General features: G+C 38.9%; 1 protein-coding gene, 1 long non-coding RNA gene and 1 pseudogene across 2 annotated transcripts; 1 reads left to right on the forward strand and 2 right to left on the reverse strand.

The window, feature by feature from the left end:
• Window positions 1-319: 319 nt before the first annotated feature.
• tdrd12 (tudor domain containing 12) lies at window positions 320-57032 on the forward strand. Its single transcript, XM_088006620.1, has 36 exons — window positions 320-358; window positions 1276-1440; window positions 3721-3857; window positions 3997-4116; window positions 4220-4275; window positions 4366-4451; window positions 5312-5486; window positions 7827-7891; window positions 8355-8455; window positions 9362-9427; window positions 9523-9574; window positions 10130-10201; window positions 10994-11100; window positions 11819-11887; window positions 12028-12090; window positions 12625-12685; window positions 15892-15999; window positions 19083-19268; window positions 19342-19495; window positions 19597-19724; window positions 20231-20422; window positions 21069-21197; window positions 22108-22225; window positions 22549-22688; window positions 26386-26603; window positions 42096-42177; window positions 42324-42505; window positions 43923-44130; window positions 45181-45273; window positions 45978-46138; window positions 48840-48904; window positions 50772-50838; window positions 51368-51481; window positions 52992-53145; window positions 53377-53440; window positions 53531-57032. Exons 1-36 carry the CDS (start codon window positions 335-337, stop codon window positions 53602-53604), a joined length of 4056 nt encoding a protein of 1351 aa, XP_087862746.1. The 5' UTR covers window positions 320-334; the 3' UTR covers window positions 53605-57032.
• On the reverse strand, window positions 31484-33355 carry LOC148159516 (zinc finger protein 862-like; annotated as a pseudogene).
• Window positions 57033-60458: 3426 nt separating the features above from the next.
• Window positions 60459-61055, reverse strand: LOC106921718 (uncharacterized). The gene is made up of 2 exons (XR_001419049.2): window positions 60634-61055; window positions 60459-60540 (listed from the first exon to the last, which is right to left on the reverse strand). It is a non-coding gene; the product is annotated as an uncharacterized LOC106921718 (long non-coding RNA).
• Between the last annotated feature and the right edge of the window lie 51404 nt (window positions 61056-112459).

Raw genomic sequence — 112459 nt, forward strand, 5'->3', positions numbered from 1 at the left:
ATCAGTCAGCGGTAATTGGTGAACCTCTGAGAAAGGTATGCTTTGTTGCATTGAGTAAGCTGTAAATAACCCAACGAACAACAGAGAATGTAATTTTACCGATGTTAAAATGTGCTTTACAAAGACATTAGCTGGTTTATTAAGGATGTATAAACTTATTTTTATTGTATATTAGAGAAACCCCATTTACTTACGTCAGCTAGCTTAGCTAACAAGTAAAGCTAGCTGACAAGTTGGGCACGGTTAGATTGTGGCTTTTATTCCGTCCCAAATAAACTCTTTAACATTTGCTGCTTATGTTTTCTTGTTTCTCAGCTTCCAGTTCTTTCACAAAATGTTGGAAATATCTATTTTGAAGGTAAGAAGCATTCTGCCACGACACTGAAGTATTGAAGTTGGCGTCCGATACGCAGCTGTCGTTTTTGATATATATATATATATATATATATATATATATATATATATATATATATATATATATAGATAGATAGATAGAGAGAAGAGGGAGGTTTTACTTTTTCTTAAAGGACGAGGCTGCATTTATAAAAATCATTTGAATACCACAAAAGTAGTCTACATTTATGGCAAATTACAGAAAATCCATGATTTGAGAAGACTGGAGACTTTTGAACACAGTATCAGTGGCCCACCATATTTGTTTACATAGTTTCTTCTCCATTGTGTCAAACAAGAAAGCAGTGTGTTCCAGCTGAGGCCTTGAAATGCATCCACAAATGTGCCTCCAATTAACTCCAATGTGTTAGTTAGCCTATCAGAAGTTTTCAAAGCCACGCCCTCATTTTCTGAACTTTCCCTTATGGTTTAAAAAGTTGATCATCATTCTGTATCAAAGACATTAACAAATAAATTTGACATAATCTTTCATTATTGTGGCATGTAGCATATAGAAATAATTTTGGAAATTCTAACTGACATAGAACAAGAGATTTTTTTGGAGTCTGATTTAACTTGAGACAGTGAAAAATGTCTAAATTTTTTGGTGTGTTTAAACATCTGGTTCCAGCTGTAGTTCTTCTCCACTTAGACTTTTTTTGTAAAGTGTTTTGAGATATTTGTTGTGATTTGGCAGTGTTTAAATAAATATAATGTAAATTAACTATATTGATTCATTTCTTTGCCTAATATACTGTTCCATTAACATAAAACCACTTCGTTTCTAGTGTTTATCAATTTAACAGAGCTTGTGGTCACTTAAAATATCTAAGTATGAGTTTGAAAGATGATTTGTGTGTTGGTTTCTCCTGACCTCTGAAGGTTGAGAATCCATCTTGCCTCTGGGGTCGGGTTGTTTGCGGTGCAGATGGGAGTGTGGAGACCACAGAACATTACACGATTCTCCAGGCTCAGATGAACCTTTTCTACCACGATGTCACTCAAAATCTACATCAACTGAAACCCACTTCATTAGAGGAAGGACAGGTATTGAAACCCTAACAGTTTTTTGTCAGATACATTTAGAGCTGGCTATGATTTGGATATTTTTGGTCTTAAATTCTTCCATCTGAACATGTTTTTTGTTAAAATTCTAGATTAGAAATTTCTGCTGTAATGATTTCTCATATAAACCTTTTTAAGTCTTTTTGACTGTTGAACGTCTTGAAGACGATCTAAAAACATTCAAAATTCTTACACTACAACCACAGTGAAATGTGCATGGCAATGTGATATTGTAAGTATGTTCGTTTGAAGGGTCAGACCAGGACTGTGTTAGTATATAATTTTAGCAGAATGACAGTATAAACTATCAATATCACTACAGTGGGGAAATGCACTGTTGATTTTGCACATCTTCTCACTTTCAAAGCATTTAGAAGTCTTGAATTTTTATCATAGGTACTCTTCAACTGTGAGTGATCGAATTTAAAACAAAATTCCAGAAAATCGCATTGTATATTTTTTTAAGTAATTAATTTGCAGATCAAAAAGACATTTGATCAAAGATCAAAAATGGGCAAATTCTGTGGTTTTTTGTAAGGCAGGCAGAGCTGCATGTGTATGCAGCTCTGCCTGCCTTACACCTCTTATCTTGACTCTAGGACTAAATTACTTGTCACTTGCCAGAATCAGCAGGCCTTTGACTGCATTCAGCCTTTCTTTTTTATGAAGACATCTTGCAGCTAATCCTAAACTTCTCAAATCTACAGGGAGGTTGGCAGTAAATACATAGTTGGGAATTTATCAATCCACTTTTTTCAATATCGATTTAATTTAAACAATTTTTTAAAATAAAAACAAGCAATGCTCAGCCTGGTGGGGGCAAGTAAAGCCTGGTGGCCTGCCAGGCTTATAATACATTGAGGTGTGTGTTCTCCTCAATGCAGTGGATGAAATAGAGAGGGAACTCTGCTGTTGTTTTATCAATAGAACATCTAGTTAAATCACAGTTTACACTGAAAGTTAAAGTTGAAAGGCTATTTTGTGTTTGAATGATGAATTATGTTTTGAGTTTGTTTTTCACCCTTACTTGGGCAAGCTTGGCTAATACACTGCTCAAAAAAATAAAGGGAACACTCAAATAACACATCCTAGATCTGAATGAATGAAATATTCTCATTGAATACTTTGTTCTGTACAAAGTTGAATGTGCTGACAACAAAATCACACAAAAATCATCAATGGAAATCAAATTTATTGACCAATGGAGGCCTGGATTTGGAGCCACACACAAAATTAAAGTGAAATGTTCCCTTTATTTTTTTGAGCAGTATATATTGAGCAGCTTTTGCAATAATTAATGATAGAATTCTTGATGTTAAATTGTTTGATGTGAATCCACACGGACTGTCGGTAAAGAAGTTATTTATCTTGGTATTTGTATGATTTTCCTCCTGACTACCAGTAGTTCAAATTTGTCCTCTGCAGAGGACATTTGTAAACTTGAATATCTCCCACCCATTGCATTCTACTGAATTAATTTATTTTGGTATCTACAGAGGACATTTAGGGCTTTTCAATGATACCAAATGTGAAGGGAGGACTTTAGTACCTTCCTTTTCCTCATTCAGAAAAATGGCGTCCATCAGTACAAGCACATTTTATAGGAAGAGACAAAGTAAGTGCGTAATACTTTTTATTGTGCAAATTTTGGTTTAAAATTTTGTTGGCATATTCTAAATAAGTTTCTTTTTCTAAATAAGTTTCTTATTTAGAATATGTCTCTTATTTAGCAGCATATTAAAACATTCCATGAATTATTTTGACTGTATTTTATCATAGTATTTAAAAGTTGAAAAATTGTCCTCTGTAGTGGACATTTATAATTATCTTCTGTTTTGTCCTGCATCTCGCACAGGGAGAACATGCAAACTCCATGCAGAAAGACCCCGGACTGGGAATCGAACCCAGAACCTTCTTGCTAGGCAACAGTGCTCAGTTTTGTCAATGTGAAATTCATTCTTATGTTGATGTTTGGATATTTTCTTTGGGACAAACTGGTTTCCATCAAGGCTCAGTTTCAAATGTATGGCATTCCGATGTCCACTGTAGTGGACACAATATATTTCAAAAATAAAAACTTTTTTTCCAAAAAATTTTTTTCAGTATTCTAATTGCCTTACAAAGATTGTGAAATTAAAAAAAATGGTGATTGGACAATATTTTTTTCCCTGGTAGTCAGGAAGATATAACAAAGTTTTAATGCTGCAAAACAGCTCAACTTTGACTTGTCCTGTGATTTTGTGTTTCTGTTTTACCTCTCAGGTGTATGTGGTATACTGGGCTGCCAAGAAGTCATGGTGTCGTGCTGTGGTGCGGTCCGTCATCACCGACCCAACATGCTGTCGAGCCTTTTGCTTCCTGGTTGACCACGGAGAAATGATTGTGGTCTCCTTAGACAAGTAAGGCAAATATAGCTCTGGTTCCCAGCTCAAAGTGAAACTTACTTATTACATAAGTAAGTAGCAGTTACAATCTCAGATGTGTAAGGGCTGTGCTGATTGTTAAATTGTATTTTCTTGTTTCTTGTCTCCTACCAAGAATACGAGTGCCATTACAGAAGTTCCTCCAGCTTCCTTTTTGGGTGAGGAGGTTCCATCTGGCACGACTCCAACCAATAACCCTACGAGTATCTATTCTTGCAGAAAAAGTAGAACTTGAGTGAGAAATTGAGTTGTTTTCATTTAATATTTAAACTTTTGACACTTCATTGTTGACTGTTTCACTTAACCTATATTACTATTACTGTTGCTTTTTCCTGCAGACCATCTAAACAGTGGGACTTTTCGGCTACTCTTTACCTGCACAACTTGCTTCGAGGTTAAAAGAATTAGAATTTAGTATGATCATAATAAGATGTTAATATTTGTACTAAAATGTTTTTGTCAATTGTTTGATTTTTCCTCATAGCATCCACCCAAACAGAAGCTGTGTTGCATGAGTTGGAGTCGGACTCTACCTCCATTGAGCTTTATCTTACCATCAGCAACATCAAGGTGAACTTTGTCATAAGTACATGTATTTTTTTTAGTGGTGGGCATTATTAATTGCAACATCTGTAATGAATCACAATCACATTGTGATTGTAGTTTTGATTGAAAACTACATATCAACAAAATAAGCTACATTCTCAATTCAAAAACTCGCTGCTTAATTATTGAATAAATAGGTGTATAAGGTTAATAACAAAGACATTTAATTGTTTTTAATCTATTAGGTTATTCACCCATGTGTGAAGTGCTGTTATACCTATTTAGCTTTCAAGTATTTCAGGAAGCCCTGATCATTCCTGGATCTTCTTTAGAAATGTATTTGTTGACGCTGACGTTAGCGTTGGGGATGTCTGTGCTGCTGCAACATGTTGTGCATTTAGATGCTATTATAGGCTTGAATAACTTCACTGATGGGTCAACTCCTTTTGGTACAACTTGAACACAAGTCAAGTGAACACAGTCTTTTCCAGAGTCCCGTCAAATTGTTCTTTTGAAGCAAAAATGAACCGTCTGTGGACAAGAGAACTGACTTTGTCATCTATTGCTGTTTTTGGAGGCTGTCGCTTGTGTGTCAGATTTATGGGTGTACCAAAAAAACTCATGAATACAAAATTCTGACTGAAACTGGTTTGTAAAAAATAGTTTTATTAAATGCGTTAACTTTTGTAACACGTCAAAATCTACATAATCATTTAATTAAAATTAACACGTTAAAGTCCTGGCCTTAGTATTTTTTATTACATATCCACATTGTAGTTGTTGTTCTTGATATTCATTTTATTATATATTCATTATAACGAATATTACAAGCCAGGCTTATAATATGGGGGGTAAGAAGTTTATAATATTTCTTTCTTTTACAGATCTGCGTGAATGATGACCTGGTGGCCAATAGGTTTGCATGTTACAGCAGCAGTGGCCTGGACGCCTGCGACAGGTTTCCTCTCATGTTGTCCCCCTGCATCCTAACTCAGACTGCTTCCAAATGCTCTGACAAGCAGATGGAGCAAAACCTGCATTCGCCCAGTGAGCATGGAGGTATGACCCTTCTACTGAGCAAAGACCAGAATTATTAATAATTCTCAGAGGCTTCCCATTTACTAAAAGATAGGCAATCAAAAAGATGATACTAATTCTGAATTTAAAAATGACTCATACATTTAAGGAGACAAAATGCAATACAATTTCTAGTAGAGGTGTGCTGATCTATCTGCCACCGATCATAATCGGCCAATTTCCATAAAAAAGTGTATGATCGGTGATCGCCGATCAAGGTCTCTTGTTGCCGATCACACAATCTGATCACCTGCATCTCATTTCGCAGCCTGCCTGTGCAGCTGGTCTCCTCTTTTCTTCACACTGCACAAATGTGCAGCAACAAACCCAGGCGATGTCGTGTGGAGCTATAACACACTGAGTGAATAGGGAAGTTTGCGTATTGCTGCGGAAAATTGAAGCACGTGGGGTGAAGCACGTCAAAATGCATCAACACGATGAATCTAATATGGCATAAAAACTGTGCCATGCCATACTTGACGGAGTTTGGCTACATAGAGGCTCACTGCAGTAAAAAATACATTTGGAGCGATTCTTGAATTTTAACTATTTCTGGCTTACAATGTAATGAAGAATATGTAGTGTCTCAAAAAAAAATAGAATATAACAAAAGGACAATTAAAAAAATAGACTTTAAACACAAATGCCAAGCTTTTGGAAAGCATGTTCATTTCTATGCACTCAATACTTGGTTGCGTCCTGGAGCCCTGGGTTTTTGAGGAAACCAGGCATGTGAAGGTTGGCCTCTTGTTTCATCTCTTTTACTGGTAGGAAGATTCCATGTCAGAGTGAGCTTACTATAAAAATATGAAAATAGCTCAGAGAATTGATAAGGGGTAATAGCTAGTCTAGAAAGTGGGACCTATTTTAAGTTTTTTTAAACTTATTTTAAAAGTTTAGAAAAACTGGAATTGAAAGTGATGATATCAGCTCAAAAGGATGCCATCTTAGAGGATATTGAAAGTCTACAATTTAACAGAAAAGGTGTTATGTTTGATCTTGATATGTTCTGCTGAGTAACATCAGTTTACCTTATCAGTAGATTTGGCGGATCAGTTGATAAAAAGTCCACCGGGATGATTCCACTGGTCAACAGCCAAAATATTGTCTGGGGTTTTACAACTGTTCTTAGGATTATTTTATGAGCTGAATCCAAAAATCACTTTGGTTTTGCTCAATCAGGTCAACTTTCTGAACTATGGAGCAACATGAGCATCAAATGCATGACTTGTTCTCACATCTGGACCGGTTTCCTGAGAATCTGATCAATGAGTGATGAGCAGGAGCAGAGATTCCATCAGGACAGAAAAGAGACTGAGAATTTTACACAATCAAGCCGTAATGTTCAATTCACATGTACTTACCCATATCAGTGTTTATTATACAATTTACAAAAATCCAAGTTTGTAACATTTAATTAATACATTCTGTTAGAAAACCATTTTTTCCCCTAAAACATTTTCAGATGAGATATATTAACAGAAATGACCTGATAATGTCACAAAAATTTTATCAATTTAGTCAGAAGATCAGATTTCTCTAACGGAATTAAGAATAAAAACCTGATTGAGAAAAATGGATGTCATTTATGGGTTCAACGGTGCAAACTAATACCAATTCAGTTGAAAAAACATAGACAACTTCCAAAATATATATTTTTTGTAACTCAGTGTTATAAGACATCTAATGTTTGAATGAAGCATAGAATCATATCATCAATGCTGCTACACAACTTAAAGGTGCAGTGTGGAGCCATGAAAAAAAAAATTATTGAGAAAGGGGAACGTTTATACAAGATGTTTCTTGTTCCTTCTCCCTTTTCACTCATGTAGAGTAAATGTTGTAATAGAATATGCTTTGTTAAATTGAGTGAATAAATTGAGTACTGTCCTCCACAGTGGAGCCGGTCGTGAATGCACAGACTAGTTAGCATGGCCACCGATGACGGTGGCTGAACAGTATTCCTGTAACTTTAGGTTGTTTCTCCACCTGTAGCACAGCTGCAGTAAACCAGCAATCTTGAGCTTGCTCACTGTGCAGGGAAAGGTGTGAGCAGCATAAGTGAATGTGCTAATGCCTTCTTCCTGGCTGTGATTGGTTGTTTCTGAACCAAAGCAGTGTATTTCTGCAGATGGCACAGAGGAAGCAAAGCAGCTTGATTTTTATTATATTATACACAGTGACGGTTAACAAATATGTAAAACACATATTTTTTTATAAAAGACATCTACTGCAGGTTTGAAGTATCTGTTCTAAAGATGATTAAGTAAAATTGTTTTGTATCCCAGTCAAAGTCACTGACTGATCTGTTCTTACCCTCAGGCTCATCAGAGAGTCCTGGTACTTCAGAGGCAAGCGACTGGCTGACAACTCCCTCGCTACCTCAGGTTTAGTACTCTGTGCACTTTCTGCTTTAAAGTAGCAACTCCTACCAAGTGATACCTACTATTACATCTTATTTTAAAGAAATGTTTGTCTTGTGAACGGTCTCATCACACATTAATTGCAATAGTACGTATGTCACAGATGATGTAAAGCCAGTGGAAATGTTCTATTCACCACCTCCAGCACATGCCCTATGCAAGCCCTCAAGGAGCGCAAAACAAAACAATACATGTTTTGTGAAACATGTTTGTTTCCAAAGACACTTTAAAAGAAATCACTAAATTGACCTTATATTTGTTTTCCAGTTTAAGAAAAAGAGGAACTCCCCATCCTGCTTGGTTTAGTGACTGACTTTAAGTAAAGAACTGTGGTCATCTGAACTTCCTGACTGATGAAGCTGCCAGTAATGTGTTTCTTAATACTACCTTCTGAATAAGCTGATTTCAGATGTTCTAATCCCCTTAGAGTCAAATCCCTGAGGAAGGCAGCAGATCAGAGAATACTGAAGAACCAATGTTCTTTAACAACCAAACCAAGCATGGCCCAAAAGCTTCAGGGGCAGAGAGGTAAGCAATTTGTGCAGGTTAAAGTTGAACAGGCGCAGCCGAGGTATTGAGGGGATCCGTTTTGGTGGCCTTAGGATTGCCTCTCTGCTTTTTGCGGATGATGTGGTCCTATTGGCTTCATCAAGCCGTGATCTGCAGCTCTCACTGGAGCGGTTTGCAGCCGATTGTGAAGCGGCTGGGATGAGGATCAGTCCCTCCAAATCCGAGGCCCTGGTCTTGAGCCGGAAAAGGGTAGAGTGCCTTCTCTGGGTCAAGAGTGGTGTCCTGCTCCAAGTGGAGTAGTTTAAGTATCTGGGGTTCTTGTTCACGAATGAGGGAAGAAAGGAGTGGGAGATCGACAGGTGGATTGGCGCAGTGTCTGCCGTGAAGTGGGTGCTGTACCGGTCCGTCGTGGTGAAGAGAGAGCTGAGTTAAACAGCAAAGCTCTTGATTTACTGGTTGATCTATGTTCCCAACCTCATCTATGGTCATGAGTTTTGGGTCATGACTGAAAGAACGAGGTCCTGGATACAAGTGGCTGAAATGAGTTTCCTCCGCAGGGTGGCTGGGCTCTCCCTTAGAGATAGGGTGAGAAGCTCGGTCATCCGGGAGGGACTCAGAGTAGAGCCGCTGCTCCTCCACATCGAGAGGAGCCAGTTGATGTGGCTCGGGCATCTGGTAAGGATACCTCCTGGATGCCTCCCTGGTGAGGGGTTCCAGGCACGTCCCACCTTTTCTCATGTGTGTGTTAATGTGTTTGTGTGTGTCTTAATTATTGTGGATCTGGATGTTTATTTGATAGTTTTTCTAAGCTGTTCCACCAGCTTTGTAATATCTTAGTTCTTGAATCTGTTAGCAACATGATTCTGTAACAGGAATTTAAAAGACTTTAATACCATAATGACATAAACTGACCTCCTTTTTCAGTGATTCCTCAGAGGAAACTGACTTCTCTCTTGCTTCAGCGCTAACTAAAAGCCTTGGTCTGTTCAGGTGAGGTTGAGCATTTTACACTTGCATATGTCATTTGCTGAACATGACAATAGATTCTTTTCTGACTTATTGGTAAGAACCTTTCTCTTGTGCAGGTTCTTGAAGTTTCTAAATCCTGGCAGAGGCAATCAACTGGGAGACATGGACGTGAGATCACTTAAAAATCTCAATTATATTATATTTATATTTAATTTTAGGAATTGATAAAGATGTTAACTTTCCTTGAGGCATCTAATTGTAAAACTCTGAAGTATTTCAACATTGTTTACATCCCAAGTCCCAGGTGGGAATTCTGATTCGCAAAGACAATTGTAAAAGTGAGCATCAAGAGAAAACTGATGTTTCGATGTGGTTGGTGGACATACAGATTTGTACAGATCCAGGTGTGAATTCTGACCATGGTGTGTTCAACAATCTGGCAGAGCCAGGAAAAGGCAAAAAAAAAAAAAACTTCATAGTTTTCCTCCCAACAAATTCAGTAAGTTGAGAAAGGCTGTTGCAGGCAAATAATGTTAGCTAAATGGTCACTAATAATTATATCCTAGTTTATTATGTTAAGACTAAGAAGAAGACTAAAAGGATGTTGTTGCCTAACATATTTTGCTATTTAGTGCCAGGAATAAACCATCTTTAATTTAAGTACAGAAGTTGGGATTACTGTTCTTCCCTCATATTTAAAATAAATCCTTATTGCCTCAATAGAAAGAGCAAAGCCAGGAAGGAGACGTCAGACCAGAGGCCAGATGTAGGGGTGATGACACAGGATCTTCACAGGTAAAGAGAGATTTTAACTTGCTGAGAAAAAGATAATATGGCCTGATAAAAATTCTGTTAAAAAAAGTTTTTACAGATATTTCAGAAGTGCTCTTTCACACTCGAAAATATTTTATTCTCTGATTTTTTTCTTCTTTTTTCTTATCTGATTTTTCTTCTCTATAGGTAGCACAGGCAGAAGGTCAAGTGTAGTTTGCATTTAGACATTTTTATTTATTTTTCAACAGTTCCACCAGGTCTTTACTATTTGCTGCTGGTGAGTGTGAAGGAGCTGAGGGGATGGCTGCTCTGTGAGGCAGAAGTTCGGAAGCTTGAACACTGCAGCTTGAAAGTGGTGCTAGGTCCAACCAGGCACTTTGCACAGCTCAATGGTTGCCATGGGAAATTAAAGGATTTCTCAAACATGCATGAAAGAATCAAGGGATATATTTTTGATGAGGGAATAACATAACATAATGCAAAGCTCAAAAAGTCAATTTTACATAATAATGCCCCTTTAAGCAATTCCCCCCCCAGTAAATTTTAAATTGGCACTGAATATAGTAAAGCCAGCACTTTTCTTTTTGCACCAGCATCCTGCATGTTCAAACTTCAGTTTATTGATACAAACCTCATTGAAGTTGACCCAGGTACTGACTCAGGAACACCATACCACTTGGATAGAATTTTTCTTATCCTTCATAGTTTTGACAGTTCTGGGAGTTTCTTTCCCGCACTAATATGTTGAATCATGTTTACTCAAAGCTCGTGCTGTTAGAAGAGTTAGGTTTGGTTGGTTTGTCTCTCTTGCAGGTGGAGAAGAATGATGACCTGAACAACTGTCAACCTGAGATAACTGAACTGTCTGAAACTGGCACTGAACAAGAGCAGGATGCTGCCAGCATGTTCTCAGAAACTAAGTAGCCATTCTTATTGTTCTTATCAGTTAGTGAGAGCTGTTCTTTGTTTTTATTTTTGGTTTTACAGTCTTATTGATGTATGCATAATACTCTGCACACATCAATAGCAATTGTTTTTACTTAATTTAAGGTAATTCAATCTGCAAATTGATACAATAAATAAATACAATTGATAGAAATGTTTGGATAAGTTTTGAAAATATTTTCTGCATATTTGTTGCAGAAGAGCATCTTTCTTTCTGCCAAAGCAGCTCAAGTGTATCTTTCTTTTATTATGTTTTTAAATTACAAATAGCCCTAAAAGGACATTAATGCACATAACATTTACAGTAAAGAATAACATAGATAATTTATATTGATAAATTACTGTATTTTCTTTTATTATGCTTTTAAATGACAAATAGCCCTAAAAGGACATTAATGCACACAATTACAGTAAAGAATAACATAGATAATTTATATTTATCAATTATTGTATTTTGAACAAATTTTAATGCTACATAATGGAGATGATTCAACTTTTTTTTTTATTTTCAAAAACTGTATTAGAGATAAATTGACTTGTTAGAAAAATGTACATGTTCAAAAACTGATCTTTTTAGGGACTCTTCTGCACATTTGCAGCAGATTTTATGCTTAATTTTATTCTTAAAACTGGGATTACTCTTGAAGAGTAATTTCTGTCAACTAATTTTACTTGAACTTGTTTTTCCAACAGCCTGCAAAGTAAAACTGGAGATGTTTCTCAAAGTATTCTGGTTGAAAGTCCTGGGCATGCGGAAGCAAGGTGAATGTGCTTTATTATCAACATACATTTGACAATAAAATATTTATGTAGTTTGTCTAAGTAATATTGTGACTGGATATTGTTTGCAATGCAATATCATATAAAAAGCTCCCTTTAACTGATTTTATCTGCCATTGTAGTGATTTAAGTACATCAGTGGAGTGTGGAATGAGGAGGAGTGAAGAGGACAAAGTCTGCTCACGGTGGGCCCAAGATCTGCTTCTGATATTAGACTGTTGCTTAGCCGTAGTTATTTTTGGTGTCTATTGAAAAGAAACATTCACATCTCTAAAAAAACTGTGCTATTAAAGGAGCCAGAAATTGAGATCAACAACCACAAAAATGTATTGTGAACACAGTCATCTGAGTTAGTTTATACAATTGTGCTCTCACCAGTAAAAACCAAGTTTTTTGTTTTATCCAGCGTATCTCATCTAAGTTAGAGTCCAGATTTTTTAGATATTCTAGTTTTAATTACTATTGAGCATAAAGAAGATCAAACATTGTTTTAGAAATATTGAAAATGTGTGTTTTGAAGTGAATACTCATTGAATCCCCAGAATAAACCTCTGTTGGCTCTGGGCATACAGGAACGTATTCCCTGCCTGTAGAAATCCTTTGTGACAATATTTGTAAATCATATTGACGTTTCATCCTTTTATCTCTTTCTTTCATTGTATTGGTCCTTTGCAAAGCTGTGACTTGAATCATGATTTTTGATTTCCCCCCTGCTGTAGTCTTTTAGAGTGGCTGAACCCAGAGCCTTTCAACTCCGATCCTGATGCTGGAGATGATGTGGTATGTTTTCTTGACTTTTAGTATTTGAAACAGAATTCTTTGCAAAGGCTTCCACTTAAAAATTGCGATCACTTATTGAAGGCCTCAGTAAGAATATGTTTTATGCTGGGCTTTGATTGTACTGTTTATGCCAGTGGTCTCAAACTGTAATCCTAGAGGACCAGCGTCCTGCAACTTTTAAATGTATCTTTTGTCATAAACATATGAATGAAATGGCTAAACTGCCTGAGTAGCATGCAGTCAAGCTGTTTACTGAAGCAGAGAGACTTCAAAAAGTTGCAGGATTCTGGCCAATGAGGACTGGAATTTGAGACCACTGGCTTATGTATCCCTAAATTAAATAGCACTTATATAAGGGCAATTTAAAAATGTATCTTTCCATCCTTCACACCTGCAGTATCCTGGTCAGGGTTACTTGATGGCTTGTGATCAGGGGCAGAGTACACCCCTTGATACGTCTAAAAACAACCGTTCTAATTCTCGGCTGGACATAATGCAACTAGTTTAGCATATTTGCATGTAAGTTAAGTTTTATTGTGATGGCGGTTTTGAAGGACCGTACTTCGGGTTGTTGTCCTGCTAAAAAATGAACCTTGGCTGCAGTCTGAGGTCAGGATGCTCTGGAGGAGGTTTTCATCCTGGATGTTTTTAGACCAGGGGATCGCGTTAACAGAATATTTTCCATATTTGACAGGGTATTTTTGTAAATCGACTGAAAAATCTGAAGCCTGTCCATCATTGTTACAGATTGCAATATACACCCCTGACTATACTTGGTGCAGACACGCAGGACACTTGCAACTTTAAGCACAGAGTACATAGCAGAGGTAACTAAAACAAGCAACCAAAAAAACAAAACATCCCCGGGTTTCCCCCAGTGTATTATAAGCCTGGCGGCCCGCCATGCTTTACTAGCCCCGCCGCCAGGCTAAGCGTTGCTTGTTTGTGTTTCTAGGGGGAAAAAAAATCTCTTTTTTTTTTTTAAAGCCAGGCTGCAAGCGTCTCTTTTGCTCTGAGCATTTCACTAGCAGAGCAGATTTATTCCTAAATGATAGGTTTATAGTTTATGCATTTAAACCCGACAGCGCACGTACCAATCACACCGCTGGCGCCTCTGTGCTTTGCCTCTGCGTTTGCCTCTGCGTTTGCCTCTGCGTTTGCCTCTGCGCTTTGCCTCGCGCGCTGCCGCTGCTTTACCTCAGCGGGATCGTGTGCGCCTCCTTTTTCCTCAAACTGGACACAGGCTGACCTGTATGGATATTTACATAAACCTACTGTGAGGAATTATGATCCTTTGGAGAACTCTAGGTAAGAGTTTAAAACTCGCCGCGTTAGCTCTGGTTGCGCAGCTCAATGTGAACTGCAGGAATAACTTGAAGCGAATTCAGAGGTGCGCGTTGTGGAGTGGTGAGAATGACTTATCTTTGTTAACGAACAATTATATGCGGCGTTTACATCTCAACACACTGCCCAGCGTGTGGCTCTGTGTCTGTCTTCCCTGTAAAGTTTACGTCTGTCGGAGCGTTAAATCAGCCGGAGCGTTTGTGGATAACGAGCAGCGCTAACCTCATCATGCAGGTTCAGTCTGGTGAGGAGCTTTCGCGCTCTCCTCGGAGTCACGCATCACGCTGATTTTATATTATTTTATTATTATTTTTATTATTATTTTTCCTGTTACACGATGCATCAAACCATATCAAATGCGGTGTCTATTTAGAGTTAATACGTGCGGCCACACGGAGATCTGAGAAACTCGTCTCATAAACTCGACCAACCAGAATAGTTTCTCTGATGCTTATTAAAAAGCAGCATTGAATTAAATCTCCCGTTTGTTGCGCATTTCTGCGTAATGCAGCAGATTACCTCATCAGGCAGGGCCGGTCCAAGGCTGTATGAGGCCTTAAGCAGAATCTGACTTAGAGGCCCCTTTTGTTGCTAAAAATATCAGCACCTCTAACAGCTTCTGTGTTAGATTTAGTGAATTATGGGAGAAGGGAGTAGTTTAATTGGCCAGCCTAAAAAGCAATAAGTTATAATCGCAGTTTACTAATTTATATTTGTAAATTCAAAGATTAAACTCACAGCATCAGATTGTTGCTATGGTAACGAAACAGTCTAACTATGAATATTGTTCTTTGAAGTTTTACAAAGTAAACTTGCCAGCTCCTTAAAATCTTGTATTTAAATGTTAAACAATTTAAAATAATTTAATTTATGTATGCCTAAACAATTGAATAAAATTTAACAGCATTGATAATCTCAATAAACAAGTGTTACATTTATGTATCTGTGGTTTGTTTTAAAATATTATCATTTATGGGGCCCCTGAAGCCCTTGGGGGCCTGATGGAGCCGCTGACTTAATTTACATTAAACAGAAGTGCAAATTTGTTGTTTTTAGACTAGTTGTGGGTTTAAATAGCATTTCACCGAAGATCTTTTCCCGTAACATATAATTACACAGTAATACTTTTACATTTCCTGGCACCTTAATATCTTTTAATACAAAAACACGGTGGACCACCGGTGGACCGTCTCGTCACCCTGCCCACCGGCTTAGCAAGTTTTCTGGGGGAAACCCTGCATCCCTTCTGAATATCATCTCCAGCATGGACACTGAACTAAATGCGTCTTGCTGCCTGGGAGCTTACAGCATGTTGAAGAGCTATTGGCATGATACTTTTGAGTGTGTGGTTAAAAAGCGCATTCCAAGTTTTGGCTGAATAAGCGTGTTAACAATCCTACAGTACAGAACAGAGAAAACTAAAGACAACGATATGTTGTGTTAATATATTGTTTAAATGGTGGAGTAGACAGTTCACGTTGTTAAATCAATCAATCGTCCCACTTATCCTGCATTAGAATAAAAGACAAAAATAGAGCTGGAAGATGTTATACCAAAGCTGGGAGAAGATATGCTGCTTATTCAAATAGTGCTTTGAAAACAAAAGCAGTAAAATCTTAATTAAAATAATATGTTGGGTTTACTTCAGGCTCAAGCCTCTAATTAAAGCTAATCAGTTTGGTTGGACCGGGTCTCAGTCTGGGTCAGGTTGGGGTTTTTGGGCCCAATCTAAACTTTAGCACAAATTTTTCCTCTACACGCAAACTAGGAGGAAGTTGTGAGGCTGCGCATGAACATTGCTGCATTTATCTTTCCCTCTTTCCTGACTAGTCTGTTCGTTTCTTCACATTCATCTTTGTTAGGTTTCACTCAGTGATCCGTGGGTGAAGGGGATTCTAGTACATTCTGCCCTTTCCATGGAACCATGCAACACATTAGAAGATGCTCCCATCATAGATTCTCTCCGTCAGGTAAACAATGATTTAAGTTCTTCGACTGTTTCGCACTAAAAATCAATACCAAAAAACTTTAATATAGAAAATGTATGTGTTCAGAGATGGAAGTATTGATGGTTTTTAACCTGCTTGACATGTTTTACTTCAGTAGTGCCACAGGAATTGACAGTATTTTTTTCCTACCTAGATTTTACTGTTCTGGACATATTCAAGTGGTTCTGTGCATCCCTGTTCTTCTTTGGGAGAAGAACAGGGATGCACAGATCCACATTTTTGTCTCTTCCAATCCAATCCTGGACTTTTTTGCTCTATGCAGCACAGAAAAAAATATGTATTGGCCAAAATCAAAATCAGCTGGTCAGACCCTGATTCCTCTCATCCTCTATCTGCTATTACAAGTTAACAAATTTGATGTAAATGAACCATCGTTTTTCGCGATGGTTGCGTTCTGAAAAGAACCCGTGATAGGTGAAATCCGTGAAGTAGTTACCTTTATTTTTTCCAATTATTATACAGCATAATTAAATACATGCATTGAAACCAAAGAACAAAACCTGTTTTCAGGCCCAAGCATTTTTTTAACAAATAGAATGCTTTCTTATAAATAACTACAGTAAAACAATAATTTTTATCATCAATACGAAGTACAGTAGGACAAATTGTGACTCGCGTATTTCACTGTGCTTCTGACTGTGACGCTGAGGCCTGACTCTGCTCTGTAGTGTCTTTTCTCCTGAAGCCTGTGGTGCAGGTGTGTTTTTTCGAGAGAAGAACATAGCTATTGGTAGTTGTTGTCGCTCTTTTTTCTCCTGGGCAAAAATGTTTGCCAAAATTTTCCAAGCTGTAACACATATATTACCGTAACATTATTGGCACACAGGTAGAGAAGAGGTGTGGAGACTGTTTAGCCAATCAGAATGCAGAACACAATGCACTGTGGAAAAAATCCGCGAGGCCATGAAAGGTGAACTGCGTTATAGCGAGGGCTCACTGTATTTCGAATAAAGATCTGTATGAATGTTCTCCCCACATGTTGCAGGAAGCAGTAATAGATCATCAGAGAGAAATGATCATCAATATAAATATGGGAAGTTCTTCACCAAGTTCAAGTCTGAAATACTTATTTATAAGAAAAATGGTTTAAACCAGTGTTTCTCACCTTTTTTGGGCCAGCACCCCCCTATCCATTATGCAGGTCCCTGTAGGTTACTTTGCACTGAATATTATTTTATTATTAATATTACTATCACTATTGTTAATGTTTTGATTTTTATGCTTGTTTTCGTATTTATCATCAAAAGTAATTTTCCAGAGAACAAAATAGCCATGGGAATAGAAATTATTTTTTACAGGCGTCTACAAAAAATGTAATGGACATTCAACTTCAAATCAGTAGGTCTTTTATCTGGTCAAAAAGTGACCAGATAAAAGATGTACAGGAATGCCAGTTTAAACTTTGATCTATTTGCAAAACGACAGTGCTCTGCAACATTAAAACATGGATGTAACTGCAACTGCATTAACCATAACTCTTCTTCTCTGCAGTGTTTCTGTGAGTTTCTGGTGGAGCAGCTCTGTGCTTTTGTTTATTCTTGCCGTATATACCAGCTTATTCTTCTGTATTTAATTTAGTTTCTTAGTTTATTTTGTTCTTTATTCATATCTATTTAGTTTTCTTTGAATAACATTATCCTGTCTTGGTTTATTGTTGTCCTCTTTAGTTTCTTTCATCGTTTGACGCTCACCACCAGTAATCTTCACTCATCATGCTAATCACCTGCTGCGCCGCCTAATCATCTATGTTTCACATCATGTGTTGATTCGACACTCATATTGATTTTTTACTGTTCACTGTCGGATTCTCGGTTTCTGAGTTTTGCAACTTGCGTGTCGTTTTTCTTTTCTCCCCCATACGATGCGGAGCAGTCGGGAAGCGTATTGATGGAACAAAGCAGACTGACGTAAGCTTTTTAAAACAACGGAAAAAATCCAGGTATTCTGATGACTGACATTCAAAACTGCTGTGGTACTATCATTTAATACAGGTGTTAACTGTATAAAATGGACGCTGTCTATCGTGGTATCACCCATGGGAGGATTTTTTTATTATTTAATTGGGTTCATTTCTCAGAAGGATACACAGTGAGGGTATTGTGATTTTAGTAATCACGTTTACAAGAGCGATATTTTGTTGTCCTTCCATGGAAGCGGGCAGTATTCAGATGGACAATAAAACACTTTTTAATATAAGTTACTGCTTTGACATGATCACAGCACTGACAAAACATATGTACAAATAAAACATAAAATATTTGAAAATCAGACACCAGACAAGTGAATCTCACAGCAGCGTCATCAGCCGATGTAACGCTGAATTGATGCGGTGAAGCTACAGTAGTAGGAGAATGGAGCTGCGCCAAGAAGCTACAAAAATTGAAGAGAAGGAGAGCTACCATCGATACAGTTGCAGCCAGGCATGTTTTAATGTTACACAATACAATTTCAGCAAGTTGCTCAAAGTCTTAACTGGTATTGTTGTGCATTTAAGGTGTAAAGTTTACCTTCGAGCAAACGTCCCTCAAAGGAATCCCAGCGCCACCCTTTAGTAAAAATTTTCGCCAGTGCCCCCTGCCATCTTCTGAATGCCCCCGTTGACGAACGCTAAGTGAAATGTTCAGTTTGAGATGTTCTTGAGCTGTTGAGCGATGTTAGCATTTGCACTTAGAATTTAGATTTTCTTTTATTTCATAAGATAATTTCATTCAATTGTGTTTTTTTTCTAAGTTATACCTAGATTTAAATTTCAGTTAATCAAATCACTCTAAACACTTTTTCATCAAGTTACAATTCTGCTTCAAATAAAGAAGTCTGTTTACTAGATCAGGTAAGTAGTCTGCCAGGTTTCAAGACTGCCATACTCTGGCAGGCAAGTCAGGTGAAGTGTCTGTCCCAAGGATACAGAGGTGGGTGAAGAAGCAATTGAGCCAGTAACCCACTGACTGCGGCATGAACTCCTCCCACCAGGAGGTTAAGATCTGTTAATTAAGATCTGTTTCCTCTAAATTGCCTAAATTCTATATAACTGGTTTGTCTTGCAGGTGTTGCTTCGGAAAAACTATCACACTCTTTCTCCAGCTGACCGCTACAGTTGGCCAGCTGTGGCTCGTGGCTGCAACACTTTCGTTATCTCCCAGAATGCTGATCAGCCACTTGGCTACCTTATCCCCCTGCTCACCCACATTCTTTTGAACTCCCTCCTCTTTTCCCACCTCTCCAGTTCAGGGGTGAGTAAATATTTAGTAAAACACAAAGCCACTTGTTTTTGTGCCTGCTTTCTAATATTGTGTTTGCATACAGCCCATAGCAGTGCTGCTGTGTCCAGGCTGGGAGAAGGCTCAGATGATATACAATCTGCTGGAAGAAAGCAAGGTTTCTCAAACCCTCCACCCAATTATTGTCTTGGTGGGCATTGGCAAGGATGAAGCCAAGGCTGTAAAATTCCCCAAAAACTGTGAGCAAAACAGAAACAAGGCTTTGTCAATCCATTCAGTTTCTGACTATATCCTACTTTCGTTAGATCTAAGTTTAAATGTTTTATTCTCTTTACAACAGGCCTGCTATTAGTGACCACCCCATTCACTCTTGTCCGTTTGCTGTCTTGTCACTGCTTTCTTTTCCTGCGACTGTATCATCTAGTATTAGATGAGGCTGACCAGCTCTTCACTTTTGCACCTGATGAGGTAACTGCTTTTGTTATCAAGTAGGAGCCGTTACAATGAGCTTAAAAAAAATGGCAGCAAACCTAACACTTTTAGGAGTTTGTCTGCCATGCTCTGGGTCAGAGGATTCCAAACTCTTCATGCCTTGGCCCTCCTTTGCAAACCCACAGACAATGCTACAAAATATGTAAAGAAATATTGACTTTTAGTATGTTTTTCTCACTTTTGTTCACTATTAAATAATTGTTACATTCATCTAGCACAAATGCTGTCTCATATCTTCTGATTTTAGTCAGCCATGACTTCTTTGGGTTTTTTGCAGTAGAGTCCTCCACAGCCTGGCTCCTGGATGGTTAATTCTGTCTCTTTCCCGTTAGAAACTTTTTACGTTTGCTGTGCTAGCTTGAGAGGCAAAGCAGGAAGTTATTTTAACATATTCTGCCATGATTGAAAAACAGACTGTGGGGTTGTGTATTGTAATTTTTGTTTCTGTGTAGGCATAAGTATTGATGCTCTTTTTTCCCCAGATGGGAACCATCCTACAACATTTTCAGAAGGTGACTTCCAGTGAAGAGAAAGCATCCTGTCCTCGGCAACTGGTTGCTGTGTCCAAAAGATGGACCAGTCCTATGGATGATCTAATCTCTAAGCATATGCTTGATCCCTCCATTGTTATAACTGTCCCTGAGGAGGCTGCACTGTATGGTAACATCCAGCAGGTTAGTCAAATATAAACAGTGTGGTTTTTAACTTGGGCTAAGGCAACCTATAAATGCTTACCATAAATTTGCAAACCATGTACTAAGACTGATTTCCTGCTATTGAAGAACTTGAGATTACAATGACACAATAATTGAATGTCCACAGCACCTCAAAATTCTTGTATGCTTCTTTAATTAGCAGCACTTTGTGGGGGTCAGTAATAGCTTAGTTCAGTAGCAGAAATAATAATGTCTAACTTTTCTTTCCCTAATTCTTAAACCGAAGGAATCAAAGTGGAGCCTTTGGGCGATGGAAGATGGTTTGCATACCCCGAGTCGGATATGGTATTTTCCACCTGTACCAGTGTTTCTCAATGTCTGTCTTCAGGGTCCACTGCCCTGCATGTTTTAGGAGTTTCCTCCTGCTGCACACCTGTCTTGTCACATCTCAAATATGCAGGCAGTGGTCCCTGAGGACCAGAATTACTGTGGAACCAATATATAGGAAAGTGCTGAGGGTCAACAAAAATCCATTAAACCCATGGAACCATACTTCTGTTTCAAGTTAAAGAAAAAGAAGAACTACTGTTTGGAATGAAATGTGCAGTCTAAATATGTGCACTAAAATATACATTTTTCTGACTTTGCATTTTGGTTTGTACAGGTTATCCTGATGACTATTGAGAGCAACAAGATATCTGCACTTCTGGGAGTGTTGGATTTCAGTCCTGAAGTTGGCCAAAAGACATTGATTGTAACAAACTCTGCTGAGGAGGTTGAAGATGTATTTAAGGTGACAAAAGTTTTAACTCATTGTCCTGATGTTTTATGTTGCACTATAATAATTCTTTTGTTAATTTATTTTTTTATTTATTTCAGTTCCTGCTTTTCTATGCATCTGTTAGTGATTAACTGAGCAAAACAGGTTGAATATTTTTTATGGCATTTTACATCAAATTGAATATAAAAGTGTAGTGTGGTTAAATGTAGTGTTGATCACATGTTTTAACATGTCAAAGCCTGACTACGGCACTGTGATGTAGTTGTACCAAGGTGCAATGCAGAGGCATACTGTTCCAATTCAGTTAAATTTTTGCACACTTGTAACCTGTGGACTCAAATCCTTATGTTCACTTTGATGAGTTCACACTTCATAGAGGGGTGTAGGGTGTAATGCAAGCATTCTGACCAGGCCTTAGACATCTACAAAAGTCTAAAATCCTGTGGCACTCCTCCTTGGAAAAATTGAAAATACAGTTTCAGTTTTAGCTGGGAATGGTATGTCTTTAGCACTTGCTTCTTAAGAAATGTTTGTCACGTTTCTTGTGGAGAGTTTCTTTAACACCACATATGCAGTTTAAAATATCCACACGTCTGCTCTTTACTTTGTGGTGTCAGCCTTTTTTTAAAATTGCTGTGTAGATAATTTTTACTGGCGACACATGATCCCCACACTTACATTTACTCAGGCACTCAAGAGTACAAAGTTTTGTTAGCGACCTATCCAATAAATTTCACTTCTTGCTTAATTACTGCTGGAGATAAGGGATAGGTTCAGAAGTCGTGCCAATAAGATGTCTGTTAACAGACTTGGTTTGAACGTGTATTAAACAGGAAGAGTGGATGCTATCAATGTCCATGCATAGATGAGTGTGTATAAAGGATGGATAGACTGGATAGAGTCACATGCTTCTATATTACAGGCTGTCAGCAACAAATCAGCATTCTGTCTCAAGATCCACAAGGGATTACTGGACCAGCTTGACTTTGTCATCCAGCAGTGGAGTAAAAGCATTGGCCCTGGCACTCATGTTATCCTGGGTAAATTTATTATAACAATTGTTGCTAATATTTAGGGGTGAGTATAATCAACCATGCATTGTAATTATTGTTTATAAATGCACTCTCCCTCTTAAATAAAATCAAGTCAATTAAATATCAAAATATTTAAGACAATATTGAATCAAAATCAAGTCAAATCGTGATCTGAAGAATTGAAATTTAACTGTAAGGTTCATTACATTACCCAGCACTACTCTGCTCATAGATGATTGTATAAGTATTTTCGGTAATTCCCCTAAAATTTTACAGAATTGCAATATTGCTGCTGTTTCTTTTGCATTTGTTTTTCCTTCATTCTTCAGTGAGCACCAGTGAGTGCTTGGGGAGCCTTGGCATCAGAGATGCAGCTTGTGTTGTCCACTATGGATTTCCGCCTTCTCCTAAAGTGTTTGGCTACAGACTCTTTTGCATGGCTGAAAACTTTCGAAATCTACCTAAACAAGTAAGTTAACCAATTACCAGCACAGAATATTTTTTCTTTTTTGTTTCCTGTAAATATAGATGGTCTAATTCATGTAAATTCATCACTTAGTGAGGAGCCAGAGATGGGGTCAGGAGGGACACAGACATCAATTGGGGAAAAAGGATAATATTGATCTGTCTTAGGGATTGACCAACACATGTTTTTGAGGCAGATGCCAACACAACTATTTTGACATCAGTCAAACCAATCTCTAGTATGTGCTGCCAATTATTTTGGGGATGATTCTTTAAGCCAAAGTTGCTTTTTCTTTCTCCATTTACATTAATAAAATGACACCATGATAACAAAGTTATACACGTATCAATTTAAAAAGGGAAGGAAGGAAATTTAAAAAGGAAATATAAAAGGAGCAAAATAAGTTGATATAAAATGTTTTAAAAAGTGACGGTAAATATATAAATAAATACATAATACAGAAAAATAATTAAATGTCATAGTAAATAAAAATATTGCATTAAATAAATGTAATAAATATGAAAAAGAAAAACAAATGGGGAAACGGTGAAAGAATAGTGATAGCGTTACATCAATAATGTTAAAAATTATAAACAAATATTACTTTTGTCACATTGCATTGTCAAAGGAGTTTGGAAAGTTTTTATTTTTAATGCATTATTTGCCACATTAATTACCTTATCAAGCCATTAATTTTTTTCTGTAGTTACTGACAATTTTGGCAGGCTCCGTCCTCCATAACTTTGTCTTCACACTGTATCTGCGTATCTTCTAGAGTTTAAACTTCGTATGTTGGTGGATCTGTGCATGAATGGGTGAATGACTGAATCTAGAGTTGGAGTCCTCAGACTTGATGATGCACAATATAAAACAGGTCATTTATCATTTCTTACATTTTCTGTTCACCGCTGCTAAATGAGAAAAATTTGAGCCGCGGAATAACGGTGATATTTTAAAGCATCGGCTAGTTAATGGAGCTGCTGATTTCACTTCTCCAATTTAAGCCAAAGATATATTCTGAGCCAGTTAGCTTGACACTTTTCTCTTTGGGCAGCTTTGTAACCACCACCTGGTGGAGGAAACAAGGATTTGAGTCGTTACCAACATTACTGGCATCATTGCCACCTCCAGTGCTGTTTTTTTTTTCTGTAGTTCCTCAATTCTTCTTCCAGCTTTTATGTTTTAACGAGCTTCATGTTTTGATTAGCTCACAGTTAAAAGAATCCAACAGCTGTTTTTTTGATAGCAAGGGATACAGTTCAGGGTTTCCCCCAGAAAACTTGCTAAGTCCGGTGGTCGGGGTGCCGAGGCGGTCCACCGTGTTTTTGTGGACCGCCTACATGTTAGGTAGACAATAAAAGTAAAAATATCACTGGGTGGTCACCCAGTGATATTTTCCCCATGACATAATTATATGTTATGGGAAAACATCGTCAGTGAACTGCTATATAAACCCACAACTAGTCTTAAAAACAACTAATAAAAAAATACAATTAAAATGAATATCAATTATTTCCACTTCTGTTAAATCCAAATTAAGTCAGCACCTCCATCAGGCCCGCCAGGGCTTCAGGGGCCCCATAAATGCCAATATTTTAACACAGACCACAGATGTATAAATGTAGCATGTGTTTATTGAAATTATCATTGCTGCTAAATTTGACATAATATAAATTAAAAGACTAAATTATTTAACATTTATATGTAAGATTTTAAGGAGCTGGCAAGATTACTTTGTAGAAGTTCAAAGAACAATATTCATAGTCAGATTGGTTTGTTACCACAACTACAATCTGATGCTGTGAGTTTAATCTTTGAGTTTCAGCTCTGTTTGTTCACAAATACAAATTAGTAAACTGCAGTTATAATTTATTGCTTTTTAGGTTTGCCAGTTAAACTACTCTCCTTGTCCTAGATTTCACTAAATCTAACACAGAAGCTGTTAGATGTGTTGATGTTTTTAGCAACAAAAGGGGCCCCTAAGTCAGATTCTGCTCCAGGCATCATACACCCTTGGACTGGCTAAGGGTGTATGAAGTGCATGCGTAGTGCAGCAGTTAAACCCACTGCACTGCGCAGAGATGCACAACAAATTTGAGATTTAATTCAATGCTGCTAATGTGGCTTTAGCAGCTCTTTCATTTCGTGTCTCTTGAGTTTTTAACAAGGGGACACAAACTATTTTGGTTGGTCGAGTTTCTGGACGAGTTTTTCAGATATCCGGTGGCCGCGCGCATTAACTCTGTCTGATTAAGTGGGCAAAACATTTGATACGGTTTGATGCATTGTGTAACCGGAAAAATAATACGAGTAATAATAATAACAATATAAAATCAGCGTGATGCGTGACTGTGAGGAGAGCGCGAAAGCTCCTCACCGGGTTAAACCTGCACAATGAGTGATTAGCGCTGGGTCGTTAACCACTAACGCACCGGCCAACCGGGAACACAGACCTAACCTTTACAGGGAAGGCGAGGCCAAACGCTGAGCAGCGAGTTGAGATGTAAACGCCACATAATGCTTTGTTCACAAACATGCATCATTTTCATAGCTCCTCAAAGCACCACTGAAAGCGCTACAAGTTATTCCTGCGGTTCACGTAGAGCTGCGCAATCAGAGCTAATGCGGTGGGTTTAAACTCTTACCTTAATCAATAACTCCTCATAACTAATCATAATTCCTCACAGGGGGTTGATGTAAATATCCATAGCGGTCAGCCTGTGTCCAGTTTGAGTGAAAGGAGGAGCGTGGGATCCGTGCTGAGGTTAACTTTAGACATCCAGCTACTACAACGCGAGGCAATGCGCAGAGGCCAGCGGTGTGATTGGTCCGGCTTTAAATGCATAAATTATAAACATATCTTTTAGGAATAAATCTGCTCTGGTAATGAAACGCTCGGAGCAACAGAAACACTTGTAATCCGACTTAAAATAAAGCGATTTTTAAAAAAAATTTATTTTATTTTCCTAAAAAAAAAAAAAAAAGCTTATCCCAGCAGTGGTGCTAATAAAGCATGGCAGGCCGCCAGGCCTATAATACACTGGGGGGAAACCCTGCAGTTGGACAGCAGAGGGAGCTCATACTAAAGAGAAGAGCGGTAGAAGTGTTTTAGTTTAAAGCTCCCATGCAAATGTCACATTATCATACACCGCTGTAATTAGATGCAGAAATGTCCTGCAATATAGAAACTAGATTTGAGGGAATTGACTTCAAAATGCACAACACCTGCAATCCAACAGTGAATTTCAGGCCCTGAACCCGTACTCAGGGACACACACCTCTGTTCCCTCCTGCTCACAGTGAGACAGAGACAGACTTTCAAATGGCAGATGCAACTAAATTAGACGGTTAGAAATTCATCACTGTGGAAAACGTACCCTGTTGGCACAGAGTCTTACAAAATTACTAGCCAGTCTCTGCCAGGGAGGGAGCTGCTGAATGCGCTAATACACGCATGCACTTATTGGCCGATGTTCCGGTCGGCATCTCATCTGTTCCCATATGTCCCAACATGATGTTTATTCTATTCTCAAGAAACCTAGCTTTGAGTCCTCTCAGCTTCATATTTACTGGCTCACTCCCACCTTAACATTTATCAGAAAGTAGCTTTTATCACAAAACATAAATTAAATAGCTATCTGAACTTGTTGCAAAAATGTGTATCTATTGATGTTTTTTCTGGTTTGTGGTTTTCCTTCAGGATCAAACAGACTGTTCTTCTCCAGTCAGCAGATCAGTGCTGCTGATCTCAGAAAGAAATGCTCGCCATGTTGTGGGAGTTCTCCGTTATCTGGAGCGAACTGACGCACCACTTCCTCCTGTGCTGTTCTCCTTTGCTGAGGGGGTACATGTGGCCCGCGAAGACCAGAAGTCAGATCGACCTTTTTGCAGCTATCTGAAGAGCTTTGGATTCTGCAGGTGTGTTTTTGGTGTTATTTAGTTCAGATAAGTCATACTTTTACATCTCAAAAAGTGAAATTGATGTAATTACTGCTGTTACCCAAGTTTATTTAAAGAGTCATACAATGAGAAGACAAGTATTTGATACACTGCTGATTTTGCAGGTTTTCCCACTTGCAAATCATGTCTTTTGTCTTTAGTTTTTATTATACGTACTCTTCAACAATGAGTAAGAAACAAAAATCCATAAAATTTCATCTGCCAATGCTCTATGCTAAACTGTCAAGTCAGAATATTTCCATTGAATTTCCATCATCAACTTGAATTGAAGTACATATTTATTATTAATCAAATTAATTGTTGTTTGTGTGTACTGACTACAAACAGAAATGACAACAAATGAATGAATGAATATACATCATTAATCCCAGAGGGAAATACGCATTAAAACTAGTAAAAATGTATGGTAGGACTTTCGGGTCTGACCGCAAGGTAGAAGGTCACGTTCGACACTGCTTCTGACAAGAATCCTGAAAATTCCCTTTTAAAAATCCTGAACACTACAACAACGGTAACTGTTTGATTTGGGTGAAACTATGCCAGGCCCTGGAAGACCGAGCAAAGATAAGTCAAGAATAACTATGCAATCCAAGTTGACGGACTACGTACCACAAAATGTGGAGCCTAGCACAAACGGAGCTAGCAAGAAAGTTGGCAAAGAGCCCAGAAGCAGCAAGGGAGTAGATGAAAAACTAGCAGCGGCGAAATGAATAACTCACTCGGTGACAAAGCAGATATACTTGGAGCAATAAAGAGCTTAAAGTCTGAGTTTTCTGGAAGGTTTGATGGTTTTATGACAGCCATAGAAGCACTGAGGAAAGAAGTGGGTGAGTGTGAAGCGTTTGACGCATGCAGAGGAACGTTTGTCCACAATGAAAGACGAGCAAATGTCGCTAATTAACAAAGTTAAGAGCTTGGAAGAAACAAAGAAGCTAATGGAGGAAAAAGTTTTTGACATGTAAATGAGATCTCGCCTCAACAACCTTAGATTGGTGAATCTCCCTGAAGGAGCAGAGGGCTCCAATGCCTGTGGATTTTTGGAAAGCTGGTTACCAGAAGTGTTGGAGTTGCCTGCCCTGAGAAACCCACTGATTCTCAAAAGAGCTCACCGCGTCGACCTGAAGTGAAAAGAAACGCAGAAGCACCCCCAAGAACCATAATTATGCGGATCCTTAACTATAAACAAAAAGATATAATATTCAAAGCAAGCAAAGCAAAAACGGATATCCTCTATAACAGTGGTCCCCAACCTTTTTATTACCGTGGACCGGTCAAGACTTGAAAATTTTGCTGGGGCGGGGTCAGCTGTCAGATATGGCTTCTGCATGTTGATGTTCCCGTTAAAGCCTGAATATACCGAATTTGGGTTGTCTTGGCCCTTTTATCGCAGCCTGTGACTGGGAACGAGAATACGACCTGTTGAATGTGACAGGTAGCCAATCAGAAAGCGTGGTGACGTGAGAACAGAGGGGAATCCCAAACAGCTCTCACGCCGGTCCACCGGACTCTCACGCAACTCAGAGTCCGGTGGATATCGGAGATGATATGTGGAAATGTTTATTATTATATGTAAAGGTCATTATTATGTTTATTCAGTTAAAAATGTTAACTATGAAAAAACATACTCACCTCCAAATCATAGTGCAACAAATAGAGCGGCTGCTCCCGTCTTTTATCCAACGCCTTTTCTTTTTGTTATGTCTTTTATCTCTTAAAATGAGTCCACAAACTATCACTATTGCTTCTACATCGTCATCCTTGTTTGGTCATTCTAAATTCCTGTATGCTTTGTTGGGGGTTTTACTGGATTATCCTCTGGAATCAGGATGGTTATGAGTGGAATCAGTTCGTGTGGTGTGTTGCTCCTGCTGTGTGGCTGAACTCGAACCTGTTGTACTTTTATCAGCTCTGTGGTCACAGAGGTTTGGAAAATCGGCCGACAATTCTTAAATCTTGTCGTCTAAACCAGACTTAAGACTCACAAGCTCTACTCATCTCCTCTCGACCACTGCCCAAACGCTCTCTGACTCTGGTTGCTATGGTAACGTTTACATATCCCTTCAAAATAAGATACAGATGCGCCACAAAAACGAACATTTTACTTTTGTGAAAATTTTAACTCACGATAACGGCTAACGGGAGCCCTGAGTTTGTTTCTCTGCTACAAGACTGTCCCATCTGGGAGTGATGGGAGACAATGACACCCGAATTGTTGCTTATATCCACAGCCTGCTTTGTCTCTGTGTGGCGAAGCAGTTTGAAGGATTCATTGCCTCATTAGCGAGCAGGTCGCGGCATGTTACGCAGAGCGGGCTTGTAATGTGGGACTCATCTACGAGTCCAGGATAAATCCATTCTGTCTCTTCTCTGGGCCTTTCCCCTTTGCAAAGAAACTTTCCAATGATATCTGATCTGTTTTTTACTCATTTTGCTGCTTTAGGGCTCAGTGTTGGTGCGCAAGTAACCGAGAGAATCCGGTTAAAGGATTTTCAAAATAAAAGATCCTCCAGACTCTATACATAAAACGGAAATATTTAATTATTTCTTGCGTGGCCCGGTACCAATTGGTCCACGAACCTGGTGGTTGGGGTCCACTGCTCTATAAGAACCAACGGGTGAGACTCTACAACGATGTTGCTAAGGAGATACATAAGCAGTACAATAGAGTCTGCAAGCGCCTCCGCGAGCTGAGCTCGGAGGGCATCATCCCTCCGGCTAAACTGGTGCTGACTTATCAAAGGGAAACTTTCAAGTTCAACATACCAGCCGAGGTCCAAAGGTTCATCGATTGGATTCAAAGAGGACAGATAAGTGCAATGGAGTGACTAGGGCTGTTGTAAACGAATATTTTAGTAATCGAGTAATCTATCGATTATTCTTACGATTAATCGAGTAATCGGATAAAAAAAATATAAAATGAAATACTGGTAAATCTGGCATAATACCGGTGTTACCATCAGATATCAATGTCAGTCCAATTTTTCATATTTGAGCATCCCTAACAGTTGCTTTTTTGTAGTTTAGAAAACTAACCTGTAACAATAATAGCTCACTTTCTAAGTTAACCAGAAGAAAAGTTATAGAAAAATCTGAAATTATATTGAATGTAATAACAAAGAGGCAGGCTCACAAATATGCTTATAAAAATGTCTACAATCCAGCTTTTAGTTTATGTATTCATCTTCAGTGAGTTTAATAGATTAATTAAACTCACCTTGCCACCTAACCTGTCACGCTTTGGGTTTGAAAATACGGGAAATGCCGCCTGGAGTGGGAGGAGAGGGCGAATGAACGAACGTAAGATGGGGTGGAGGGGAGGAAATAGACCAGCGGACTGACGAACCGTTAGACCGGGGGACGAACATGGGGGGAAGCAATACGGGATATTTACGACACCTTCACTGGTCACACTCAGAAACTCATCTACAAGCCATGTACGATGCGCTCCGCCACCCGTTTCTTCAGACCGGGATATGAAATTTATTGTGCGGTTCGTCGGTAAAGCTACATTTACACGGTAAGCATCAGCTACTCAGCCGCCCGCCCTGTTCAGGCTATCCGCTCACCTCAGCGCTCTTCCCGCCGTTCGCTTTCAACCAGCAGCCCCGGAGGAGAAATGCTGCCGTACTCCAGGCATTCCCCCAGTCATTTTAAGGATGCTTATTGGTTCCCCAAAAACTATAAAAAGTCGGGCATTATCATCAATCAATAAAATCTCCACGGGCCAATCTTGAAGATTGGACTTTATGCCGCTGAGACTTAGCTTTTGTCAACCACTCAGAGGCGGAAGTGAGAGCTCCGCGCAACGCAAATGAAGTCCCGGCCGGAACACGGTGCGCTAACTAATAAAACATAAATTAACGAAGCTTCGAGGCAGGTAAATTTTCCTCGAGGAATTTTAGTAATCGAGGTACTCGAATCATTCGAGGAATCGTTTCAGCCCTAGGAGTGACTAAATAGATGCAGTACCGATAGATTATAGCGTTGGTGCGTCTCTTTGGTAAATATACCTGTCTGTTAGATCATCGTTATGTTCACAATATATAACGTGAAGTTGCACTCTTTATAATACTCTATTATATTTCTAGGTTCACTATTCCAGGGTTTCCCCCAGAAAAGAGGCTAAGCCCGGTGGTAGGTGGCGCGAGGCTTGCTGCCTGGCCGGCCGCCAACGATTCATTAAAAAAAAAAAAGATTAAAGTTTACATGAAAGTTGAAAAATGACTATTATGGGATATTGCACAAATATTTGCACAACTACAGTCTTACAAAAAGGCACACTTTTGAAACTGTTAACTGAAAATACAATCAAATTGTTTGCACTTACGTTGAATCCTGCTTTAAAAGCCATACTTATAACAAATTAAATTAACATAAATTATTAAATGTAAACAAAGCACCAACCCACATCTCACATCAAAGCCACTAAATAAAAGAAAACTCAAAAAAATAAGAGATGCTCTACTGCACAGGTGTCAAACTCCAGTCCTCAAGGGCCGCTGTCCTCCAGTTTTTAGATGTGCCAGAGGTTCAAAACGCTGGAATGAAATGGTTTAATTACCTCCTCCTTGAGTAGATCGGTTCTCCAGAGCCTTAATGACCTGATTATTCTATTCAGGTGTGGTGCAGCAGAGGCTCATCTAAAAGTTGCAGGACACCGGCCCTTGAGGACTGGAGTTTGACACCCCTGCTCTACTGTATTGAGCTTTGATCTTTTAGTTTTTGTGGCACAGGCTGCATGTTGGATCGCTGCACATGATCCTTCTGGATTTTGTAAAGAATTCTTCCAGAGCCTTATCGAAGTCCATGTCAGTCACGCTAGGTCCATTTATTCTGATTCACAAACATGCTGTGAGGCTTTTGCCCTGAAGCTTGTTGCTGAGGTCAGTCTTTATCTATTGAAAATAAACCAGAACTGACATAAAATGTATAGTTAAAGAAACTGCTAGTATAAAAGTAAAAAACAAATCAAACACTTACCCTGTTCATAGCTGAAAAGTCTCTTTCACAGTTCACACTTGAGACTGGAACTGTCAATGCAATGGTAGAGAGTAGTGACAGGTTTGGGTAGAGGAGCTTCAGTTCATCAAAGTTAGAGGCCATTTCCTGCATCACCTCCAGCTGTGACTTGTCCTAAAACAAATAAACAAATGGTTTTGGAATAATTATTTTTAGGGAAAAAGTAAATAAAAAATGCATGTTTTAAATACATTTATTAGACAATTTGCTTCTGCTATTTACCTTAAAAATGCCTTGGCCAAGATGGACTTTGAAACTGGTCCATTCTTGGAGTTCTGCCCCTTCATCCAAAGTGGGAAACTTTTTGGCAAGCAGTTGCAAGTTCTCTTGAAAGTCATCTTCTTCCTTTTTCACTGCTTGTGGGCTGAATATGTTGAATGCAGCAAGGATGTTCATCTCTGGGAATCTCCTCTCAAGATGCTCAATCAGATGGTCCAAGTATGGCTCCAATACCTTGTGAAAAGATGTATTATTAATAGATAAAACAAAAGTTAGTTTGTCTAATTCTATAATATCTTCCAAGTTTATAACTGGAAACACTAAATATTCAAGATCTGAGCTTGAAAACGAGCCCAAAATCACCCCTGTGGCTTCTTCTCTCCTCCTCTGCCTGTATGCTGAGGCATTTCACTCTTTCTAAAAGACTTAGATATGACCCTGGAGGTTGCACATCTCCTGCCTCTTTGATTTGTCTAATGGCCTCAATTGTAACAGGCACCCAATTAAATAAATAGATTAAAGATACAAGTCTTATTTCCTTTTCATAATTTTCTACAAATAAGTAAGTTAGTCCTTACAAATCAACTTGCATGTTTCTTGATAGCCAAAAAATTGACTTCTTCCTTTTAGAAAAGCTTTGAAAGCCGTGTCAGGTGGGGAAGAACATCTGCCTGGAGATGGATGGCAGCTACAAACCTGTATGTCGCACAGTATGTATAAAGGCCCCTTGCTACAGGGTCCTTTTTCTCTGCCTCCTCACAAGAGCTGCCAGTACAGCTGCAAGATTTCTCTGAAGAGTTGAGATGGCTCTGTCTTGGGACAGCCATCTTGTGTCCTTCACCTCCTGATGTGCAAAGGACAGAGAGATTGAGAGAATTGTGTGGAAAATTATCCTACAAATAGTTTTTTTAAACATTGATAAATTCAACACAGGGAATTTAGCCCATTTTTTCAAAGAGTGACATCTGAAATATTGAGGAAAAATTAAGATTGCTTACCGTTATTTTTAGGCTGTCCACTTGTAGAACACTGGAAGCTGCTTTCAGTACGGCTGTGCGATTGGCACAGTTTCTAAAATAAAGGTGCAGATCTTGAACGTGCCCTCGGAACGTCTTCATGAATGGAACATTGTCTGAAGCATCTTTGCAAGCAAGAGCAAGGCGGTGTGCTGTGCAGTGCACACCGCCTAGTTAGTTTGTGCCACAGTTAGTGCACACAAACTAACTGTGGCCAGGAGTCTGTCAGCTGTTTGGCAACACCATTCTGGCGCCCTTAATAGACATTAAAGGTACTTAGAGACAAATAGAAACTATAACTCAAATTATACTTGGATTTCAGTTCTTGCCTGTCATCACAGCAGCGCCATCTGTCCCCAAACCAAAAATCCGATCTGTTGGTATGGCTTTGACTGAGATCAACTCACGGATGGCCTCTGCAATTGTATCTGCCTTCCCATCATTTAGCGGCACCATGTCAAGAAATTGACAGAAAAGCTGACCTTCTCTGTCTAAATACCTAAAAAAATTATCAGTATTATTTTTCTTTTATCTAGTACAAGATTTCATTTATATTCACAGTAAAATTACCTACTATGTATATCCAGTTGCCTGGTCGAGGACATATTTGTGGATTCATCCACCTCAAGACCAATGGCAGTCGACTGTCGGATGGCCTCTAGAATAGGTTTTTCCACAACTCTAGCTAGGATCTCCAACATTTCATCCACAATTTTGTGTGATCTATAATTTGCCCTCTTGTCAATCTAACAAATAAAAGAAGAATGCCATAACACAGATAGAGCTTACAGTGTTTTGAAATTGTTGATGCCACAAAATAAACATTTCAATAATTTACCTGAAGCTTGGTGAAATAATCACATCCAAGTAATTTTGCGAGATCAATCAAGGCTCCATAATTTGTATGGTGGGCAATATCACGCTTTACTAGCCAGTAAAGGCATTTAAACCCATCAATGATTGCCTCATGCTCCATATTAATTACTGGCTCAAAGGCCTCTGTGATTGACAAACCTAGAACATGAGAAACATTAGAGATGCCACTTTCAATTATTGGGTGCTTAATCATTTTAATCAGTATATTATATTTAACCCAATTAATGCAAAACAAAAGGGATTAACAAAGTCAAGAATGTCAGGTGCAAATTAAAGTTACAAAATGTCCAAACAAGTCAGTTCAAAGTAAACTCAAAATAAACCAAACGGGGAAAAAAAAAAAAAAAAAAAAAACCCACACGCACAAAGGGAATGCTAAGGGGAGCACCAAGCCTCCCAAACACAAACTTCTAACTTGTAGTTAACTAGAGCAAAGTCAAAATGGCTGAACTGGACAAGCAGGAAGAAGCAAAGACCAAGCTAGCTTAAAACCTGCCTAAAGCAGTTGCATCTACCAAACAAGAGGAGGCAGCTTCACAAAACCTCTTGAAAATAGCTGCCCCACTAGAGGAATGGATTCAGGAGCCTTTTATAGGGTGCAGGTGAGCCTCATCAATGTCTGATTGGCTTGACAATTCTCTGCTGGTCCAGTGGTGTAGCTGCTTTCCTACAGCCTTCAGGCAGCCAATCAGGAAGGTGTGCTCTCACAGCTGAACCTGCATAACAAAAAGGGAGCCTGCACAGCCTCAAGAGGCCAGGGGCCGTAACAAACGCTCTCCTTGGAGTCACGCATCACGCTGATTTTATATTATTTTAGTATTATTTTTCCAGTTACACAATGCATCAAACCATATCAAATGCGTCATCTACTTAGAGTTAATGCGCACGGCCGCACGGAGGTCTTAGAAACTCGTCCCATAAACTCGACCAATCAGAATAGTTTCTGTGACGCTTATTAAAACTCAACAGTCAAGAAATGATAGAGCTACTAAAGCCACATTAGCAGCATTGAATTAAATCTCCCGTTTCTTGCACATCTCTGCGTAGTGCAGCAGATTACCTCATTATGCAGGGCCGGTCCAAGGCTGTATGAGGCCTTGAGCAGAATTTGATTTAGGGGCCACTTTTGTTGCAAAAAATATCAGCACCTTTAACAGCTTCTGTGTTAGATTTAGTGAAATATGGGAGAAGGGAGCAGTGTAATTGGCCAGCCTAAAAACAATAAGTTATAATCCCAGTTTACTAATTTGTGTAAATTCAAAGATTAAACTCACAGCAGGGTTTCCCCCAGAAAACTTGCTAAGCCCGGTGGTCGGGGTGCCGAGGCGATCCACCGGCGGTCCACCGTGTTTTTGTGTTAAAAGATATTAAGTTGACAGGAAATATAAAAGTGTTACTGTGTAATTATGTGTTGCTGGAAAAGATCTCCAGTGAAATGCTATTTAAACCCACAACTAGTATTAAAACAACAAATTTGCACTTCTGTTTAATCCAAATTAAGTCAATGGCTCCATCAGGCCCCCAGGCCTTCAGGGGCATACATAAATGTAACACTTGTTTATTGAGATTATCAATGCTGTTAAATTTTATTCAATTGTTTAGGCATACATAAATTAAATGATTTTAAATTGTTTAACATTTAAATACAAGATTTTAAGGAGCTGGCAAGTTTACTTTGTAAAACTTCAAAGAACAATATTCATAGTTAGATTGTTTTGTTACCATAGCAACAATCTGATGCTGTGAGTTTAATCTTTGAATTTACAAATCCAAATTAGTAAACTGCGATTATAACTTATTGCTTTTTAGGCTGGCCAATTAAACTACACCCTTCTCCCATATTTCACTAAATCTAACACTGAAGCTGTTAGAGGTGCTAATATTTTTAGCAACAAAAGGGGCCCCTAAGTCAGATTCTGCTCCAGCCCTCATACAGCCTTGGACCGGCCCTGCATGATGAGGTAATCTGCTGCACTACGCAGAGATGCGCAACAAACGGGAGATTCAATTCAATGCTGCTAATGTGGCTTTAGTAACTCTTCCATTTCGTGTCTGTCGAGTTTTTAATAAGTGTCACAGAAACTATTCTGGTTGGTCAAGTTTATGGGACAAGTTTCTAAGATCTCCATGCGGCCGCGCAACTCCAAGTAGACAACGCATTGACGTGGTTTGATGCATTGTGTAACCGGAAAAATAATACTAAAAATAACACTAAAAATGATATAAAATCAGCGTGATGCGCGACTCCGAGGAGAGCGCAAATGCTCCTCACCAGGCTGAACCTGCATGATCAGGTTAGCGCTGCTTGTTATCCACAAACTCTCCGGCCAACCGGGACTACCGACATAAACTTTACAGGGAAGACAAACACAGAGCCACAACACGATTAAGCAGCGTGTTGAGATGTAAACGCCGCATATAATTGTTCGTTCACAAAGATAAATCATTCTCACCGCTCCACAACACGCCTCTCAATTCGCTACAACTTATTCCAGCCGTTCACATAGAGCTGCGCAAACAGAGCTTACACGGCGGGTTTTAAACTCTTACCTAGAGTTCTCCAAAGGATCATAATTTCTCACAGTAAGTTGATGTAAATATCCATACAGGTCACTCAGCCTGTGTCCAGTTTGAGTGAAAGGAGGCGCGCGCAATCCCGCTGAGGTATCCTCTGTGCACTAGGCAAAGCGCAGAGGCGCCAGCGGTGTGATTGGTCCGCCCTGTCGGGTTTAAATGCATAAACTATAAACCTATCCTTAAGAATAAATCTGCTCTTCTGGTGAAATGCTAAGAGCAAAAGAGATGCTTGCAGCCCGACTTTAAAAAACAAACAAAAAAAAAAAAGATTTTTTTTTTCTTTTTTTTTAAAATTTTCCTAGAAACGTAAACAAGCAACGCTTAGCCTGGCGGCGGGGCTAGTAAAGCATGGCGGGCCGCCAGGCTTATAATACACTGGGGGAAACCCTGCACAACATCAGATTGTTGCTAACTATGAATATTGTTCTTTGAAGTTTTACAAAGTAAACTTGCCAGCTCCTTAAAATCTTGTATTTAAATGTTAAACAATTTAAAATAATTAAATTTATGTATGCCTAAACAATTGAATAAAATTTAACACCATTGATAATCTCAATAAACAAGCGTTACATTTATGTATCTGTTCTGTGTTTTAAATTATTAGCATTTATGGGGCCCTTGAGGCCCTTGGAGGCCTGATGGAGCTGCTGACTTAATTTGGATTAAACAGAAGTGCAAATTTGTTGTTTTTAGACTTTAGACTGGGTTTAAATAGCATTTCACTGGAGATATTTTCCCGTAACATATAATTACACAGTAATACTTTTACATTTCCTGTCAACTTAACATCTTTTAATTCAAAAACACAGTGGACCGTCGGTGGACCGACTCAACGCCCCGACCACCGGGCTTAGCAAGTTTTCTGGGGGAAACCCTGCATACATTTATTTTTACTTGTTGGTGGAGGTAAAGAAGAAAATATAAAATTACGTAGGAGGTGGCAGGGGCATATATATGCAGCTCCATTTACATCAAGAGTCAGGGGAGTAATGACCCTAATTCATAAATCTGTTCCTTTTCAGGTCACCGATGTTATTAAAGATAAATTGGGGAGATATCTGATTATTCAGGGGTCCATCTTACAAGAAACTCTGAACTTAGTAAATGTGTATGGTCCCATCTCTGATGATGATGTTTTCTATACAAATTTCTTTTTTTGCCCTTTCATCGCTGTCGGGAAAATACACTATAGGGGGTGATTGGAACTGTGACCCCACTCTGGACAGGGCTTCAGGAGCTGACCAAACACACCAGGAGTAGGGAAACAATATGTAATTTTTATGAAAGAATTAAATCTTCTAGATAACTGGAGACATTGAAAACCTACTGAAACAATCTACTCATGCCATTCAAGAACATTTAGAACATACTCGTGCATAGACTATTTCTTGATTTCAATAGAATTACTCTCAAATATAACTGATTGTTGCTATGATAGCATACTTCTATCAGATCATGCTCCCTGTAATTTAATATATTCTAACAACAGCCTGATGAGAGACCGTCCTAGATGGTGTTTACACCAGTAATGGCTGAAAGATGAGAAATTTCTTAATTATGTTGGAGGAAGGATAGTCAAATATTTCAGTATCAACACCACACAAACTTCAGCCTGTATAACATGGGATGCTTTTAAGGCATGCTTAAATAATTAGTTACACTGTGTCAAAATCTAAAGAGCAACGCAAGAGCAGACAACAATTACAATCTTTGATTAAATCATTAGAATTACAGGTTTTCAGAAATGGCAACACAGAAACTGAGATGGAATTGCTGTTATTAAAGACACAATATGAAAAAGAATCTGCAGACAGAGCGACCTCCAGTTTATTAAGATTAAATCAATCATTCTATGAACAAGGAGAAAAACAGGGGAAACTCTTGGCATGGCAAGTAAAACTATTGGAAGTGCAAAAAAAAACATAAACTCATTAATAGTAAAGGAGAAACTTTAGTAGACCCAATCAAAATAAATGAAGACTTTAGAAAATACTATGAAAGGCTGTATGATTCTCAAGACACCTCCGATATACAGGAACATGACCCATTTCTAAATAAGTCAGTTATTCCCTCGATAGATGAAGGCTATAGAGAGCAACTGGAAGCTGAAATTACTGAAGAAGAACTGGGTAAGGCTATTGACTGTATGAGGGCAGGGAAGAAAGCTGGGCCTATAGACTTTTATAAAAAATTTAAAAAACAACTAATAAGTCCTATCTTAGAGATGTTTCAGGAGGCATATTGCAATGGTAGCCTACCAAAATCTATGACAAGTGCTTTAATCTTTGTGCTACTCAAACCAGGGAAACCCAGCAATAAATGTGAGAACATGAGGCCAATAAGTTTGCTTAACGCTGACCTAAAAATACTCTGTAAAATATTAGCAATGTGCTTACAAGATTAACTTTCTTCAGTGATGCACAGATATACAGCTCCTCGGTGGCAGGGCCCTGGGGGTGGATGAGATCCGCCTGGAGTTCCTTAAGGCTCTGGATGTTGTAGGGTTGGGTTGGCTCACGTGACTCTGCAGTATCGCATGGACATCGGGGGCAGTTCCCCTGGATTGGCAGACTGGGGTGGTGGTCCTCCTGTTCGAAAAGGGGGACCGGAGGGTGTTCTCCAATTACAGGGGGGTCACACTCTTAAGCCTCCCTGGTAAGGTCTATTCAGGGGTCCTGGAGAGGAGGGTCCGTCGGATAGTTGAACCCCGGATTCAGGAAGAGCAGTGTGGTTTTCGTCCTGGTCGTGGAACACTGGACCAGCTCTACACCCTCAGCAGGGTCCTGGAGGGTGCATGGGAGTTCGCCCAACCAGTCTACATGTGTTTTGTGGACTTGGAGAAGGCATTCGACTGTGTCCATAGGGGGGCTTTGTGGGGGATTCTCCGGGAGTATGGGGTACCGGGCCCTTTGATACGTTCTGTAAGGTCCTTGTATGACCGGTGTCGGAGTCTGGTCCGCATTGTCGGCAGTAAATCAGGCTCGTTTCCGGTGAGAGTTGGACTCCGCCAAGGCTGCCCTTTGTCACAGATTCTGTTCATTACTTTCATGGACAGAATTTCTAGGCGCAGCCGAGGTGTTGAGGGGATCCGTTTTGGTGGCCTTAGGATCGCGTCTCTGCTTTTTGCGGATGTTGTGGTCCTATTGGCTTTATCAAGGCGTGATCTTCAGATCTCGCTGGAGCGGTTCGCGGCCAAGTGTGAAGCGGCCGGGATGAGACCTAATGCCTCCAAATCTGAGGCCATGGTCTTGAGCTGGAAAAGGGTAGAGTGCCTTCTCTGGGTCAGGGGTGGTCGTCCTGCCTCAAGTGGAGGAGTTTAAGTATCTGGGGATCTTGTTCATGAATGGGGGAAGAGGGGAGCGGGAGATCGACAGGCGGATTGGGGCAGCGTCTGCTGTGAAACGGGCGCTGTACTTGTCCGTTGTGGTGAAGAGAGAGCTGAGTCAAAAAGGGAAGCTCTCGATTTACCGGTCGATCTACGTTCCCACCCTCATCTATGGTCATGAGCTTTGGGTCATGACCAAAAGAACGAGATCACGGATACAAGCGGCCGAAATGAGTTTCCTCCGCAGGGTGGCTGGGCTCTCCCTTAGAGATAGGGTGAAAATCTTGGTCATCCGGGAGGGACTCAGAGTAGAGCCGCTGCTCCTCCACGTCGAGAGGAGCCAGTTGATTTGGCTCGGGCATCTGGTAAGGATGCCTCCTGGATGCCTCCCTGGTGAGGTGTTCCGGGCACGTCCCACCGGGTGGAGGCCTCGGGGAAGACCCAGGACACGCTGGAGGGACTATGTCTCTCCGCGGTCCTGGGAACTCCTTGGGGTTCCCCCGGAGGAGCTGGAAGACGTGGCTGGAGATAAGGAAGTCTGGGCCTCCCTTCTGAAGCTTCTGCCCCCGCGACCCGACCCCAGATAAGCAGAAGAAGATGGATGGATGGATGGATGGATGGATGGATGGATGGACAGACAGACAAAGAACTAACCAAGCCACCAAAGTCCCAACTAGAAGAAATTGCTTGCAAAGATAGCGCAAGTAAAGGTGCAATTTCAGAATTCTACAACTTTATGGTTTTGAATTCCCCAGAGGATTCAACATTGAAACTGGAAGCTTGGAAATCAGACCTGGGAGTAAACTTGTCACAGGAGGATTGGCAGTCTGTCTGTACAAGGGCTCAGAAGCAAACAGTTTCCTCTCACTTAAGTTTACTGCAGTACAAATGGTTAATGCAAATCTATATTACACCAGTCAATTTAAATCGGTAAAATTCTAATATACTAGACATATGCACAAAATGTTTAGAAGAAAAAGGGACTTTGTTTCATTATATCTGGGAATGTAAGGAAATTAAAAAAAATTGGAAAGCAATAAAAGAAACTGTAGAACATCTTGTCTCAAAAGACATTGTACTAGATCCGGTTTTTCTAATTTTGGGTCTGTATCCAAAAACTTCTTTGTTTACCAAATGTGAACAACTGTTGATTGATATGTGTCTACTAGAAGCTAAAAGACTGATAGCACTATTCTGGAAGAGAACAACAGGACCAGGTATCAAACAATGGACCTGGCACATGCTGAAGACTTTACCTGTGGAACGCATAACATATCTTCAAAAAGGGAAAAGCAAATTATTTGAAAGCATTTGAAGACCCTTCCTGAATTTTGTTGAAGGTGTGGATTTGTCTCAAGACGAAGAAGCCAGCTAAAGACAAGATTAATGTCAGACCATAATGTTAAACAAGGGAGCCTCAACAGTGGACTATTATCGCCTGTATACTTAAAGGAATTTATGCAGATGTGTATATAAGAGGGCGTCTGTTGGTCTTGTTGACTGTATTGGTTATATGGCAGATATATCTGTAAAAAATACAATAAAAATATTGATAAAAAAAAGAGATGTATGGCTGTTTTTTTAAGCTGGTACCGACAACCAGTAGTTTTGGAAAGAAATTATTAAACCAACATTTGCCAGCGATACTTGATGTAAAAAAAAAAAAAAGTGAAAGAAGAAATGCATGCTCAAAATAGAAAAGTTTCTGACACAAATTAAAGTCAAAGTAGATTTATGTTATTAATGCATAATTGTTTTTATGATTCCATACAATGCAAATATCCATGGTAAAGCTTAGCCAAGTCAGCATAGCATACACCCTGCCGGAAATTATAAAGAGGATGACGAAGCAGAAGCTCGTCGATCAAAGTGTGAATGCATTTGATAATCAGATAACTAGAGGACGCATCAGAGAAATGGCGACGGCTTTAGCATGATAAAACGTGGCTACAAGTGGCTGAGAAAAGCTTAGGCCTGGTGGCCCACCAGCAAAATGTGTGCCACCACATTTTGCTGGTGGGCCACATTTTCCATGTCTCATCCTACATATGGAGGTGTAGGATGAGGGCTATTGTAAACATTTATTTTAGTTATCGAGTAATCTGTTTATTATTCTGATGGTTAATTAAGTAATTGAATAAGAAAATTAAGAAAACAAAAATATTGGTAAATTCTGCTAGCCTGGCCATTGCCTTCCTGTGCAATTCCACTCGAAAAAAGCTTTCACATCCAACACAGACTCCTCTTGACTTGGATTCTCTCCGGTCGATTTTTGACCAGGTCAGTCAGTATCAACAGAAGGAGAAGTTTACGTTTCTGAGCTGTGTTACATGTTGCTTTCTAAAATGTAGGTGTTGGAAAAGAATTTCAGCAAGTGAAAAGATATTGCCACGTTTAAATTCTGTTTGCCCCCTGCAGGGATAGGAGTGTGTGTCCTGATCGTCACAGAATCAACCCTAGGTCAGACCAGTCTGCTCTTCCTGCATCTGGAGTCATAGAAGTGAGAGAATTTTTTATGTATTTATTTATTTTTTAAGCCTTTTTAGCACCAAGCAACTCTGGTTGTACATGAAAGCATTAAATGGATCATTTTCAAAATATTTGGTAAGATCAGTTTTGTAAAATATACTTCTGGTGTACTTCTAGGTCTTACCGCTCTACATTAAGACAGCATCTGTCTTCTATGGTCGTTTGGTCAGACAGAATGACAAGGAGTTTGATAAAATGGCCTCTGAGATGATGTCTTATTATGCTGACAAGAAACCTGGAGCTAAGGAGCTGCTGGAAGGAGCTTTATATGCAGTTGAAGAGGACGAGATCTTCCACAGGTTTGTGATAGTGGCAGCCATGCATTTTTCATAAGTGTTCTTATTCATGAAATGCATTAACATTGTTTATTACCAAGATTGTTTCAGGATCGTTACAAGGACTGCACTTAATTACGTTGTTCTCACTTTGTCCAGCTTGATATTTATTAGACTGTTCAACACACAAAAATCTTGATCGACTTAAATTTTTCATGTCGGTGAACATCAGAGTTTCACACACCCTTTGTTTTCATTCATTATATTAAGTGTCTCCAAAGTTGGAATTACGTAACAAAACTAATATTTCCAAGAAGATGAGGAACTAGGTGAGTTTGTCAGGTTAGTTTGAATTGTATAAAAGTATAAAGTAATTTATGAAGGAGGTACAGCAAACTGAAGAGGCCCCAAAGGCTATCGGTATAGGAGTCACCTGGAGACCTCAGTGCGGCTGACCCAAGCTCGACTCCCATCCTCAGTTCCTTTGCCGCATTTCTCCCTCCACCCCGTTTGTCCCTTTCCAGTTGCATTCCTTTCAAATAAGGGCTACAAAAAAATCTGAATAATGGGACATGATGTCTGTTTTTTTTTTCTTTTCATTCAAGCGTCACCACTATTAATGTGCACAATTGTGGTCAACATCATGACTCCTATATGTGCAGCTATCCAAGACGAGCAGATCGATCATCAGTACCAGACAGTATGTAGGGGAAAAATGTGTCAGACTCGACTTTGTGCAACTTTTTGGTCCACAGTGATAGAAGATCTTTGCTGCTTCTGAAGAGGTTTGGGATAATGTTTGTTTTTTGTTCTTTTCATTCTGCATAATAGACTTCTGTCTAAGCTGTATTTTGCTACTATTTGCTGTGAGTAAATCCTGTATAAATTGCTGTGAAACATTTTGCTGGTGGGCCACCAGGCCTAAGCAATGTTCATATAGTTTTTTATTCACCAGTACCAGTGATAATCTCTTTGGTGAAACAATTTGAAACACAATTCCAACATGGTGTGGTCAGTATGTGAACACGTAGGGAGGACTGAGGTCAGGGTTCTTTTTATTCAGTGGAATTCTGTAACCACTGTCTGACTTAATCGGTCTGCCAACAACTTCAGTCAATGAAGTGATAAGTCACAGAAAAAAGATAAAAATGAAACACCAGAAGTGCAAAAAATTTATATTTATTTTAATTGTATTTTTTCCATTACATTTCCCTTTTGTTTTTAGACTTTATAGTTGATTTTTAGGTATAGTTAAAATGTATTGCAATAACACATAAATAGCTAGTGATATTTTCAAATATCCTTTCAACTTTTAACTATTTTTTTTACTCAAAGTCAGGTTGCTGGATTTTTGCCATAGCGCCCCTGCCACCGAGTTTTCTGGGGGAAACCCTGATATATTTGTGAAATTTATGTAATGTTACTGTGTGTTTCCTGGCAGAGTGAAGATCCTGGCGCTACCTGACCATGGTGAAAGCATCTTTTACAATGTCTTGGTTCGGTTCATTGATATTGGAAAGGAGAGTGATGTCAAATCCCATCAGATCCTTGAGCTGCCTTCACAGTTTCATTCTCTGCCTAACCAAGCCATTGAGATGGTGGTCTGCAGGGTGAAGCCAGCTGATGCTGAGATTGAGTGGCATCCAAAGGTCTTTCCACTTCCTCACATTGCATTAATGCATAATCACATCACTTGGATAACCATTACTAATGATTATTACTTCTTTTCTATTTTTTTTTTTATTTTTAGTATTTTTTTTATTTTTTCTCTGCATTTATTCAATAGACTGGGGTATCTTGATATGTGAAGATGGGTGGAAATAGCAAAAAAGTTGGTGTCCTTTAGGACAGTTTACAGCAGTTTACCAGATCCTTGATAGTGAGGCCTATGTGTCTTAAATTTCTTCATCCATGCCTACCAATAAGTGTCTTTCAGGAATTCCCCACAGACGTTTGCAAACAGCTCTGATTTTTAAAGTTTTTTTTTTAATGGTACTGACTTTGCATATCAACAGGTACTCATTCAAAGGACGGCTCCAAATGCACAGCAGGCAGAAAAAAAACACAAGCCAGGTCAAAGGAGCAGGAGAAGAAAAACAATAAGGATACAATTACAAGACTGTAGTGAAGAAAGTTAATATATAATATTATTTATTGTATTTTTAAGTACACTAAGCAAACATCTTGTAGTTCAAAACAATAAATTTTTACATACCAAATGTAAAGTTGCATTTTTATTAGTTAACAAAGGTGTTTATTCTGATAGTTATAAAAAGTGCGGTTAAGCTATTATTAAAGAAAAAAAAACTCATGAATTTAAGTAAACAATAGCTATAGCTATACGTCTGAAATAATTAACTTAAGTGTGCAGTTTGCTCATAAATGAAACCTCTCAGCATGACATTTGTGGTCTTGGCATCATCCTACGAACCTAAAATGAAGATCCACTTTGGGTGGTAGAACTCATTTACTAACTCAGTTCATTTTTTTTTATAAACAATTGATAGTGATAATGACACAACAATCTTGTGATTAACATGACTAAAAATTTAATTGTTTCGATGCCCTATTAATTGTGTTGACAACATTCCCAAACAATTTATTTTGGGAGTTTCAATTATTGGTGACATTGTGGAAATGTTTCTAAAGAAAGTTCATGCAAGGTTCAAGAAACATGACTCTCTTTTTCCTGGCGGCAGGTCACAAGAGCTATCAGCCAGAAGATCAGAGGTCTGCAGCATCGAGCCAGAGCTGTTCTGTGCCTGGGGAATACAGTTTTTGTTGATCCTATGGTGAATTTCTTTTTTTTTTTAACTTTATTTTATTGATTTTCAGAACTTAATGTAAACAAGAATGCGAAAGCAAACACAAAAGATCCCCATCTCAAATCAACACGGAGTACTGCAGTGTCTGCATGAAAAAATACACAAAATACAGACATTCCCTGATGTGATTTAAAGTAGAATGTCACCAAGCTGTCAAAGGGCAGCAAAGTAAATAACACATTGAAGGTAAAAAAAAAAAGTCCTCAACTCCAGGTGATATAGCTTATCTAAGAAAGCTTGCAATGGTTTACAAATTCTCCAAAATTTGTCAGACTTTTGATGAAGATCAGGAGTCAGTTTTTCAATCTGGATAATGGCAGAGATTTGTGATATCCACGTCAGCTGTACAGGCACGTTGTGCTGACCTTCTAGTATATGTTCCTTGGCTAGAAATACGAGAATTACAAGCAAAGAGCTGCATTAAATAGAATGTCTGGAGCATGATTAAAAAGACAGAAGGATGACATCAGCAGGAACTGTTTACCTATGTCAATTTCTTTTTTTTTTAACCTTGTCATTCAATAAGATTTATAGCTATTTAACAAAAATTGCTGTGCTGAGGGAGCCCTATGGTTAAAGCTCAGGATGAAGTAGTATACAACTATTGTATGTGATTAAGTTATATATAAGAATTTCACTTCTCTTTTTTTTTCCAATCTATCTTTCATTAGGTACGAGTTACTCAGATGCCAGGCACAAAAACATGTATAAATGAGTACAATGTGCAGACTGAGATCCTAAAGACGGGGATGGGAGTCAATAATCCCAAGCATCTGGACTTCTTCAGAGCAGCTTTTCAAGATGGCAGCAAAGATGGAGGTCACACATCAAGGTTAGAAAAAAAAAAGCTACATTCTGAAAGTAAGCTGGTGGGAACAAGTGCATATTTACCAGCTACTTTCCTGATGAGATTAAGTACAACATTTTTACTGTAATTAAATTACAGAATGGGAGTTTACTGCTTGGAGAAATGCTGTCTGTTTTCTAAAGCATTTCTTGACTCAGTTGATGGTTATTGCTGTGTTGTAAAAGTTTAGTTTTGTAATGTAGTTTCATCATTCCACTTTTTTGATTAATCTTAATCACAAAACCCCAAAAGAAATGTACTTATGATATAGCAATTAAAAACAAAATGATAGAGTAATGCAAATGTCAGTAAATGAAAACAAATCTTAGAAATGCAAACTTAAAACAAAACAATAAGATTAAAATGCATAATAAAAACAATACCTCATGAATTTAAGTAAACAATAGTTCCCTTATATTCTAAACAAAAAAAACTGAAAACATGTCATGTGTAGGTCCTCGTATATTTTGATGCCTATTGTCTTCATTTAACTAAATGAAGACAATAGACATCATCATTTAATGAAGATGTCTTTAGAAGATATGCTGTTATCCTCTAAATAACAGCATAATAAAACAAAGAATAATAATGGATTTACTGTGTAGGAAAATAACGTTAGGACCAGCCAGAGCCTGTTTGTGGGTCCCTCCGGCCCCAGGGCTGACCTCTGGACTTCAGGGTCCTTGCTCCTCCCACCAATGGACACCAGACTCTCGTCTCCTCTTTCGTTGTGCTTGTGTCTAAACTGTATTGACTGAGTAACAAGATAAAACTGCATTTCATGTAATCTGGGGATTTTTTTCTTATTTCCGTATTAAATTGGATTTTAAAATGTGTTAGAATGATGATAAAATGTGTGTGCCACTGTAGACCCAACAACTAGAGGCTAACTGCTCAAGTAAACATTAATTATGTGACGATTTGGAAAGACTTGGGGAATTCAACAGAGATAGACATTTAAGGTATCACCGGTTGTGATGCCTGGAAGTAGCCTGATCATATGACAGGTTAATCAGATGCTCGTTACGTTTCATAACGTAATAAGCAATGGCAGAGATTTGTGATATCCACATGTCAGCTGTACAGACCCGGTGAGCTGACGGGCCGGTGTTCGGAGGGAACACGTGTTCAGAAATCATATTGATCATTTGATTTCTCCATAATTTTTTCACTGTCTCAGCTCTCAGCACATACAGGGGTGTGGGTGAGAGAAGCTCTGTGTAACATCGGTAACGCCCCATGTTGGTCATTTTTTAACATATCAGTTTCAGTCAGATAAGTAAAATTGGGCCAATATGACCAACTGATACTGATTTTGTGTTTTGAGTTTGTTTTGAGTTTGTGTTTCTAGAAAAGGAGAGCAGGGGGTTGTGGTCATGTGATAGTTGTTTGTTCAAACTAATATGTATTTATTAGAGGTGTGCCGATCGATCGGTCACCGATCATAATCAGGCCGATTTTCGTGAAAAAGTGCATGATCGGTGATCGGCGATCATTGGCTCTTGTTGCCGATACCGATCACCTGCATCTCATTTCCAACCTGCCTGTACAGCTGATCTCCTCTTTCCTTCACTCTGCACAAACGCGTAGCAACAAATCCTAAGCGATATGGAACTATAACGCACTGAGTGAATGGGGAAGTTTGCGTGTTGCGGCGGAAAATTGAAGCACGTCAAAATGCATCAACACAACGAAGCTAATACGACATAAAAACAATGCCACACTTGACGGAGATTGGCTACATTGAGGCTCACTGCAGTAAAAAAGACATGGAGCGATCAGATAGCAGGTAAAGCAGCGCACAGCTACAAACACTCACCCGGATTAGCATGACGGTCAGAAAGCTAAACAAATAACCCGCAAAATTATTTAAGTCTTCGAGCTGCGATGTAAGACGCTGGTTCTGCTCTCGCTGTTGAACCGCTGCTACTCTACAGGTAGTAATATTTCACAGACGGAGCGCCGCTTCTGCTCAACCTGGTAGCAACTCTCACACCGAACCTCTGCTTAAAGCTGCAGCTTCTAACTTAAAAAAATAAATTTTACATACGTATTAAAACTTTAGTTGTCCTAACATGAGACAGATAATCTCTAAAAAAAATAATCGATCTCCTCCCTGATCTGCATAATTACTCCGCTCAGTCAGAAACAGCCACTCAGAACTAGCAATAATCAGCTAGCCGCCATGCTATCAGGAAGTTTTCATTCAGTAACTCTGGATTGTTTATTGTAATGGAACCTGTTTTTGCCTTTGAATGTTAAGTTTTATACTTGAATTTTTTTGGCAATGTTGAGAGGTTTTATTTTGGCTCTTTGCATTATTTAGCCTCTTCAGAGCCTTCATATGTTATCAGTCTGTTAAAGATAGTATTATCAATAGCAGTACAATTTGCACAATGCCTGTTTTGTTTAGTTTTCTTCTTGAAAAAAGTTATTAAAAACAAGTTTTTGTCTAAATTAAGGTGAATTCATGGTTCCTTTTTCCACATAATGTAACCGGTAGTGTTTATGATAAAAAAAAAAAAAAAATAATGTGATCGGTATCGGTGATTGGTATCGGTGATCGGCCCTCATGGGTGATCGGTATCGGTATCGGGAGGAAAAAACCTGATCGGCACATCTCTAGTATTTATATATTGTTGATGTAACTGGTGTTTTAAACAGAAACTGTGATTTATGTCTACAGCGACGAAGACAGAAGAGGAATTTACGAAAGTAATCCTGCTGCCTCTTTGAGCCTTCATGAAAACGGTAAAATGGAGTTCCAATTCCACATCAACTTTTCATATATGCTGTGTTGAAAGAATCACAACCTTTAAAGGTGACATCCCATAAAGACGTAACTATGCATTGGTCTGTGCGCCAAAGCACTTTGATTCCTATGAAAAAGAAAATGGGGTCAAATCAGCAGATTAACTCCAAACAGGTCAGTCTGGACAAGATGTGTAAATAATCACACTTGCATTAGCAGCTGCACAAAGGTGGGTTGTGTAATTGTGGAATGCTTTAATTGGCACTGATGGAGCACATCCCCAATAGAAGGATTCAGAGGGAAATGTGTTCAGAAATCATATTGATCTTCTGGGAAATGTTGATGATGGTTTATTAGCTTTTAGATTTCCCACAGTGATCATCCTGGGGCTCAGCACAGACCTTGTCCCAGCCTTACAGAATGAGCTGAACTTTAATGGTGCAACTGGAGCTGCTGACGGGTCCAAAGAATCATCCCTCAGTCAAGTCATGCCAGCTTTCTGAATGCGTCTTTGAATAAAAAAGCTTTCTATTCTTTAGATATGCAACTTGTATCACATTGGCCTGGTTCAATACACGATTCAGCCATTTGGAATTAACTTCCACATTTCCCACTCACATTAAAGGACTCTCTGACACACTGCTTGCCTTTAACCTCTGCTCTGCTGTTCCAATAAGTATTACCACTTGGATTAATCAAGTGGTAATATTTATTTTCTGTTTCTTCTATTTGAAATTTTTTTCCCCTGTAAAATGTATTTTTGTTTTTTATGAAGTGACCTTATGTGCCCTGAAATATGCCTTTTATATATAAAAAAAAAAAAAAAAAAAAAATATATATATATATATATATATATATATATATATATATAAATAAAAAAAAATTCCCCTCTCACCCTCCGTGGGTGGTCTCTTTCATCCTCTGAGCTCGGGTCCTCTACCAGAGGCCTGGGAGCTTGAGGGTTCTGCGCAGTATCTTGGCTGTGCCTAGAACTGCACATTTCTGGACTGAGATGTCTGATGTTGTTCCTGGGATCTGTTTGAGCCACTGCTCCAGTTTGGGGGTGACTGCCCCGAGGGCCCCGATGACCACAGGCACCACTGTGGTCTTCACCTTCCAGGCCTTCTCCAGTTCCTCTCTGAGTCCCTGGTATTTCTCCAGTTTCTCATGCTCCTTTTTCCTGATGTTGTGGTCACTTGGTATTGCTACATCCACCGCAACGGCTTTCCTCTGTTCTTATATATATATATATATATATATATATATATATATATATATATATATATATATATATATATATATAATTATTATCATTAGAACAACTTTAACTACTACAACCAAGAACCGTTGCTATGGTTATTGGGTTACGGAGTGGCAACCTTCCGAGTATTTATGCTAATTTACATATGTATTCATGGGAGGTGACTGGGTGGACCAGCCGCTCAGCTCCATTTCCCGCATATTGGGATATATAAAGAAAAGTTGCACAGCCACATATGTGCGCATAATTTTATACATCAAATTTTTTTGTGTATTCATATTTGGCCCTTCACTAATTTTTAGTGTGAAAACTGTACATTCTTTTGTACATGAGGCTCTGGTCATTTCTTTCCATTTACAGTAAACAATAGACATCCCACTGTTACTAACTCTGCGTCTTTCTTATTATATTTAGCAACATTTCAGATAAAAAATATTGGTATTGGCCAAAATCAGAATCAGCAGGTCAGGCTTTTTAAAGATCGGTAATCAGTGATTGGCCAGAAAACTGCAATCCGTGCAGCCCTAAATAAAACCATAAATATATTTATCAGTTCAACCTGGTGGTTAGTTTTCCTGGGATAATCAGTTTTTGTGTGTTTACAGGCGAGCCTGATGGTGACGAGCAGGTTGTGTCCAGTGATGAAACAGTCTGCAATGACCTGTCAAAGAGGTGCAAAATAATTTTTTCTGTTAGATCAGTGTTTCTCAAACCTGGTCCTCACCGCCCCCTGTCCTGCATGTTTTAGGTGTTTCCCTTCTGCCACACACCTGAATTGTATCTCTGGGTGATTAACAGGCTTCTGCAGTACTTGATGGTCATGCAATCATTTGAATCAGCTGTTCTGGAATAGAGGTACATCTAAAACATGCAGAGCAGGGGGGCGGTGAGGACTAGGGTTGAGAAACAGTGTTAGATGATCTTAACAGCATTATGGAGTGGTTTTGAATTAGCATGACCTACTTTTAATACTAGAAAAGTAGATTTATGTAAATGTCATGATTAACTTTAAGTGATCTCATTTTGTGGGAACTTAGAAGTTGTTCTAGTGCTATTTTATTAAATATAACAATGTCTTTTATGAAGGAAAAGTGACAAGTAACATTGTTGATTTGAAAATGAGTTTTGAAAACTTATAGGGTTAATTTAAAGTGAAATTGCATTTTGAAGCTTTCTTGTGTTCTTTCTGGTTGCATTTCAGTTTATATCCTCAGGTTGTTTGGTACCAAACCTGTGACTCTGTAATTGTAACAGTGAAGTTGATGAACCCAGAGAGTCAACGCTGCAATTTCTACACAGACAGAGTTGTCTACAGGTCAGTCATGATCACAACAGTAAGAGCTCACTTATTGTCATTCTGCTTAATATTCAATTTAACCTTTTTTTTCCACAGTACTAGTAGTGGGTACATTTTAAGCACAGCCTGCCAGTGTAGTTTGAACACACACAAACATAAGTGTGGTGTGGTTATGTTTTCCCTCCTATATAAATTTGTAACACATCTACCTTTCATTGTTGGGACAATGTGTTACTTCAATTATACTGTGTGCAGTCTCCTGTTTGACTCCTTTTGACCAGTGCTTGTCTGCAAATGTCTGATTGTTTATTTACTGGTCGATGCACTGTCATGTTTACACTACACTGTGGCCACATTCAGCCTTTTCAATGTTTGAGGATCAACTCAGATTGGCCATTTTGGTTGTTACTGATTTTAATCTTTTAATGCACTGAAAGTCACCTCAGTTTGTCTCGGGTAAACTGTTGGGTTGCCCAGGTCTACTTGGACTGTTAAGTAATTTTCATCTTTTACCAGATGGATTTTCTTCACTCATTCTGCTCTTACAGGCTTTTGTCTGATATGAAAGTTGTAACCTTGAGGTGCATTTGCTCATTTTGTAAACTTGTGACACTAAGGTTGCTGCTCCACTAGAGCGGCTGTAACCAGTTGAGCTCAAGTCCGCCCCAACCCGATCCATCTCAATTAGCAGATCCTAGACCTGCTAATTCATTACTTGAATGCTATGAAATGTTTCGTTTGCCCTTAATCATGTAGGTTTCATTTTATTCCATTTATCTTAAGTTTAGATGTTTAATTTCAGCTCATAGAAGATCTTTAAACAACACCTCAGTAATTCTGCTTCAGTCAAATAATTCATTGTCTAGATTAACTAATCAGGTCAATATTACCTTAATTTGGCAGTGATTAAAAATAAAAGTGAACTATAAAACTACAGTGTTAAAAGCGATTCCATCAAAAATTTGGGTGCACTTAAGTTTTGTGCTTTTGCACCTAAGAAAAAAGTTAGGCACAATAGTTTAACCAGTACAAAAAGTGAGTCTAAAGGCCTGGTGAACTTCACAGCGTAACTTCTTTCATGATGGAGCTGGTGCATCAATTGCCTCCCAGCCAAACATTAGGGATGCACCGATCCTCTTTTTTTCACTTATGATACAGATATCTATAGATTGTGGTGATCACGCTTATTTATTTTTTTTTAATCATGCCTGTTTTATTTACCATCAGCAACAAAGTTATCAGTGGAATGAAAATAATTCAGAATCTAAATCTGCTTGGCATTTGAATAAAAGTGGATTCAACTGTATCTGTGGATATGCAGAGGATCCAAATCAAAACTTGAATAGGATTCTGTAGAACATTGTGGCAGCTCAAGTTCTGATCACTTCTAAAGGATTCCCCTTTCAGTGGTTGCCATAGTGTGATAGTACAAACTCTGCCTCTATTGAAGCTGCTGGTTTTAGACTGAAACGCTCTGCTTGTGTTTTTCATTTAAATAAAACTGTAAAAGGCTTTCTCCTGTGTTCAGTGGGAGAGTGAACAGTCGTTCCTACAGGGCTGATCTGGAGCTTCACCAGAAAATAGACGCCGACATTTGCCACTGGGAAATGAAGTCCAATCAGCCTGTTCTTAAACTGGTAAAACAGCAGCAAGGACACTGGGAGAGACTCATCAGGAGTAAGGTACTAAAATCATGCTCACTCTGTCAAGATTATTTAAGCAGTAAGGTACAGTGTGCTACATGGTGGAAACATAACACAGTTGACAAACAAAACTGAAAAAAAAATTCATTGCATTGGCAGAATAAACAGACATAATCAAAGGTTGAAATCCAGACCAGAATTAATTTGTCCAGTGAGAAACGTTGGTGTTGAGAGAAAATGGTGACTTTAAAAAGTGGTTTCATTCCACAGAATATTTTTGTGAGTTACGACATGGACCATGTTGACGACGACGAGGAAGACAAATCATCAAGTTGTAAGACAAAATCTGCCAAAACTTTTTGAAAAATGAACAAAGTAAGATATTGGAGCTCATGCAGATGCTCATTTTCTTTTTTTTTATTAGGTCGGTTGTTTGTGGAGAATATAGGAGAGGATAGCTGCTATCTGAAGTCAGAGAGCGGCAGCGATAGTGACTGAACCCAAAATGTTCTTGTTTACATCTTCACCTCTTCCCTTTAAGATATATTTCAGATTCCTTTTGCAGTTTTATTGTTCTCATATGTGGAGTTTAGTTGGTTGCCCTTCAGAGGCCAACATTCGGAGTCTGAAATCTAGTTGTTTGGAAATTGTCATCTTTTTTTCTCTATTGTTTCAGTCGCAGACGAGCAAATGCATTCATTTTCATTCATGTACTTTGAATTTAGGTCTGGGTACATAGGTCAATATACATGGCTGTTTCCTTCTTATAAAAACAATTCATAATCACATCTAACGGCAGCTTGTGATACCGTGGGCAATTGAGAAACCAAATTGAATTGTTCCCCAATCTTTTGTTCAAATTGCTTGGAAATGTGATAAATAGTTTCATTACCTTTGAGCTGTTTCAAGTTGGGATCCAGACGGGCTCTGTGCATTTTGGTATGTATTGTGTATGGAGGCAGAATCCTGAAAAAGTTAATAAATATGGAAATAAATTAATGGTTTGATAAAGTAATAAATGTGTCAAAAAATAAGAACTTTGCCAATTTCTTTGATTATGAAATGTAGCATTAATTAATTTATAATTTCCAGCAATATTAATTTAACATCACTATCGTATATCCTGTCTGCAGTCCTAAGAGGGGTTGAGTAGACCCCCTGTTCGTGGTCCCGCTGGTGTCACGCTGATCACTGAGGTTTTCCTCCTCCGTGGTTTTGGAAACTGACAGGACTCCCCTATCACTTTCCCGCTGTCCGACTGTGACATCTGCTGCTCTCTTTCTGAGTGTGAAGCTGGGACTGTGGGAGACGTATTATCAAAAACTAAATAAATAATTAAATTAAAAGAAAATAAAACGATAAGATAACTAAAATGGAAATTAAATTTAAGTAATTTCTCAGATCAGTTGTCTGTTCTATTCAAAATAGTGATATGGTAAATTCTGTTAAAAATTATCAATAAATATAGACATTGCATAATTGTAAAAAAAAAATTTGCATGCTATATTTGACACATGAATTACTTTATTGAGCCACTTATTAATTTCTATGTTCACAATTTTTTTAGGATCCTTTTCTAAACATATAAGGGACAGCATGAAATTGGGAATTAAAATTAACCCACTGGTGCCATCTTGAGATTTGCCACGATTAGTACAGTTCTTAGCAAAATATGTAGCATTATTGTTCCGGCACTTCTGTTGATGTAATTAACACCTATTTACAACAAATGCCACCTCAAGGTACTATACAAAACAAATGGCTTCTAGTCATATCCAGCTGCATAGAATCTAATTTGGTTCAAATTCACTTTAAAATAATCCATCCGGTTAAGAACCATGTTCATAGTCAGTGTAATTGAACAAATTAAATTAATACAGTGCCCCTTGGTAATTGTCTACTGTAAGGAAGCCCAACCCAGTACAACAAGTAACTGAATTTGCAGCAATCCTTCTGTTTTACTTTCTAGAAAACAGAAACGGACAAGAAAATAATTTACTGATGTCTTCTGGGTGTTTGTGTCATTGCCTCGAGTTTGTAAGTATGAAGTGTAACCTACACAAGTTATGATTTGTGATAACTAGTGATGTCACTTTTTCATGACAAGGCATGTATGTAAGTACATGTTGTTGTTTGCCTTATCTTCTGTTCACAACCATGGGAGAGCTCTTAGAGTCTGTTTTGTTTGCAGCTTTACCAAGTAAAACTGAGGCATTATAAAGCTTTATTTAAATCTACAAGTAAGACAAGCATACCTCCTCAGCTGCCTCGTGGCAACTGGTATGTTACTGTTACCTTGTTGTTGCGGTGCTGCATTATAGTTGCATTAAAATTTACACCGTTCTTCAAATTTATATTTAAAATCATCTTTTTAGTTTGACCAACATGCTTGTTATGACTGGGAGTAATGGTAACAGTTTGAAGTGGCCCATCCACAGGCCTAGAGCTTAGGGAGTTTAGTATTAGGGGAATGTAAAAAGGACTTCCAAACCACAAGGACTTGAAGGAGAGTGTCCAAAACAGTAATGAAGACGGCAAACAGTGCTTGAGGAGATACAGGACAGATTTGTTTGCTGCAATTCCTTTTCCATTGATGTTTGTGAATAATTCTTGGCATGTACATTTTTGTTTGATAAAAATAAAAAGCATATCTTGTATGGTCCTAGTTTGTGGAAGATACCTGACATTTTCCAATCAGAAAAAATTGTTGGTTAAAGCTGCTGTAGGTAACTCTAAAAAAAATGTTTTCTTTTTTTTTTTTAATTGTCACAGTTTCCTGACAGAATGGTATGAGACAGATAATCTGTGAACAGAATCAATCTTCTCCACCTCCTCCCAGTGCTACTCTTGCGATCTGCAGAAATATGCCGCTCCTGGCCAAAAACAGCCAATCAGATTCAGGAGGAAGGTCATAGCACTATAAATTACACTTGTGTATGCACTGCTCAATGTGGAGAAACAACTTACTATTCCAGGAAAACCGTTTACCTGCTGTCACTGGTGACCGTGCTAACTAGCTGAGCATTTGTGACAGGCTGTGTTATCAGGAAGAAGCTGTAGTGTAGCAGAGAGAAAGGGGAGTAAGCAGTGTGTACACAAGCAAGATTGACAGCGTTTTTGACGTCATTGTATTTCTGCTAAGAGTGCACCGATTTCAGTTTTCTGGCCGATTGCCGATTACTGTTCCTTAAAAAACCTGAGCTGCTGATTCCGATTTTGGCAGATATTACTGAGTTGGAAACAGTGGGATGACTATTGATTACTGCAAACGTGACCACGGCAGAGCAACAGAAGACTGGTTGATTTTTAGACATTTGCCGAGGTCGATAAGATGGGTGGATAAGTTTGGCTTCACATGTAGATATCAGCTAATCACCGGTCTCCCAAAATTGGGAAGAGGAAATTGGGGCCGATTTATTGGTGCATCTCTAACTTCTGCAGCTAGCACTGGGAAAAGGCAGAGGAGCTTAATAGACATACAGTTTTAGCAAATGTATAAAAATATATTTCCTATAACGGCTACATACGGGAGCCTTAAGGGAAAATTTTAAATGTATATCTGCCAGGGATATAAATAATAGTGGACATAAGTGCCTGTGTACCAGGAGTTTAGGTTAAAGCTGTAACTTTTGTTTAAAAAATGTTTTTTGCATATTTGTTAAAACTGTCACTATGTCCTGTGAGTAGAATATGTACGGCTTTATGGATCAATCCTTAAAATTAAGTCGTATTGACTTATTTTGTTAATATTCTGTATCTCTTTAAGTCTGAGGAGAAATGTATCAGTTAATAGACTTAATGTGCTTTTTCTTTTTGAACATTTGTTTGAATACTGCAGTTTTACATTGTTAGATGCTGTTTGAATTATTAGTAAATGCACTTTCTGTTCTATATATCATAAAACAATAAATTGATCTGCTCCTGCACCTGTTTTCTATACAGATGGTTATTACAAAAGAGCATCTAGTCCCAACACCAGAACATATTTAGATTTGCAAAGAGTCAACAGTGGAACATTTTCCGTGTGTTCACCAAAACACACAGAAAACACAGCAAAAATCACAAGTGTGCTTTAAATAAATTTACAAAATGTCAGCATTTCAGATGGCTGGGAAGCAAATACATCATTAAATGTTAACTACTAGGTTTAACATTTAGGAAAATTGAAATGACTAAATTCAAAAAGATTCATGTGCTGCATGGCTTTATGGTTTTCCTTTCTGTTACATAACTCAGTATGGTTATTCTTTTCAAAGCTTGTAGATAAACGTTACTAGAATGAAGACCTAAACACCTCAAAAGAAATGGACATACAGTGTACTGACTAGACGTTTTAGTGAAACTTTGATTCATTTTAAAATAGGGATGTCAAAAGACCTCAGTATGTTCTTGTTGACATGAAGTCTGTCAATGAACCTTGCTTGATAAAGTGTAAGAGACCTATATAGGAAGGAGGGTTTTTTTTTTTTAGGGTTGAACTCATGTATGTTTGGGACTTTTGTTGTGAAGTTAAAAAGGAGAACTTCCTGCTTTGATGTGTTTTAACACATTCTGCTCACATTGCACATAAATCTGGCTGACAGCCCTTGTTACAGCAGCATGGATGAAGCCCCGTCTTTTAGGTACTAGCCCCGCTGCAGAATTAGACAAACCTAGTTAGAGTGGAACCTATCTGCGGATTGTCTGTGGAACGTAACTCTAAATTACCAGCAGAACATTGAGTCAAGGTTTTCACTGTACATATTTGCATCTTAAGTAGAAGTGTGCCGATCGATCGGCCACCGATCATAATCGGCCGATTTCCGTGAAAAAGTGTATGATCGGTGATCGCCGATCACGGCCTCTTGTTGCCGATCACACAAACCGATCTCCTGGATTTCATTTCGCAGCCTTCCTGTGCAGCTGGTCTCCCTCTCGTTCACACTGCGCAAACGCGCAGCGATGTGGAACTATAAAGCACTGAGTGAATGGGGAAATTTGCATGTTCCGGCGGAAAATTACCTTATTATGGCACGTCATTATGGCACGTCATGCCATACTTGACGGAGTTTGGCTACATCGAGGCTCACTGCAGTAAAAAAAGACATATGGAGCGATCAGACAGCAGGTAAAGCAGCGCACAGCTACAAACACTCACCCGGATTAGCATGACGGTCAGAAAGTTAAACAAATAACCCGCAAAATTATTTAAGTCTTCGAGCTGCAATGTAAGACGCTGGTTCTGTTCTCACTGTTGAACTGCTGCTACGCTACAGGTAGTAATATTTCACAGACGGATCGCCGCTTCTGCTCCACCTGGTAGTGAACGCTCACACCGAACCTCTGCTTAAAGCTGCAGCATATAACTTAAAAAAAATTACATACGTATTAAATGTAATTTAATACGTATGTATCATGTTACTGTCCTAACATGATAGAAATAATCTCTGAAAAAATAATCGATCTCCTCCCTGTTCTGCATAATCACTCCGCTCTGTCAGAAACAGCCAATCAGAACTAGCAGTAATCAGCTAGCCGCCATGCTATCAGGAAATTTTCATTCAGTAACTCAGGAAGTTTATTGTAATGGAACCTGCATTTGCCTTTGAATGTTAAGTTTTATACTTGAATGTTTTGGCAATGTTGAGAGGTTTTATTTGGACTTTTTGCATTATTTAGCCTCTTCAGAGCCTTTATATGTTTTCAGTCTGTTAAAGATAGTATTACCAATAGCAGTACATTTTGCACAATGCCTGTTTTGTTTTTTTTCTTGGAAAAAGTTATTAAGTTTTTGTCTAAATTAAGGTGAATTCATGGTTCCTTTTTCCACATAATGTAATCGGTGGTGCTCATGATTAAAAAAATTATGTGATCGGTATCGGTGATCGGCTGTTATCGGCCCTCATGGATGATCGGAATCGGCAGGAAAAAACCTGATCGGCACATCTCTAATCTTAAGGTATGTGTGGGTTAAGACTACTAAAATTGGCAGCTATACATGTTTTCTGAAGTGGTTTCAGGTATTCACAGATTTCAGCTGATCATGTGGTCCCTAACTCGTGTGAATGTGAAGAGCCCACTGTCCTCAAAACTGAGTCATGGTTTGATTACAAATTCTTTGAAAAAAACAAACGAACTATGATTTGTGAAACCGTAATTCTATTCATGTGAGCAGAAAAGTGGGGATTTCCAATTTTCTCCAAATTTAGCTAATTTCCTGCCTCATTACAAACCCACAATCATGTCTCATGAGAGGAATGTATTGTAAAAAAAAAATATATAGAAAGATACTTTGTCAAATTTTAATTAATCGAGTTTGATGGATTAAAATGCCACGCCCAAATCAAAATCGATGTTATCGCACACAAACATCTGTTAAATTGTCATAAAATGCTTATCACACAAACATCTGTTAAATCTGCGTCATAAAAGGTTTATCGTATAAAAACATCTGTTTTGATTTAAATTAAGTTATCAATATAAAACAGACAGGATTCTGGAACCTTCTCTTAAATCAAATGGTTAATAAGGGGTGAGGCCCTCTTTCATCATATACATTTAAGTTCTTATAAAACAGAGAATTCTGGCAAACTTGACTTTTGACCCAGTTCTACCAATGCCAATTTTCTGATGCAACTCCTCCTCACACAGAGGCTCCACCCCCAACTCCTTTTATCTTCCTGCTCCCCCAGCAGATGCCCCAGCCCACTTTTATGAGCTTCTGTTTGAATGAGCCAATAGAGATAAAGGGGTGGAATTTCTGTTTTTCGGAGGCCCTGTCATTCTACTTGTTGCATTTTGGTAGACTTAAGAACCTAAAATGTAAGTTGTTTATCAATATAAAACAGACAGGATTCTGGAACTTTCTCTTAAATCATATGGTTAATAAGGAGCATGTCAGGGGGGCCCCCCCTCTCTTTCATCATATAAATTTAAGTTCTTATCAAAATAAAACAGAATTCTAGCAAAATGACTTTTGACCCAGTTATTCCCCTCCCCCATATTGAAAGTTTTAGACCCATGTAAATTTGCTGATGTAACTCCTCCTCGCATAGACCCCACCCCCAACTGCTTTCATCTTCCTACTCCCTGGCAGATGCCCCAGCCCACTTTTATTAGTTTCTATTTGAGCCAATAGAGATACAGGGGTTGGATTCCTGTTTTTCTGCTTTAAATATTTTTCAGAGGTCCCGTCATTCTACTTGTTGCATTTGGAGGGGAAGAACCACTTTGCTCTGACAGAAAAAAAAAAGTTCGCATTAAAAGAGAAAAGCCTCAAGAGAAGACAGCCTCATCAGAGACTACAGATGGACTGTCATGTTGGTATTCAATTTTCGAACCCACATGCAAGAACACAACCAGAAGAGTCAGAGTAGTGAACAATAATGAGTTTATTGAATCCAGGGGAAAAGGGGAGAGGGAATGGATGCTGGAGCGGATGACCGGGTCGTCTTACTGTCAACGAGAGGCACATGGTTAGAGAAGGAAGGTGAGTATTTTCCAGGAGTGAAAAATACTCAAGGTAAGCGATACCTTCATATCGCTTACCTTGATATGAAGGTAAAGCGAGCAGAGCGCTGGAGGATGGAGCTTCGTTGGAGAGCGGACAGGTTTTACGGCGGAACGAGCGGAGTCCGACTTGGTCCAGTTGTTCCTTTTCTCCAGACTGGGTTTGGGCTAGGACTGACAGGTCTTTAGGCGTTCCGAAGGGGAATCCACTGGAGACGGACCGAAGACGGGGGCAAAGGCGAACACACGGGGAGTGGCGTCCGACCGGTAACACCAGCAGCGTCGAGGGAGGACACACGAGGAAGGTAACTCACAGACAGCACGGATCACAGGCTCACTCTGAGGTCAGAGCAGACAGCACTCACGGAACGAGGAGGTAACAGGATCACCTGACGAGTAGGACAACAAGAAATTAGCAAGGAGCAGGTAACAGAGGGCCTTTCTCTGGAACGATAGGTAAGCTAACACTCAGGCGATGAGAAGTCGTTCGGCCACTGCTTATATCCACAATCCACGCCCTCCAAACGAGCTACAGGTGCGTCCACGGGGTTGCCCCTGCAGCTTCTCAGGGGCTCTGCATCTGGCGCCATCGAGTGGATGCCCAGAATAATTACGGTGCTCCAAACAAAAATAAAACTCAAACCCAAAAGAAACAAAGAAAAAGACTAATAAAACCAAAACAGAAACACAGATCCTGACATGGACAAACCATCGCAAGACCTTGCTCCATGGCTGATGCTTCATCCTCTACACTCCTGGATAGAAATCTGGTCTTACCTCCATCAGCAGCGTTCAAATCCTCGGTTCAGCACGAGATTCCCACGTTCCAGGACTCCGAACATGCTCCGCCTGATTCCTCCGGATCACACTCTGCTGAGGGTCCTTCATCCCGTGTGGGAAAAATTAACACCACCCCGTGTTGTCCAGTGGGACCTCCCTTCTCTGTCAGACTCCAAGCTCGGTCTATTAAATTCCAGTCCATAAATTGGATGCTTCCCAGAAGTCCACCTTTTTTTGTGCAAGAGAAAACCTGAAGACAAAAGGCAGCAGGTTGTGAAGTGAGGTGGAGAAGCTAGTTTGCTAACATCCAACTCAACTGCTTGAAGATCCAAAAACAATCAGATGGGAATCCCACCACCAGACCCTGCTCTATGCATCACCCCAAGAAGTAAATCATTACAGTTGGACAAAGTTTCCTCTCTAACTTTTTTGCTTCATTCATATAAATTTAATCAAATAAAGAACTTTTATCTCCACCTCCAAGCCTGGATCCACTCTGTCACTTCATCCCAGTCAAGGCTGATGAAGAAATTAAGGTCAAGGAAATTACAGTCACTATGTACTCAATAGTTAAGCATTTAATAAATCATGTTAATTGTGTTAAGAAAATAAATTTAAAATAAGCTAGTTTTAAAACTTAACATGTCTTGATTCAAATACCCTAATTGTGGTTTTAAAATCAGTAATCTATTCTGGCTTTTTGACCTTTATGTTACATGTAGTTTACAGCAGATGATTTGCTAGGATTGTTTGAATTGCCTTTTGTGTGTGTGGGAAAACAATACAGTAGAAGTTCTAGTTTTTCACATTCATCTGTGAAAAGCCGTAAACACGGCAGGGGTTTCTGTCTTGAGAGAGGGTCAGAGGTAGCTCCTGGATTGGATGAGCAAAGATACGCCTTATTTGAATAAATTAAAGATAAGAATAAGCCTTCACTATAAAACTTTCTACACAGAAGTAACAAATTAGATTTGCTCTTGCAATTCTCCAAAGACGTCTTTGCTTTTTTTTCTTTCTTTCTTCTTCTTTCCATTTATGTCAGGTAAATGAATGTATGTATCTGTTGTTCTGCAGTTTCTGTTGTAATTTTATGCGTTGTCTTCTATTGGGTTAAACTCTGTAATTCTGACGTCAACACACATTGTTGTTTTCCTTGTGGCTACACGCGGCCCGCCGAGAGGACCTGGGATCCAAGAGGAAAAGAGAGCCAGCCTTTTTCCAAAATTAACTAATTTAGATACTCTTCCTTAACAATTGTTATATTAATTTCAAATAATAATAAAAAAAACAGAATAATTTATTTTATAAACAAAAATGTATCTGTGTTTAACTTCCTCACCATTTCTTTCTCTGTGCTGCTTTCAGCTGGTATCTTATGAACCATCCTCCATTCTGTCACTTCAACCAACCAACTTTGCTCATAATGCTCCAGTAGCTTATATAGTAGCGTTCCCCGTTTTAGACTCATGGTTGCTAAAAACCTTACCAGACTGACTGATTTTAGTGACATAGTGGGTGTAAAATATTTAATAAAATGTTGGCTGGCTTTATTTTCATTCTTATATTTAACTTTATGACACACAAAACTACAAATAAATCGTCCTTATTGTCTCCAGATGGATTATGGGTAAAGCTTGTCACCAACGTCATCATCAGTCACTTGGCAACAAATGGCAAACTAGCTAGAGCATTTCTACGGACTACGTTAACATGTTTTGAATTTGTGTTGTTTCATCGTTAGTGACCAGTAGCCTGATGTTTCTGTTCTACTCTTGGTTTGTTGTACTTCATATCAGATGGACTTCAAAATGACATAGTCGCTCTCTCTGGTGATGAAACTTGTTAGTGTAATCTGGTTGTATTTCTCTTTTGTATAACACAAAACGTCTTTTTTGTTTGGTTATTTGTATTGTTCCTTATCTAACTGAAACAACTCTCATTGTTTTAACCGTGTTACTTTAAGATCGGAAGCCCCTCCTTTTCTTCTTCTGTGGTATTGTCTTTACATTTTATTCAACCCTTAGACTGAGAAGCATAGACATAATATAAGCATAGACGCCTCATGGACCGCTCTCGCCTATTGACCCTGACGAGATTTAGGGTGGCCATCTTGGAGCGGTACACCACTCCACTCAGCATTATGTGTTTAGCAGGCACAATGACGTATCAGCGCATTTAATCGATTATAACACACTTGTTTTGTTAATGGAAACCATATTCAAACATCTATAAATGCAACATTTATAAACAATTGTATTTTTTAAGTATGTTTTTAATACATAGTTCATCATATTTAAATAAGCTTAGTGGCTATAACAATAGAATAGGAATGGAATATTCTGATATCGATGTATGAAGAGCATATTACAAAGCACACACCCGTTCATAATTTATTTAATAAATAATTTAGTAATATCAATACATATTTATATAACTATTAAATAAACTATATTTATATAACTAATAAAGATTAATAATGGCACAGATAAATAATGATTAATACTGAATGATATATATATATATATATATATATATATATATATACACACACACTGTCGAGAAAAAGTCGAGCTCAGCCCACTTCCCCATGCTGGAGATTTTAGTTTAATAATAACAATAAATAAAGTTATCTTTAAAGCTGATTACACAGGTGACATCAAGACCCAACAGTAGAGTCAGACGGTAATAAAATTAATCTGGTTGTGTGTGTTGTTATAGTGTCCGGCAAACTTTGCTTTAATTCTATTTTTTCTATTTAATCATAAAAAAATCATAATCAGGCAGAAAGAGAGTCATGGAACAGGAAAAGCAGGTTTCCTGAAAAAAGAGGAAGTTTCCAGCCTGCAATGATTAAAAATAGTTCAGACTGCTCATTTTGAGCATTAAAGGTTTAAAGGATAAAATCTAAACATTTTGAGGAATTGGATAAAACCCAGAGTAAAATACTTGAATTAATAATGATAACTTATAATTAAACCAATAATTAATATTGGTTTAACCAGTGGTTGATGTTGGTTTGATTATAATAATATTTAACCCTTACTCTTATACTTATGGAAGTACTTAAAGGTGAAAGAAGTAACTGTAACATGGTGTCAAATAATTAGAATAATAGATTATTCCTGGTTTCTTTTCAGAAATGTCTGTAATAACTCACATCATGATTATAATAAGAGTAACTAATAAGTAATGGTTATTATAAAATTATAAATGAATGCTAAATCAGAGAAACTAAAAGGTCATAAATGTGATTTTGACATTGAACTTGAAATGGTGTAAAATGTGTAACTGTAACTAAAGGTCACTGATGTTGTGTTGGAGGTAGATGGTAGGTGAAAGGTCAGGGGAAAAGAGGAAACGAAAGGAGAGCAGAGGTGACCAAGACATTAGGTCATTAGAACAGACATCATGTCTCCAAGATGGTGATGAATATGAGATCATCTGTCCAAGCAGAAACAGGAAGTGAGATTTTTGAGATGCATGAAGGAAACAGGTGCAGAGGGCAAACAGAGAACTTCAGAAAGTTCAGTTCTAAAAAACAAGGGAGTTCATCTGAAGGTTGAGGCCAACCAAAAGGCAGTTGACATCAAGGAAAAACGCACGTGAGGAAAGAAAGTGTGTGGCTGCTGATAAGAATAAAAAGACACCAGACAGGAGGATCGGGGTTCTTTGTTCCGCAGCGTTCGAGTCGAGCACACAAGGAGATGCAGAATCAAGGGAGGGCTGCGTGATGATACCCCGGGACGATGAGACTGTTTGCTGCACCAGGAAGGAACAAGATCCGTTTACCCACAACCCGGGACTCTGACTCGACTGCGGCCCCACGCTCAACCCAAAGGATTACAACAATGCTGCAGTGGACATGGGGAATAGACAAAGATCGTATTTGGATAAAGAACTGAGTTCGTTGAGGATTCTCACCAGTTCAACTTTGGATTTATTCTGAAAGGATTCTGCCAAGACAAAGACAGGACTCCATCCATGGACGTTAAAGTTTTCTGCTGCCAAGATCGTCTCTGCATCTGGGTTTGAGTAATACTGCCTCCCCCCAAAAGCCTCTATTTAGTTCATGACACAGTGTAGGGTTAGAAGTAGGAGTAATTTCTGATGATTCTTTAAAGTTTTTATTTTCTTAAATTTTTATTGAAATGATGTATGTCTTTTCCCTTGCTAAAGCTTGCTAATAAAATTACTAAAGTCTAATTTGATGTGGTGGACAGTTAAGTTAATTGAGTCGTCTAGATTTAATTCCTCTGATTATTGTAAAACCAGTGTTAGTGGTCCTAGTGAATTAGGGTGGCTTCGTAAGTTCCTTAGTTCAGATAAATAATGTCCCTGGGACTTATTCCTAGTCGCTAAAATGATCTAAGCCGGAAACAAGTGCACGTTAATTACTGGGAAGGAGCTACCGTTAACAGATGTCGTTTATGATTTCGGACACCGGCGGGGCTACTCCGATGTCTGAATCATGAACTGAAGCGGGGCATAACGTCTGGATGAAGGTAGTCAGAGCTTAGACGAATCCTTCTCGCGCCCAGCTTAAACAAAAAGTCCTCTAAATTCTTATTAGCGGTAATACCCAGGAATTAGAGTCTTTTCGGACCCGTGAGACGGAGAGCTGGTCAGTAGTCAGTCTGCTAGAGTTGGGAGTTGGGCTAGAGTTGGGAGGAGTTAAGGGCGTGGCTGAACACTGAGAATTAACAACACACACACACACACACACACACACACACACGTTTATATATATATATATATATATATATATATATATATATATATATATATATATATATATATATATATATATATATATATATATATTTCAGTGTTAATCATTATTTATTTGTGCCATTATTGATATGTTTTTCAGCCGACGAGTCCAAAATCCGATGTGAGATTCATCCGTGCTGCAGTGAATCTGTCTCTCTTTAAAGATATCTCCCTCTTCTTCCTCACATCGTGTCTTTAGGAAATTTTCAAAACAAAAACGGAAGATTTAGGATGTATCTTACTTTTGACAGAGTGAAAGAATATAAATAATAGTCTTTACCACCTGTGTAAACTTTGCCGGTGAATGTTATAACACATAATATAAGTTTTATTATATGTGTTATATTGTTTCATTTCTAATGTAGGCTCTTGTGTCAGATAATCTAAGTCAGTGTTGGAGAATAATTAATTTTTTTAGATTTACGGAATCTCATAGCGGGGCTGAACCCGTATTACACCAAGCACTGTAGCTAATATTAGCTGGTATCTCGCCATACAGTAAAGTAATATTCTAATCACAATATATACACAATAATATGTCCATCTTACTTGTGAAATGTTGTCTGTGCAGCCCTCACAACAATAATCCATAGATCCGAACAACAATATCCCTCAGTGCTGAGGCATCTTCTGCTGTTTTGATTGAGCAAAGTAGGAGGGTATACCGCTCCAAGATGGACGCCGTATTTCCTGCGCCGGAGCGGTCCAAGAGGGGTCTATGCTCATATTATGTCTATGCTGAGAAGGACCTCGCTGCAGCAAACAGAAAGGGGCGGGGACGGACCACTATCAGTCTCTTACCTTATTTGGAAATGGGGCCATTGCAATCCGGAAGTGAAGGGGGCGCTAGTTCCTATACTTCCGTTTTTATTTTCTTTTGAAATCTGTGATATATTTTCACCTTTAGGAAGGAGTTTCACTCTCAGAATGTATTTGAACTTCTCTCTTTTATTTACTTCACGGCAGCTCACAGTTTTTAGCAAATTCTGTAGCTTTCGTTGTACTTCTAAATCTGCTCCTTAGTCGCATCTTTTCGGGCCTGCTACTCCCTCTAGTGGCCTGGGGGTGGTAACACAACCAATATAATTACATTACTAAATCAGAATACCACAAAGTCTATTATTTACAATTAATTCTGGCATTACTGGCACCGTAAAAGATAAATTCCCTCACAAAAGAACATACCTTTTCATTTTCTTAAGGAAGTAGAGCTCATTAAATGAGATAAACAAGAACTGAAAGTGATTTCAGTTTCACTTGATGGCCAACCTGTTCAAACTTTGGCAAATTTTAAATACCTTGAGTCATTCTGAAACCAAAAACAACTCTGTCTCAACTGTTTCCTGAAAGAACATGGAAGATGGCAGGAATACTTTAGCAGGGAGCATCCATCCTCATTTTTCATTAGTTTGAACCTCTGAGCTCATGAAGGTGTTACTGTGTTCCTCTGGCAACTAAGAACATCTATTAGGTGTCATTTATTGACAGTGCAATAATTATTCTTAACCAAACTAAATAATATTTACCTATAGCGTGCTAAGTATTTTGCTCTATTCACCAATTGTTGATAATCAATCATATCAACCAATCAATCATATCTTTATTCCAGACACTATAAGGTCCATAGAAAAAAGGTAAAAACAAGCAAAATAAGAGAAAAGTAAAAATAACCATGACATGATATTATTCACCGAGTCACAAATAAATTATGACGGCAATAATTCCATAATCTTGAAGAGAATCTCACAGGACTAAAAGCAAGATTTACTAAAATTGTCAATAAATGATAAAATAAATCTAGCAACAGGAAAGAAACTAAAGTGGACATAGCAATAAACCAAGCGAGGATAGTACTAATCAGATGAAAATGGAAATGAATGAACAACAAAATGCAAGAATAAACTAAGAAAAAACTAAAGTAAATACAGAGGAATAAACTGGTATGGCAATACCTTTCGAGCAATAATTAATACAGAGGCAAGAATAAACAGACACTATGTCCAGATAAAAGGTAAAATAATATTGTTGAAGTGCCATGGGTTTGTTGACACCATATCTGATACTGAGAATAACTATATCTTACAGACCATAACAGTAAATAACTTATAACTTATTTATGTTTTTAATAAGATTTGATATATTTATTTCTTCAATATTACTTTTCATGTCAGTGTTAATGTCATGAGGCTGATGACTCCATGATACTTTCAATTTGACTCAATAGAATTTGATTAAGAACCAGATTTGTTCTTTGTAATTTCTGTCCAGTAAAACTATTAATCTATAAATCAATAGACAGATCTATATAAAGATATAATCCATGTTTCTGTCTCATATTTGTATGGCATTAAAAGGAACTTTTGTTTTTCCACTGAAAGCTCTGGTTTGCACAGTAAATGCCATTTGGGTGAAATTTTATGGATGATACTCTGATGTCCCATTCTCCTGAAGGCAGCACAGAGCTGCACCACCAGAAACCGACAGAAACACTGAATAGAAGAAGAGCTATGATTAATGTTACAGAGCTCAGTCAGTTTGCAAATAGATCAAAGTTTAAACTGGCATGTTGTACATCATTTATATGGTCATTTTGTGGAATATTTAACAACTAGAAAATGAGAAAGAACAAGAATATTTTTTGCACTCTGATTGGCTGCTGTTGGCCTAAAAATTTTAAGTTGATTGTTCATAAAATTTTTCATAGACACCTGTGAAAATAATTTCTATTCCCATGACTTTTTTGTTCACTGGGAAATTATTTTTGATGATAAAAATAACAAGCATAAAAATCAAAACATCTACAATAGTGATAGTAATATTATTAATAAAATAATAGTCAGTGCAAAGTAGTCTACAAATTCTTTGTAGCGCCAGGGGGCGCTGGCCCGAAAAAAAGTTGAGAAACACTGATTTCGTTGGTAATGTTGCATGTTCTAAATTACTTGCAAAAACATTGACTGAAAGGACTCTTATTTAATGTTGAGGGATTTTTGGCTGTAAGACAAACCTTTAGGGCACAGACATTTTACATTTTGTTTTGAGTTGAAATGTACTGAAGTCTTATTTAAGTTTGAGTGTTTAGCTTGTTAATTGTATTGTTAGAAGCAATTGTTTGCACTATTCAAAGACACTGTTTATTAAACTGTGGCAATAGCAACGCTACAGTTAATTTCTATCATAGCTATAAGTTTCAGGCTCAGGATTTTTTTTTTTTTTTACTTTAAGCCCTGTTGCTGTTAGACCTACCGATTTTAACTTGAATGTTCATTGCATTTTTTGTAAACACCTGTGAAAATAATTTCTATTCTCATGAACTTTTGTTCTCTGGGAAATTATTTTTGATGATAAATACACAAACAAGCATAAAAATCAAAACATCTACAATAGGGATAGTAATATTAATGATAAAATAATGGTCAGTGCAAAGTAGCCTGCAATTTCTTTTCTGGGGGGTCGGTGAGGGACCTGGATAAGGGCTAGAGGGGCGATGGCCCAAAAAAGGTTGAGAAACACTCTGAAAATAAGATTTAGAGCTGCAACTTCACGGATAGTCCACTTTTCAGATCTTTGAAATGAAATGAAATGAAATGAAATTTTATTCGAACATGATAGAAATATAAAAATAAAATAGTGCACAGTAACAAGAAGTGCATAAAAAAGAAGAGAAAATACAGGTTTTTTGTTTCAGTTAACATGCTCAAAATGGGGTAGGAAGAAGTGAGAACTTATAAACTCCTACCCCCTAAACACTTGAAACTTTAGAGTCCTCAGTCTTTCGCTGAGTTAAAGCTTTTTTGGCTTTTTGATCTCTTTGAAACATAAGATATAGAACTGATAAAGTTTTAAACAGCCAGATCTAGTGCTTCTCAGCAGTTCTGAGATGTCCCACAACTAATATGGCTGAAAATTGGATGTAGAGCTCCGAACTCACACATAGTCCATTTTTCACTTCTTTCGCTAAGATAAAGCTTTTTTAGCTTCTTCCCTTTTCCTCTCTTGAAACATAAGATTAAGACCCAATTAAGGTTTGAAACAGGCAGATCTACTGCTTCTCAACATTTCGGAGCTGTCCAACATCTTATAAAACTGAAATTAATACGTAGAGCTGCGAAATCACAGATAGTCCATTTTTCACTTATTTCGCTGACATAAAGCTTTTTTGGCTTCTTCCCTTTTGCTCTCTTGAAACAAAAGATTAAAACCTAAATAAGGTTTCAAACTGGCAGATTCTCGGCTTCTCTGCATTTTGGAGCTGTCCAACATATAATAACCCTGAAAGTAAGATGTACACTCTAAAAAAAGATGTGTTAAAAAAGAACACAAAAAATGTGTTATTAAATTAAAAGCATATTTTGTGTTAATTTTACACATTGTGTGTTAAAATGAATATAATAATATGACACGCAGTATGTGTTGAATATTTATTTGAATATTTCAACACATAATTGTGTTAGTTTGTGTTTGTCACCTGACAAACACAAACTAACACAATTATGTGGACCATGAATCTGAATGGCAGATTATTCTGCCATTCAATAAATTTTCCTTTTAATTAATTTATTTCCTTTTAATTTATTTTTAAACTGTGGTTGTTAATTTAGGGTTGTGATGAGATTTAATAATTTTTAAAATGATACAGAGGTATTTTTGGGGGGAGTAAATCAACACATGATTGATTATCACTTTTCATTAAATTACTACTATTCTTACATAATGTTAATACATGGTTATTTATTGTTAAGAAAATATTCAGCCAATTTTTTAACATTTACAATAAATAATTATTACATATATTAATTAGAAAATATTTGAGCATAGAAAGTTGATCAAATCAAACATCAAAGAACAACCTCAAGTCAGTACAAGTGGCCACCAGATGAAGGATCAAGTTTGGATTTTTATTCCCCGCACGGAGTAAGCAAACACATGCAGGAGGCAAATATGGAGATCTTATGAAATGCAACTTCGGTAAATTTTAAATCTGTTTAAAACATAAATATAGTCTAGAATTTGAGGACTCAGTGGTTGGAAAAAACGTTATTTTTTGTGCTTCTACAGGGTCTGCAAAGTTGTAACGTTAATTATCTCACTGTGGCACGTGAGTCACTATTTTGTCATTTGTTACAGTTGAATTTTTTTTTGTCCAAAGTTTATTGAAGAGGGTAAAATTTTAAAATTAAATGTTAAAGGGAGCTTGTTGAAGCTTTTGGAATAAAGCTTCAACAATAAAGCTTGAAGCTGCATGATGAATATTGCAGTAAGAATTTTTAGATGCAATGTAGACAAAAAATATAGATATAAAATATAGACAAAACGTATTTTTTTTAAATAACACCTTTAATTCATTTTCGGGAAATTAAATTAAAGTGATTTAATTAAAATTAAATTTAATTAAAAATTAAATTAAATTTCTACTGCTGCTCAGCATTTCGCAGCTGTCCAACATCTAAGAAGGCTGAAAATTGAATGTAGTGCTGCAAATTCACAAATAGTTCATTTTTGACTTCTTTCGCTGAGATAAAGCGTTTTTGGCTTCTGGCTTGCTGATTACTTGAAACTTAAGCATTAGACCTAATTCCAGTTTAATACAGCCAGATCTACTGCTGCTCAGCATTTCGGAGCTGTCCAACATCTAAGAAGGCTGAAAATTGAATGTAGTGCTGCAAATTCACAAATAGTCCATTTTTGACTTCTTTCGCTGAGATAAAGCGTTGTTGGCATCTGGCTTGCTCATCACTTGAAACTTAAGCATTAGAAATCTTCCAGTTTAATACAGCCAGATCTACTGCTGCTCAGCATTTCGGAGCTGTCCAACATCTAAGAAGGCTGAAAATTGAATGTAGTGCTGCAAATTCACAAATAGTCCATTTTTGACTTGTCTCGCTGAGATAAAGCGTTTTTGGCTTCTGGCTTGCTGATCACTAGAAACTTAAGCATTAGACCTAATTCCAGGTTAATACAGCCAGATCTAGTGCTGCTCAGCATTTCGGAGCTGTCCAACAAATAAGAAGGCTGAAAATTGAATGTAGTGCTGCAAATTCACAAATAGTCCATTTTTGACTTCTCTCGCTGAGATAAAGCGTTTTTGGCTTCTGGCTTGCTTATCACTTGAAACTTAAGCATTAGACCTAATTCCAGTTTAATACAGCCAGATCTAGTGCTGCTCAGCATTTCGGAGCTGTCCAACAACTAAGAAGGCTGAAAATTGAATGTAGTGCTGCAAATTCACAAATAGTCCATTTTTGACTTCTCTCGCTGAGATAAAGCGTTTTTGGCTTCTGGCTTGCTTATCACTTGAAACTTAAGCATTAGACCTAATTCCAGTTTAATACAGCCAGATCTAGTGCTGCTCAGCATTTCGGAGCTGTCCAACAACTAAGAAGGCTGAAAATTGAATGTAGTGCTGCAAATTCACAAATAGTCCATTTTTGACTTGTCTCGCTGAGATAAAGCGTTTTTGGCTTCTGGCTTGCTTATCACTTGAAACTTAAGCATTAGACCTAATTCTAGTTTAATACAGCCAGATCTAGTGCTGCTCAGCATTTCGGAGCTGTCCAACAACTAAGAAGGCTGAAAATTGAATGTAGTGCTGCAAATTCACAAATAGTCCATTTTTGTCTCTTCTCGCTGAGATAAAGCGTTTTTGGCTTCTGGCTTGCTGATCACTAGAAACTTAAGCATTACACCTAATTCCAGTTTAATACAGCCAGATCTAGTGCTGCTCAGCATTTCGGAGCTGTCCAACAACTAAGAAGGCTGAAAATTGAATGTAGTGCTGCAAATTCACAAATAGTCCATTTTTGACTTCTATCGCTGAGATAAAGCGTTTTTGGCTTCTGGCTTGCTGATTACTTGAAACTTAAGCATTAGACCTAATTCCAGTTTAATACAGCCAGATCTAGTGCTGCTCAGCATTTCGGAGCTGTCCAACAACTAAGAAGGCTGAAAATTGAATGTAGTGCTTCAAATTCACAAATAGTCCATTTTTGACTTCTCTCGCTGAGATAAAGCGTTTTTGGCTTCTGGCTTGCTGATCACTAGAAACTTAAGCATTAGACCTAATTCCAGGTTAATACAGCCAGATCTAGTGCTGCTCAGCATTTCGGAGCTGTCCAACAAATAAGAAGGCTGAAAATTGAATGTAGTGCTGCAAATTCACAAATAGTCCATTTTTGACTTCTCTCGCTGAGATAAAGCGTTTTTGGCTTCTGGCTTGCTTATCACTTGAAACTTAAGCATTAGACCTAATTCCAGTTTAATACAGCCAGATCTAGTGCTGCTCAGCATTTCGGAGCTGTCCAACAACTAAGAAGGCTGAAAATTGAATGTAGTGCTGCAAATTCACAAATAGTCCATTTTTGACTTGTCTCGCTGAGATAAAGCGTTTTTGGCTTCTGGCTTGCTGATCACTAGAAACTTAAGCATTAGACCTAATTCCAGGTTAATACAGCCAGATCTAGTGCTGCTCAGCATTTCGGAGCTGTCCAACAACTAAGAAGGCTGAAAATTGAATGTAGTGCTGCAAATTCACAAATAGTCCATTTTTGACTTCTATCGCTGAGATAAAGCGTTTTTGGCTTCTGGCTTGCTGATTACTTGAAACTTAAGCATTAGACCTAATTCCAGTTTAATACAGCCAGATCTAGTGCTGCTCAGCATTTCGGAGCTGTCCAACAACTAAGAAGGCTGAAAATTGAATGTAGTGCTTCAAATTCACAAATAGTCCATTTTTGACTTCTCTCGCTGAGATAAAGCGTTTTTGGCTTCTGGCTTGCTGATCACTAGAAACTTAAGCATTAGACCTAATTCCAGGTTAATACAGCCAGATCTAGTGCTGCTCAGCATTTCGGAGCTGTCCAACAAATAAGAAGGCTGAAAATTGAATGTAGTGCTGCAAATTCACAAATAGTCCATTTTTGACTTCTCTCGCTGAGATAAAGCGTTTTTGGCTTCTGGCTTGCTTATCACTTGAAACTTAAGCATTAGACCTAATTCCAGTTTAATACAGCCAGATCTAGTGCTGCTCAGCATTTCGGAGCTGTCCAACAACTAAGAAGGCTGAAAATTGAATGTAGTGCTGCAAATTCACAAATAGTCCATTTTTGACTTGTCTCGCTGAGATAAAGCGTTTTTGGCTTCTGGCTTGCTGATCACTTGAAACTTAAGCATTAGACCTAATTCCAGGTTAATACAGCCAGATCTAGTGCTGCTCAGCATTTCGGAGCTGTCCAACAACTAAGAAGGCTGAAAATTGAATGTAGTGCTGCAAATTCACAAATAGTCCATTTTTGACTTGTCTCGCTGAGATAAAGCGTTTTTGGCTTCTGGCTTGCTTATCACTTGAAACTTAAGCATTAGACCTAATTCTAGTTTAATACAGCCAGATCTAGTGCTGCTCAGCATTTCGGAGCTGTCCAACAACTAAGAAGGCTGAAAATTGAATGTAGTGCTGCAAATTCACAAATAGTCCATTTTTGTCTCTTCTCGCTGAGATAAAGCGTTTTTGGCTTCTGGCTTGCTGATCACTAGAAACTTAAGCATTACACCTAATTCCAGTTTAATACAGCCAGATCTAGTGCTGCTCAGCATTTCGGAGCTGTCCAACAACTAAGAAGGCTGAAAATTGAATGTAGTGCTGCAAATTCACAAATAGTCCATTTTTGACTTCTATCGCTGAGATAAAGCGTTTTTGGCTTCTGGCTTGCTGATTACTTGAAACTTAAGCATTAGACCTAATTCCAGTTTAATACAGCCAGATCTAGTGCTGCTCAGCATTTCGGAGCTGTCCAACAACTAAGAAGGCTGAAAATTGAATGTAGTGCTTCAAATTCACAAATAGTCCATTTTTGACTTCTCTCGCTGAGATAAAGCGTTTTTGGCTTCTGGCTTGCTGATCACTAGAAACTTAAGCATTAGACCTAATTCCAGGTTAATACAGCCAGATCTAGTGCTGCTCAGCATTTCGGAGCTGTCCAACAAATAAGAAGGCTGAAAATTGAATGTAGTGCTGCAAATTCACAAATAGTCCATTTTTGACTTCTCTCGCTGAGATAAAGCGTTTTTGGCTTCTGGCTTGCTTATCACTTGAAACTTAAGCATTAGAAATCTTCCAGTTTAATACAGCCAGATCTACTGCTGCTCAGCATTTCGGAGCTGTCCAACATCTAAGAAGGCTGAAAATTGAATGTAGTGCTGCAAATTCACAAATAGTCCATTTTTGACTTGTCTCGCTGAGATAAAGCGTTTTTGGCTCCTGGCTTGCTGATCACTAGAAACTTAAGCATTAGACCTAATTCCAGGTTAATACAGCCAGATCTAGTGCTGCTCAGCATTTCGGAGCTGTCCAACAAATAAGAAGGCTGAAAATTGAATGTAGTGCTGCAAATTCACAAATAGTCCATTTTTGACTTCTCTCGCTGAGATAAAGCGTTTTTGGCTTCTGGCTTGCTTATCACTTGAAACTTAAGCATTAGACCTAATTCCAGTTTAATACAGCCAGATCTAGTGCTGCTCAGCATTTCGGAGCTGTCCAACAACTAAGAAGGCTGAAAATTGAATGTAGTGCTGCAAATTCACAAATAGTCCATTTTTGACTTCTCTCGCTGAGATAAAGCGTTTTTGGCTTCTGGCTTGCTTATCACTTGAAACTTAAGCATTAGACCTAATTCCAGTTTAATACAGCCAGATCTAGTGCTGCTCAGCATTTCGGAGCTGTCCAACAACTAAGAAGGCTGAAAATTGAATGTAGTGCTGCAAATTCACAAATAGTCCATTTTTGACTTGTCTCGCTGAGATAAAGCGTTTTTGGCTTCTGGCTTGCTTATCACTTGAAACTTAAGCATTAGACCTAATTCTAGTTTAATACAGCCAGATCTAGTGCTGCTCAGCATTTCGGAGCTGTCCAACAACTAAGAAGGCTGAAAATTGAATGTAGTGCTGCAAATTCACAAATAGTCCATTTTTGTCTCTTCTCGCTGAGATAAAGCGTTTTTGGCTTCTGGCTTGCTGATCACTAGAAACTTAAGCATTACACCTAATTCCAGTTTAATACAGCCAGATCTAGTGCTGCTCAGCATTTCGGAGCTGTCCAACAACTAAGAAGGCTGAAAATTGAATGTAGTGCTGCAAATTCACAAATAGTCCATTTTTGACTTCTATCGCTGAGATAAAGCGTTTTTGGCTTCTGGCTTGCTGATTACTTGAAACTTAAGCATTAGACCTAATTCCAGTTTAATACAGCCAGATCTAGTGATGCTCAGCATTTCGGAGCTGTCCAACAACTAAGAAGGCTGAAAATTGAATGTAGTGCTTCAAATTCACAAATAGTCCATTTTTGACTTCTCTCGCTGAGATAAAGCGTTTTTGGCTTCTGGCTTGCTGATCACTAGAAACTTAAGCATTAGACCTAATTCCAGGTTAATACAGCCAGATCTAGTGCTGCTCAGCATTTCGGAGCTGTCCAACAAATAAGAAGGCTGAAAATTGAATGTAGTGCTGCAAATTCACAAATAGTCCATTTTTGACTTCTCTCGCTGAGATAAAGCGTTTTTGGCTTCTGGCTTGCTTATCACTTGAAACTTAAGCATTAGACCTAATTCCAGTTTAATACAGCCAGATCTAGTGCTGCTCAGCATTTCGGAGCTGTCCAACAACTAAGAAGGCTGAAAATTGAATGTAGTGCTGCAAATTCACAAATAGTCCATTTTTGACTTGTCTCGCTGAGATAAAGCGTTTTTGGCTTCTGGCTTGCTGATCACTAGAAACTTAAGCATTAGACCTAATTCCAGGTTAATACAGCCAGATCTAGTGCTGCTCAGCATTTCGGAGCTGTCCAACAACTAAGAAGGCTGAAAATTGAATGTAGTGCTGCAAATTCACAAATAGTCCATTTTTGACTTGTCTCGCTGAGATAAAGCGTTTTTGGCTTCTGGCTTGCTTATCACTTGAAACTTAAGCATTAGACCTAATTCTAGTTTAATACAGCCAGATCTAGTGCTGCTCAGCATTTCGGAGCTGTCCAACAACTAAGAAGGCTGAAAATTGAATGTAGTGCTGCAAATTCACAAATAGTCCATTTTTGTCTCTTCTCGCTGAGATAAAGCGTTTTTGGCTTCTGGCTTGCTGATCACTAGAAACTTAAGCATTACACCTAATTCCAGTTTAATACAGCCAGATCTAGTGCTGCTCAGCATTTCGGAGCTGTCCAACAACTAAGAAGGCTGAAAATTGAATGTAGTGCTGCAAATTCACAAATAGTCCATTTTTGACTTCTATCGCTGAGATAAAGCGTTTTTGGCTTCTGGCTTGCTGATTACTTGAAACTTAAGCATTAGACCTAATTCCAGTTTAATACAGCCAGATCTAGTGCTGCTCAGCATTTCGGAGCTGTCCAACAACTAAGAAGGCTGAAAATTGAATGTAGTGCTTCAAATTCACAAATAGTCCATTTTTGACTTCTCTCGCTGAGATAAAGCGTTTTTGGCTTCTGGCTTGCTGATCACTAGAAACTTAAGCATTAGACCTAATTCCAGGTTAATACAGCCAGATCTAGTGCTGCTCAGCATTTCGGAGCTGTCCAACAAATAAGAAGGCTGAAAATTGAATGTAGTGCTGCAAATTCACAAATAGTCCATTTTTGACTTCTCTCGCTGAGATAAAGCGTTTTTGGCTTCTGGCTTGCTTATCACTTGAAACTTAAGCATTAGACCTAATTCCAGTTTAATACAGCCAGATCTAGTGCTGCTCAGCATTTCGGAGCTGTCCAACAACTAAGAAGGCTGAAAATTGAATGTAGTGCTGCAAATTCACAAATAGTCCATTTTTGACTTGTCTCGCTGAGATAAAGCGTTTTTGGCTTCTGGCTTGCTGATCACTAGAAACTTAAGCATTAGACCTAATTCCAGGTTAATACAGCCAGATCTAGTGCTGCTCAGCATTTCGGAGCTGTCCAACAAATAAGAAGGCTGAAAATTGAATGTAGTGCTGCAAATTCACAAATAGTCCATTTTTGACTTCTCTCGCTGAGATAAAGCGTTTTTGGCTTCTGGCTTGCTTATCACTTGAAACTTAAGCATTAGACCTAATTCCAGTTTAATACAGCCAGATCTAGTGCTGCTCAGCATTTCGGAGCTGTCCAACAACTAAGAAGGCTGAAAACTGAATGTAGTGCTGCAAATTCACAAATAGTCCATTTTTGACTTGTCTCGCTGAGATAAAGCGTTTTTGGCTTCTGGCTTGCTTATCACTTGAAACTTAAGCATTAGACCTAATTCCAGTTTAATACAGCCAGATCTAGTGCTGCTCAGCATTTCGGAGCTGTCCAACAACTAAGAAGGCTGAAAATTGAATGTAGTGCTGCAAATTCACAAATAGTCCATTTTTGACTTCTCTCGCTGAGATAAAGCGTTTTTGGCTTCTGGCTTGCTGATCACTTGAAACTTAAGCATTAGACCTAATTCCAGTTTAATACAGCCATATCTAGTGCTGCTCAGCATTTCGGAGCTGTCCAACAACTAAGAAGGCTGAAAATTGAATGTAGTGCTGCAAATTCACAAATAGTCCATTTTTGACTTGTCTCGCTGAGATAAAGCGTTTTTGGCTTCTGGCTTGCTGATCACTAGAAACTTAAGCATTACACCTAATTCCAGTTTAATACAGCCAGATCTAGTGCTGCTCAGCATTTCGGAGCTGTCCAACAACTAAGAAGGCTGAAAATTGAATGTAGTGCTGCAAATTCACAAATAGTCCATTTTTGACTTGTCTCGCTGAGATAAAGCGTTTTTGGCTTCTGGCTTGCTGATCACTAGAAACTTAAGCATTACACCTAATTCCAGTTTAATACAGCCAGATCTAGTGCTGCTCAGCATTTCGGAGCTGTCCAACAACTAAGAAGGCTGAAAATTGAATGTAGTGCTGCAAATTCACAAATAGTCCATTTTTGACTTCTATCGCTGAGATAAAGCGTTTTTGGCTTCTGGCTTGCTGATTACTTGAAACTTAAGCATTAGACCTAATTCCAGTTTAATACAGCCAGATCTAGTGCTGCTCAGCATTTCGGAGCTGTCCAACAACTAAGAAGGCTGAAAGTTGAATGTAGTGCTGCAAATTCACAAACAGTCCATTTTTGACTTGTCTCGCTGAGATAAAGCGTTTTTGGCTTCTGGCTTGCTGATCACTAGAAACTTAAGCATTAGACCTAATTCCAGGTTAATACAGCCAGATCTAGTGCTGCTCAGCATTTCGGAGCTGTCCAACAATTAAGAAGGCTGAAAATTGAATGTAGTGCTGCAAATTTACAAATAGTCAATTTTTGACTTCTATCGCTGAGATAAAGCGTTTTTGGCTTCTGGCTTGCTGATTACTTGAAACTTAAGCATTAGACCTAATTCCAGTTTAATACAGCCAGATCTAGTGCTGCTCAGTATTTCGGAGCTGTCCAACAACTAAGAAGGCTGAAAATTGAATGTAGTGCTGCAAATTCAGAAACAGTCCATTTTTGACTTGTCTCGCTGAGATAAAGCGTTTTTGGCTTCTGGCTTGCTGATCACTAGAAACTTAAGCATTAGACCTAATTCCAGGTTAATACAGCCAGATCTAGTGCTGCTCAGCATTTCGGAGCTGTCCAACAACTAAGAAGGCTGAAAATTGAATGTAGTGCTGCAAATTCACAAATAGTCCATTTTTGACTTGTCTCGCTGAGATAAAGCGTTTTTGGCTTCTGGCTTGCTTATGACTTGAAACTTAAGCATTAGACCTAATTCCAGTTTAATACAGCCAGATCTAGTGCTGCTCAGCATTTCGGAGCTGTCCAACAACTAAGAAGGCTGAAAATTGAATGTAGTGCTGCAAATTCACAAATAGTCCATTTTTGACTTCTATCGCTGAGATAAAGCGTTTTTGGCTTCTGGCTTGCTGATTACTTGAAACTTAAGCATTAGACCTAATTCCAGTTTAATACAGCCAGATCTAGTGCTGCTCAGCATTTCGGAGCTGTCCAACAACTAAGAAGGCTGAAAATTGAATGTAGTGCTGCAAATTCACAAACAGTCCATTTTTGACTTGTCTCGCTGAGATAAAGCGTTTTTGGATTCTGGCTTGCTGATTACTTGAAACTTAAGCATTAGACCTAATTCCAGTTTAATACAGCCAGATCTAGTGCTGCTCAGCATTTCGGAGCTGTCCAACAACTAAGAAGGCTGAAAATTGAATGTAGTGCTGCAAATTCACAAACAGTCCATTTTTGACTTGTCTCGCTGAGATAAAGCGTTTTTGGCTTCTGGCTTGCTGATCACTAGAAACTTAAGCATTAGACCTAATTCCAGGTTAATACAGCCAGATCTAGTGCTGCTCAGCATTTCGGAGCTGTCCAACAACTAAGAAGGCTGAAAATTGAATGTAGTGCTGCAAATTCACAAATAGTCCATTTTTGACTTGTCTCGCTGAGATAAAGCGTTTTTGGCTTCTGGCTTGCTGATCACTAGAAACTTAAGCATTACACCTAATTCCAGTTTAATACAGCCATATCTAGTGCTGCTCAGCATTTCGGAGCTGTCCAACAACTAAGAAGGCTGAAAATTGAATGTAGTGCTGCAAATTCACAAATAGTCCATTTTTGTCTTGTCTCGCTGAGATAAAGCGTTTTTGGCTTCTGGCTTGCTGATCACTAGAAACTTAAGCATTACACCTAATTCCAGTTTAATACAGCCAGATCTAGTGCTGCTCAGCATTTCGGAGCTGTCCAACAACTAAGAAGGCTGAAAATTGAATGTAGTGCTGCAAATTCACAAATAGTCCATTTTTGACTTCTATCGCTGAGATAAAGCGTTTTTGGCTTCTGGCTTGCTGATCACTAGAAACTTAAGCATTAGACCTAATTCCAGGTTAATACAGCCAGATCTAGTGCTGCTCAGCATTTCGGAGCTGTCCAACAAATAAGAAGGCTGAAAATTGAATGTAGTGCTGCAAATTCACAAATAGTCCATTTTTGACTTCTCTCGCTGAGATAAAGCGTTTTTGGCTTCTGGCTTGCTTATGACTTGAAACTTAAGCATTAGACCTAATTCCAGTTTAATACAGCCAGATCTAGTGCTGCTCAGCATTTCGGAGCTGTCCAACAACTAAGAAGGCTGAAAATTGAATGTAGTGCTGCAAATTCACAAATAGTCCATTTTTGACTTCTATCGCTGAGATAAAGCGTTTTTTGCTTCTGGCTTGCTGATTACTTGAAACTTAAGCATTAGACCTAATTCCAGTTTAATACAGCCAGATCTAGTGCTGCTCAGCATTTCGGAGCTGTCCAACAACTAAGAAGGCTGAAAATTGAATGTAGTGCTGCAAATTCACAAACAGTCCATTTTTGACTTGTCTCGCTGAGATAAAGCGTTTTTGGCTTCTGGCTTGCTGATTACTTGAAACTTAAGCATTAGACCTAATTCCAGTTTAATACAGCCAGATCTAGTGCTGCTCAGCATTTCGGAGCTGTCCAACAACTAAGAAGGCTGAAAATTGAATGTAGTGCTGCAAATTCACAAACAGTCCATTTTTGACTTGTCTCGCTGAGATAAAGCGTTTTTGGCTTCTGGCTTGCTGATCACTAGAAACTTAAGCATTAGACCTAATTCCAGGTTAATACAGCCAGATCTAGTGCTGCTCAGCATTTCGGAGCTGTCCAACAACTAAGAAGGCTGAAAATTGAATGTAGTGCTGCAAATTCACAAATAGTCCATTTTTGACTTGTCTCGCTGAGATAAAGCGTTTTTGGCTTCTGGCTTGCTGATCACTAGAAACTTAAGCATTACACCTAATTCCAGTTTAATACAGCCATATCTAGTGCTGCTCAGCATTTCGGAGCTGTCCAACAACTAAGAAGGCTGAAAATTGAATGTAGTGCTGCAAATTCACAAATAGTCAATTTTTGACTTGTCTCGCTGAGATAAAGCGTTTTTGGCTTCTGGCTTGCTGATCACTTGAAACTTAAGCATTACACCTAATTCCAGTTTAATACAGCCAGATCTAGTGCTGCTCAGCATTTCGGAGCTGTCCAACAACTAAGAAGGCTGAAAATTGAATGTAGTGCTGCAAATTCACAAATAGTCCATTTTTGACTTCTATCGCTGAGATAAAGCGTTTTTGGCTTCTGGCTTGCTGATTACTTGAAACTTAAGCATTAGACCTAATTCCAGTTTAATACAGCCAGATCTAGTGCTGCTCAGCATTTCGGAGCTGTCCAACAACTAAGAAGGCTGAAAATTGAATGTAGTGCTGCAAATTCACAAACAGTCCATTTTTGACTTGTCTCGCTGAGATAAAGCGTTTTTGGCTACTGGCTTGCTGATCACTAGAAACTTAAGCATTAGACCTAATTCCAGGTTAATACAGCCAGATCTAGTGCTGCTCAGCATTTCGGAGCTGTCCAACAAATAAGAAGGCTGAAAATTGAATGTAGTGCTGCAAATTCACAAATAGTCCATTTTTGACTTCTCTCGCTGAGATAAAGCGTTTTTGGCTTCTGGCTTGCTTATCACTTGAAACTTAAGCATTAGACCTAATTCCAGTTTAATACAGCCAGATCTAGTGCTGCTCAGCATTTCGGAGCTGTCCAACAACTAAGAAGGCTGAAAATTGAATGTATTGCTGCAAATTCACAAATAGTCCATTTTTGACTTGTCTCGCTGAGATAAAGCGTTTTTGGATTCTGGCTTGCTTATCACTTGAAACTTAAGCATTAGACCTAATTCCAGTTTAATACAGCCAGATCTAGTGCTGCTCAGCATTTCGGAGCTGTCCAACAACTAAGAAGGCTGAAAATTGAATGTAGTGCTGCAAATTCACAAATAGTCCATTTTTGACTTGTCTCGCTGAGATAAAGCGTTTTTGGCTTCTGGCTTGCTGATTACTTGAAACTTAAGCATTAGACCTAATTCCAGTTTAATACAGCCAGATCTAGTGCTGCTCAGCATTTCGGAGCTGTCCAACAACTAAGAAGGCTGAAAATTGAATGTAGTGCTGCAAATTCACAAATAGTCCATTTTTGTCTCTTCTCGCTGAGATAAAGCGTTTTTGGCTTCTGGCTTGCTGATCACTAGAAACTTAAGCATTACACCTAATTCCAGTTTAATACAGCCATATCTAGTGCTGCTCAGCATTTCGGAGCTGTCCAACAACTAAGAAGGCTGAAAATTGAATGTAGTGCTGCAAATTCACAAATAGTCAATTTTTGACTTGTCTCGCTGAGATAAAGCGTTTTTGGCTTCTGGCTTGCTGATCACTTGAAACTTAAGCATTACACCTAATTCCAGTTTAATACAGCCAGATCTAGTGCTGCTCAGCATTTCGGAGCTGTCCAACAACTAAGAAGGCTGAAAATTGAATGTAGTGCTGCAAATTCACAAATAGTCCATTTTTGACTTCTATCGCTGAGATAAAGCGTTTTTGGCTTCTGGCTTGCTGATTACTTGAAACTTAAGCATTAGACCTAATTCCAGTTTAATACAGCCAGATCTAGTGCTGCTCAGCATTTCGGAGCTGTCCAACAACTAAGAAGGCTGAAAATTGAATGTAGTGCTGCAAATTCACAAACAGTCCATTTTTGACTTGTCTCGCTGAGATAAAGCGTTTTTGGCTACTGGCTTGCTGATCACTAGAAACTTAAGCATTAGACCTAATTCCAGGTTAATACAGCCAGATCTAGTGCTGCTCAGCATTTCGGAGCTGTCCAACAAATAAGAAGGCTGAAAATTGAATGTAGTGCTGCAAATTCACAAATAGTCCATTTTTGACTTCTCTCGCTGAGATAAAGCGTTTTTGGCTTCTGGCTTGCTTATCACTTGAAACTTAAGCATTAGACCTAATTCCAGTTTAATACAGCCAGATCTAGTGCTGCTCAGCATTTCGGAGCTGTCCAACAACTAAGAAGGCTGAAAATTGAATGTATTGCTGCAAATTCACAAATAGTCCATTTTTGACTTGTCTCGCTGAGATAAAGCGTTTTTGGATTCTGGCTTGCTTATCACTTGAAACTTAAGCATTAGACCTAATTCCAGTTTAATACAGCCAGATCTAGTGCTGCTCAGCATTTCGGAGCTGTCCAACAACTAAGAAGGCTGAAAATTGAATGTAGTGCTGCAAATTCACAAATAGTCCATTTTTGACTTGTCTCGCTGAGATAAAGCGTTTTTGGCTTCTGGCTTGCTGATTACTTGAAACTTAAGCATTAGACCTAATTCCAGTTTAATACAGCCAGATCTAGTGCTGCTCAGCATTTCGGAGCTGTCCAACAACTAAGAAGGCTGAAAATTGAATGTAGTGCTGCAAATTCACAAATAGTCCATTTTTGACTTGTCTCGCTGAGATAAAGCGTTTTTGGCTTCTGGCTTGCTGATCACTAGAAACTTAAGCATTAGACCTAATTCCAGTTTAATACAGCCAGATCTAGTGCTGCTCAGCATTTCGGAGCTGTCCAACAAATAAGAAGGCTGAAAATTGAATGTAGTGCTGCAAATTCACAAATAGTCCATTTTTGACTTCTCTCGCTGAGATAAAGCGTTTTTGGCTTCTGGCTTGCTTATCACTTGAAACTTAAGCATTAGACCTAATTCCAGTTTAATACAGCCAGATCTAGTGCTGCTCAGCATTTCGGAGCTGTCCAACAACTAAGAAGGCTGAAAATTGAATGTAGTGCTGCAAATTCACAAATAGTCCATTTTTGACTTGTCTCGCTGAGATAAAGCGTTTTTGGCTTCTGGCTTGCTGATCACTAGAAACTTAAGCATTACACCTAATTCCAGTTTAATACAGCCAGATCTAGTGCTGCTCAGCATTTCGGAGCTGTCCAACAACTAAGAAGGCTGAAAATTGAATGTAGTGCTGCAAATTCACAAATAGTCCATTTTTGACTTCTATCGCTGAGATAAAGCGTTTTTGGCTTCTGGCTTGCTGATTACTTGAAACTTAAGCATTAGACCTAATTCCAGTTTAATACAGCCAGATCTAGTGCTGCTCAGCATTTCGGAGCTGTCCAACAACTAAGAAGGCTGAAAGTTGAATGTAGTGCTGCAAATTCACAAACAGTCCATTTTTGACTTGTCTCGCTGAGATAAAGCGTTTTTGGCTTCTGGCTTGCTGATCACTAGAAACTTAAGCATTAGACCTAATTCCAGGTTAATACAGCCAGATCTAGTGCTGCTCAGCATTTCGGAGCTGTCCAACAACTAAGAAGGCTGAAAATTGAATGTAGTGCTGCAAATTCACAAATAGTCCATTTTTGACTTGTCTCGCTGAGATAAAGCGTTTTTGGCTTCTGGCTTGCTGATCACTAGAAACTTAAGCATTAGACCTAATTCCAGGTTAATACAGCCAGATCTAGTGCTGCTCAGCATTTCGGAGCTGTCCAACAATTAAGAAGGCTGAAAATTGAATGTAGTGCTGCAAATTCACAAATAGTCAATTTTTGACTTCTATCGCTGAGATAAAGCGTTTTTGGCTTCTGGCTTGCTGATTACTTGAAACTTAAGCATTAGACCTAATTCCAGTTTAATACAGCCAGATCTAGTGCTGCTCAGCATTTCGGAGCTGTCCAACAACTAAGAAGGCTGAAAATTGAATGTAGTGCTGCAAATTCAGAAACAGTCCATTTTTGACTTGTCTCGCTGAGATAAAGCGTTTTTGGCTTCTGGCTTGCTGATCACTAGAAACTTAAGCATTAGACCTAATTCCAGGTTAATACAGCCAGATCTAGTGCTGCTCAGCATTTCGGAGCTGTCCAACAACTAAGAAGGCTGAAAATTGAATGTAGTGCTGCAAATTCACAAATAGTCCATTTTTGACTTGTCTCGCTGAGATAAAGCGTTTTTGGCTTCTGGCTTGCTTATCACTTGAAACTTAAGCATTAGACCTAATTCCAGTTTAATACAGCCAGATCTAGTGCTGCTCAGCATTTCGGAGCTGTCCAACAACTAAGAAGGCTGAAAATTGAATGTAGTGCTGCAAATTCACAAATAGTCCATTTTTGACTTCTATCGCTGAGATAAAGCGTTTTTGGCTTCTGGCTTGCTGATTACTTGAAACTTAAGCATTAGACCTAATTCCAGTTTAATACAGCCAGATCTAGTGCTGCTCAGCATTTCGGAGCTGTCCAACAACTAAGAAGGCTGAAAATTGAATGTAGTGCTGCAAATTCACAAACAGTCCATTTTTGACTTGTCTCGCTGAGATAAAGCGTTTTTGGATTCTGGCTTGCTGATTACTTGAAACTTAAGCATTAGACCTAATTCCAGTTTAATACAGCCAGATCTAGTGCTGCTCAGCATTTCGGAGCTGTCCAACAACTAAGAAGGCTGAAAATTGAATGTAGTGCTGCAAATTCACAAACAGTCCATTTTTGACTTGTCTCGCTGAGATAAAGCGTTTTTGGCTTCTGGCTTGCTGATCACTAGAAACTTAAGCATTAGACCTAATTCCAGGTTAATACAGCCAGATCTAGTGCTGCTCAGCATTTCGGAGCTGTCCAACAACTAAGAAGGCTGAAAATTGAATGTAGTGCTGCAAATTCACAAATAGTCCATTTTTGACTTGTCTCGCTGAGATAAAGCGTTTTTGGCTTCTGGCTTGCTGATCACTAGAAACTTAAGCATTACACCTAATTCCAGTTTAATACAGCCATATCTAGTGCTGCTCAGCATTTCGGAGCTGTCCAACAACTAAGAAGGCTGAAAATTGAATGTAGTGCTGCAAATTCACAAATAGTCCATTTTTGTCTTGTCTCGCTGAGATAAAGCGTTTTTGGCTTCTGGCTTGCTGATCACTAGAAACTTAAGCATTACACCTAATTCCAGTTTAATACAGCCAGATCTAGTGCTGCTCAGCATTTCGGAGCTGTCCAACAACTAAGAAGGCTGAAAATTGAATGTAGTGCTGCAAATTCACAAATAGTCCATTTTTGACTTCTATCGCTGAGATAAAGCGTTTTTGGCTTCTGGCTTGCTGATCACTAGAAACTTAAGCATTAGACCTAATTCCAGGTTAATACAGCCAGATCTAGTGCTGCTCAGCATTTCGGAGCTGTCCAACAAATAAGAAGGCTGAAAATTGAATGTAGTGCTGCAAATTCACAAATAGTCCATTTTTGACTTCTCTCGCTGAGATAAAGCGTTTTTGGCTTCTGGCTTGCTTATGACTTGAAACTTAAGCATTAGACCTAATTCCAGTTTAATACAGCCAGATCTAGTGCTGCTCAGCATTTCGGAGCTGTCCAACAACTAAGAAGGCTGAAAATTGAATGTAGTGCTGCAAATTCACAAATAGTCCATTTTTGACTTCTATCGCTGAGATAAAGCGTTTTTTGCTTCTGGCTTGCTGATTACTTGAAACTTAAGCATTAGACCTAATTCCAGTTTAATACAGCCAGATCTAGTGCTGCTCAGCATTTCGGAGCTGTCCAACAACTAAGAAGGCTGAAAATTGAATGTAGTGCTGCAAATTCACAAACAGTCCATTTTTGACTTGTCTCGCTGAGATAAAGCGTTTTTGGATTCTGGCTTGCTGATTACTTGAAACTTAAGCATTAGACCTAATTCCAGTTTAATACAGCCAGATCTAGTGCTGCTCAGCATTTCGGAGCTGTCCAACAACTAAGAAGGCTGAAAATTGAATGTAGTGCTGCAAATTCACAAATAGTCCATTTTTGACTTCTATCGCTGAGATAAAGCGTTTTTTGCTTCTGGCTTGCTGATTACTTGAAACTTAAGCATTAGACCTAATTCCAGTTTAATACAGCCAGATCTAGTGCTGCTCAGCATTTCGGAGCTGTCCAACAACTAAGAAGGCTGAAAATTGAATGTAGTGCTGCAAATTCACAAACAGTCCATTTTTGACTTCTATCGCTGAGATAAAGCGTTTTTGGCTTCTGGCTTGCTGATTACTTGAAACTTAAGCATTAGACCTAATTCCAGTTTAATACAGCCAGATCTAGTGCTGCTCAGCATTTCGGAGCTGTCCAACAACTAAGAAGGCTGAAAATTGAATGTAGTGCTGCAAATTCAGAAACAGTCCATTTTTGACTTGTCTCGCTGAGATAAAGCGTTTTTGGCTTCTGGCTTGCTGATCACTAGAAACTTAAGCATTAGACCTAATTCCAGGTTAATACAGCCAGATCTAGTGCTGCTCAGCATTTCGGAGCTGTCCAACAACTAAGAAGGCTGAAAATTGAATGTAGTGCTGCAAATTCACAAATAGTCCATTTTTGACTTGTCTCGCTGAGATAAAGCGTTTTTGGCTTCTGGCTTGCTTATGACTTGAAACTTAAGCATTAGACCTAATTCCAGTTTAATACAGCCAGATCTAGTGCTGCTCAGCATTTCGGAGCTGTCCAACAACTAAGAAGGCTGAAAATTGAATGTAGTGCTGCAAATTCACAAATAGTCCATTTTTGACTTCTATCGCTGAGATAAAGCGTTTTTGGCTTCTGGCTTGCTGATTACTTGAAACTTAAGCATTAGACCTAATTCCAGTTTAATACAGCCAGATCTAGTGCTGCTCAGCATTTCGGAGCTGTCCAACAACTAAGAAGGCTGAAAATTGAATGTAGTGCTGCAAATTCACAAACAGTCCATTTTTGACTTGTCTCGCTGAGATAAAGCGTTTTTGGATTCTGGCTTGCTGATTACTTGAAACTTAAGCATTAGACCTAATTCCAGTTTAATACAGCCAGATCTAGTGCTGCTCAGCATTTCGGAGCTGTCCAACAACTAAGAAGGCTGAAAATTGAATGTAGTGCTGCAAATTCACAAACAGTCCATTTTTGACTTGTCTCGCTGAGATAAAGCGTTTTTGGCTTCTGGCTTGCTGATTACTTGAAACTTAAGCATTAGACCTAATTCCAGTTTAATACAGCCAGATCTAGTGCTGCTCAGCATTTCGGAGCTGTCCAACAACTAAGAAGGCTGAAAATTGAATGTAGTGCTGCAAATTCACAAACAGTCCATTTTTGACTTGTCTCGCTGAGATAAAGCGTTTTTGGATTCTGGCTTGCTGATTACTTGAAACTTAAGCATTAGACCTAATTCCAGTTTAATACAGCCAGATCTAGTGCTGCTCAGCATTTCGGAGCTGTCCAACAACTAAGAAGGCTGAAAATTGAATGTAGTGCTGCAAATTCACAAACAGTCCATTTTTGACTTGTCTCGCTGAGATAAAGCGTTTTTGGCTTCTGGCTTGCTGATCACTAGAAACTTAAGCATTAGACCTAATTCCAGGTTAATACAGCCAGATCTAGTGCTGCTCAGCATTTCGGAGCTGTCCAACAACTAAGAAGGCTGAAAATTGAATGTAGTGCTGCAAATTCACAAATAGTCCATTTTTGACTTGTCTCGCTGAGATAAAGCGTTTTTGGCTTCTGGCTTGCTGATCACTAGAAACTTAAGCATTACACCTAATTCCAGTTTAATACAGCCATATCTAGTGCTGCTCAGCATTTCGGAGCTGTCCAACAACTAAGAAGGCTGAAAATTGAATGTAGTGCTGCAAATTCACAAATAGTCCATTTTTGTCTTGTCTCGCTGAGATAAAGCGTTTTTGGCTTCTGGCTTGCTGATCACTAGAAACTTAAGCATTACACCTAATTCCAGTTTAAGACAGCCAGATCTAGTGCTGCTCAGCATTTCGGAGCTGTCCAACAACTAAGAAGGCTGAAAATTGAATGTAGTGCTGCAAATTCACAAATAGTCCATTTTTGACTTCTATCGCTGAGATAAAGCGTTTTTGGCTTCTGGCTTGCTGATCACTAGAAACTTAAGCATTAGACCTAATTCCAGGTTAATACAGCCAGATCTAGTGCTGCTCAGCATTTCGGAGCTGTCCAACAAATAAGAAGGCTGAAAATTGAATGTAGTGCTGCAAATTCACAAATAGTCCATTTTTGACTTCTCTCGCTGAGATAAAGCGTTTTTGGCTTCTGGCTTGCTTATGACTTGAAACTTAAGCATTAGACCTAATTCCAGTTTAATACAGCCAGATCTAGTGCTGCTCAGCATTTCGGAGCTGTCCAACAACTAAGAAGGCTGAAAATTGAATGTAGTGCTGCAAATTCACAAATAGTCCATTTTTGACTTCTATCGCTGAGATAAAGCGTTTTTTGCTTCTGGCTTGCTGATTACTTGAAACTTAAGCATTAGACCTAATTCCAGTTTAATACAGCCAGATCTAGTGCTGCTCAGCATTTCGGAGCTGTCCAACAACTAAGAAGGCTGAAAATTGAATGTAGTGCTGCAAATTCACAAACAGTCCATTTTTGACTTGTCTCGCTGAGATAAAGCGTTTTTGGATTCTGGCTTGCTGATTACTTGAAACTTAAGCATTAGACCTAATTCCAGTTTAATACAGCCAGATCTAGTGCTGCTCAGCATTTCGGAGCTGTCCAACAACTAAGAAGGCTGAAAATTGAATGTAGTGCTGCAAATTCACAAACAGTCCATTTTTGACTTGTCTCGCTGAGATAAAGCGTTTTTGGCTTCTGGCTTGCTGATCACTAGAAACTTAAGCATTAGACCTAATTCCAGGTTAATACAGCCAGATCTAGTGCTGCTCAGCATTTCGGAGCTGTCCAACAACTAAGAAGGCTGAAAATTGAATGTAGTGCTGCAAATTCACAAATAGTCCATTTTTGACTTGTCTCGCTGAGATAAAGCGTTTTTGGCTTCTGGCTTGCTGATCACTAGAAACTTAAGCATTACACCTAATTCCAGTTTAATACAGCCATATCTAGTGCTGCTCAGCATTTCGGAGCTGTCCAACAACTAAGAAGGCTGAAAATTGAATGTAGTGCTGCAAATTCACAAATAGTCAATTTTTGACTTGTCTCGCTGAGATAAAGCGTTTTTGGCTTCTGGCTTGCTGATCACTTGAAACTTAAGCATTACACCTAATTCCAGTTTAATACAGCCAGATCTAGTGCTGCTCAGCATTTCGGAGCTGTCCAACAACTAAGAAGGCTGAAAATTGAATGTAGTGCTGCAAATTCACAAATAGTCCATTTTTGACTTCTATCGCTGAGATAAAGCGTTTTTGGCTTCTGGCTTGCTGATTACTTGAAACTTAAGCATTAGACCTAATTCCAGTTTAATACAGCCAGATCTAGTGCTGCTCAGCATTTCGGAGCTGTCCAACAACTAAGAAGGCTGAAAATTGAATGTAGTGCTGCAAATTCACAAACAGTCCATTTTTGACTTGTCTCGCTGAGATAAAGCGTTTTTGGCTACTGGCTTGCTGATCACTAGAAACTTAAGCATTAGACCTAATTCCAGGTTAATACAGCCAGATCTAGTGCTGCTCAGCATTTCGGAGCTGTCCAACAAATAAGAAGGCTGAAAATTGAATGTAGTGCTGCAAATTCACAAATAGTCCATTTTTGACTTCTCTCGCTGAGATAAAGCGTTTTTGGCTTCTGGCTTGCTTATCACTTGAAACTTAAGCATTAGACCTAATTCCAGTTTAATACAGCCAGATCTAGTGCTGCTCAGCATTTCGGAGCTGTCCAACAACTAAGAAGGCTGAAAATTGAATGTATTGCTGCAAATTCACAAATAGTCCATTTTTGACTTGTCTCGCTGAGATAAAGCGTTTTTGGATTCTGGCTTGCTTATCACTTGAAACTTAAGCATTAGACCTAATTCCAGTTTAATACAGCCAGATCTAGTGCTGCTCAGCATTTCGGAGCTGTCCAACAACTAAGAAGGCTGAAAATTGAATGTAGTGCTGCAAATTCACAAATAGTCCATTTTTGACTTGTCTCGCTGAGATAAAGCGTTTTTGGCTTCTGGCTTGCTGATTACTTGAAACTTAAGCATTAGACCTAATTCCAGTTTAATACAGCCAGATCTAGTGCTGCTCAGCATTTCGGAGCTGTCCAACAACTAAGAAGGCTGAAAATTGAATGTAGTGCTGCAAATTCACAAATAGTCCATTTTTGACTTGTCTCGCTGAGATAAAGCGTTTTTGGCTTCTGGCTTGCTGATCACTAGAAACTTAAGCATTACACCTAATTCCAGTTTAATACAGCCAGATCTAGTGCTGCTCAGCATTTCGGAGCTGTCCAACAAATAAGAAGGCTGAAAATTGAATGTAGTGCTGCAAATTCACAAATAGTCCATTTTTGACTTCTCTCGCTGAGATAAAGCGTTTTTGGCTTCTGGCTTGCTTATCACTTGAAACTTAAGCATTAGACCTAATTCCAGTTTAATACAGCCAGATCTAGTGCTGCTCAGCATTTCGGAGCTGTCCAACAACTAAGAAGGCTGAAAATTGAATGTAGTGCTGCAAATTCACAAATAGTCCATTTTTGACTTGTCTCGCTGAGATAAAGCGTTTTTGGCTTCTGGCTTGCTGATCACTAGAAACTTAAGCATTACACCTAATTCCAGTTTAATACAGCCAGATCTAGTGCTGCTCAGCATTTCGGAGCTGTCCAACAACTAAGAAGGCTGAAAATTGAATGTAGTGCTGCAAATTCACAAATAGTCCATTTTTGACTTCTATCGCTGAGATAAAGCGTTTTTGGCTTCTGGCTTGCTGATTACTTGAAACTTAAGCATTAGACCTAATTCCAGTTTAATACAGCCAGATCTAGTGCTGCTCAGCATTTCGGAGCTGTCCAACAACTAAGAAGGCTGAAAGTTGAATGTAGTGCTGCAAATTCACAAACAGTCCATTTTTGACTTGTCTCGCTGAGATAAAGCGTTTTTGGCTTCTGGCTTGCTGATCACTAGAAACTTAAGCATTAGACCTAATTCCAGGTTAATACAGCCAGATCTAGTGCTGCTCAGCATTTCGGAGCTGTCCAACAACTAAGAAGGCTGAAAATTGAATGTAGTGCTGCAAATTCACAAATAGTCCATTTTTGACTTGTCTCGCTGAGATAAAGCGTTTTTGGCTTCTGGCTTGCTGATCACTAGAAACTTAAGCATTACACCTAATTCCAGTTTAATACAGCCATATCTAGTGCTGCTCAGCATTTCGGAGCTGTCCAACAACTAAGAAGGCTGAAAATTGAATGTAGTGCTGCAAATTCACAAATAGTCCATTTTTGTCTTGTCTCGCTGAGATAAAGCGTTTTTGGCTTCTGGCTTGCTGATCACTAGAAACTTAAGCATTACACCTAATTCCAGTTTAATACAGCCAGATCTAGTGCTGCTCAGCATTTCGGAGCTGTCCAACAACTAAGAAGGCTGAAAATTGAATGTAGTGCTGCAAATTCACAAATAGTCCATTTTTGACTTCTATCGCTGAGATAAAGCGTTTTTGGCTTCTGGCTTGCTGATTACTTGAAACTTAAGCATTAGACCTAATTCCAGTTTAATACAGCCAGATCTAGTGCTGCTCAGCATTTCGGAGCTGTCCAACAACTAAGAAGGCTGAAAATTGAATGTAGTGCTTCAAATTCACAAATTGTCCATTTTTGACTTCTCTCGCTGAGATAAAGCGTTTTTGGCTTCTGGCTTGCTGATCACTTGAAACTTAAGCATTAGACCTAATTCCAGGTTAATACAGCCAGATCTAGTGCTCCTCAGCATTTCGGAGCTGTCCAACAAATAAGAAGGCTGAAAATTGAATGTAGTGCTGCAAATTCACAAATAGTCCATTTTTGACTTGTCTCGCTGAGATAAAGCGTTTTTGGCTTCTGGCTTGCTGATCACTAGAAACTTAAGCATTAGACCTAATTCCAGGTTAATACAGCCAGATCTAGTGCTGCTCAGCATTTCGGAGCTGTCCAACAAATAAGAAGGCTGAAAATTGAATGTAGTGCTGCAAATTCACAAATAGTCCATTTTTGACTTCTCTCGCTGAGATAAAGCGTTTTTGGCTTCTGGCTTGCTTATCACTTGAAACTTAAGCATTAGACCTAATTCCAGTTTAATACAGCCAGATCTAGTGCTGCTCAGCATTTCGGAGCTGTCCAACAACTAAGAAGGCTGAAAATTGAATGTAGTGCTGCAAATTCACAAATAGTCCATTTTTGACTTCTCTCGCTGAGATAAAGCGTTTTTGGCTTCTGGCTTGCTTATCACTTGAAACTTAAGCATTAGACCTAATTCCAGTTTAATACAGCCAGATCTAGTGCTGCTCAGCATTTCGGAGCTGTCCAACAACTAAGAAGGCTGAAAATTGAATGTAGTGCTGCAAATTCACAAATAGTCCATTTTTGACTTGTCTCGCTGAGATAAAGCGTTTTTGGCTTCTGGCTTGCTTATCACTTGAAACTTAAGCATTAGACCTAATTCCAGTTTAATACAGCCAGATCTAGTGCTGCTCAGCATTTCGGAGCTGTCCAACAACTAAGAAGGCTGAAAATTGAATGTAGTGCTGCAAATTCACAAATAGTCCATTTTTGACTTGTCTCGCTGAGATAAAGCGTTTTTGGCTTCTGGCTTGCTGATCACTAGAAACTTAAGCATTACACCTAATTCCAGTTTAATACAGCCAGATCTAGTGCTGCTCAGCATTTCGGAGCTGTCCAACAACTAAGAAGGCTGAAAATTGAATGTAGTGCTGCAAATTCACAAATAGTCCATTTTTGACTTCTATCGCTGAGATAAAGCGTTTTTGGCTTCTGGCTTGCTGATTACTTGAAACTTAAGCATTAGACCTAATTCCAGTTTAATACAGCCAGATCTAGTGCTGCTCAGCATTTCGGAGCTGTCCAACAACTAAGAAGGCTGAAAGTTGAATGTAGTGCTGCAAATTCACAAACAGTCCATTTTTGACTTGTCTCGCTGAGATAAAGCGTTTTTGGCTTCTGGCTTGCTGATCACTAGAAACTTAAGCATTAGACCTAATTCCAGGTTAATACAGCCAGATCTAGTGCTGCTCAGCATTTCGGAGCTGTCCAACAATTAAGAAGGCTGAAAATTGAATGTAGTGCTGCAAATTCACAAATAGTCAATTTTTGACTTGTCTCGCTGAGATAAAGCGTTTTTGGCTTCTGGCTTGCTGATCACTAGAAACTTAAGCATTAGACCTAATTCCAGGTTAATACAGCCAGATCTAGTGCTGCTCAGCATTTCGGAGCTGTCCAACAACTAAGAAGGCTGAAAATTGAATGTAGTGCTGCAAATTCACAAATAGTCCATTTTTGACTTCTATCGCTGAGATAAAGCGTTTTTGGCTTCTGGCTTGCTTATCACTTGAAACTTAAGCATTAGACCTAATTCCAGTTTAATACAGCCAGATCTAGTGCTGCTCAGCATTTCGGAGCTGTCCAACAACTAAGAAGGCTGAAAATTGAATGTATTGCTGCAAATTCACAAATAGTCCATTTTTGACTTGTCTCGCTGAGATAAAGCGTTTTTGGATTCTGGCTTGCTTATCACTTGAAACTTAAGCATTAGACCTAATTCCAGTTTAATACAGCCAGATCTAGTGCTGCTCAGCATTTCGGAGCTGTCCAACAACTAAGAAGGCTGAAAATTGAATGTAGTGCTGCAAATTCACAAATAGTCCATTTTTGACTTGTCTCGCTGAGATAAAGCGTTTTTGGCTTCTGGCTTGCTGATTACTTGAAACTTAAGCATTAGACCTAATTCCAGTTTAATACAGCCAGATCTAGTGCTGCTCAGCATTTCGGAGCTGTCCAACAACTAAGAAGGCTGAAAATTGAATGTAGTGCTGCAAATTCACAAATAGTCCATTTTTGTCTCTTCTCGCTGAGATAAAGCGTTTTTGGCTTCTGGCTTGCTGATCACTAGAAACTTAAGCATTACACCTAATTCCAGTTTAATACAGCCATATCTAGTGCTGCTCAGCATTTCGGAGCTGTCCAACAACTAAGAAGGCTGAAAATTGAATGTAGTGCTGCAAATTCACAAATAGTCAATTTTTGACTTGTCTCGCTGAGATAAAGCGTTTTTGGCTTCTGGCTTGCTGATCACTTGAAACTTAAGCATTACACCTAATTCCAGTTTAATACAGCCAGATCTAGTGCTGCTCAGCATTTCGGAGCTGTCCAACAACTAAGAAGGCTGAAAATTGAATGTAGTGCTGCAAATTCACAAATAGTCCATTTTTGACTTCTATCGCTGAGATAAAGCGTTTTTGGCTTCTGGCTTGCTGATTACTTGAAACTTAAGCATTAGACCTAATTCCAGTTTAATACAGCCAGATCTAGTGCTGCTCAGCATTTCGGAGCTGTCCAACAACTAAGAAGGCTGAAAATTGAATGTAGTGCTGCAAATTCACAAACAGTCCATTTTTGACTTGTCTCGCTGAGATAAAGCGTTTTTGGCTACTGGCTTGCTGATCACTAGAAACTTAAGCATTAGACCTAATTCCAGGTTAATACAGCCAGATCTAGTGCTGCTCAGCATTTCGGAGCTGTCCAACAAATAAGAAGGCTGAAAATTGAATGTAGTGCTGCAAATTCACAAATAGTCCATTTTTGACTTCTCTCGCTGAGATAAAGCGTTTTTGGCTTCTGGCTTGCTTATCACTTGAAACTTAAGCATTAGACCTAATTCCAGTTTAATACAGCCAGATCTAGTGCTGCTCAGCATTTCGGAGCTGTCCAACAACTAAGAAGGCTGAAAATTGAATGTATTGCTGCAAATTCACAAATAGTCCATTTTTGACTTGTCTCGCTGAGATAAAGCGTTTTTGGATTCTGGCTTGCTTATCACTTGAAACTTAAGCATTAGACCTAATTCCAGTTTAATACAGCCAGATCTAGTGCTGCTCAGCATTTCGGAGCTGTCCAACAACTAAGAAGGCTGAAAATTGAATGTAGTGCTGCAAATTCACAAATAGTCCATTTTTGACTTGTCTCGCTGAGATAAAGCGTTTTTGGCTTCTGGCTTGCTGATTACTTGAAACTTAAGCATTAGACCTAATTCCAGTTTAATACAGCCAGATCTAGTGCTGCTCAGCATTTCGGAGCTGTCCAACAACTAAGAAGGCTGAAAATTGAATGTAGTGCTGCAAATTCACAAATAGTCCATTTTTGACTTGTCTCGCTGAGATAAAGCGTTTTTGGCTTCTGGCTTGCTGATCACTAGAAACTTAAGCATTAGACCTAATTCCAGTTTAATACAGCCAGATCTAGTGCTGCTCAGCATTTCGGAGCTGTCCAACAAATAAGAAGGCTGAAAATTGAATGTAGTGCTGCAAATTCACAAATAGTCCATTTTTGACTTCTCTCGCTGAGATAAAGCGTTTTTGGCTTCTGGCTTGCTTATCACTTGAAACTTAAGCATTAGACCTAATTCCAGTTTAATACAGCCAGATCTAGTGCTGCTCAGCATTTCGGAGCTGTCCAACAACTAAGAAGGCTGAAAATTGAATGTAGTGCTGCAAATTCACAAATAGTCCATTTTTGACTTGTCTCGCTGAGATAAAGCGTTTTTGGCTTCTGGCTTGCTGATCACTAGAAACTTAAGCATTACACCTAATTCCAGTTTAATACAGCCAGATCTAGTGCTGCTCAGCATTTCGGAGCTGTCCAACAACTAAGAAGGCTGAAAATTGAATGTAGTGCTGCAAATTCACAAATAGTCCATTTTTGACTTCTATCGCTGAGATAAAGCGTTTTTGGCTTCTGGCTTGCTGATTACTTGAAACTTAAGCATTAGACCTAATTCCAGTTTAATACAGCCAGATCTAGTGCTGCTCAGCATTTCGGAGCTGTCCAACAACTAAGAAGGCTGAAAGTTGAATGTAGTGCTGCAAATTCACAAACAGTCCATTTTTGACTTGTCTCGCTGAGATAAAGCGTTTTTGGCTTCTGGCTTGCTGATCACTAGAAACTTAAGCATTAGACCTAATTCCAGGTTAATACAGCCAGATCTAGTGCTGCTCAGCATTTCGGAGCTGTCCAACAACTAAGAAGGCTGAAAATTGAATGTAGTGCTGCAAATTCACAAATAGTCCATTTTTGACTTGTCTCGCTGAGATAAAGCGTTTTTGGCTTCTGGCTTGCTTATCACTTGAAACTTAAGCATTAGACCTAATTCCAGTTTAATACAGCCAGATCTAGTGCTGCTCAGCATTTCGGAGCTGTCCAACAACTAAGAAGGCTGAAAATTGAATGTAGTGCTGCAAATTCACAAATAGTCAATTTTTGACTTGTCTCGCTGAGATAAAGCGTTTTTGGCTTCTGGCTTGCTGATCACTAGAAACTTAAGCATTAGACCTAATTCCAGGTTAATACAGCCAGATCTAGTGCTGCTCAGCATTTCGGAGCTGTCCAACAACTAAGAAGGCTGAAAATTGAATGTAGTGCTGCAAATTCACAAATAGTCCATTTTTGACTTCTATCGCTGAGATAAAGCGTTTTTGGCTTCTGGCTTGCTTATCACTTGAAACTTAAGCATTAGACCTAATTCCAGTTTAATACAGCCAGATCTAGTGCTGCTCAGCATTTCGGAGCTGTCCAACAACTAAGAAGGCTGAAAATTGAATGTATTGCTGCAAATTCACAAATAGTCCATTTTTGACTTGTCTCGCTGAGATAAAGCGTTTTTGGATTCTGGCTTGCTTATCACTTGAAACTTAAGCATTAGACCTAATTCCAGTTTAATACAGCCAGATCTAGTGCTGCTCAGCATTTCGGAGCTGTCCAACAACTAAGAAGGCTGAAAATTGAATGTAGTGCTGCAAATTCACAAATAGTCCATTTTTGACTTGTCTCGCTGAGATAAAGCGTTTTTGGCTTCTGGCTTGCTGATTACTTGAAACTTAAGCATTAGACCTAATTCCAGTTTAATACAGCCAGATCTAGTGCTGCTCAGCATTTCGGAGCTGTCCAACAACTAAGAAGGCTGAAAATTGAATGTAGTGCTGCAAATTCACAAATAGTCCATTTTTGTCTCTTCTCGCTGAGATAAAGCGTTTTTGGCTTCTGGCTTGCTGATCACTAGAAACTTAAGCATTACACCTAATTCCAGTTTAATACAGCCATATCTAGTGCTGCTCAGCATTTCGGAGCTGTCCAACAACTAAGAAGGCTGAAAATTGAATGTAGTGCTGCAAATTCACAAATAGTCAATTTTTGACTTGTCTCGCTGAGATAAAGCGTTTTTGGCTTCTGGCTTGCTGATCACTTGAAACTTAAGCATTACACCTAATTCCAGTTTAATACAGCCAGATCTAGTGCTGCTCAGCATTTCGGAGCTGTCCAACAACTAAGAAGGCTGAAAATTGAATGTAGTGCTGCAAATTCACAAATAGTCCATTTTTGACTTCTATCGCTGAGATAAAGCGTTTTTGGCTTCTGGCTTGCTGATTACTTGAAACTTAAGCATTAGACCTAATTCCAGTTTAATACAGCCAGATCTAGTGCTGCTCAGCATTTCGGAGCTGTCCAACAACTAAGAAGGCTGAAAATTGAATGTAGTGCTGCAAATTCACAAACAGTCCATTTTTGACTTGTCTCGCTGAGATAAAGCGTTTTTGGCTACTGGCTTGCTGATCACTAGAAACTTAAGCATTAGACCTAATTCCAGGTTAATACAGCCAGATCTAGTGCTGCTCAGCATTTCGGAGCTGTCCAACAAATAAGAAGGCTGAAAATTGAATGTAGTGCTGCAAATTCACAAATAGTCCATTTTTGACTTCTCTCGCTGAGATAAAGCGTTTTTGGCTTCTGGCTTGCTTATCACTTGAAACTTAAGCATTAGACCTAATTCCAGTTTAATACAGCCAGATCTAGTGCTGCTCAGCATTTCGGAGCTGTCCAACAACTAAGAAGGCTGAAAATTGAATGTATTGCTGCAAATTCACAAATAGTCCATTTTTGACTTGTCTCGCTGAGATAAAGCGTTTTTGGATTCTGGCTTGCTTATCACTTGAAACTTAAGCATTAGACCTAATTCCAGTTTAATACAGCCAGATCTAGTGCTGCTCAGCATTTCGGAGCTGTCCAACAACTAAGAAGGCTGAAAATTGAATGTAGTGCTGCAAATTCACAAATAGTCCATTTTTGACTTGTCTCGCTGAGATAAAGCGTTTTTGGCTTCTGGCTTGCTGATTACTTGAAACTTAAGCATTAGACCTAATTCCAGTTTAATACAGCCAGATCTAGTGCTGCTCAGCATTTCGGAGCTGTCCAACAACTAAGAAGGCTGAAAATTGAATGTAGTGCTGCAAATTCACAAATAGTCCATTTTTGACTTGTCTCGCTGAGATAAAGCGTTTTTGGCTTCTGGCTTGCTGATCACTAGAAACTTAAGCATTAGACCTAATTCCAGTTTAATACAGCCAGATCTAGTGCTGCTCAGCATTTCGGAGCTGTCCAACAAATAAGAAGGCTGAAAATTGAATGTAGTGCTGCAAATTCACAAATAGTCCATTTTTGACTTCTCTCGCTGAGATAAAGCGTTTTTGGCTTCTGGCTTGCTTATCACTTGAAACTTAAGCATTAGACCTAATTCCAGTTTAATACAGCCAGATCTAGTGCTGCTCAGCATTTCGGAGCTGTCCAACAACTAAGAAGGCTGAAAATTGAATGTAGTGCTGCAAATTCACAAATAGTCCATTTTTGACTTGTCTCGCTGAGATAAAGCGTTTTTGGCTTCTGGCTTGCTGATCACTAGAAACTTAAGCATTACACCTAATTCCAGTTTAATACAGCCAGATCTAGTGCTGCTCAGCATTTCGGAGCTGTCCAACAACTAAGAAGGCTGAAAATTGAATGTAGTGCTGCAAATTCACAAATAGTCCATTTTTGACTTCTATCGCTGAGATAAAGCGTTTTTGGCTTCTGGCTTGCTGATTACTTGAAACTTAAGCATTAGACCTAATTCCAGTTTAATACAGCCAGATCTAGTGCTGCTCAGCATTTCGGAGCTGTCCAACAACTAAGAAGGCTGAAAGTTGAATGTAGTGCTGCAAATTCACAAACAGTCCATTTTTGACTTGTCTCGCTGAGATAAAGCGTTTTTGGCTTCTGGCTTGCTGATCACTAGAAACTTAAGCATTAGACCTAATTCCAGGTTAATACAGCCAGATCTAGTGCTGCTCAGCATTTCGGAGCTGTCCAACAACTAAGAAGGCTGAAAATTGAATGTAGTGCTGCAAATTCACAAATAGTCCATTTTTGACTTGTCTCGCTGAGATAAAGCGTTTTTGGCTTCTGGCTTGCTTATCACTTGAAACTTAAGCATTAGACCTAATTCCAGTTTAATACAGCCAGATCTAGTGCTGCTCAGCATTTCGGAGCTGTCCAACAACTAAGAAGGCTGAAAATTGAATGTAGTGCTGCAAATTCACAAATAGTCCATTTTTGACTTCTATCGCTGAGATAAAGCGTTTTTGGCTTCTGGCTTGCTGATTACTTGAAACTTAAGCATTAGACCTAATTCCAGTTTAATACAGCCAGATCTAGTGCTGCTCAGCATTTCGGAGCTGTCCAACAACTAAGAAGGCTGAAAATTGAATGTAGTGCTGCAAATTCACAAACAGTCCATTTTTGACTTGTCTCGCTGAGATAAAGCGTTTTTGGATTCTGGCTTGCTGATTACTTGAAACTTAAGCATTAGACCTAATTCCAGTTTAATACAGCCAGATCTAGTGCTGCTCAGCATTTCGGAGCTGTCCAACAACTAAGAAGGCTGAAAATTGAATGTAGTGCTGCAAATTCACAAACAGTCCATTTTTGACTTGTCTCGCTGAGATAAAGCGTTTTTGGCTTCTGGCTTGCTGATCACTAGAAACTTAAGCATTAGACCTAATTCCAGGTTAATACAGCCAGATCTAGTGCTGCTCAGCATTTCGGAGCTGTCCAACAACTAAGAAGGCTGAAAATTGAATGTAGTGCTGCAAATTCACAAATAGTCCATTTTTGACTTGTCTCGCTGAGATAAAGCGTTTTTGGCTTCTGGCTTGCTGATCACTAGAAACTTAAGCATTACACCTAATTCCAGTTTAATACAGCCATATCTAGTGCTGCTCAGCATTTCGGAGCTGTCCAACAACTAAGAAGGCTGAAAATTGAATGTAGTGCTGCAAATTCACAAATAGTCCATTTTTGTCTTGTCTCGCTGAGATAAAGCGTTTTTGGCTTCTGGCTTGCTGATCACTAGAAACTTAAGCATTACACCTAATTCCAGTTTAATACAGCCAGATCTAGTGCTGCTCAGCATTTCGGAGCTGTCCAACAACTAAGAAGGCTGAAAATTGAATGTAGTGCTGCAAATTCACAAATAGTCCATTTTTGACTTCTATCGCTGAGATAAAGCGTTTTTGGCTTCTGGCTTGCTGATCACTAGAAACTTAAGCATTAGACCTAATTCCAGGTTAATACAGCCAGATCTAGTGCTGCTCAGCATTTCGGAGCTGTCCAACAAATAAGAAGGCTGAAAATTGAATGTAGTGCTGCAAATTCACAAATAGTCCATTTTTGACTTCTCTCGCTGAGATAAAGCGTTTTTTGCTTCTGGCTTGCTGATTACTTGAAACTTAAGCATTAGACCTAATTCCAGTTTAATACAGCCAGATCTAGTGCTGCTCAGCATTTCGGAGCTGTCCAACAACTAAGAAGGCTGAAAATTGAATGTAGTGCTGCAAATTCAGAAACAGTCCATTTTTGACTTGTCTCGCTGAGATAAAGCGTTTTTGGCTTCTGGCTTGCTGATCACTAGAAACTTAAGCATTAGACCTAATTCCAGGTTAATACAGCCAGATCTAGTGCTGCTCAGCATTTCGGAGCTGTCCAACAACTAAGAAGGCTGAAAATTGAATGTAGTGCTGCAAATTCACAAATAGTCCATTTTTGACTTGTCTCGCTGAGATAAAGCGTTTTTGGCTTCTGGCTTGCTTATGACTTGAAACTTAAGCATTAGACCTAATTCCAGTTTAATACAGCCAGATCTAGTGCTGCTCAGCATTTCGGAGCTGTCCAACAACTAAGAAGGCTGAAAATTGAATGTAGTGCTGCAAATTCACAAATAGTCCATTTTTGACTTCTATCGCTGAGATAAAGCGTTTTTGGCTTCTGGCTTGCTGATTACTTGAAACTTAAGCATTAGACCTAATTCCAGTTTAATACAGCCAGATCTAGTGCTGCTCAGCATTTCGGAGCTGTCCAACAACTAAGAAGGCTGAAAATTGAATGTAGTGCTGCAAATTCACAAACAGTCCATTTTTGACTTGTCTCGCTGAGATAAAGCGTTTTTGGATTCTGGCTTGCTGATTACTTGAAACTTAAGCATTAGACCTAATTCCAGTTTAATACAGCCAGATCTAGTGCTGCTCAGCATTTCGGAGCTGTCCAACAACTAAGAAGGCTGAAAATTGAATGTAGTGCTGCAAATTCACAAACAGTCCATTTTGACTTGTCTCGCTGAGATAAAGCGTTTTTGGCTTCTGGCTTGCTGATCACTAGAAACTTAAGCATTAGACCTAATTCCAGGTTAATACAGCCAGATCTAGTGCTGCTCAGCATTTCGGAGCTGTCCAACAACTAAGAAGGCTGAAAATTGAATGTAGTGCTGCAAATTCACAAATAGTCCATTTTTGACTTGTCTCGCTGAGATAAAGCGTTTTTGGCTTCTGGCTTGCTGATCACTAGAAACTTAAGCATTACACCTAATTCCAGTTTAATACAGCCATATCTAGTGCTGCTCAGCATTTCGGAGCTGTCCAACAACTAAGAAGGCTGAAAATTGAATGTAGTGCTGCAAATTCACAAATAGTCCATTTTTGTCTTGTCTCGCTGAGATAAAGCGTTTTTGGCTTCTGGCTTGCTGATCACTAGAAACTTAAGCATTACACCTAATTCCAGTTTAAGACAGCCAGATCTAGTGCTGCTCAGCATTTCGGAGCTGTCCAACAACTAAGAAGGCTGAAAATTGAATGTAGTGCTGCAAATTCACAAATAGTCCATTTTTGACTTCTATCGCTGAGATAAAGCGTTTTTGGCTTCTGGCTTGCTGATCACTAGAAACTTAAGCATTAGACCTAATTCCAGGTTAATACAGCCAGATCTAGTGCTGCTCAGCATTTCGGAGCTGTCCAACAAATAAGAAGGCTGAAAATTGAATGTAGTGCTGCAAATTCACAAATAGTCCATTTTTGACTTCTCTCGCTGAGATAAAGCGTTTTTGGCTTCTGGCTTGCTTATGACTTGAAACTTAAGCATTAGACCTAATTCCAGTTTAATACAGCCAGATCTAGTGCTGCTCAGCATTTCGGAGCTGTCCAACAACTAAGAAGGCTGAAAATTGAATGTAGTGCTGCAAATTCACAAATAGTCCATTTTTGACTTCTATCGCTGAGATAAAGCGTTTTTTGCTTCTGGCTTGCTGATTACTTGAAACTTAAGCATTAGACCTAATTCCAGTTTAATACAGCCAGATCTAGTGCTGCTCAGCATTTCGGAGCTGTCCAACAACTAAGAAGGCTGAAAATTGAATGTAGTGCTGCAAATTCACAAACAGTCCATTTTTGACTTGTCTCGCTGAGATAAAGCGTTTTTGGATTCTGGCTTGCTGATTACTTGAAACTTAAGCATTAGACCTAATTCCAGTTTAATACAGCCAGATCTAGTGCTGCTCAGCATTTCGGAGCTGTCCAACAACTAAGAAGGCTGAAAATTGAATGTAGTGCTGCAAATTCACAAACAGTCCATTTTTGACTTGTCTCGCTGAGATAAAGCGTTTTTGGCTTCTGGCTTGCTGATCACTAGAAACTTAAGCATTAGACCTAATTCCAGGTTAATACAGCCAGATCTAGTGCTGCTCAGCATTTCGGAGCTGTCCAACAACTAAGAAGGCTGAAAATTGAATGTAGTGCTGCAAATTCACAAATAGTCCATTTTTGACTTGTCTCGCTGAGATAAAGCGTTTTTGGCTTCTGGCTTGCTGATCACTAGAAACTTAAGCATTACACCTAATTCCAGTTTAATACAGCCATATCTAGTGCTGCTCAGCATTTCGGAGCTGTCCAACAACTAAGAAGGCTGAAAATTGAATGTAGTGCTGCAAATTCACAAATAGTCAATTTTTGACTTGTCTCGCTGAGATAAAGCGTTTTTGGCTTCTGGCTTGCTGATCACTTGAAACTTAAGCATTACACCTAATTCCAGTTTAATACAGCCAGATCTAGTGCTGCTCAGCATTTCGGAGCTGTCCAACAACTAAGAAGGCTGAAAATTGAATGTAGTGCTGCAAATTCACAAATAGTCCATTTTTGACTTCTATCGCTGAGATAAAGCGTTTTTGGCTTCTGGCTTGCTGATTACTTGAAACTTAAGCATTAGACCTAATTCCAGTTTAATACAGCCAGATCTAGTGCTGCTCAGCATTTCGGAGCTGTCCAACAACTAAGAAGGCTGAAAATTGAATGTGTGCTGCAAATTCACAAACAGTCCATTTTTGACTTGTCTCGCTGAGATAAAGCGTTTTTGGCCTACTGGCTTGCTGATCACTAGAAACTTAAGCATTAGACCTAATTCCAGGTTAATACAGCCAGATCTAGTGCTGCTCAGCATTTCGGAGCTGTCCAACAAATAAGAAGGCTGAAAATTGAATGTAGTGCTGCAAATTCACAAATAGTCCATTTTTGACTTCTCTCGCTGAGATAAAGCGTTTTTGGCTTCTGGCTTGCTTATCACTTGAAACTTAAGCATTAGACCTAATTCCAGTTTAATACAGCCAGATCTAGTGCTGCTCAGCATTTCGGAGCTGTCCAACAACTAAGAAGGCTGAAAATTGAATGTATTGCTGCAAATTCACAAATAGTCCATTTTTGACTTGTCTCGCTGAGATAAAGCGTTTTTGGATTCTGGCTTGCTTATCACTTGAAACTTAAGCATTAGACCTAATTCCAGTTTAATACAGCCAGATCTAGTGCTGCTCAGCATTTCGGAGCTGTCCAACAACTAAGAAGGCTGAAAATTGAATGTAGTGCTGCAAATTCACAAATAGTCCATTTTTGACTTGTCTCGCTGAGATAAAGCGTTTTTGGCTTCTGGCTTGCTGATTACTTGAAACTTAAGCATTAGACCTAATTCCAGTTTAATACAGCCAGATCTAGTGCTGCTCAGCATTTCGGAGCTGTCCAACAACTAAGAAGGCTGAAAATTGAATGTAGTGCTGCAAATTCACAAATAGTCCATTTTTGACTTGTCTCGCTGAGATAAAGCGTTTTTGGCTTCTGGCTTGCTGATCACTAGAAACTTAAGCATTACACCTAATTCCAGTTTAATACAGCCAGATCTAGTGCTGCTCAGCATTTCGGAGCTGTCCAACAAATAAGAAGGCTGAAAATTGAATGTAGTGCTGCAAATTCACAAATAGTCCATTTTTGACTTCTCTCGCTGAGATAAAGCGTTTTTGGCTTCTGGCTTGCTTATCACTTGAAACTTAAGCATTAGACCTAATTCCAGTTTAATACAGCCAGATCTAGTGCTGCTCAGCATTTCGGAGCTGTCCAACAACTAAGAAGGCTGAAAATTGAATGTAGTGCTGCAAATTCACAAATAGTCCATTTTTGACTTGTCTCGCTGAGATAAAGCGTTTTTGGCTTCTGGCTTGCTGATCACTAGAAACTTAAGCATTACACCTAATTCCAGTTTAATACAGCCAGATCTAGTGCTGCTCAGCATTTCGGAGCTGTCCAACAACTAAGAAGGCTGAAAATTGAATGTAGTGCTGCAAATTCACAAATAGTCCATTTTTGACTTCTATCGCTGAGATAAAGCGTTTTTGGCTTCTGGCTTGCTGATTACTTGAAACTTAAGCATTAGACCTAATTCCAGTTTAATACAGCCAGATCTAGTGCTGCTCAGCATTTCGGAGCTGTCCAACAACTAAGAAGGCTGAAAATTGAATGTAGTGCTGCAAATTCACAAACAGTCCATTTTTGACTTGTCTCGCTGAGATAAAGCGTTTTTGGATTCTGGCTTGCTGATTACTTGAAACTTAAGCATTAGACCTAATTCCAGTTTAATACAGCCAGATCTAGTGCTGCTCAGCATTTCGGAGCTGTCCAACAACTAAGAAGGCTGAAAATTGAATGTAGTGCTGCAAATTCACAAACAGTCCATTTTTGACTTGTCTCGCTGAGATAAAGCGTTTTTGGCTTCTGGCTTGCTGATCACTAGAAACTTAAGCATTAGACCTAATTCCAGGTTAATACAGCCAGATCTAGTGCTGCTCAGCATTTCGGAGCTGTCCAACAACTAAGAAGGCTGAAAATTGAATGTAGTGCTGCAAATTCACAAATAGTCCATTTTTGACTTGTCTCGCTGAGATAAAGCGTTTTTGGCTTCTGGCTTGCTGATCACTAGAAACTTAAGCATTACACCTAATTCCAGTTTAATACAGCCATATCTAGTGCTGCTCAGCATTTCGGAGCTGTCCAACAACTAAGAAGGCTGAAAATTGAATGTAGTGCTGCAAATTCACAAATAGTCAATTTTTGACTTGTCTCGCTGAGATAAAGCGTTTTTGGCTTCTGGCTTGCTGATCACTTGAAACTTAAGCATTACACCTAATTCCAGTTTAATACAGCCAGATCTAGTGCTGCTCAGCATTTCGGAGCTGTCCAACAACTAAGAAGGCTGAAAATTGAATGTAGTGCTGCAAATTCACAAATAGTCCATTTTTGACTTCTATCGCTGAGATAAAGCGTTTTTGGCTTCTGGCTTGCTGATTACTTGAAACTTAAGCATTAGACCTAATTCCAGTTTAATACAGCCAGATCTAGTGCTGCTCAGCATTTCGGAGCTGTCCAACAACTAAGAAGGCTGAAAATTGAATGTAGTGCTGCAAATTCACAAACAGTCCATTTTTGACTTGTCTCGCTGAGATAAAGCGTTTTTGGCTACTGGCTTGCTGATCACTAGAAACTTAAGCATTAGACCTAATTCCAGGTTAATACAGCCAGATCTAGTGCTGCTCAGCATTTCGGAGCTGTCCAACAAATAAGAAGGCTGAAAATTGAATGTAGTGCTGCAAATTCACAAATAGTCCATTTTTGACTTCTCTCGCTGAGATAAAGCGTTTTTGGCTTCTGGCTTGCTTATCACTTGAAACTTAAGCATTAGACCTAATTCCAGTTTAATACAGCCAGATCTAGTGCTGCTCAGCATTTCGGAGCTGTCCAACAACTAAGAAGGCTGAAAATTGAATGTATTGCTGCAAATTCACAAATAGTCCATTTTTGACTTGTCTCGCTGAGATAAAGCGTTTTTGGATTCTGGCTTGCTTATCACTTGAAACTTAAGCATTAGACCTAATTCCAGTTTAATACAGCCAGATCTAGTGCTGCTCAGCATTTCGGAGCTGTCCAACAACTAAGAAGGCTGAAAATTGAATGTAGTGCTGCAAATTCACAAATAGTCCATTTTTGACTTGTCTCGCTGAGATAAAGCGTTTTTGGCTTCTGGCTTGCTGATTACTTGAAACTTAAGCATTAGACCTAATTCCAGTTTAATACAGCCAGATCTAGTGCTGCTCAGCATTTCGGAGCTGTCCAACAACTAAGAAGGCTGAAAATTGAATGTAGTGCTGCAAATTCACAAATAGTCCATTTTTGACTTGTCTCGCTGAGATAAAGCGTTTTTGGCTTCTGGCTTGCTGATCACTAGAAACTTAAGCATTACACCTAATTCCAGTTTAATACAGCCAGATCTAGTGCTGCTCAGCATTTCGGAGCTGTCCAACAAATAAGAAGGCTGAAAATTGAATGTAGTGCTGCAAATTCACAAATAGTCCATTTTTGACTTCTCTCGCTGAGATAAAGCGTTTTTGGCTTCTGGCTTGCTTATCACTTGAAACTTAAGCATTAGACCTAATTCCAGTTTAATACAGCCAGATCTAGTGCTGCTCAGCATTTCGGAGCTGTCCAACAACTAAGAAGGCTGAAAATTGAATGTAGTGCTGCAAATTCACAAATAGTCCATTTTTGACTTGTCTCGCTGAGATAAAGCGTTTTTGGCTTCTGGCTTGCTGATCACTAGAAACTTAAGCATTACACCTAATTCCAGTTTAATACAGCCAGATCTAGTGCTGCTCAGCATTTCGGAGCTGTCCAACAACTAAGAAGGCTGAAAATTGAATGTAGTGCTGCAAATTCACAAATAGTCCATTTTTGACTTCTATCGCTGAGATAAAGCGTTTTTGGCTTCTGGCTTGCTGATTACTTGAAACTTAAGCATTAGACCTAATTCCAGTTTAATACAGCCAGATCTAGTGCTGCTCAGCATTTCGGAGCTGTCCAACAACTAAGAAGGCTGAAAGTTGAATGTAGTGCTGCAAATTCACAAACAGTCCATTTTTGACTTGTCTCGCTGAGATAAAGCGTTTTTGGCTTCTGGCTTGCTGATCACTAGAAACTTAAGCATTAGACCTAATTCCAGGTTAATACAGCCAGATCTAGTGCTGCTCAGCATTTCGGAGCTGTCCAACAACTAAGAAGGCTGAAAATTGAATGTAGTGCTGCAAATTCACAAATAGTCCATTTTTGACTTGTCTCGCTGAGATAAAGCGTTTTTGGCTTCTGGCTTGCTGATCACTAGAAACTTAAGCATTACACCTAATTCCAGTTTAATACAGCCATATCTAGTGCTGCTCAGCATTTCGGAGCTGTCCAACAACTAAGAAGGCTGAAAATTGAATGTAGTGCTGCAAATTCACAAATAGTCCATTTTTGTCTTGTCTCGCTGAGATAAAGCGTTTTTGGCTTCTGGCTTGCTGATCACTAGAAACTTAAGCATTACACCTAATTCCAGTTTAATACAGCCAGATCTAGTGCTGCTCAGCATTTCGGAGCTGTCCAACAACTAAGAAGGCTGAAAATTGAATGTAGTGCTGCAAATTCACAAATAGTCCATTTTTGACTTCTATCGCTGAGATAAAGCGTTTTTGGCTTCTGGCTTGCTGATTACTTGAAACTTAAGCATTAGACCTAATTCCAGTTTAATACAGCCAGATCTAGTGCTGCTCAGCATTTCGGAGCTGTCCAACAACTAAGAAGGCTGAAAATTGAATGTAGTGCTTCAAATTCACAAATTGTCCATTTTTGACTTCTCTCGCTGAGATAAAGCGTTTTTGGCTTCTGGCTTGCTGATCACTTGAAACTTAAGCATTAGACCTAATTCCAGGTTAATACAGCCAGATCTAGTGCTCCTCAGCATTTCGGAGCTGTCCAACAAATAAGAAGGCTGAAAATTGAATGTAGTGCTGCAAATTCACAAATAGTCCATTTTTGACTTGTCTCGCTGAAATAAAGCGTTTTTGGCTTCTGGCTTGCTGATCACTAGAAACTTAAGCATTAGACCTAATTCCAGGTTAATACAGCCAGATCTAGTGCTGCTCAGCATTTCGGAGCTGTCCAACAAATAAGAAGGCTGAAAATTGAATGTAGTGCTGCAAATTCACAAATAGTCCATTTTTGACTTCTCTCGCTGAGATAAAGCGTTTTTGGCTTCTGGCTTGCTTATCACTTGAAACTTAAGCATTAGACCTAATTCCAGTTTAATACAGCCAGATCTAGTGCTGCTCAGCATTTCGGAGCTGTCCAACAACTAAGAAGGCTGAAAATTGAATGTAGTGCTGCAAATTCACAAATAGTCCATTTTTGACTTCTCTCGCTGAGATAAAGCGTTTTTGGCTTCTGGCTTGCTTATCACTTGAAACTTAAGCATTAGACCTAATTCCAGTTTAATACAGCCAGATCTAGTGCTGCTCAGCATTTCGGAGCTGTCCAACAACTAAGAAGGCTGAAAATTGAATGTAGTGCTGCAAATTCACAAATAGTCCATTTTTGACTTGTCTCGCTGAGATAAAGCGTTTTTGGCTTCTGGCTTGCTTATCACTTGAAACTTAAGCATTAGACCTAATTCCAGTTTAATACAGCCAGATCTAGTGCTGCTCAGCATTTCGGAGCTGTCCAACAACTAAGAAGGCTGAAAATTGAATGTAGTGCTGCAAATTCACAAATAGTCCATTTTTGACTTGTCTCGCTGAGATAAAGCGTTTTTGGCTTCTGGCTTGCTGATCACTAGAAACTTAAGCATTACACCTAATTCCAGTTTAATACAGCCAGATCTAGTGCTGCTCAGCATTTCGGAGCTGTCCAACAACTAAGAAGGCTGAAAATTGAATGTAGTGCTGCAAATTCACAAATAGTCCATTTTTGACTTCTATCGCTGAGATAAAGCGTTTTTGGCTTCTGGCTTGCTGATTACTTGAAACTTAAGCATTAGACCTAATTCCAGTTTAATACAGCCAGATCTAGTGCTGCTCAGCATTTCGGAGCTGTCCAACAACTAAGAAGGCTGAAAGTTGAATGTAGTGCTGCAAATTCACAAACAGTCCATTTTTGACTTGTCTCGCTGAGATAAAGCGTTTTTGGCTTCTGGCTTGCTGATCACTAGAAACTTAAGCATTAGACCTAATTCCAGGTTAATACAGCCAGATCTAGTGCTGCTCAGCATTTCGGAGCTGTCCAACAATTAAGAAGGCTGAAAATTGAATGTAGTGCTGCAAATTCACAAATAGTCAATTTTTGACTTGTCTCGCTGAGATAAAGCGTTTTTGGCTTCTGGCTTGCTGATCACTAGAAACTTAAGCATTAGACCTAATTCCAGGTTAATACAGCCAGATCTAGTGCTGCTCAGCATTTCGGAGCTGTCCAACAACTAAGAAGGCTGAAAATTGAATGTAGTGCTGCAAATTCACAAATAGTCCATTTTTGACTTCTATCGCTGAGATAAAGCGTTTTTGGCTTCTGGCTTGCTGATTACTTGAAACTTAAGCATTAGACCTAATTCCAGTTTAATACAGCCAGATCTAGTGCTGCTCAGCATTTCGGAGCTGTCCAACAACTAAGAAGGCTGAAAATTGAATGTAGTGCTGCAAATTCACAAACAGTCCATTTTTGACTTGTCTCGCTGAGATAAAGCGTTTTTGGATTCTGGCTTGCTGATTACTTGAAACTTAAGCATTAGACCTAATTCCAGTTTAATACAGCCAGATCTAGTGCTGCTCAGCATTTCGGAGCTGTCCAACAACTAAGAAGGCTGAAAATTGAATGTAGTGCTGCAAATTCACAAACAGTCCATTTTTGACTTGTCTCGCTGAGATAAAGCGTTTTTGGCTTCTGGCTTGCTGATCACTAGAAACTTAAGCATTAGACCTAATTCCAGGTTAATACAGCCAGATCTAGTGCTGCTCAGCATTTCGGAGCTGTCCAACAACTAAGAAGGCTGAAAATTGAATGTAGTGCTGCAAATTCACAAATAGTCCATTTTTGACTTGTCTCGCTGAGATAAAGCGTTTTTGGCTTCTGGCTTGCTGATCACTAGAAACTTAAGCATTACACCTAATTCCAGTTT

Source organism: Poecilia mexicana, unplaced genomic scaffold (assembly GCF_051168715.1).
Source record: "Poecilia mexicana isolate PSO_F unplaced genomic scaffold, ASM5116871v1 scaffold_6, whole genome shotgun sequence".
NCBI lineage: Eukaryota > Metazoa > Chordata > Actinopteri > Cyprinodontiformes > Poeciliidae > Poecilia > Poecilia mexicana.

Excerpts from the sequence above, each read along its gene's own strand:
- tdrd12 (XM_088006620.1), top strand. The coding sequence starts at position 335 with ATGTTGGAAATATCTATTTTGAAG. Across the intron at positions 21,198-22,107 it reads AGGTTGAAGATGTATTTAAG|GCTGTCAGCAACAAATCAGC; the intron begins GTGACAAAAGTT and ends TCTATATTACAG. Across the intron at positions 22,226-22,548 it reads TGGCACTCATGTTATCCTGG|TGAGCACCAGTGAGTGCTTG; the intron begins GTAAATTTATTA and ends TTCATTCTTCAG.